Here is a 144,179-nt window from a genome sequence, read left to right as displayed (position 1 = left end):
AAAAAAGGTAAAATGTACGTTACTATCCTATTTTTTACCGTTTCGGGGGGCTAGGGGGGCCGGGCCGGTAAAATCGGCCCGTGGATCCGCGCCTGTGCTCATCTGGCCGTAATTAAATACCTAAAACCCCAGAGCTTACGTTTTGTATATTGCACTGGCAAGCAGGCGCGCCGGAAGCAGTTTATGATTGGGGGGGGGGGGGGCTTAGCCTTTCCATTCTCTCACAATATTTCCACGACATGCGATAAATATAGGGGCATGCGACATTTTTAGGAAATGTAATTCCTGTTTGCTTTCCTTTTCTTTGAATGGAATATGATTTTTATGTGATTCAATTCAGGTTTTAGTATATTTCATTTTCTTTTTGGTTGAAAAATACAAGTCTTTTTTTACTCATTTACTGCCAATTTTTTTTTTCGGGGGGGGGGTAATTGCGTCTCTCCCCCCCCCCCCCCCCCCCCCCACCCCCACACACTTTTGCGTGTTTTCAAGGATTTTGGCTTATACCTTCCCATTGTTACCATGGCAACATCAATTAGAGTAAAGATGCCTATATCTTGGGGTTAAAGAGGTGTTAAATTTCATTTTGATGGCTATACCCAGGTTTCTAGGCACAGGGAACACAGCTAAAGTATTATTTTGGATATTAACATAGGACATCACGGCAAATTTGCATAAATTTGCGGGAAAATAAGAGCAAAATGACCATAAAAGTAGTCTGCCACTGCATATTACCAAGCCGTCTTCTTAGGATTGAGAAAGATAGAACATTGTGATGAGTAAATCATATGCCATGAAACTTAATTGGATAGTATGCTATGTTAGAACCAGCACATATTCATTTGTGTGTTATTGTATCAAAACGGTCCTGAGAATATTACGAACAAAATGAGTCAAAGGTACTATATGAATGCCAGAAAACTTGTGTCTGTTTATAAAAAACGCCCTCTTTGGGCAGAAATTTTACATGCTGTTTGCACAAAGTCTCAGAAACTATCTTGTCACATCCTCCATTTCCTATTTTTATTTAACTCTCTCTGAAAGGAAGGTGTGATTAAATTTAAGTATAGTCCAATTTGACTCATCCCAAAATGTATTTACATTCCTAAAGCCAGAAAAAACAGTATAAATTATGTTTTTGAGACTTTTACATTGACTGTTTAAAATGATGTAACTGATATAATCTAGCAAGTACATCTTCGAGTTACCCACACTGTCCTTTCCATGTGGAGTTTAAGCCTACCAAAAGTTGCCACCACGACTTTGCTAATGGCAGCTTATTTGTCAATTGGATACTGGTGATTTGTGGTAAAAAGCTCACACACAATCACAGGTCACCGATTCTTCTTTTTTCTGCAACAACACCTCTCTTTGTTTCATCCTGGGGGTGTTTCACAAAGTCCCTTAGTTGAACTTATCTCTAAGTTTTAAAAAAAAATTGTAAAAGATATTTTAAAAGGCATAAATTGTTGATTCAAATCATTCATATTTTTTTACTATCATGGGAGATTTCATGTTCTCGATGTGGAATCTATGAAAAGTTTAAAATACTTGAATTTTCGCTTTTGAATATATTTTATTTTAAGACTACAAATGGCTCTCCATAATTTTTAAGTCCAACTTAGAGATAAGTTCAACTTATGATCTTTGTGAAACACCCCCCTGGATTAACAAGGAGGAGGAAAACAACATCTACTACATGTATTTTCATCCTCCTGGATTAACAAGGAGGAGGAAAACAACATCTACTACATGTATTTTCATCCTCACTTCGAAAATCTTTCTCAAAGTTACACCTGCAGTCAATACGTTCATTTTGGGAACGTCGTCATCTTCACTCTTTGATATTTGTTTCTTACATTTCTCTTGGAACAAATATTCATCTCTGCATTCTCACGTCAAGTCTTTGGGCTATTGATAATATCTCCTTTAAATTTATCATGAGATTTTTTGGTATTTTACATGATAAATAGTAAAATGCTAGCATAACTAAGTTTCCGGTCACAATTTTGTTAATAAATTTTGTTTGGGACAAGGTCCACTCGCCCCCCCCCCCCCCCCCCCCCTGGATCCGCGCCTGGAAGAGCATGTGCAGCTGTTGTGTTCCTCACCATACTCACAGATATTTACTCTAAAATTCATCGGAAACCATGAATTAAAGATAAAGACCAGTTATTTTATTTTTCATAGGTTTTTATTCATTTCTCTCATAAAGAAAAATTGTACATTATTTATAACATTGTATACAAAATAACAAAATAATTTTAACATAGGTCTTAATAAATTTGCCAATGAACTTTTACATTTACATACAAAAGTTACACATTTACAGATGAAAAATATTCACATAAACAAAATTATATTTTCACCAAAAAACAAAAACAACAACAAATCGCAAATAAAGTTTGTACAATTTTCTCGACCAGTTTGATTATAAATCTCAAATTATTTCTTTTCCACAATATTCTGTTAACCTATATTCCTCTTAAATTTCCTTTAGAGACAATGCGATTGCATTGTGAAAGAAACGTTGTGGAATCGATCAGAAAAGGTTGATCATTTAGCATATGCAACGTCTGCAAGGTTTTGGAATCATCAAAATGATAAGAAATCTGTACACAGAAAGATGTATATGGGACTACCCCCACGCAAAAAGGACATTGCATGCATGGAAAGAATTGTATTTTAAATGGTTTCATGTTGTTCTCCTTGCATAAAAAGATATATGTACGAGATCATTCGGCATTTAAAGGTAAAGACCTGTTTTGGAAACGCCCCCCTCTCAAAAAATGAAATGGAAGCTCTTATTACCAATCATGTGACAGAATATGTTTTGACTAATAGTAATACGTGATGATACAAATTTTGCCGAGAAACCGCCAACTAATTGATATATTTGGTAAATTATTATATCTATTTGGACCTGATAGATATCGCGCACGTGTCGCGCACGTGTCGCGTAGGCCCATATACATCTTTCTGTGTACCGTGTAACTTTACCAAGACTGGGTCAAATTTCTTATCATTTTGATGATTCCAGAACCTTGCAGTACACACCAATACTTATATGATAGATGAATAGAGGATCAACCTTTTCTGATCGATTCCACAACGTTTCTTTCACAATGCAATCGCATGACAGAGCAATTATTGAACCACATTCAATTGGTTCAATTTTTGAACCACATTTTGATTTTGATTAAATTTATGATTTTCCACAGTAGAGAGAAGGGAAACCCCCCAAAAGCAAAATAAACAGAACATAGATTATTGGAAAATAGAAATGAAGAGAAAAAACTTCCAGAGATTGATTTTGTATGGTCATACCGCGAAGTGCAATAAAACTGATGTACAATTTGACCCTCAGAAGGAAACTTTTGCATTCTCAAAAAAAAGTAACTAGGACCTTTAAAGTAGCCCAGCGAAGAATTACAACCTCAATATCGCGTAACAAAGCTTTCAAGATATAATAGTTTGAGATAAGTTTAATGTCTCATAACCTTTGACCTTGACCCTGCAAAACAGAGCCCTTCTCTTTAAAACGGAGATCATCTTTGTAAAACAACATTTTTGCTTGATTCAGAAAAACTTTTTTTAAAGTGTCACTTAATTTTCTTTAGGTCTAGTTTCATAGACTCGTTTTCTAATTAGAGTTAGACCTACTAACTAATAAAACACGTAAATTGTGATAAATAATGGAACATTATTTACAAAACAACATCCATACAATTCAATATGGTTATTCAGTAACCAGATAACTATAACCATTTAATTCAAAGGAATTATGCTGTTCTTAATAAATTAATGTTAATACCCCTCTCCCATACAACACACAAAATTTCGTATTTGCGGGACTGAATATAAAAATATTGAAATTACTGTCAGTAGGCTTTTAATTTCACAATTACTATTACTTTTTTTCTTCTTTACCAAACATCTTAGTTCATAGAGTCAACAACAGGCAAAGTTGGTTGCTATGAAGTTTGATTTGATGGCTCCTGAACTTTTAACCAATCAGATGCGAGTATTTGGGGGAATCCCCATTACCTCATAATGCTTAGTCTACACATTCAGACAGTTTGTCAGGTAATTGCTATTAGATTTTCCCCCAACGAAATGATGTATATTTTTACTAAGCTGAACATTCGGAAATGTTATCATAATTGTATACACATATAAATATCCAACAAACAAAATGGCAATACAAAGGTTTTTGCCACCTCTGTTGGTACCTATATCAGGCCTGGCCTGGGCCCTAGTCCAGATTCAGTCCGTTCTTTGTTTTTATTCTTCTATCACACGCATTGATCGCACACACAGCGCGGTCTCTCCACTGATCGCGCAATCCCCAAATTTCCGTCCACACGAGGTCCAGACATTGATCTCTACGGAAATAGAGATCAGTAGGTCCAGATTGAGAGGAATGGCTAGGTCTACTTTTAACGTTGAGGGTGTTTTTTATCACCTGATTGGATCACAGAACTCTTAAATATTTAAGAGTTCTGTGGATTGGGTGCGCTACACGAAAACGGTACAGAGGAAGGACTAGCCTGGCCCATGGACTAAGCTACTGTTATAAGCTACTGAAACCAAGGCATCTGATTGGCTGAGAGCCAGGAGCTGGGAGCGGTCGTTGCTTATATATGCAACGTGCTTTATGTTTTCTAACAATTTGTCTCCGGTCCTTCACGGAAAGAATACTAGTTTAGTGCCCAAATCTGTATGTTATTTGCTCGCGTGAATCTGTTCAACTTCAAAGATGGATGCCATACGGAATGAAATCTTGTCGTACAAACCAGGCAAGGCTGTACCTTGTGATGATGAACGAGTGGTGTTTCCTCCTAAGCTTGTCATTGGTATGGTCAATGACTACATAGGCGAGAGAGAGGTGCCCGTCTTCATCAATGCCATGATAGACGCCCTTTATGTAAAGGAAGGGGCGGACGAGCCTGCTGAGAAACGGCCGGGATTATGGATCACCGATTCTATATCTATCATCGTAACAATTCCACGTCGCACTTGTACTGGTTTGTATATTGAAAAACAAATGCAATGTTGTTTTGTTTGTGTTTTTGGTAATTCAAAATCAAATGAAACTGAAAGGATCGCGATAGGGGCCTATAGGCCTATAGGAATGTAATATAGCCAGGCCTATAAATGATATAGGCCTCTAGATCTAGTAGGGTGTCTGAACGATTTTTTCAATTTTCAATTTGGGATCGTTTTTCACCATTTTTGTTAGATATTGGAATAAAAAATGTAATCAGAATAATACCTTTCAAATTTCAAGACTCACCGATGTTTCTATCAAAAGATACAGCCCCTCAAAAACTGTGCAATATTCATATAGCATTTTGGTCAGGATGGACAAAAAAAGTGGTTCACGCAGAGTTATAATTTCTGCTCAAAAGCTGCACAGCTAATGCGCAGCACGATATGCAAAGCGTGGAGTAAGGGTATTTTCAAACTGTTGTGCCAAGTGATCCCTTGGGACTAGAGAAAAAAATAAGTGCATGGATATATTCTTAACACTTGGCCCAACTTATCCCTCGGGGGGGGGGGGGGAGGGGTGCAGTTCGTGAAATTGGTAAATCTCTGAGTTACTATGGAAACGATGTTTAAATCGCTGTTTTGAGCAAGATATATATTAAAGCGGTGAATATTAAAGCGGGGGGATGCTAAAGAGGAGGATTACTAATATTTTGTTAATATATTTTTTTTAACTCTCACTTTCACCTATCCCAATAACCCTAAGTTTTGTGTTCCTGCTTTATATGTAGATGATAATGCATGATTACAATAAATAGAGAGAGAGAGAGAGAGAACCAACATCATTATGCAATGGTTCAGGGTTTGTGTAATGTACGTTCGAAACCATTTCTTAGCGTCTCATCCCTAAAAAAATAGCAAAACTATTTTTGAGGAAAAGCATTATACTGAACTGAATAAAGAGTAATAACTTTATATTGGCTCATACTAATACTGGTACGGGCTAAATACAATGTGGTATCGGCACAGTAAGATCGGGTATTTGTATAGAGGTATTCCAAAATGACATTCTGATAATCAACATTTTGTTCTGTTATCATTATGTATATACCCATAATACAACTGATCTTTGTGATTTCTTAACGTGACATAGCTTCTTCTCCCCCTGCAAACAAAAAAAGAAAACAAGGTTATTTAATAAAAGGATCATGGGACAAAATGATCATTGTGATTCAAATTGATGCAAGGATTTTTTTGAATATTAAGCAATGCTTTTCACCAGAATCTTCTTTGTAAAAACGACTTTTAAAAATCTCAGCCATCCAATTCTGCCACTGTCTTGTAAGATCACTTTCACATTCGGAGAAGTGTATTCTTTAATGAGTATTTTAAATTGAATGGAATGTCTCAACTCAGTAAGCATGGCTGACATTTGTAAAAGTTGCTTTTACAAAGAAGATTCTGGTGAATAGCAGTGCTTATTCAAACAAATATTCGCATCAATTTGAATCACAATCTTTATTTGTCGCTTAATCCCTTTTAATGACCTTGTTTTCTTTCTCGTTTGCAAGGGGAGAAGAAGATTATTATGTCATAGTGTGGTACGGTATGTCACTGAAACAGCTCCCGTAGGAATTTTTGTGCCAACATTGATTATCAAAGTGGGGGGGGGGGGGGGGGGGGCTAAAGTATTTACGATCAGGTAGAGGGTAGCGAGCGTAAATTGGTGGGGGGGGGTGGGTTCAGGGGGTGGAGCCCCGGAAGCTCAGGGGTTTTAGGCATTCAATTACGGTCAGAGAAGCACAAATATTTTGATGCCGCATTTATGTCACTGGCGGGTCAGGGGAGGGGGGGGGGGGGTTGTTAAAGTTAAATTAACGTTATTATCCTTTTTATTTTACCGGTTTGGGAGGCTAGGGGGGGGGGTGGGCCGTTAGAATCGGCCCGTGGATCTGCGCCTGTACAAAAAAGCACCAAAACAGAATCGCTCAGTAAAGAAAGAATGTAAAGGTTGCTCCGAATAATTAACGTTAATTCTATTCAACTCGACTGACGCCTCGTTAAATAGAATGTTAATCTTTCAACTCATGAAAATATTCACACTATTGAAGGTTATTGATTCTCATCATTTCAAACTCAACTGAATTCACTCAAAATCGGTAATTGAGTGACAAGTGATGACACCTAGAAAGCATTAAAATACAAATTTGTCAACTTACCGATGTTTAAAAGATTAATTATATCCTCGCCGACGAAGTCGGAGGGGATATAGTAACGCTGCCGTCCTTCCTACCTTTCGTGCGTCCGTCCGTTACAAATTTGGTTTCCGATCGATAACTTCAGTAATGCTTTTGAGGGATTTTAATGAAATTTGATAGGAAGGTACATGATATCGAAGTACAGCCTAATTCGAGTTTGGAGTACGTAGGTCAAAGGTCGATGGTCATATCTCATTAAATATGCGAAAAAATACACATCTGGTTTCCGATCGATAACTTAAGTAATGTTTGACGGATTTTCATGAAATTTGATACAAAGGTATATGGTATCAAAACACAGCCTAAGTTCAATTTCCGAGTATGTAGGTCTAAGGTCATAGCTCATTAAATATGCAAATCTGGTTTTCGATCCATAACTTTAGTATTGTTTGACGGATTTTAATGAAATCACCTTTTATTATGTTATTCTTTGTTTCTTCCTTCTATCAGTATCACCTTCTCTTATTTTATTCTTTGTATCATTCTGTCACTTCCTCTTTCTATCTTTCGTTATGTTAATCTTTGATACTTCCTTCTATCACCTTCTCTTATGCTATTCTTTGTTTTATCATTCTATCACTTTCTGTCTCTCCTTATGTTATTCTTTGTTTCTTCCTTCTATCACCTTCTCTTTTGTTATCCTCTGTTTAATCATTCTATCACTTTCTCTTTCTGTCTTTCCTTTTTGTTATTCTTTGTTTCTTCCTTCTATCACCTTCTCGTATGTTATTCTTTGTTTTTATCATTCTATCACTTCCTCTTTCTATCTTTCCTTATGTTATTCTTTGTTTTTTTCCTTTTACCACCTTTTGTAATGTTATTCTTTGTTTCTTCCTTCTATCACCTTCTCTTATAGTGGGGGCTGTTAATATTATTTGTCTGCGGTACGTTTGTATAGCAGACAAATGTTGTTTGTATCGTTAATGAATGCATACTTATGTTGGGTCCGGGCTGTGCCCCGATGGAATGTAATTTGCATAGACAGCTCGTACAGGTGTGCGAGCTAATTCTGCCACGGAGACCAGGGCGTGGCATGAATTAGTGTGTAATTCTCGCTACCCCAAATAGCGATTCTGCCGAGATCCGGGGAAAATCCTGAAAACGCGCATCGCATTATGGGATAGCTTTTCGACATTACAGCTTCCTGTGCAGGCGCTATATTACTAGGCGCGATATCGCAAACGTAAAACGCCGTCGCCACACAACGTGTATCCACCGAATATGTCGTCTGCTCGGTCTTGTTTTTTTTTCGCAAATATTTCAACGTTTATTTGAACATTTCATTCGTTGTTTTTTGCGTCTTTTGACATCAGTGACGATGGTTTTCTTTTGTGAGGCTGCACAGTGCTGGGCTCATGATTCCAAGCGTAAGAACCCTGAAAAATGGGGTGGATGAAGGCCGTGACTTGGGTGAAATTTCCCACCGAAGCTGGAACACGAGCGACATGGCTGCGCTTGATTCGCCGCAAGGACAAAGTGAATTTGACCAAAAAATCGCGGCTTTGTTCGAGACATTTCGATAAGGAGCAGATTGATCCAGATGGTTATGCCAAAGGCTATCCCAAATACTTTTTCTGGAATAATTTTGGTCTCATTGGAGAACACAGGCGCTAGCGCCAGCGGGATGGTACTCTATACCGGAAGTTGTAGTGACGACCCGAGAGAGTGAAAATTACCTCGTCTCGCGAATTTCGAGATTTTCGTACCTATTTAGGGTAGCGAGAATTGAATCATTCTAGCTTGAGCTTTCAACGAGACAACTTTTATTTACAATAAAAGTGCGTTGTGTCATGTACTGTTCCATGACTGTGTTTGAATAAGGTTTTCCAGAGTTTTTATGCTCGTTGAGTTTTATCTCTGGTTTTTTATCCTGGACCATGATAGGTCCGGTTTCCAGTGAAGGAAACGGTTTCCAGTGAAGGAAACGAGAAGAAATGTTTGTTAAACATTCATACTGAATAAACGGCCGGCTCTCAGTAGTCGTTGTCAGGCTATTCCACAATAATTGAAGTGTATTATTGTGTTATTTGTGTGTATTGGAAAGCAAGAGGGATGACAGACGAAATAATATGTGAGATTATAGGACAGACGGCTAAATAGGTGTTGTTTGGTGCAGATTCTTCTAAAAGCACAACATTTGGCCCAGAGGTAGATTATACCATACTTTCTCTGTGAAATGCATAATAAATCGTTTTCGAGGGTTGGCAATGAAAATAGATAAACAGTAGAAACAGACCATGAATTAAGAAATAAACAGCTTGGTCGATTTGTTTTGAGGCATTATCTTCAAAAACCCGGACAGCTTTAATAAGCTGTATTATCCTAAAAAAATAACGTCTATAATCACTCTGAGATGGAATAAAATACGAATACGAATTGCATTTTGCAACGTCTAGACATATTAAAAGGTCGAATCTCAACTTTATTTTTCTTATTCTTCTTTTACATTTCGAAGCGTTGCATGGGATCTTAATCCTGTTTCTCTACATACATCAATGCAGTGGCGGATCCAGGGGTGGGCCGAAACGGCCGCGGCCCCCCCCCCCTATTGGTGGCGCAAAACAAAATTGAGAAAGAAAAAAGAGCCGGAAGAAAAGAAGAAAAGAAAAAAGGGAAAAGATGGAGAAGATAAAAGAAAAGAGAAAAGAAACGAGAGAGAGTTTAAAAAAAAAGAGGAAAGAAAAAGAAGAGAGGAGCCGGGGAGAAAGAAAGACAACGAAATGGCACTAAAATTTAGTGACAGTAACGACGAATAAGGAAAAGACGAGGGGAGGGGGGGAGGGGGTGCGTGAAGGCGGCTGCATTGAGGGGGGGGGGGTGACTGGCCGTATTCTTATTTTTAGGTTATGCGAGTCGGAATTATGCTTATTTAAAAAAAATCTTAGCATGCTTGTTTATGTTAAGCCGTAGTGCATGTACAGGTTAGTGTAGAAACACTTCTGAAAAGGCCGCGCCCGGCCCCTCCAAAGAACGGCAGAATAGTCATCTATTAATTCTGGGGTCATTCTCGATGGCTTGGGAGCCGTTATTGAAGTGGGGGCCGGCCCTACTCAAATGGTAGTGACGGCAACGATGGATAAGGGAATAGTAGGAAAGGATGCACATGCAGGCGTGTACGCATACAACATGGCAGAGCTTGAGGGGCCTGGCAGAGCCTTTTCAAGAGAGAATTGTCTTCAGGAGAGAAAAAGAGGTTATTTCTAAAATGAAATGAAAGGGCTCTTGTCAAATAGCCCGTTCATTTTGTTTTTTCTCTCGAAATAAACTCTCTTTCTCTCTTATAGACAATTTTATGAGATGGGATCTTCAATCTGAGGCCTTTTGGTGCTCTTTGAAAATAGCACACTGAATGGGGGCAGTGCAATTCAAATTTCAAGGGATGGATTAGAGTTTTTATCGCTCTTGAAAGTCAAATAGCCCTTTCATTTCATTTTAGAAATAAAGTCTGATACATTCCTTGACATTTAAATTGTGCTGCCCCTATTGTGTCCTCTTTTTAAAGAGCACAACAGAGCCCTCAGATTAGGCAGCAAGTAGCAAAACAAACCTTAACACTGCACACAACATTCAATGGGATGATGCCCACATCATTGAGTTTGAAACGCACTTCTGGTCAAGAATGGTAGAAGAAGCATCTGCATAAAAAGGATGAATCCTTCACTGAATAGGGATTCTTGCTATACACTTTTACCTTTGTGTAAATAATAAAAGGTCCACGGGAGCAGTTGTTAGAAGCTTAAACTACATAAAACTCTCTCCAATTTTGCAGGGGGAGAGCCTTTGCCGGGAGTCTTTAATGATAAAAGAGATGAATCCTTCACTGAATAGGGATTCTTGCTATAATTATGTTACCTTTCTTCGCTCCAGTGATCTCGAGGCAGCAGACAGCAAGAAATTGTGTGAAAAATTTGCTGTTGCCGGGAGTCTTGCATGGGGCAGAGCCCTAGGAAGTTCTTGAACTTTAAAAAATATTAAGAAATTCAAAATAATCGTCATGAGCGATAGAAATTGTAATTTTCTCCTTGAGAGTCACATACCCCCTTTCATTTCATTTTAGAAATAACCTCTCTTTCTCTCTAAAAGACAATTTCATATAACTTCTGTTTTTCGTATTGTTGTACTTTCGTCCGCAGTCTTCTTAGCACATGTCGAGCCAACTCAGTCGGAAATGTAATCTGTAGGTCTAAGTGTAAAGTTAAGTTTCATGTTCTTCCTTTTTCTTTCTTTCTTTTCTCTCTCTCTCTCCCTCTCTCTGTCTCTCTCCTTTTCCTCTATCTTCTTTTTTTAATAACATTATTCTCTCTTTTCTTCTAATTTTTCTGTGTGTGACATGCGTTACCTACGTCTATCAATGTCTAAATATGGTAGATTTACATTTTGATGGTTCCCTTTGTAGGTGCACCTTATTCCAGAAAGTGCCCTATTTTGATGGTGCCCCCCCCTTATGTATTGATCTCGATAAAAACTAACTTTCTCATTAATTCTATTTCCCATATTTCTAATACTTGCACTAATCTCCAATTTTAAAACAATCGTCTACTTTCTCTTAAGACAACATTATAATTATAAAGGATTCATTAATGCAAGGCTATCTCGCGAGTCATCTCTCAATTATGAACTTCTTGCTTTCCTCATCTCCTAGTCTCCCTTGCTTTAATATTCCTCGTTACACTCTTCCAAATGTTACTCAAAATCCATTATATAAATCACACTCAGGATACAGCCAATTGACGAGAATTGTTTCAATCTTTATTTTACATGTATCATTAATATAATGGTTTTACAATGGCTATGGTGATGAGTTGTTTAGGTAATATGTTGATGTGTTTGTTTTAATGTATTACCATGGTGCACCTTCTTGGTTAAAAAAAAATATGTGTATGTATTAACGTAAGTTTGTGCCTTTACATACCACAGTAGATTTTAATGTAATATATTTGATGCAGAATAATATTAATATTTGAAGATAAGAAACACAAACAGTTTCCATAACCGTTCAAGTGTTTCAAGAAAAAGTTAAGCAAACTTTCTCCTGGATGTAAATTCACACTGGTGTATAGCACTTGCGATCTCTCCGATCCAGGCTAGACTCTTCGCGAGCGGTTTCATTGGAATTAATCGAAAAAATCCCCCCCCCCCCCTCCCCGCTAGCATGTAAATAAAAGATACGCCGGCCGGTGTGACGGCAGATCTTGTTACCTTGGCGGATCGTGTTCTCGGAACAAAATCTGCCTAGCAGATATCGTGATCAGCAGCGGATATCGTACCCGCTACAACCAAATCTGCCGTTAGTGAACACGGCGGATAATGTGCATTGGCGGATTTTGTTCCTATATAGCTACAGGCAGTGGCGAACCTGGCATACCGCGTCAGGGGGGGGGGGGGGGGGGGTTTCGGGGGGAGGGTTTTTTTTTTTTTTGGGGGGGGGGGAGGGTGTTTTTTTTTGGGGGGGGGAGGGTTTTTCCCCCCTCCCACGGTATTTTGATGTTTGCGATCGCGCGATTTCATGCATACCCGTACCTTACTTATGTTTTGTTGATTTGAAAAGTCTTCATAATTCGAAAAAGATTGTTTTATTGGGAGGGGGGGGGGGGTTAGGGTTAGGGGTGTGACACCCAAATTTGCTGCCAACTTTTAAGGGTGCGACGTCATCCAAATTTGCCGATTAACAAATGCATAGCATCTACCACCCTCCTTCCCTATCCTAAATGTTAATTATTCCATGGTTTAATTAGGCTCTTATCAAATTAAAAAACCTTTTGAAGTAATCATTACCCCCTATAATATTGAAACATGCAACTAATTTGTTTCTACATCGTGATCGACCTGAAAACAAATACAAAAAAGTAATTAGCCCCCTTTTTGTATCTGAATCCACATATCAGTGATAAAAAATAATCATGCGAGCGCGAGGCATTACGAACTGATTTTTCCCTCAACAGTGACAGGAACTGGGCTTATGAAGCCCTTCAAAATATCTGTCGGCAAATGCGTCACTCTTTTCCTCTTTCCTTCCCTACTTCTTTCATTTTCTCTCTCTCTCTCTCTCCTTTTTTCTTTCTCTTTTTCTTTCCTTTCTTTCCTTTTTTTCTTCTTTTCTTTCTTTTTCTTTTTCTTTCCTTTCGTTTCCCATTTCTCTTTTCTTCTTTTCTTTCTTTTTCTTTTTCCTTCCTTTCTTTTCCCTTTTCTCTTTTCTTCTTTTCTTTCTCTTTCTTTTTCGTCGGGGGGGGGGGGGGCAATCCGGCCCCTTCCCCCCCCCCCCCCCCATAGGTACGCTAGTGGCTACAGGACATGGTCTGATAATTCTATCGTGAATAACATGGCGGATTGCTAGACTTAAATTGTCTGATTTGTTCGTATTGGACATCGAATCTGTAGGCTATTCCGAAAAGCATCCCCCCTTTATTGCATTGACGCCCACAGGCGACAAAGCCTTGTTGTTTCTCTTTCTTCTTGTCCATTCTTCTTGTCCATCGTTCTAATTTTATGTTAAAACCAGCATAATTGACATTTTGGCATTTTTGTTTTATTTATGCCCGAGTGGGTCTAATGGCCTCTAGAGGCCTATACATAAGACCTCCTCCCCAACTGCTGTTTTATAACAGAAATAAATCATAATTTAATTACGTATTTATTTCATTTCATTAAACATTTTTCCTGTGATCCAGTCTCTGTGCTTTTTTCATTTTCTTTCTTTTCATTTATAACTAAAATGAAGGCAGATATGGGAAGGGTCATGATTGGTCAGAGCAAATTGACGTGTTTGTTTGGAATCTTTCAAACTTTTGTATTACTGCATTTGTTAGCCAAGAAACCTTTTAGAATAAAACAACCTGACTCCCATAGTAGCGTTTTAAACATTGGTAAGCCCCCCCCCCCCCCCCCAAAAAAAAAAACAAACAGATTCCTTTGATTTTATATGATAAATTGCAAGAAATAGAAATTATCAACGGCTTCGATCATTTCTTTAAAAATAGATTTATAAGCTAATAAAACAATATAGACCTAATAAACTTAAATTTGTTTTACCCCTATTTTCAAACTATTCTCGAATCCTTACAGAGTATAATTCAGGTTATTTTGCCACCTTTAGAAGTTGTCCGCATCCAATAGACGAAAAGGATTATATTGTATTTCTTTATCAATTTAAAATTTGCCATTACTGTGCATCCCTTACAGATTTATAACATTTTTTTTTATTCGGTTGTACTGATTACGAAACTTGAATTGTGGGGCCGGGGGGGGGGGGGTGATCGAGGCTCTTTGCATCATCCCATATCCTCCCTTCATTTTTTTTTAATTTTTTTTTTTTTTGGGGGGGGGTGAACTTTAAGGTCACTTTACATGATAGAAAAAACAGATTTTGAATATCATAAACTATTTTCTTAATTGTAATGGGTTTCATCAGTATAGTTATTGTTCAATACTGTAAAGACAGTGTAGGACACGGGCGAGCTGATGTGGATAGCGAATTTTTGGAATCATTGGAATTTTTATTTCAAAATAATTATAGCGCAAATTCCCTCACAGTCATCGTCCTTTCATTAAAACTAACGGTGTAGCGTTTTGGGAAAATAAACCTTGAATTTCTGGTACACCTGCCCTCGCTTTCTATCAGCACAAATAGTGAAGATATAGCAATTCTGATACAGAAAGAGAAAAAGATTTGCGAGCGAGCGAGCAAGCCAAAATAATGAAGTTTTTTTCACAGAAATGTTTTTTCTTCTTTTTCATCCAGCATAATTCTATTGTCAAGGAGGGGTGTACAAATTGGCGATTATGGAGGAGGATTATTGTTTACTTTCCTTCATAAGACACAAAGTGTAAATACATGTTGGTCGCCTTTCTATCACAATGGATTACCATCTTTATCAGAAAGGAACTTGGATTATGATAATAATCGAGAACATACTTTGTGAGCAAGCGAGTGATCTGGAATTTTTTTTAAAACTCCGTCATAGAACGCTTGTTTTTATATCCAGAGATATTTTTTTATTCATATATAGATTGACTTTTTGAAATAGTGATAAAAAATATCATCATTGTCTGGAATATACTGTTACAATGAAGATCCTGGTGATAAATACAATGAAAATAAATAGTGCTTGAATGAAATAAGTATAACTAGAGATGATATTCCTTTCCCTTAACTAAGATATTACCTTTAAATAAACTGATTTGAAGTACGGTGTTAAACCTAGTGTTGGTGCTTAATTTCCCGTACAACACCTCTTAACTAAAACTTGAAGTCACACATTCTTTCACTACACAAGTCCACAACAAACGGGTGCAAACACACTTAAACACATGCCTGTTGTGGAAGGTTATTAATACTACTCGATCAATGGTCGAAGGGGTCCTCCAAGCAATTTTACACAACAATGGAGAAATAGGTTGCTTTAAGATAGGCACTTTGTTTGGCCCTCACTCCATCCATAAAAAGCAAAGAAAACACTAACAGAATCGCACTCAGCATCCACGGTGGTATACAGTATAGTACTACGGTACACATGCAATTGCAATCGCACGCATATGGCGGGCGAAACATGCCATATACATGACAACTATACAACTATACATCCATTCGATGGATGTAGGGTTTTAACCAATCAGAACGCAGGAAACTGTACAACTATACAACCATACAACTATACGACTATACGGCTATGCATCCATCGAACGCATGTATAGTTTACAGCGTGCGGGCCGAAGTGCCATAATCAACAACCATACAACTATACGACTATACGTCTATAAAGCTCGGGTTTCAACTACTACTCGTGCAGTGGTTTCTCTCTCCCCCTCTCTCCTCACAAAACAAACTGCTGCTCGTGCAGTGGTTTCTCTTTCCCCTCTCTCCTCTCAAAACAACTACTGCTCGTGCAGTGGTTTCTCCCCCCCCCCCCCCCTCTCCTCACAAAACAACTACTGCTCGTGCAGTGGTTTCTCCCCCCCCCCCCCCCCCCTCTCCTCACAAAACAACTACTGCTCGTGCAGTGGTTTCTCGATCTCTCCTCACAAAACAACTACTGCTCGTGCAGTGGTTTCTCTCTCAAAACAACTACTGCTCGTGCAGTGGTTTCTCTCTCAAAACAATTACTGCTCGTGCAGTGGTTTCTCTCTCAAAACAATTACTGCTCGTGCAGTGGTTTCTCTTTTCCCCTTTCTCCTCACAAAACAACTACTGCTCGTGCAGAAGTTGTTTTGTGAGGAGAAAGGGGAAAAGAGAAACCACTGCACGAGCAGTAGTTGTTTTGTGAGGAGAGATCGAGAAACCACTGCACGAGCAGTAGTTGTTTTGAGAGAGAAACCACTGCACGAGCAGTAGTTGTTTGTGAGGAGAGATCGAGAAACCACTGCACGAGCAGTAGTTGTTTTGAGAGAGAAACCACTGCACGAGCAGTAGTTGTTTTGTGAGGAGAGATCGAGAAACCACTGCACGAGCAGTAGTTGTTTTGAGAGAGAAACCACTGCACGAGCAGTAGTTGTTTTTGAGAGAGAAACCACTGCACGAGCAGTAGTTGTTTTGAGAGAGAAACCACTGCACGAGCAGTAGTTGTTTTGAGAGAGAAACCACTGCACGAGCAGTAGTTGTTTTGAGAGAGAAACCACTGCACGAGCAATAATTGTTTTGAGAGAGAAACCACTGCACGAGCAGTAGTTGTTTTGAGAGAGAAACCACTGCACGAGCAGTAGTTGTTTTGAGAGAGAAACCACTGCACGAGCAGTAGTTGTTTTGAGAGAGAAACCACTGCACGAGCAATAATTGTTTTGAGAGAGAAACCACTGCACGAGCAGTAGTTGTTTTGAGAGAGAAAGATCGAGAAACCACTGCACGAGCAGTAGTTGTTTTGAGAGAGAAACCACTGCACGAGCAGTAGTTGTTTTGAGAGAGAAACCACTGCACGAGCAATAATTGTTTTGAGAACTAGAAACCACTGCACGAGCAGTAGTTGTTTTGAGAGAGAAACCACTGCACGAGCAGTAGTTGTTTTGAGAGAGAAACCACTGCACGAGCAGTAGTTGTTTTGTGAGGAGAGATCGAGAAACCACTGCACGAGCAGTAGTAACTTGTTTTGAGAGAGAAACCACTGCACGAGCAGTAATTGTTTTGAGAGAGAAACCACTGCACGAGCAGTAGTTGAAACCCTAGCTTTATAGACGTATAGTCGTATAGTTGTCTGGTTGTATGGTTGTATGGTTGTTGATTATGGCACTTCGGCCCGCACGCTGTAAACTATACATGCGTTCGATGGATGCATAGCCGTATAGTCGTATAGTTGTATGGTTGTATAGTTGTACAGTTTCCTGCGTTCTGATTGGTTAAAACCTTTACATCCATCGAATGGATGTATGGTTGTATAGTTGTCATCAATATGGCATGTTCCGCCCGCCATATTCGGCCCGCACGCTGTAAACTATACATGCGTTCGATGGATGCATAGCCGTATAGTCGTATAGTTGTATGGTTGTATAGTTGTACAGTTTCCTGCGTTCTGATTGGTTAAAACCTTTACATCCATCGAATGGATGTATGGTTGTATAGTTGTCATCAATATGGCATGTTCCGCCCGCCATACTCACGCAGCCTAGCCAGCATGCATGCATGCAGCAAGCGGAGACCGTACCACTCATAAAAACGATACCTTCAGAATGGAACGATAGCTGCAAAACGGAACACTATCTGCCAGCCACTCTGCGTGGTGGGTTACAATATCTGCCGGCAGATTTTGTGACGGGAACAATATCTGCCGGCGGATTTTGTTCCGCGAACACGATCCGCCAGTCACACTAAACGCCGTCACACCGGCCATACGTAAATGACAGTGACGGTAGGATATTGGCACACAAAATGCTGGACTTAGATCATGCTGCAATTATAATTATAAACCTTTAGTTCAGTCAGGAATCACATGACGTGTACAAGAGTGTTTGACGGGTCCGGGTCCTCCCCCCCCCCCCCCTGCCCACTGGCAATAATAATAATAACTAGACTTGAATTCGTCACTGACGAATTAGGTGATACGTAATTATGCTCATGTGTAACATAATGAAGAACGCATTTTCACGATTTCATCTTTCGTTATAAAATACTTCTCCCATTTATGGTCTATCCATGAGTCAAGTTTCAACTGTGTAGGGCAGAGTGAGACAGAGCAATAGAATAAGAGGGAGGCAAGGCAAGAGAGAGAGAGAGAGAGAGAGAGAGGCAGAGGGTGAAAGAGTAGAGAGAGAGAGAGATGGGGAGAGGATTAAAGAGTAGAGAGAGAGATATAGATAGATGCAGAGACGGACCAAAAAAAGGGAGAGGGGCAGAACATGAAACCAAGTAACACATCAATCCATTGCATATTAAGAAACTGAAACATCTTTAAATTGTTTCCCACCTCATTCCATATTCTGGACCCTTCAGAACATTCAAAAAAGATAAGACGTTAGGTTTCTACCTCTTTTCTACAAAAAGGAACATACATTTGACTGTGTTAATCCAAAAAGATACAGGTTATCATTACAAATTATGATGTTATGTAAAAGTTTATACTGAAATTTCCTGGTGACCATGATTAAGAGTGGTATAGCGCCTCCTTCAGGTATTTGATAGAGATTTGTAGAATCAGGATTTCAGAAAAAGTTGCCTAACACGGAAACTAAGAAAATTCTGACCTGTCGTCTTTAATTGAATTTTTCACTATGATGATGTCATAAAAATGATAAATGATGTACGTCATTCTTGTAGATAATTTTATTAGCTACACCGTTTCAAAATTTGGAAGAACATAGAGCACAAATAAGCTAAATTGTGCTCAAAGATCAATGTCATGTAGACTCATGATGTGAACGAAATTCACCGTACATAGGCATAACACGCAAATTGAGAAAATTCTGACATGTGGCCTTTAATTGAATTTTTTTACTCTGATGACATCAATGAAATAAAAAGCAGTGTGTATTTATCTTGTAGGCAATTGCCTCAGCTACAAGATACCGCAATTTGGAAGAAAATCAGTCAATATTATGAGAAATACACTAAATTGTCCATAAATATAATGACGTCATAATATGCAATTTTGTATTTTGACTTCCAAGGCCATTATGATGACGTCATGAGTTAATTGAGGGTCAAATGAGACATGAAATCATATCTCCAACTCATAATCTATCCAAGTATGAAAATATATTGGAGTTCCCATCCATTCTGAAGAGTTACAATGCATTTTGTATAGGCATGTTTTTGCCCATGTATTGTGGATAAAGATAACGCAGATCCGCGCGTGCTGTCAACTTTGACGGACGCTCATTGCGTTTTTAAAAGGTGAACAAGTTATCAAAATGCTTGGAAAAATGTACCAAATGTGATGACAGAAAAAAATCGGCGATTCTATGTTACAAAATGCTAGTACGCGCGAAAACGCGCGCGCATGCGCGTGTACGTGATCTTTTTATCAAATGCTCCATATGGCCTGAAACGTATGCAAAAAAAAATTTGAGATGATTTGGAGCATTTCAATTTTTTTCGCGCACGTACACGCGCGGACGAACGCGCACGTGCGTATTTGCGCACGTTTATTGACCTGAAATTGACCGGACGGATATTGATCTTAATCATGATAATTATGAAAGAGAAATACTTTTCAGTTATGAAGATATGGTCATAAGTTGATTTTCACAAAGTGGCGCCTGGATGACGTCACAATTATTTTGACTCTCTGAAAAGTCACGCAGTTCTAAGTTAGACTAAGATCTATCATCATGGCAAGTTTCATGATAATGGCTTTATTCAGTCTTGAGATATCCTGCGAACAAATTCGAGGAAGAATAAATAAATAAATAAATAAAAATCTTGACGAAATCAATAGGTGATACGTAGACTTCGTACGTATCACCTAATAATAAATATATATATATTTTCTAAATGGCTTATTCACCGGCTGGTTGAGTCACCGCTAAATATTTTCTCACGAATTAGCCCCCCCCCCCCCCCCCCCCCCTCTTGCCGCCGGCTGGATCAACCACTGTGTAAGTCCCCTCCTATGGGAAATTTGATGATCTTAACATGCAAGGGGGACTCGCACCGCAAAGAAATATATAGACAGTTTTATAGTGTTTCCCTTAATAGGCCTACTAGCTCAATTGGCTTGACTAAATAAATCAGTAATATCATTCAAAACAAAATTTAATGAAAGTTATATTTCGTCTTCAATAATCGTTAAAGGCAATATGAAATTAATAAATATAATATTCATTTATTCAGCCTAATCAATGCTTGACTAAATAAATTTAAATTATAGTTTGCTTTAATTTAAGTAGTGAATGACTTTAATAGACCTACTAGATAAATTGGCTTGACTAAATAAAGTAATAATCCATTAAACGCGCGCTGATACAATTTTGGAAATGTTTTTTTTAGAGTAAAAAGTGTCCGTGGATCCGAGTCCCTGGGGACTTGAATCACGATAATACCGATAATACTTTACCGATGAACAGATTCCAAGTAAAGTTTACTATAAAGAATCAATTCCGACATTCAAAAATGAAATACTTTTTCTCTTATATTCTCTGCAGCTACATCCAAAGCAGAAAACCTTGCTGAGAAGGTTGCATGTATGGTGAAGATCGTGGAGTGAGTAATATTCCCTCTTTTTTCCATATTTACATGTTCTAATTTTTTTTTTCTTTCTCACAAATCTGAAAAAATTAATTCACAAAAATAGAAGAAATTGGTTTTAGCGCTTTGATCAAAAATCCATAAACACTCTTGAAGGTTGGGTGTAATTTTTTTTTTTGCCACCGTGGTTCCTTGTTTGGGTCACACAAGGTTGGCAGCTCTGGTTAATGCATTAAAACCCTATAGATCTAAGAACAGTTCGTATGTTTTCATAATGATTTAAAGGTAAAGACCAGTATTGGAAATACCCCAATTTCAAAAAATGAAATGGAAGCTTTTATTACCAATCATGTGAAAGAATATGTTTTGACTAATACATGATGATAAAAATTATGCCAGCAGGAAACCGCGTACTAATTGATATATTTGGTAAATTAGTTTATCTACATGGTCTGTGAGAGATAAACGCATGTGTCACGCACGTGTGCGTATAGTCCCATATACATCTTTCTGTGTACAGTGCTTGTAACTTTACGAAGACTGGGCCATATTTCTTATCATTTTGATGATTCCAGAACCTTGCAGTACACACCAATACTTATATGCTAGATGATCAACCTTTTCTGATTGATTCCACAACGTTTCTTTCACAATGCAATCGCATGACCATAACTGGTCTTTACCTTTAAAATTAACCGGTGTGTGAGTGAATGTTGATTGGGTTTGTCTAATTTTTGCTGTCTTATTTGGATAATAACTGATTATGAAGGTGACACATTTGTTTTGAACTAAAGAAGGGCAGACTATGTAAAAGAATGTGACTTTCCTTAAATTTAAATTTGTGTGGATGTGATAACAATCATTATAGATGGCATATGTGCTGGTGAATACATTTTTCAGATGGTATAGACATTAAAAGATAATTTCAATTTGTTTTGGCAAAATGTTTTTTAAAAAAACATGAAAAAGCATGTGCACCCCTTCAGTTTTTTAGCAAGACTTAACAAATACATAAACGTGTGTCTGATTAAGTAAAATGGCAATTAATTTTTATTTGTAATTTAACGACAGTTATGCAAGATAATACAAAAAAAGAAATGGATATTATTTTTTATTTCAATAAATAAACAACTGATATGCAAGACTAGCTAAACACCTATATTCGACGTTCTTAAAATATTTAAGTTAATTATTTCATTGTGTTACTTTTAATTTACTGATTTAATTCTTATAAACGCCTGATCTGCTAGACTGCGTAAAAAGTAGTTTCAATTTTGATTATATAAAACGACATTTCTATTCCTTAAACTTTTAAAACAACTGATATGAAAGACAAGTGGACGCACTCTTTCGAGAAAAGCCCTGATTTATTCCCCAAAGTACTGATTTTGGGCCTTATGATTACTGATTTTCTGGGCTGGAGGTTGACAGCTCTGCCCAAACCCCAACCTAAACAAGGAAAACTAACTAACAATATTTCCCTAGAGCAACTTTTTTAATATTTTTGATAAAAGAAACACACTTTGCCGTCCTTTATGCATTCCTTAACCCACATGATAAAGTAGAAGGGTAGGGTAAAGGTGGAAAGTAGAAAAGGAGCACTCAATAACATCCACAGGCCTAATAGGACTTAAAAGGTTTTAAATCACCCTTTTTTTGAGCAAATTTAAACGCACAGGCCAAGGATAGAATATTCAGAATCTCCATGTAGACATACATGTAAGATTGATCATGTTATTAAGGGGACTTTCTCTACAGTATTTAGGATCGTATTACTTTAAAGTAAGTTTGTTACTAGGCGAGTGAGCGTAGCAACCGAGCACCAAAAAAAAACCTCACATGCTTCTACGGCAATGTAATCAATTTTAATCAAGTGTACATTTACACACACAGAAAAATCACAGCCTACCGGTACTTCAAAATTATGATGTGATTGAGCATCTACCAGCATCAGTAGTTAGAGCCAGAAAATGTTCATGTTGATATGCAGAAAGTTTGCATGTTAGAACACTAAGAACGATGATTAATATATACTGGTAATAACGTTTTATTTACCCAGGGTAGCCACTTCATTTATAAAACTGCTCTCCCAGCGGGCCCTGCATAACATAACATGTTACTATTACCCTTCTCCAATCTAATATGCTGAGCGCCTAGCTAGAAGGCAGAAGGTTCTATTGTTATAAGTCTTTGGTATGACTCGGCCGGGGATCGAACCCACGACCTCCCGTTCATGAGGCGGACGCTCTAACCATTGAGCCACCATGCCCGGTAAAATTATTATAATTGTTGTAGTGCAAACAAAATACATGTACGTCCAATTTTTTGTTTTTTGTTGTTTTTGAGGTGGCCTTTGGCAGGGGCGGGTTGAGAATTGAATTGTATTGTTACCATTAACCCTTCAATCATCACCACATGAATAATAATGATTCTGAATCTGTGTGTTTTCTCATTTCTATCTTCAGCACTTTGGATATTCAAGTTACCGTAGAAGAGAGCAAGAAGATAATGGAGATTACAGGTGAGTTTGCCCTTAATCCTTAAAGGTAGGTAGGACAATAAACTGAAGAAGGATTTTCGTTTTTAACAATTTTGAATAAACAAACAATTGTACTGTTAAAACACACCATATACATGTAAATTACAATGGCTGCGGTGATGTACACCACCGAATTCAGGATTAAAAGAAAGAATAGATTAAGAGAGTGATACATGAATAAATGAATAACATTACGAGCCAGGTTTCTTTCATGCATAAAACTTTTGTATATCAGCTGGTAAATTTTGTTTACCTTGGTACCTATATGTGATTTGTGTTATTTGCTATCGTGGACTATTAAACACGCTTATTTTATCATGATTGCCCCAACTCATTTTTGCCCTACCAAAGATATTAAAGGTTATTTTCATTGTCTTCGTTGTAAATGTATTACTAGTACTATCTCCCGACTCTTCACGTTTACTCATTATTCCGGTCTCTTCTGCAGTCTCCCTTCTTTATCAACTCACCCCCCCCCCCCTCCCCCTCTCTCTCTCTCTCTCTCTCTATCTCTATCTCCATCTCTCCTTCCCTTCTTCTCTTATGCGATTATTACAATTCTATTTTAATACAACTTGAATGTGGCAGTATATTTTATGCCACACAATTAAAGTCAATGAGAATATTGGAAAACACAAACAGAAATGAATGAGGCATTACAGGTTCTCTCCACTTTGATGTGTCAAATTACAAACCCCACCCCTCTAAACAAAATAAATATTAGGTGACGTATGTGTGGTATATTAGTCATCCACTTATCATGACTTTGGACGTTATTTTGATAAAACCCATTGAATATGTTTCGATTGGATAGGTCGCTTCCCTGTCTGTGCCATACTTAAAAATGATGACCCCATGTTTATGGATAAAGCCATAGAGACCTTAAAGGGGAGCGGGATGACTGATCACTACGTAGTACCTTGGCCTAGTAAAACTCGCACAGATGTGGATAAGCTTGAGTGGCTTCGCCTTCTACATAAATGCCTCCCAGAAGCTGACAGAATGTTAGCAGCTAAAGATCTAAAGAAGACATCCACGGATCCAAGATGTGAGTCGCTTCTTGAGAAGACCAAGAAAGATTTGGAAGAAGCAAATCTGGAAAAGAGGTCACTGCAACAAAAAATTAAGGAGCTTGAACAGGAATTTCAAGAATTCTTAGCAAGTCCTGAGGGGAACGATAAAGGCTCTGGAGAACTGGAAGCAGAGAACCCAGCGTCGACTAGAAAGTGAGATACGATCTGCAGAGCAGGAGCAGTAAGCAGGTACATCTCAACAGATGTAGAGTTCCATTCCCGGGATGGCTCCGGTAAAACAAGTTCAGGGTGGTAAGACTTTTTTTGTCCAACATCATTTTTCTTTTCAACTCTTTTTTTATTTTACATTGTACAATATAACTCCCATCCCATCATTGGCTACTTTTCAGATATACTTTATAATATGAAGCTTTTCAAGTCCAATATGTTCTATTGCTCCCAACCCCAAGTTTGGAAATACATGTACTTAATATCTGTTTCATGACTAAATTGTTGTTTCATGATTTTTGCCCTACGTCTATGTCTTACGCACATTTTAATACAATTTTGTTCAAAATCACATGAACCTGTAAGGTGTTATATAACAATTAGTATGTGCATGTCATCAACAAGTGCTTAAATTGCATCTTCATGTACAAGCAGAAATGTGAATACAGGTTGTATTTCTTCATAAGTGGGAAATATGTTTATGTTTCTCAAAGTAACTTGATGTATTCTAGAACAAAAGAATACATTAGAAATAAAACAGTAAAACAAGATATACAAACAATAAAAAACATAAGGATATATAGTGATGTAATTTGCGTATTCATAATTTATGCAAATTAACCTTTGCATTTTCAAATATACAAATAATGAATCTCCATGAATGTGAAATGAAGGAAACATTTATTCAGTACATTTTTGAAGACTGTTCACAATTCTAGGGACAAATATGTGGAGTTTTCTGTAAAATGCATAAAACTAGCATTTTGCATAATTAATTAGGCTTTAACAACAACAATTTTCATAATAGGACAAAACTAATTATACCATCTCGTCCCCTACGTGAATATCTACAAAAAAGCAAATTTTTTAGTTCATCGGACATTCAATGGCCGATATCATTGCCCCCCCCCCCCCAGTCAGGGAGGTGCTCAAAATAGCCCAGTACAGTAAGGGTTAAGAAGAATATGATTCCCGTAATAAAGACCACCACTTTAACACGCTATTTGCTGTTATATTTTCTGGACAATACAGTTCATGTGCATGATTTGTTTAGAGTGTGATCTATAGTATTTTATAAAGCAAGTCCGTTTCCCACTTTCAAACTATTGATAGAAAAATTGAGGTGATGTAATGCAGATAAAATAGATTATATCCCGCATACTAAGAATCTTGCCATCTGATTGGTCTAAACGAGGTCACATGATTAATGATAGATAAGTACTATCTCCCTGCGATAGGACTTTTGTACAGTAATCTTTTGCTGCTGCCCCACTTGCCCATTGAATAAGCATACAGCGCATAGCAAAGTAGGTTACGCGAAATGTCAATGACAATGTCAAATGAGCACGCATCGACTGTATTACATGTATGCGTGTTGTGCTTTGTAGCTGAAGCTAAACTGTCTGCAGAATCAGTTCTTTTAATTATGTAAAATTCACTTTAAATAGACCTTATTGCCGATGTGGGATATAAAACAAATATTAACCTCATTTACTCGGGCAATGGATACAAACTATCATCGCCTCGGTGATAGTTTGTACCATTACCCTCATAGTCGATTAATATTTGATTAATATGTACTCTTTTCATACAGGAGACATGACTTCCAAGAGCCAGGAGGACTTTGCAGATTGAAGTAAGATTCAACATCCTGACCAATCACCGGAGCCGGGTAGTGAGCCGTTTTTTGTTTGTTTTTTGGGTCCTCGAAAATTTAAAAATTTGCACCCCCCCCCCCCCAAAGGTAAAAATCACGTTTTTTACATGATTTTTTTCTCAAGGGGGGGGGGGGTCCGGGCCCCCTGGGCCCTGGATCCGCCACTAAGGCCAATTGATGTTACACATTAAAGATATGGAAGACTAGACTAAGACACTTCAAGTCGTTTTGGTGCAATGCCATTCATTTTGTACCAAGCTCGTCTGGTCTCCGTCCTTATTGTCTTTCTTCAAAAATTTGTTTAACCTGATGCGACGCAAAGACCAGGTGGAATGGCACAAACCCTATATTTGAAAGCATATGACAAAAAAAGCCATTAATGATATTTAAATCCCAAAGAATTGGAAGTATGACAATAATATAGCTGAAGAGTTCGGACCAAACTACCATGCAACTTGCGTGTGAGTGTGGGTGACTATATATGTGCCTGTGTGTAATTCCGTTTACGTATGTGGGTCGAGCATTTGACCTAGTCAATTTCTTCTCATTTTGGTGATCCCATAAACCAACAGTGTACAGCATTATTGCTCATGTGAAATACAATCAGGTCCCTATTTTTCCAGATATTTGCAATTTCAACTATCTATGATATTTGAAATGTATATAAAAACAACAACAACAACAAAGTTAAAAAGTTAACGTTACGGTTTAACGGATTCCTCTAAGAACATATCCCATAAAACCTTGTATACTGTGGTGAAGGCATTCCAGGTACCCTTCCATTATGACATTGCATTGCTGTATATTATTTGTTACATGTATTCCTAAGATACATTTGGTGTTAAAGTTAATAATGCTTTGTGTAATGTTGATTGTGGTTATTTCTTATGTTATCTTATTATATTTTGTGGATTGAATCCTAAGTCTTTGTGTGGGGGGGGGGGGGGGGTTAACCAAGATCTTATTTATGTTTCAACTGAATTTTTATTCAGTTCCCAAGATATTTAGAATAAAATAGTTATGTAAAATGGGAAAATATGAAAAATTAAAAGAAAAGAACTGGATGTACACATGGTAGACGTAGGTCTATGTCAATACGGCAAAACATTTATACACAACAAGTTATCTCATGCAGTTGCGGATCCAGGGAGGGGGGAAAAAACCAGGTAAAAACATGTTAATTTTACCTTTATTTGGTGACGGGCCCCCTCCCCTGGGCCTCAAGGGGAGGGGTTGCAAATTTTCAAAATTTGTAAGGGCAAAAAATAAACGAGTGCCCCCCCCCCCTTGCTTAATCACCGGCTGGCTGTTTCGCCACTAAATATTTTTGTCACAAATTGGGCCCCCTCTTTGGCCCCCTCCCCTGCCGCCGGCTGGATCCGCCCCTGGTCTCATGAGCAGTAAAACAAATCGATTGCCCGTACAAAGATGTGGTCATACACCACACTGAGAATGCAAATAGAGACTACCGGTATGCAATGAACTTTCTTAATGCCTTAGTTTGTTAATAATACATACTGAATAGACGCTTGTTACAATATCGTTAATGCTTTGTATATTATGCTCAACAAATTAAAGGATGTAAACATTACTCGAATGTACAGTATGAATGCGTGCCTTTATGCAAAATACCATATGGGCTAAGTTGGCATACCAAATCAAGCAACTCTTTGTTTATGTATTCTTGATTTTCATATGTGTGTTTTGCTGTATAGCACTTGATAAATCTAGTTGATCCTTAATGTTATATTTCACATTGTAAGTCAAATGCAAATGTTATCATGTATATTATAATGGTGGGGGAGTTTATTGACATGATACTCTGAAAATGATCCAATAAGTGAAGCTGACGTAACTTTTGATTTCATATCTCAAACATAATGGGTTATTCCTACTATTCTTTGTCCTCCTCAATAAGCGAGTTCGTAAATACCCGGTAGCTCTTGACCGCTTGACCCCAAAATATCCACAGATCTTAGACACGATAGATACTTCCCACCTGTGCATTTTAGAATAATCACTGCCAAAGGGATGGAGGTGCTTCATGAATACCTTTTGTTTGCCTCTTGAGAAGAATACTTCCACCTGTGTAACAGATAAATGTACTGTTGGTGCATAAATGAATACTGATTACATAACTTTCATGAGCACGATCCGTGTATTCGTCTCAATGGTTTTACAATTTGGGTCCGAATGACCTTGATCTGCCCATGCGCAAATCCTAATTATGAACTCGCTTATATTTCTCTACTAGATCGCTCATCAGCTTAATACAATTTTACATGCAAAAGAATTATAGAATTGTCACCAAGAAAATGCTTAATAAATAATTTGAATATACGTCTTGCATTGATATCTCTCTCATGTGTAAAGCGTTTTTTTTTAATAAAGTTAACCAAGGTGCGGGGAGGATATACTGGTAACTATTATACAGTCATAATTTAACTCATTGTCACCAACGGGTACAGGCATGCATTTAACACCAAAGGGATAGGGCTTAGATTTCCCCCTGGCCTTGAATAGCTAGAACATTAGCTAGTGGCACAGATTATGCATGTTTGAAGGGGAGGGGACGGATCTACACATTAATGTAAATAAATGTAAGAGAGAAGAGCATTTGCAATTAAGAGAGATTTTCTTTTTTTAGTATGTGAATGTATTAGTGAGGGTAACAGGAGAGAGTATGGAAGAGAGAGCTAAAGAAGGGATATAGAGGGGGAGAGAGAGAGAGGGAGCAGGGGCTGACTGGTGTTTGGGCATGCACACATATCAGGATATTATCGGTAAAATTGCTCTTTCCTTTTTCTTTAACGGTAAACTACAAAGTCCTAATTTAAAGTTGACATAATTATGAATTACTTGATCACATACAATGTGTCTTTACTGAGAGCATGAACAAAGCGCCATTCTAATTTGTTCTTTAATATAGGAATGCAGAAAGCATAACAAAAACAAGTTAAACAGCAATTGCTCATGAGGTATGATCAGCGTTAATATCCTGCCCTAAACAGGGGCAGCTAGAGGGGGTAAAAAAACTTTTTAATTTTACCTTTATTTGGAGACGGGCCCCCTCCCCTGGTACTCAAGGGGGGGGGGGTGCAATTTTCAAATTTTCGAGGGCAAGACAAGAACAAATGAGTATGGCGCTTTGTTCATGCTCTCAGTAAAGACGCTTTGTATGTGATTGTGAACAAGTAATTTATAATTATGTCAACTTCAAATCAGGGCTTTGTATTTTACCGTTAAAGAAAAAGAAGAGAGCAATTTTACCGATTATATCCTGAAATGTGGGGGGTGTCGCACCCCCTCCACATATCAGGATATTTTCGGTAACATTGCGCTGTCGTCGGAAAAAATGAGAAAAGGGGGAGGGAAAGAAAAAGGAAAGGAAAAAGAAGAGAAGAAAGAAAGAGAAAGAAGAGGCAAGAAAAAGGGGAAAAGAAATGGAGAGATGAAAGAGGAGAGAGAGGGGGTAGGAGCATGATAGAGGGGGTGGGAGTATGAGAGGGGGAGGGAGGGGGTTGTTGGATGGAGTCATCTCATCGAGGGAGCAAGAAAGATGCCAATATATACTGTACATTAGCTGCGCTACCGGTATATAAATGGACCTACCATCATTATCATTATAAAGCATGAAACATATTGAGGTGGAATGTAAGAATTCATCGCCTTTTCTTTAAATTACTTAACTGGTATTATGATTTTATCCTATAATCAGGTTTTTAATTAAATTTTAACTACTTTAATTTCTGTTCATTCGCAGGCCCTCACCAAGGATATTAAGTGGAGGGAACATAGTTCAGTTTTTGTTTAATGTGCTGAAAAGTGAACATGGCTGTTGATCGGTAAAAAAATTCCATGTTATCATGTATATTATAATGGTGGGGAATTTATTGACATGATACTCTGAAAATGATCCAATAAGTGAAGCTGACGTAACTTTTGATTTCATCTCAAACATAATAAGTTATTACTACTATTCTTCGTCCTCCTCAATTTATCACTGATATATATTTCTCCCGCCCCCCCCCCCCCCCACTCCGAGAACGGACGGACCCCATGCGCGTTGCCAAAATGTCCTTTTCGTAACAAAAGAAAAAGGTCGACCCGTATTGACTTTACACACCAGACTTTTGCTGAAAGGGGGGGGGGGTGCTGAAAAAGGCTCGTATACAAAAGAAAAAGGTCGAGCCGTATTGACTTTACACACCGGACTTTTGCTGAAAAGGGGGGGGGGGGGGGTCGGTTGGAACACGCATATGCCTACCCTAAATAACACTGAGTGGGGGGGGGGGCGGGATATTTCTCTAATAGATCGCTCATCAGCTTAATACAATTTTACATGCAAAAGAATCACAGAATTGTCACAAAAAAAAGGCTTAATAAATAATGTTAATATACGTCTGTCATTGATATCTCTCTCATGTGTAAAAGTGTTTTTTAAAGTTAATCAAGGTGCGGGGAGGGTATACCAATGCTATTGCTATTCCAATTGATTTATTTCGTTGTTTTTACTTATGTACCTGTAGTGAAATATGCCTTATCTTGTTCATCTTAAATCCTGCTTTCCTTCTACCCTTCACCCTTTGTCTGTCTTCAAACTCATACTTGCATTCGTTCTCCCTCTACTTCTTTTGTTCTTTCACTCTATTCGAGTTCTTATCTTGCACTTTACAAAAGTTGTATGTTGTTTTGTTTTTATGCAAATATTTCGTGTTTACGATAGTTCAGGGATGCATTGTTTTGCATTTATTAGATAACAGAAGAAAAAGAAGAGGGTTATGTTTTATTTTAAGATGTATAAGCATATATTTTTCCATGTTTTCAATACTTCTGCATGTCTTGTCCTATACCTTCCGCACCTTGTCTTTCCTAAACTTTCCCGTTTCTCTCTACTCCTCTTTTGTTCTTTATCTACTATTGCACATAATTATATCATTTTTTTGTTATATCTAAGTGTATATACATGTACTTTAAGGAGTTTGAAAGTAATTTTGTACTTTTTCGAAAGATTATTCAGAGATGTTCTTATTTTGTTTTGTTAAAGAGTGGCCCGAGGACAGCCCACACTTAGGGAGGGGCTGTGTAGCATAACTAGCTCAGTAATTTAGTAGGACATAGAGGGCGTTATAGTTAATTGTGAAATATATATGTGTACATCGTGAGATGTCAGTCAGTCAGCGCTTAGCTGCCGTTGGGGCAGTTCTATATAGTTGTGATCTGTGAGTCAGCGTTGACCTGTCGTTGCGACAGGTCTGTTACCAGGAACGAGTAAAGTTACTTGAATTGCAGATATACTGTGCAAGTGTTGTTTCTTTAGTCCTGTCAGACATTCAGTGATTGCGGGAGTGAGTAAAATGAGAGCTGTCCACGTTAATTCTTACACAATATACTTTTGTGAGAGCCCACAGAGAGATATTGATTGTCGAGAGCGTGGACCGGGTTTTGAGAGACTGCAAGGCAGAACGCTACCCCGGCAGAGCCCGGTTACGCCACAGTATGCATGTTTGAAGGGGAAGGGGAGGGGAGGGATCTACACATTAATGTAAATCAATGTAAGAGAGAAGAGCAATTGCAATTAAGAGAGTTTTTTTTTTTAGTATGTGAATGTATTAATGAGGGTAACAGGAGAGAGAGATATGGAAGAGAGAGAGATAAAGAAGGTATATAGAGGAATAGAGAGAGAGAGAGAGAGAGAGAGAGTATGGAATAGAGCTAAAGAATGGATATAGAGGGAGAGAGAGAGAGTATGGAAGAGAGCTAAAGAATGGATATAGAGGGAGAGAGAGAGAGAGAGAGAGAGTATGGAAGAGAGCTAAAGAATGGATATAGAGGGAGAGAGAGAGAGAGAGAGAGAGAGAGAGAGAGTATGGAAGAGAGCTAAAGAATGGATATAGAGGGAGAGAGAGAGAGAGAGAGAGAGTATGGAAGAGAGCTAAAGAATGGATATAGAGGGGGGGAGAGAGAGAGAGAGAGATATGGAAGAGAGAGCTAAAGAATGGATATAGAGGGGGGAGAGAGAGAGAGAGAGTATGGAAGAGAGCTAAAGAATGGAGAGAGAGGGAGAGGGAGAGAGAGAGAGAGTATGGAAGAGAGCTAAAGAATGGATATAGAGGGAGAGAGAGAGAGTATGGAAGAGAGCTAAAGAATGGATATAGAGGGAGAGAGAGAGAGTATGGAAGAGAGCTAAAGAATGGATATAGAGGGAGGGGGAGAGATAGTATGGAAGAGAGCTAAAGAATGGATAGAGAGGGAGAGAGAGAGAGAGAGAGAGAGTATGGAAGAGAGCTAAAGAATGGATAGAGAGGGAGAGAGAGAGAGAGAGAGAGAGAGTATGGAAGAGAGCTAAAGAATGGATATAGAGGGAGAGAGAGAGAGAGAGTATGGAAGAGAGCTAAAGAATGGATATAGAGGGAGAGAGAGAGAGAGTATGGAAGAGAGCTAAAGAATGGATAGAGAGGGAGAGAGAGAGAGAGTATGGAAGAGAGCTAAAGAATGGATATAGAGGGAGAGAGAGAGAGAGAGTATGGAAGAGAGCTAAAGAATGGATATAGAGGGAGAGAGAGAGAGAGAGAGTATGGAAGAGAGCTAAAGAATGGATATAGAGGGGGAGAGAGAGAGAGAGAGAGAGTATGGAAGAGAGCTAAAGAATGGATATAGAGGGAGAGAGAGAGAGAGAGAGAGAGAGTATGGAACAGAGCTAAAGAATGGATATAGAGGGAGAGAGAGAGAGAGAGAGAGTATGGAAGAGAGCTAAAGAATGGATATAGAGGGAGAGAGAGAGAGAGAGAGTATGGAAGAGAGCTAAAGAATGGATATAGAGGGAGAGAGGGAGAGAGAGTATGGAAGAGAGCTAAAGAATGGATATAGAGGGAGAGAGAGAGAGAGAGAGAGAGTATTGGAAGAGAGCTAAAGAATGGATATAGAGGGAGAGAGAGAGAGTATGGAAGAGAGCTAAAGAATGGATATAGAGGGAGAGAGAGAGAGAGAGAGTATGGAAGAGAGCTAAAGAATGGATATAGAGGGAGAGAGAGAGAGAGAGAGAGAGAGTATGGAAGAGAGCTAAAGAATGGATATAGAGGGAGAGAGAGAGAGAGAGAGAGTATGGAAGAGAGCTAAAGAATGGATATAGAGGGAGAGAGAGAGAGAGAGAGAGAGTATGGAAGAGAGCTAAAGAATGGATATAGAGGGAGAGAGAGAGAGAGAGAGAGTATGGAAGAGAGCTAAAGAATGGATATAGAGGGAGAGAGAGAGAGAGTATGGAAGAGAGCTAAAGAATGGATAGAGAGGGAGAGAGAGAGAGTATGGAAGAGAGCTAAAGAATGGATATAGAGGGAGAGAGAGAGAGAGAGATATGGAAGAGAGAGCTAAAGAATGGATATAGAGGGAGAGAGAGAGAGAGAGAGAGTATGGAAGAGAGCTAAAGAATGGATAGAGAGGGAGAGAGAGAGAGAGAGAGAGAGTATGGAAGAGAGCTAAAGAATGGTTAGAGAGGGAGAGAGAGAGAGAGAGTATGGAAGAGAGAGCTAAAGAATGGATATAGAGGGGGGGAGAGAGAGAGAGTATGGAAGAGAGCTAAAGAATGGATAGAGAGGGAGAGAGAGAGAGAGAGAGAGTATGGAAGAGAGCTAAAGAATGGATAGAGAGGGAGAGAGAGAGAGAAAGTATGGAAGAGAGCTAAAGAATGGATAGAGAGGGAGAGAGAGAGAGAGAGTATGGAAGAGAGAGCTAAAGAATGGATAGAGAGGGAGAGAGAGAGAGAGAGAGAGAGAGTATGGAAGAGAGCTAAAGAATGGATAGAGAGGGAGAGAGAGAGAGAGAGTATGGAAGAGAGCTAAAGAATGGATAGAGAGGGAGAGAGAGAGAGAGAGTATGGAAGAGAGCTAAAGAATGGATATAGAGGGAGAGAGAGAGAGAGAGAGAGTATGGAAGAGAGCTAAAGAATGGATAGAGAGGGAGAGAGAGAGAGAGAGAGTATGGAAGAGAGCTAAAGAATGGATAGAGAGGGAGAGAGAGAGAGAGAGAGAGTATGGAAGAGAGCTAAAGAATGGATATAGAGGGAGAGAGAGAGAGAGAGAGTATGGAAGAGAGCTAAAGAATGGATATAGAGGGAGAGAGAGAGAGAGAGAGAGTATGGAAGAGAGAGCTAAAGAATGGATAGAGAGGGAGAGAGAGAGAGAGAGAGAGAGATATGGAAGAGAGAGCTAAAGAATGGATATAGAGGGAGAGAGAGAGAGAGAGAGAGAGTATGGAAGAGAGCTAAAGAATGGATAGAGAGGGAGAGAGAGAGAGAGAGTATGGAAGAGAGCTAAAGAATGGATATAGAGGGAGAGAGAGAGAGAGAGAGTATGGAAGAGAGCTAAAGAATGGATATAGAGGGAGAGAGAGAGAGAGAGTATGGAAGAGAGCTAAAGAATGGATAGAGAGGGAGAGAGAGAGAGTATGGAAGAGAGCTAAAGAATGGATATAGAGGGAGAGAGAGAGAGAGAGAGAGTATGGAAGAGAGCTAAAGAAGGGATATAGAGGGAGAGAGAGAGAGAGAGTATGGAAGAGAGCTAAAGAATGGATATAGAGGGAGAGAGAGAGAGAGAGAGAGAGAGTATGGAAGAGAGCTAAAGAATGGATATAGAGGGAGAGAGAGAGAGAGAGAGTATGGAAGAGAGCTAAAGAATGGATATAGAGGGAGAGAGAGAGAGAGAGAGAGAGAGTATGGAAGAGAGCTAAAGAATGGATATAGAGGGAGAGAGAGAGAGAGAGAGTATGGAAGAGAGCTAAAGAAGGGATATAGAGGGAGAGAGAGAGAGAGAGAGAGTATGGAAGAGAGCTAAAGAATGGATATAGAGGGGGGAGAGAGGGAGAGAGAGATATGGAAGAGAGAGCTAAAGAATGGATATAGAGGGGGGAGAGAGAGAGAGAGAGAGTATGGAAGAGAGCTAAAGAATGGATATATATATATAGAGAGAGAGAGAGAGTATGGAAGAGAGAGCTAAAGAATGGATAGAGAGGGAGAGAGAGAGAGAGAGTATGGAAGAGAGCTAAAGAAGGGATATAGAGGGGGAGAGAGAGAGAGAGTATGGAAGAGAGCTAAAGAATGGATATAGAGGGGGGGAGAGAGAGAGAGAGAGATATGGAAGAGAGAGCTAAAGAATGGATATAGAGGGGGGAGAGAGAGAGAGAGAGTATGGAAGAGAGCTAAAGAATGGATAGAGAGGGAGAGGGAGAGAGAGAGAGAGTATGGAAGAGAGCTAAAGAATGGATATAGAGGGAGAGAGAGAGAGTATGGAAGAGAGCTAAAGAATGGATATAGAGGGAGAGAGAGAGAGTATGGAAGAGAGCTAAAGAATGGATATAGAGGGAGAGAGAGAGAGATAGTATGGAAGAGAGCTAAAGAATGGATAGAGAGGGAGAGAGAGAGAGAGAGAGAGAGTATGGAAGAGAGCTAAAGAATGGATAGAGAGGGAGAGAGAGAGAGAGAGAGAGTATGGAAGAGAGCTAAAGAATGGATATAGAGGGAGAGAGAGAGAGAGAGTATGGAAGAGAGCTAAAGAATGGATATAGAGGGAGAGAGAGAGAGAGTATGGAAGAGAGCTAAAGAATGGATAGAGAGGGAGAGAGAGAGAGAGAGAGTATGGAAGAGAGCTAAAGAATGGATATAGAGGGAGAGAGAGAGAGAGAGTATGGAAGAGAGCTAAAGAATGGATATAGAGGGAGAGGGAGAGAGAGAGAGAGAGAGTATGGAAGAGAGCTAAAGAAGGGATATAGAGGGAGAGAGAGAGAGAGAGAGTATGGAAGAGAGCTAAAGAATGGATATAGAGGGAGAGGGAGAGAGAGAGAGAGAGAGTATGGAAGAGAGCTAAAGAAGGGATATAGAGGGAGAGAGAGAGAGAGAGAGAGTATGGAAGAGAGCTAAAGAAGGGATATAGAGGGAGAGAGAGAGAGAGAGAGAGTATGGAAGAGAGCTAAAGAAGGGATATAGAGGGAGAGAGAGAGAGAGAGTATGGAAGAGAGCTAAAGAATGGATATAGAGGGAGAGAGAGAGAGAGAGAGTATGGAAGAGAGCTAAAGAATGGATATAGAGGGAGAGAGAGAGAGAGAGAGAGAGAGTATGGAAGAGAGCTAAAGAATGGATATAGAGGGAGAGAGAGAGAGAGAGAGAGTATGGAAGAGAGCTAAAGAAGGGATATAGAGGGAGAGAGAGAGAGAGAGAGAGTATGGAAGAGAGCTAAAGAATGGATATAGAGGGAGAGAGAGAGTATGGAAGAGAGCTAAAGAATGGATAGAGAGGGAGAGGGAGAGAGAGAGAGAGTATGGAAGAGAGCTAAAGAATGGATAGAGAGGGAGAGAGAGAGAGAGAGAGAGAGTATGGAAGAGAGCTAAAGAATGGATATAGAGGGAGAGAGAGAGAGAGAGAGAGAGTATGGAAGAGAGCTAAAGAATGGATATAGAGGGAGAGAGAGAGAGAGAGTATGGAAGAGAGCTAAAGAATGGATATAGAGGGAGAGAGAGAGAGAGTATGGAAGAGAGCTAAAGAATGGATATAGAGGGAGAGAGAGAGAGAGAGAGAGAGTATGGAAGAGAGCTAAAGAAGGGATATAGAGGGAGAGAGAGAGAGAGAGAGAGAGAGTATGGAAGAGAGCTAAAGAATGGATATAGAGGGAGAGAGAGAGAGAGTATGGAAGAGAGCTAAAGAAGGGATATAGAGGGAGAGAGAGAGAGAGAGTATGGAAGAGAGCTAAAGAATGGATATAGAGGGAGAGAGAGAGAGAGAGAGAGAGTATGGAAGAGAGCTAAAGAATGGATATAGAGGGAGAGAGAGAGAGAGAGAGAGAGAGAGTATGGAAGAGAGCTAAAGAATGGATATAGAGAGAGAGAGAGAGAGAGAGAGAGTATGGAAGAGAGCTAAAGAATGGATATAGAGGGAGAGAGAGAGAGAGTATGGAAGAGAGCTAAAGAAGGGATATAGAGGGAGAGAGAGAGAGAGTATGGAAGAGAGCTAAAGAAGGGATATAGAGGGAGAGAGAGAGAGAGTATGGAAGAGAGCTAAAGAATGGATATAGAGGGAGAGAGAGAGAGAGAGAGAGAGAGTATGGAAGAGAGCTAAAGAATGGATATAGAGGGAGAGAGAGAGAGAGAGAGAGTATGGAAGAGAGCTAAAGAAGGGATATAGAGGGAGAGAGAGAGAGAGAGAGAGAGAGTATGGAAGAGAGCTAAAGAATGGATATAGAGGGAGAGAGAGAGAGAGTATGGAAGAGAGCTAAAGAAGGGATATAGAGGGAGAGAGAGAGAGAGTATGGAAGAGAGCTAAAGAATGGATATAGAGGGAGAGAGAGAGAGAGAGAGAGAGAGTATGGAAGAGAGCTAAAGAAGGGATATAGAGGGAGAGAGAGAGAGAGAGAGAGAGAGTATGGAAGAGAGCTAAAGAAGGGATATAGAGGGAGAGAGAGGGAGAGAGAGAGTATGGAAGAGAGCTAAAGAATGGATATAGAGGGAGAGAGAGAGAGAGAGAGAGAGAGTATGGAAGAGAGCTAAAGAATGGATATAGAGGGAGAGAGAGAGAGAGAGAGAGAGAGTATGGAAGAGAGCTAAAGAATGGATATAGAGGGAGAGAGAGAGAGAGTATGGAAGAGAGCTAAAGAATGGATATAGAGGGAGAGAGAGAGAGAGTATGGAAGAGAGCTAAAGAAGGGATATAGAGGGAGAGAGAGAGAGAGTATGGAAGAGAGCTAAAGAAGGGATATAGAGGGAGAGAGAGAGAGAGAGTATGGAAGAGAGCTAAAGAATGGATATAGAGGGAGAGAGAGAGAGAGTATGGAAGAGAGCTAAAGAAGGGATATAGAGGGAGAGAGAGAGAGAGAGTATGGAAGAGAGCTAAAGAATGGATATAGAGGGAGAGAGAGAGAGAGAGAGAGAGAGTATGGAAGAGAGCTAAAGAATGGATATAGAGGGAGAGAGAGGGAGAGAGAGAGAGAGAGTATGGAAGAGAGCTAAAGAATGGATATAGAGGGAGAGAGAGAGAGAGTATGGAAGAGAGCTAAAGAAGGGATATAGAGGGAGAGAGAGAGAGAGAGTATGGAAGAGAGCTAAAGAAGGGATATAGAGGGAGAGAGAGAGAGAGTATGGAAGAGAGCTAAAGAATGGATATAGAGGGAGAGAGAGAGAGAGTATGGAAGAGAGCTAAAGAAGGGATATAGAGGGAGAGAGAGAGAGAGTATGGAAGAGAGCTAAAGAATGGATATAGAGGGAGAGAGAGAGAGAGAGAGTATGGAAGAGAGCTAAAGAATGGATATAGAGGGAGAGAGAGGGAGAGAGAGAGAGAGTATGGAAGAGAGCTAAAGAAGGGATATAGAGGGAGAGAGGGAGAAGGGGCTGACTGGAGTTTGGGCATGCACACATATCGTGATATTATCGGTAAAATTGCTCTTTCCTTTTTCTTTAACGGTAAACTACAAAGTCCTAATTTAAAGTTGACATAATTATGAATTACTTGGTCACATACAATGTGTCTTTACTGAGAGCAATGAACAAAGCGCCATTCTAATTTGTTCTTTAATATAGGAATGCAGAAAGCATGACAAAAACAAGTTAAACAGCAATTGCTCATGAGTTATGATCAGCGTTAATATCCTGCCCTAAGCAGGGGCAGCGAGAGGGGGTAAAAAAAAAAAACGCGTTAATTTTACCTTTATTTGGAGACAGCCCCCCCCCCCCCTCCCCTGGTGCTCAAGGGGGGGGGGGGGTGCAATTTTCAAATTTCCGAGGGCAAAACAAGAACAAATGAGAATGGCGCTTTGTTCATGCTCTCAGTAAAGACACATTGTATGTGAACAAGTAATTTATAATTATGTCAACTTAAAATCAGGGCTTTGTAGTTTACCGTTAAAGAAAAAAAAGAGAGCAATTTTACCGACTATATCCTGAAATGTGGGAGGTGTCGCACCCCCTCCACATATTAGGATATTATCGGTAACATTGCGCTGTCGTCGGGAAAAATGAGAAAAGGGGGAGGGAAAAAAGAGAGGGAAAGAAAAAGGAAAGGAAAAAAAAAAGAAAAGGAAGGAAATAGAAGAGAAGAGAGAAAGAGAAAGGAGAGGCAAGAAAAAGGGTAAAAAGAAATGGAGAGATGAAAGAGGAGAGAGAGGGGGTTGGAGAATGACAGAGGGGGTGGGAGTATGAGAGGGGGAGGGAGGGGGTTGTTGGGTGGAGTCATCTCGTCGAGGGAGCAAGAAAGATACCAATATATACTGTTCATTAGGCGTAGTAGAGTATATTCATATAGTAGCTGCGCTACCGGTATATAAATGGACCTATCATCATTATCATTATAAAGCATGAAACATATTGAGGTGGAATGTAAGACTTTTTTCTTTTCTTTAAATTACTTAACTGGTATTATGATTTTATCCTATAATCAGGTTTTTAATTAAATTTTAACTACTTTAATTTCTGTTCATTCGCAGGCCCTCACCAAGGATATTAAGTGGAGGGAACATAGTTCAGTTTTTGTTTAATGTGCTGAAAAGTGAACATGGCTGTTGATCGGTAAAAAAATTCCAAAGAATTGTAATTTAGAGTAAAAATAGGATACCTGTAATGTATCGCATCACAGGTTGTAGTCAGTGCCATACACGGCACTGGTTGTAGTTAGTGTCCCTTTCTATATAGGGACACTAGTTGTAGTTAGAGTACCTATATATAGGTACTCTAGTTGTAGTAGCACTATGCCGCCCTCTTGTGCCAAATACATTATAGTTTGGTGTAAGTTCTGCTTGCCTGGGTGTATGTGTGTATGTGTTTCTCTCTCCCCCACCCACCCCCCTCTCTCTCTCTCTCTCTCTCTCTCTCTCTCTCCCATCGCCCTCATCATTATCATCATGAAAAGTAAAATACCCGTACATGTGTTTTGCCTTTCGCAATCAGTTTGAAGTAGCACTATGCCGCCCTCTTGTGCCAAATACATTATAGTTTGGTGCAAGTTCTGCTTGCCTGTGTGTACAACACTGTATGTGTGTTCGTCTCTCTCTCTCTCTCTCTTTCTCCCATCGCCCTCATCATCATCACCATTGTCTTTATCATCATCATTATCATCACCATCATCACCACCACCACCATCATCATCACCACTGTCATCATCATCATCACTACCACCATCATCATCACCACCATCATCACCACCACCATCATCATCACCACCACTGTCATCATCATCACTACCACCATCATCATCACCACCATCATCATCATCATCACAACCACTGTCATCATCATCATCACCACCACTGTCATCATCATCATCATCACCACCATCTTATCATCAACACAACCATCACCATCATCACCATGATCACCACCACCACCATCATCATCACCATCATCATGATCGTCATCATCACCATTATCATCACCATTATCATCATCATCCTATCATCATCACCATCACCACGATCATCACCAATGTCATCATCACCATCTTCATCACCACTGTCATCATCACCATCACCATGATCATGATCATGATCGTCATCACCACTGTCATCATCAACACGATCATCACCATTATCATCATCTTATCATCATCATGATCATCATAAACACGATCATTATCATCGTCATCATCACCACCACCACCATCACAACCATCACCATTACCTGTAACATTACCACATAAACAAATCAATAAAGTATTTCCTTCACACAATTTTTTTTTTTGATGGCAGAAATGGTTTAATTCATTGAGCACATTGATAATAGATGGCTATTTACAGGAAAACAGATGTGTCTCGGAGAGCTCCAAAAAATTCTCATTAAAACATGTTGCCATTTCCTATATTACTTATCCAAGATTACATTGCTATTATCTTCATTTTAAAAAAGAGAAGGAAAAAAAAATAAAAAGAACATATCTACATTGGAGTTCATAAAACGGGTTCAAGATACAGTGTAAAGATTGCATTGTATAATTCATTTGTGACACAAAACTGTGGGTGCCCAATGCGGTGCGCGGCCCCAATTGTGCTCAATGTGCAGACTGTGCAGTGGGAACAGAGCGGGCTCACACAGCTACGTACACACAATCAAATTGCGTACACTAAAAACAGGCCAGTGGGTACGATGTGCATGCACTGTATGCTCGGGTAATTTCAAAGTGTTACAGAATGACACATCCAGAGAATTTTCAATTTTGAATAAGGAATATTTTAGACATTTTAATAAAAATCTACAAATTAATAACATGGTATATAAAGTATTTTCACTGGATTTGAGTCCCCTATCAACCATTCACCAAATATTGAATTTGTAAAAAGCTTTGTTACAGAATGGCCAAAAAATATCTCCAATTGTCATTTGTTAACAAATCAATTCAATGAATGTTTGATAAGAAACCCAAATTTTAAGAAAGCAGCTCATATTAGTTAAAACAGCATATCATTAATCTGAATATTGGTATTATCTCTATAATATTCTTTATTTAAAATTGAAAATTCTTTGGAAACGTTACACCGTAACGCTTCGAATTGTCCTTTAGGGATACACATACAAATAGTTGGCAGATAGAGAGCGTTAACACGAGAGAGAACTTCTTGCTTCATTAAAACCTCTCACGTGGATAATGCCCAGTCTGGTAAAAAGTCACAATTCCAATGGCAATGGGAGTACAGCCTAATATATTACTACTTGAGAGAAATGGTCACCAGTCTACATACAGAGACTATAAATACACTACTGCAGACGGTCACTACATCATAGGTTATTGCGCAGCTTTTAGGATGATGAAAAAAAGAACTCCTCCTTATTCTTATCACAATCAATTTATCCATTCACAAAATGCTGAAGTTACGTTTCAAATGACGTTTTTTATCATCCAATAGCAGAACGATACGAATGAGCTTCATGGCTTAGGATGATGAAGGAAAAAAAAAATCCTCTTTATTCTTATTACAATCAATTTATCCATTCACAAAATGCTGAAGTTACATTTCAAATGACGTTTTTTTAATCATCCAATTGCTGAACGATACTAATGAGCTTCACGGCTTGTACAGTTATGGCACGGTAAACTGCCGCAAAAGTAGTTGTCGCAATTTTTTTTTTTTTAAAGTGTAAATCAATTGCAACTGCGCACAACAAAGGACTCGTGCTTATTTACTGAGCTCTGTGTTATAAGCGTGTCACATTTCCCATTTTACATCATCATGAAAGAAAGTTTTTTTTTTTAATGCTACGTTTTTTCTGCATTATGTCTAAACAAGCGTTAATTGTTAACTGAATGAGTTTTAAACCCTTGTCTCCATTCACATTGGTAGCTGTATTGTTAAAATCACCTTAATGAACAATTGAATTGTGAACCAAGTAAACATTTTGAAGAGGCAACTATTAACCTTAAATATTCTTATATTTATGATCAGACACTGTTCAACAATTACGGTTTAAATTTTCAGAAATAAAGCAAGACTGAATATGCCCATGTTTATCTCTCCAGCCAAAAACGTCATTTGAAACGGAAATCAGCTCGCACCTGAACAATTACCTACAGTACCTATTCATATTCAATGGTTTCTCGACTGGTGTTCTTACATAAAGATACTGAAAAGAGAAAAACGTGTATAAATAATCCAGTGTTTTTACATCGCTACAGCTACGAGGTGTGTGTACATGTATGTGTGTTTGTTAAATACATGCGTTGTGAACAATGGGCAGTGGTAAACGCTACTAAAAGGTACAGAAACGGAAAGAAAAACAAAACTTGAAATAATATTTTACCACGAAAAATGGGGTCTTGACGCTTTACCAGAAAGGTTCTGACATAATGATGTATAACGTGCTTCAAGGTCTATTTTTTATTAGACTCTGTAAATGGGGAATCCCCCTTTTTTCTGTGTACTTTATTATTAAAATGTTTTGTTCATAACATGTAATTTACCTATCAAATTTGTAAACCATTCACAGCTAAAATAACAATATTAACAATAAGCTTTTTGGGTTTTTTTTTTTCTTGCTAGCATTAAACAAAGTGATGCTGATTAAATTAAATTGACCAAACGTGTTAAGAGCATTTTGTGTCTTTAAAGCCAAGATTAAGTTCACTCTGTATATGGGAACTTCCTTCTGGCGCAAAAGAGACGATTTAACAGCAAACTAGGCATATTTTGCTTGGCATTTTATAATGCAGACGACACAAAATGAGATTTGTATGAAACAAAAATTGTTTCCTTACAATGAAAAATCCATTTTTTCTGTGATGAGCACGGACATCACAAACAAATTGTTCATTTGTAACTCCCCTCTGTCACTGTCAAATATAAAATGGTGATAAATATAGAGGTGAGCAGTTCCACAACCAGTTAGTTTTTTTTTAATGTAAGTTATGCCGTTTGAGCTCTGTAATATGAACATGTATTTTGATAGACCTTGAAGCACGGGTAAATTGCATTAGAAATTACAAAGATAAAAGATAAAAAGTGAAAACAAATTAAAAATTCATGATGCAAATCAGTAGTTAACAAACATTTAAAAAAGAATCCATGCATAAAAATTCTACATTCATGAAACCAAAATTATAGAATCATAATTTCAACAAAAGCAAAAAGAATTGGTATTCAAACATTTCAAGACAACTGGGGGAAAAAAACCTAAAATTCTTACAAGAACATTTGACAGAGTAACCCATATAATATCCAATAGCGTGAAGAAATCTGACAATAAAAAAAACAAAAAGACAGAAATAATAAATATATCTGTTCAAAATCTTGGAAACCATCTGCCAGTCATAATATTCATAATAACATTTTCAACTTTTTTTTTGTTTGTATGTCGTACCCGACCTCATAATTTACTATATACATGATTCAAAAATAAGTGCAACGAGTATGCTGCTCTGTACAATTTCCATTCATCTTGGTAAATCTTTCTTTTGAGTCTTTACAATTCTTTTCTCTTTATACTGTACATATGAGTTCAATGCAAAGGTAGAAAGCAGGAGAGAGAGAGGGAAGGGGGTAGAGATGGAGAGAGAGATGGAGAGAGAGAGAGAGAGAAGGGGGAGAGATGAAGAGAGAGGGGGAGAGAGAGAGAGAGAAGGGGGAGAGAGAGAGAGAGAGAGAGAGAATGGGGGGAGGGAAGATAGAGAGAGAGAGAAAAATGGAGATAGATGGAGAGAGAAGGGGGAGAGAGATGGCATTGAGAGAAAGAGAGAGAGAGAGAAGGGATGGTGCAGAGGAAGGAGAACATATTAAAAGAGAAAAGAGAGAAAGATAGAAGAAGAGAGATAAATAAGAGATGGAAGATGATGGAATTAAGAGAGAATATGAGAGAGATGGAGGAGAGATAAGGGAGAAAAACGCAAGAGTTTGCAAGTGAGGGGAAAAGAGGGATGGAGAGGGGAAAAGAGGGGAAAAGAGGAAAAAATGAAGAGTCTGAGATTAAAATAACAAATGGGCTAAAGAACGAGAGATGAAAGAGTGATAAAGAAAGAGATATAAAAGAAGCAATAAATAGTAATAAGTGGGAAGGAGAGAATAGGTAAACTGGTGCAAGATGAGAAGAAGGCAAAAGAAAAAAGCAGTAGGGATGAAAATATAAATAATGACAGAGAAGGGGGTGGGCTGGGAGAAAAATGCACATCTCAAATTCGAGGTAAATCGCATAAAATTTATCTAAACCATACAAACCTAGATATCTACATCTACTTCAAGAGAAAGAGAGGGAGAGAGAGAGAGAGACGGGGAAAGGGAGATAAACCTGAATAGACTAAGGAAATCACCGACACATTAGGTTTCAAAACGATGTGCGGCTAGTAAAAACATTTATTCAGCTGTATGGTAGTGATCGAGTGTATTAAACAGGGAGGGGTGTGGAAAAGATTCTGTCCCTGCACGTTGTGTGTCAATTATCACATGTTCCAGTTGAAATATACATACAGAATATCAACTCTCCAAAAATACAGTCTTTTCCTTCTCAAAACTCTGTACAAACTTCTTCTGTGAAAAGCATTCCGTTAAAAATGGCTTTCTTACTTTCATCATTACCATTTAAAAAATTTGATAAGGAAAAGAGAATTCTCATCTCACGTTTGTAACTTGCTACATCCTTAACACTATCACCTTGTAAAAATAACATTGGAATTGTCGACAACTTCACTGATAAAACATGACTACCAGATAAAAAGGAGTAGAATTGTGATTAACATTTAAGTCGTGGACAATGTTTCTGTGCAATACAGGAGAATCAATATATGGGGTTATATGGAGGTAGATTCATTTTTGTTTCAGAAGTCCAGTAATTTTCACACCTTAAAAATGGATCTAGGGATTAAAAAACTGGCAAGAATTTTCTTCCAACCTCCCCTACTGGAACAATTAAAAACCCATACTTAACATTTCAGAACTTTTAACGATGTGTTTAATGATTTTTGTTTAAAAACAGTGGCTCACAGTCTGTAATCGGGAAGGGCTGGAAGGGAAAATGATGTTTCTTAACCAAATTAAAAACCTTAATCATGACAGTACGCATCTCTTATAAAGAGCTTTGTGTAAAAACAAAGTTGCTGTTAAAAACCCCAAACAAACCAAGATATTGTTTTTACAGAGTAAAAGGGGGTGATACAATCAGTGAATGAGCTCATGGGCGTTTGCCCTTTGATTAAAAAGAGATTTGACAGTGCAATGAACTTGCCCCACCATTTTTTAAATGCCCTCGGCACGTGGATCTCGTAGCTTTTGATTTGCTATCACTTTTAAAGCTTTAAGTGGAAAGGAGTTGTCAAATCATTTAAACTTTGGACTTTTGTTATTCTCATATCTTATGCAGCCTTATATTATATCTGTCCACATATTGAAAGTAGCCAATCATTATATAACAGAAAGTTCCCCATTTTATGTTCCTTAAACACCATTTTAGTATGATAAACCCCTGAATACTTCCAACATGCTCCATAGACTGACGTCCTAACCAATAGGAGATCCATACAAAAAATTACAATTATTACATGGATAATTGGGAATATTCATTAAAATCCATTCAATACTGATTTTCAAGAAAAATAGTAGGAGAAAAGAGAGGGTGAGATATAGCTCGATTTTTGTACAAAAAACATTTAAATTCAGCTGCAAAGCAATGCTTCTTACGACAAGACTTGTTCTGTCTTAACTTTATCCAACTTCGTTCTGTACCTTTTTTTCCCCTATGAGGTGGTCAGGACTAAACTTGATGTCGTTTTCATATTTACTAGAAGAAATTACATCAAACTTGGTCAAAAATATTCTTGCTCACTTTTCTCCAAGCATATGGCCAATATTTCTGAGGAAGTTTTTGATAAATTGAAATCTGTAGGTGAAATGAAAGGCCGTGATATTTCTTTGTTTTGTTGAATACACACCATTTTGATGAAATCGCTATGAAGACAATTCAATGTTTTCAGATACCGACTTTTGCTAACGTGTCATAGTACAGCAAGTCTTCAAATTTTGTTTGAAATTGAGGTAATAAGTCTTTGTAGCATTACAGGAAATGGTTTGTTTTGATTTTACAACTCTTACAAAAATATTGAATTCGAGATGACTCTTTTCCACATGTGCTTCTGATTGAGGTAAATATAAGTAGTTTTGAGGGTGATGCAATGTACATTTTCTTATATGGGTTGCTTTTACTTATCATCTGACGTAAACCTTTCAAAATATGGTCAAACGTTGTCCAACCTTGTTTCAGTTGAGGTAATAGTTTGATGGTGCAATATAATTTCAGATACAGGATATGGTGTGTCTTTATACAAGTATTGTAAGAAATGTGCAAGACAGAGTTGGAACTCTTTCTGGATGAATCTGGCAAGGTTTCCACTAAAGACCTTGAGGATAGGCTCGAAGACCACATGCCCTGTCAACAAAAAATGACCAACTTTTTAGGATCAGGGTCTTTTCCTTCAAGATATTGACCATCAATACAACTCACACAGTATCATATTTTCGATAAATGTACATCTAGAGAGCTGGTTTTCTGTAACTCGTTGACTTCTGGTTTTTACCAAATTCAATCACTTCCATATGCTAAAAAAAGGGACCACCAGATGGTATTTTGCCTTTGATGCGGCAACTCTTTCGGCGAGCAGCCTGGTAGGGTCCTTTGGCGTTTTACGATGCTCTGTTGGGACTAAGGAGTGAAGGGGGTAATATGTTCCACAGTCTAATGATCTGTTTCTAGGAGAGACATACTGGTGTGAAGGGTTGAGTGGTCTTTGAAGAGAGAAGAGCGGAAGAAGACATCTCCCAAGAAGGGCATCTGTCACTGATGAAGGTACGTTGTAGCCATAGTTTGTAGAATCACGACGACCATGCGAAACTCTCGTTGATGATGCCTGCCATCCCTATGTATTGAAATCCTGTTGCTACCTACGATCAAATCTTTCAAATCTTCCTAAAGCCAAACAAACGATGCGATGCGATCCTACTGAATTCCTTTGCTAAATCTTTCCCACTCTACAGAGGTTTCCTTTTGCTACATTCTACACACGCGGTGCGATGATTCCGTTTGACGACGATTCCGAAGCGATTGCGAGCTTGACGAGATATATCCACCACCACCACAAGCCCGAGGGCGACATTCATTTGCGAAACCCGCACGAGGTACTAAAGGGCGTTCTACCGAGGGTCGGCCGACTAACTAGCGGAGGGACCTAGCAGCTAGGTGAATAGAGAATAAGTTTGACAGCTGAGGTCAATGTGATGCCACTGGGCTCTGTTGAACACACACACCAACCATCGGTGAATCGTCCGCTTGTCTCGTCGTTTGAGAGTTCACAAGCCCCGTACTCACGGCTGACTGCACCGGTAACGCAAACGCGTACGGGACGCTGGTCGCCCCGCTCACGTTACTCGTCAACGCGATACCCCCCGTCCCCGTCGTCGTCCCATGTAAATGGGGATTGTTTACAAGCGTTTGTTGCGTGGTCGACGACGGGTGGTGGTGCGTCGGTATTGCATAAGCGCCCATGGGCATATTTAACGAACCACTACTTAACGAGCTGCTTTGGGTGTTCTCCAGCGAACTGTGCGAGGAATACACGTAACCGGGCGTCGTCACGATACCGGCTTGATGCACGTGAGGCATCCCCATCGTTACTGGTATAGTTGGGATACCCATTGTCACTATGGGAGCTTGTAACACTGTTTGAGATAAATTCACGTTACTGGCTGGAGCCGCCGGCGATGGGAGGCTGTGTCCGTGCGATGAGTGATGGTGGTGGTGCTTGCGACTGTGGGAGTGGGGATGCGGGTACGTATGCGAACTCGAGTGTCCATGAGCACTGCTTGACGATGACGCAAACGCGACGTCCCCGCTCGACATCCCCGACGTCAGACTGGAGTGCGACGACATCGACTCGTAGTCCATTGCCCCCGCCGAGCTGCCGGGGTGTTGGTGTCCCAGGGCGTGGTTTGAAGTGCTGTTCTGATGGGTGGGGTCAGACTGCGCCCGTCCACCGGTTCCAGAACCGTTGTTAGAGCCCCCTGTAGCTCCTCCTGTAATACAAACAAAACACAATGCATCAGTCTTCAATTCCCCATATCATCATGATTTCGTAGAAATAAATGTTGAAATAACAATTCTGGTCATAAAACAGAGTCACAATGGTGTCATCTCTAAAAATGAACATCCTTTGGCGTTAAACACACAACTAAAATCCTAATCTAAACTTTTTTTGTTCGCCAAAAAGTTTATGATGGATTTAATCTGATGCCTCAACTGCTAGAAGAGAAATCCAGACAAAATATATCTATCTATCTATCTATCTGATCTATCTATCCATCTATCCAAACTTAGGAAGTTTATCTTTTCTTTCGTACCTGAGCTGGAACCCGATGAGTGTTCTGCAGGTGGACTACCGGCCTGGTCCATGGCTGGACTAGCCGAGGTGCTATTGGACGTATTGGTGCTGCCATCGGCTGTTCTCTTGAAGAAGGAGTGCTGGAGGGCATAGTAGGGCTTTATCCTAGAGGCGGGATCATACTCCAACATCCTAAGAAAAGAAGGAACAAGGATTAGGATAAAATATTTATGAAATAGTTATTTCATTTCTAGGAACGGTTATTAAGTCATTCATCTACTAATAATTGTCCACAATTTTCATCATAACTCATATGACACATATACGTAGAGAAAAGAATGTTCTTTACGGGATGAATCTTGGTAAGGTGCATAGCTTATCCAGACACAGTTGTGACAGTCACATATATACATACGCTTGTGTACACATAGCTTTAAGAGAAAATATGTCGGGCATGTGCTTAACTGGATCTCCCTTGACAAAAACAACAGATTCCTGCCTAGCTGCAAACTAACGGGCCACTTTCAAAGGGAAATAGGCTTTTGTATTGATATCTTAACATCTGTTCGATTTTCCCCTCATTAGTTCAAATAGGAAGTGAAATATTAAGGATATTTCTATGTGAACAAAATCACTACTCAAGCTTTCCAATGATATTGGCGGCTTCGAACGTCGGAAATCAAAGTTAACAGCACACATGTGGATTCTATTGTGCAACCTTAGAAAACGGCAGCTGCTTGGAATAATTTGTTGCCAGTTGGGTCTCCATCTCTAAAAGCTCCTTGGTAAAGCCGTCCACACCTACCTTAGTATGAGATCCTTGAATTTGAGATAATCTGAGACGGTATGACCCGGTTCACCTGCTCTCCTACCGCCCGGCCCGCCAAGCTCCACGCCTAAGATATCCTGAAGCTTTCGGGTTCCTGGACTTTTGTACTGGGTAAAGAAAAATAATAATAATAATAATAATAACTAGATTAATTCATATAGCGCAGCTTCTAAACAAATATACTCTTCTGCACTGTGATGACAACAAAACTGTTCTAACAGTGCTACTTTACAGACACGTAATACAAAAAATATTAAAAACCCCAGTGACATAAAAACCGACTCACAATCAATTGTATCTTACAATGAAATGTATCTTTCTGTAAGATAATATTGCTTTTAATGTTATTGTTATTGTTGTTATTATTATTATTATTATTGTTGTTGGTGGAGATATATGCGACCGATTGCAGGAGTTAGATTTGGAGAGATGCAATCAATTTTTGAAGTCTTTGTGTCATAAGGCCTAGATGAAATGCATGAAATGTATTGTGTGCAGGCAACCCTCCTTTAGATTCAGCACAAGCAGGGAAAGATAGAGAGAGAGAGAGTGAGAGAGAGAGGGGGAGATAATGAGAGAGAGAGACAGACAGAGAATGAGAATGAGAATAGGAGAGGGAGGGAAGGGGGAACATTCTGCACACTGTGTCTATTTCTGTTGCATTACCATGTGACCTTCGACACTTGAATTCTAAAAAGGAAACCACAAATTTAAAAATCCTTAACTTGGCAGCATAATGAAGAGTTCATTACTGCTTTTCCATACAAATTGGCAATTAGCTTTTCAACACTTCCTGTTCACGTGTAATCTGATCACATACATGACCAACCATTAAACAACAAAAAACGAAACAGTAAAAGCAGACGATAACACTGGAGTTGCCAATTTGATTAAAGAAACTTGATTAATTGCGGACTTACCTTCTTTCCATCCCGACTCCTTTTGAGTACCCAGGTTTTCTCCGTCTTGATGAAGTATTTGTGAGCCTTCGGAGCCTGCTCTATGATGTGGTTGGGTGGCATGCCTAAAACTTCAATGATCTTGTTCATCTGATCCAACTAAAACAACAAACAAACAAAACATGGTTTATATGTGTAAACTAACCTTTAAAATCTTTTTACTTGCACTGATGGTGAAACTGAGGCACACTGTATAGTTCAGTATGTGTTACGTGCACAACGGATTCTATTGTTCGATTGTCCTTTCGGAAGCCTCTTGTTTTTGCAAGTTATAGCATGAGAAACAATTGAATGAAAACTGAACTTATAAGGACTGTTGAGGACTAAAGATTTATTAATTGTAGCTGCCGAACATTTTAAGACTTTTGACTGATATGCTGTATAACAACTGTTTTCCTTCAAGTGCATACAACTTTGAGGAATTTCGAGCTGAGACCAGACTGGGGAAGATTTCATGTCATGAAATTACAGAGTGACAATGTTTTGTTAAGATTGTCAATCAATCAATGAATCATCCAATCAATCAATCAATCTACCTATCTATTTCTCTTACCTCATTAGAGCCACTGAAGAGGGGTTCGCCCGTGTGCATCTCTACAAGTATACATCCCAAACTCCACATATCGATAGCCATGTCGTATGATATACCTAGTAACACTTCAGGCGACCTGTAAAACCTGCTCTGGATGTATTGGTATATCTGTGCAAAAGAGGAGAGGAAACAAAAATTAATTCATTCATTCAATGTATTCATTTGTCCAATATAAGTTTAAGACGGATAGTTTTTTCACTAACATGAAAAACAAAGGCTCAGACACAGCTTACTAAGAACATAAATATGATACAAAATATGGATACATTTTGGTGATGACAAAATGATAATTGTACATAATATTCTTTTTTTGTTTGGTTATGGCCTGTTTTGTTAAACAAATGCTATTTGCCATCCAGTATCTCAAAAGCAAAGAAGGATGGAAATCTTGAAACTGGCAAGTAACTGACTAAACGAATGGAGAAAAATTTACTTCCTATAAAAATGGAAAAATCTCAACATCTTGATACCAAGAGTTTAGATCGATCCGAATATATCGCAAGTTTGCAGTCTTCTATCTCTTATGTACATAGTTGCGATTGATCACAAATAAGATATGATTAATCACAAGTCAATGATCTTGACATAACAAAGCAATAAGTGTTGCCAATTTGCATCTCTTTCTCTGAAAAGATGTATGAAAACCTACCCTCTGTCCGAGCTGACAGGAGCTACCAAAATAAATGATCTTAACATGTTTATCTTTCTGTTGGAAATGAAATAAATATGAATTGAAATTGAAAAAAAAAAAAAATTTGCATTGCTAATTTGAATCTCTTTCTCTACAAGGATGATAAAAAACCTACCCTCTGTCCGAGCTGACAGGAGCTACCAAAATCAATGATCTTGATAGCGCTTCTCTTGGGATTGCACAGTAAGATGTTCTCTGGCTTCAGATCGCAGTGGATGATGTTGAGTTCTGGCGTCGCCAGGAACAAGAGGGCGGTGCACATCTGCTGGGCGAACTTGCGCGTCAGATTGAGGGACACGCCCCGGAAGTTGGTGTTGCGGAGGAGGTCGTAGAGGTTGTAGGAGAGCAGCTCGAAGACCAGACAGAGATGGTTGCGGAACATGAAGTGCCGCTTCAGTTTAACTGCAAAGGAAATTGAACGAATGGACATGTCTCTTACACAAAGGACGTTTTGAAATGAACAAAGGGTTCAGTTAATTGTAACTGTACATAATACTCGCTGTCAGCATGTTTATTCATGAGCTCTACGTACCTACATCATGCATATTCATGAGCTCTACGTACCCATATAATACTTGCTGTCAGTATCAAGCATATTCATGAGCTCTACGTACCCATATCATACTTGTTGTCGGCATCGTGTTTATTCATGAGCTCTACGTACCTATATAATACTTGCTGTCGGCATCGTGTTTATTCATAAGCTCTACGCATATTCATGAGCTTTACGTACCTATATAATACCTGCTGTCGGCATCATGATTATTCATGAGCTCTACGTACCTATATAATACTTGCTGTCGGCATCATGTTTATTCATGAGCTCTAGGAGTCGGACCTCAATCTGGGCTTGGTTGAGGAACGGTTTCTTGTTCTTGATGATCTTTATTGCAACATATTCTTGCTCCTGGTGGTCGTATGCTTTCGCCACCTGAGAGGAAGAGAAGAGACGAGACGAGAAAATTGATAAGTTATTCAACAAATATTTTCTATTTTCCTCCTGATGTACCATAACTTGGTAAAACTGTATATGATCATGATGATGATCCACAGCACTTGTATGGTGCCATTTATCTGTTTCAAACATTCAAAGGCACCTGCTCCTCCATAGTCATGGACTACACATTTGGAAAAAGGTTTAGAGGCCTGACTTGAAGCTTTCTAGCTTGTCAGTGTTGCGAAGGAACAGGAGAGGGAGGGATTATCTATTTCTGCATACACAGTATGAACCTTTTTCAAACATTTGAATTCTCCCTGAAAAAGTTATCATTTTAGTAAATTTAATTTAAAAACTACCAATCATTCCCATATTCACAGGTGTAATACTTTTTCAAACATTTTGATTCTACATAACTACAGCTAATATTGAGCTCTGGTATGGGAATCGTACTTCCAGAGAAAATTGCTGTGATTTATTCTGGATGGTTTATCCTGCTGTAGATTGGTTGTTTGAACCAGTGAAATAAAAACAAAAACTTACTGGGCATCATCTTCGATTAAAACAAAAACAACTCCCATTTACACATACAAGTAGTGAATTGTGTGGCACATGTCATTTATTTGTTATCTTGAACATTTAGGGCAAGTTTTGTTGGATTTTGTGAGGATTTACTTTCTTTATTTACCTCAACTTTATCTTTACTGTACAAGTGTCATAATAGATACAGGTAAAAATATGACTATGATAATAAGATCCATATTTGTTCTGAGGTATCAACATTTCTTGATAAATATATCCACATCCATATCTAAAAAGCAGGTAGTGATGGAAGGGAGACAGAATTGGAGGAAAATTTGTCTCTGAAGGAAATGAAAACATAAGATATAAATTTCATTTTTCAAATCTCTATTTGTGAAGCACGCTGCACAGACATGATGTATTTTTAGAGAGTTAACGCGACAAGTTTGGATCAGACAATCCCTACAAAGCAAACAGCATTAAACTGTCTCCTTTACCGCACCGACAAGACTCTTTCTAACAACAGCCTGACATCATGAATACCTTAAGAGTCTTTAGAGTCGCCGCAGACATCATAAAAACCTAATATAGCCTGGGATATAACATCCTACATCATGTAAGACCTAGATATCGCGTCATACGTCATTGAGCCTCTATGTTTAGATCTCGATTCGTCCGGCGTTTCCCGTCCACCTATTTCATTATGGAACTCAACTAGATTTAATGACTTCTGTGACCTAGGTGCATAATGACCTCACTCGAAAGATAATTGTCTGATCTAAAAGCATTTGGACATTTGGAAAAATATCTTTGGAAAGAGTCTCTTGGATGATAGACGTACCTCTAAATAAATCATATACCGAAAACAAACAGAAAAAGAAAATAACCAGTAACTTCATGTTCAAGTTAGTTACGTTAAAACAAAACACAATTTAACCTATTGAATGAGATTTTGATTTCGGTATAACAATGGGATGATAGTAACTTCTGATCATCGATATTTTGGAAGATCTATATGTGGGTCAATGTGGACATTCATGACTATCAAATCAATAGCTAACCTAAAGAGGAAAATAAGCAGATGGGTACAAACTCATTATCATACCAAAATTTAGTCCACCATCTGGTGATATTGCAAATTGAATGATTTGATGAGTTTGAGCTCTACTAGCATTTATGTTAAAAAGGTCATTACTTTTTTGTTATTAATTTGAATCATTCAGGAGTGCTTTTCAGTCAAGTAATTATCTGTTTTAAGGCAAGGAATCTGGATTGCTTCTCTGATGGTTGCATTTTCTCCAGAAGTTGAGTAAGTTGGCAAAATTCTTCTCCTCTCTAGACTACAAAGACGAGCATAACATGAATAATAGTAAAGATCTGAGAGAATTTGAGAGTTCTTTGGAAATCTAGTTTTCAAAAAGTGTTCAAATATGGTATCAAGGGATAAACCCACCACTTGGAACAGTCAATAGAAATAGAAATGACAAAGAAACAGCCAAAGACAACTACACCAGAAAATAGAAGTTGATAAGTAAACAGCACATCCCAGAATCCTGACCTTACGCAAGCACCAAAAAGCAAATAACCTTGCCCCAAAAAAAGAATAGGCAAGTTTTTAGATATTTTTAAAGGTATTGAGAGATTGCTGATTGCGAAGAAATCTGGGTAGGTTATTCCAGTTTGGGAGCAACAGTTGTGAATGCTCGGTCACCACGTGTGGGTAGCATCTTGGGAGACGGATGGTTCAGAGAGGAGTTAGGGAGGAGCGAGACCATGGGTGCATCTGAAGGTGAGAAGAAATATTTTAAAATGAACCCAGGACCTGTATTCATGTACATGTAGGCTATACAGTCAAACCTGTCTATAGCGTCCACCCAAGAGAAACACAGAAAAGCGGTCTCTGTAGGCAGGTGGTCTTTGTAGACAGGTTCCTTTAGTACATGTTTCACAGGAAAAAAAACATGTGGTCTTTATAGACAGGTGGTCTTTCTAGACAGGTGGTCTTTGCAGACAGGTTCCTTTAGTACATGTTTCAATGAGATACCATTTTCAAGGGAAACAAAACATGTGGTCTTTATAGACATGTGGTCTTTATAGACAGGTGGTCTTTGTAGACAGGTGTTGACTGTACCTTTCCATGAGCCCCGCTTCCGACCACCTTGATGATCTGGTACCTCCACAGGACACCCTCCTCGTAGAGGTTACGACAATTTTTGGAGCTACTTATCAAATCCTCTCCCCATAGTTCAGAGGACAGGTCATAGTCAAAATCCCCTCTCATGGTCAGGTCCGTGACTTTGTTTGTCTTTCGAAAGGACTCTCTTCAACATAGAGGGCGCTTTAATAGTGTATGCAGGATTCAGACCATCAGACGGATGTGCATATATGCACTTGTGTTGATTTGGGAGGTATACAATGATTTCCTCTAATATCCGCTTTGTAAGATCAGTCAGGTCAGAATGAAGGATTCAATGTCATCGGGAGACTTCAGGAGTTCCTTCACCAACAGAGGGCGCTACATTCATTGAACATTATCCGCCAATTAGGCAAGTATGCATACATGCACGCTTTTGACTCGGTGGGTTTACACATGGTTTTCAAAGATTTGTATGTTCCACAGTCCAGGGGTAGGTACATGTACATGCAGCTCAATCTTTCCAAAGTAAAATAATCATACAGATCCAACTATCTGAGGGCTTGAGGTATACATTTCCAATATAATTCCAAGGCAGGCAAGATATTGAGGTAGTTTATTCTATCAAGCTTGCGTATACACCACAACTTGAAAAGAATGTGGCCTTTCAGTGGCTTTCCCTGCTCTTTATAGCATTCCATAGACACGAGCTCGGAGACTGGAATTCAAGTTGGAACTTGTCTGGACCTGTTGCGACCTCTCACACCCACGGAAGGGCATCGCACAACTGGAGGTGGTAGAGTATGCACCCCCTCGACAAATAAATCTATAGGTGGGGCTGCAGTAGCACTTTCTTGTAAAACATAGCCACAAGAATAAACCAGGCTACCCCTGTGCTTTGGAACCGCACCAAGAATGGACTTAGGGATTGATGGAGCACTTTCAAAAGGAATTATTCACTTTCTCGTCCTGTTTGACTGGTATTCATTGAGAGATTAAGCCTTCTAATCCTGGTACCTGATACCCTAGGCTATTTGTGATGTAGGTGAGTACACTGTGGGGGTTAAAGGATTAACAGGAGAAGGAATTGTCCTTACAATGACAAGCTGTTCAGGTAGCATGCTTTTCCCAAGAAGCTTATGGCAATAGACTGGTCTACTCCCGTATTCAATTTATATGCATACTGTTTAAAGAAAGTTTGTTCTTGTCAACCCTAAAGCTTGCCCGACATAGCAACAAGTAATATATATATATATATGCAGACTGGGTTCCAAGTATTGCAATTTAAAGTTTTCTTTCAGAACTCATTGATTTGATATCTTATACATTGCAAATAGCACAGTAATGATAGAAAGATAACGCAATGATATGAAGTTTTTTTTACTGAAAGAAAGTGAAAGTACCGGTATAAGGAAAATCTGATAATAAATGAGATTGCTTTCACAAATTGGCAATATATGACTTGTAATAAGGATGGACTGCCTCTTAAATCGAACATTCGAAAGTGAGAAAAATGTCCAGAAATTCATTTGGCCTTGAGCATAAGGAGTTCTCATGTTTTTCAATTATCTTTTTTCTCAAAAGAATATCTCCCTTTCTTGTTAGGAAAAAAGCATTCTCATTCTATTACCAAAAAGAAGGAAACCAAAATGTAGGTCTGCATGACAAGTTCAGCTTTAGTTGATAACTTGATATATTATTTTTCTTTCGCAGTCTGTAATCAAGAAACCAATATAATAAATCCTCTCGTAATTATTCATACACAAGATACTTTGTGTTTACAATATTACTTCATCTTCCTCAATCTACGGATTAGCTTAAGTAGTTCGAAAGTGGATAAGCAGGGGCTGCATAATCCTCAAATCCTAACGCTTTCATGGAACCGTCCCGTAGCCCACACCTGCCGCGGGTACACGTAGCTGTTATGGTATTAGGAAGATGATGCTTGGTTTGTAGTTCTTGAAAGTCTTTTCTTCTACTTACTACATGGTTGGAGCTTAACAGACTGTCACATAAAAGGCTTATGATAATGATTCTGACATTTCAGATGGTAATCGTGATGCTCGTTGGGTAGTAGGATCCACGCTCCGATGAAATGTACTCTTATCATTGATTCTCAAAAACTAACCAAGCGCTCCATACTATCTTTGTTTGGAACTGAGTCTGGATCATACTTTTTTGAAAGTCTGTACGCAAGAGCTCTAAACTGATATATTTTGGGGTCCTAATCTAAATTTTGAGCACTGATGTGCAACTGTTAGTGTCTAGTCCTAACTTGGACCTAAACCAAACACCATACCTACCCTAAACCTTAATCTAAAACTCTATTGTAGCATAAGCCCTAGCCCTGCCACTTTGAAAAAATACAGCCTGGATCATGTTACTAAAGCAAATATCAGGTCAACTAGGCCTAGACAGAAATAAAATTAGTCCATTTTTTTTTTTACTTGAATCTTTAGATCTAGAGACCTGACAAGGAATTCAAAACAGTTGGCCATTTTTATAATGTAACCAACGTTATGCTAATAGCTCTACCTAACAACTAATATGCAATTTGCATTCTGACTTTTACAATACAATTATTTGTAACAGGTGAATTAAATAACTTGCATAAATTTTGTTAAATTACGAAAATGGCCTATTATAGCTTTTTATTTCATCACATCGTATATCTTGGGAAGACGCTTTTTGGGGCTGCAAAGATTGATATAGGGTCTGAGCTGAAAGACTGTATACAAGGCCAGTTAACTTCTGAACCATTTGTCTAACAGTAGCCCAGTCCCTCAGATACCGGTACTATTTGAAGTGTGGCTCTCAGTCCTATTATCATACAAGCCCTTCAAGAGCTAAGAGCCAAAGAACCATTTTGGTAGACTGAAGAACAATGCTACCAGAGCATGAAGGATCATCACTAATCCTTAGGATAAAGGGATAAGCTTAATCCTCTTATAGTGATCACCATACCAGTGGCTTGACACAATAGGCATGACCTCATCAGCTCAAGTTTGCCAAATAACTCCCTATTTTCAGACTTGGGATATTATACCGAAGCTCGAAATTGTGTCTTCACTAGACTGATACGCTCATCACAAACTAGCTCGGACGGGCGCAAATACCGGGAGATTTGTCTGGATATTTTCCCAACCAAATATCCTGCTAATTGCAACTGCCGGCTGATGCAGACGCCAATTCACTGGCTAATTTGAGATCGGGCTACCGTACTTAAAATAGTGGGATATTTGGCAAACTCGAGCTGATGAAAACGGGCCTAAAGCTCCTTGAAACCTTTCTGTGGATTGGTCTTGTCTTTGTCTCATAACTCTAAAGAAACGAGGAATTGAAAGTTTGATGCAGAGGTTAGTCATGACCAGAGCAGCTGGTGGTTTAAGCTTCGACCAACCTTACAATCGAACAGGCAATCTTTCATACACCCATGTGCAATGATGTTTTAATTGTATTATTGCAAAACTATGTCCTGAAGTATGTTTAACTTATGTGTATTTTGCTTTCTTTCTTGAATTACTTTAAATGTGTATGTATGCCCACAATTATACAATTTTCTCACCACTGCGCAAGGAGTGTCAATTTTGACAGAGAAATCCTTACCTGTCCAAATGAGCCTTTGCCGATGAGAGAGTCGATCTCGTAGCGGTCGTTCCACTTCTCACCGTTCTTGATGATGTAGTCGTAGTTGTCGTCGTCGTAACCGTCGTTGTAGAGGCGTTTTTCCTTCTTGTGACTCGTGTCGTCCCCTTGCGCTGGTAACGCTCTCCTCTTTTTCTTGGCATAGTATACCTGTGAAGCAATGGGGAAACATTTCAATGGTTTTTGGTGTTTGAATGGTAGTAATACCTCAATCACAAAAACAATAATACAGTCAAACCTGCTATAGTGACCACCTGTCTACAAAGACCACATTTTTTGTTTCCCTCGAAAATGGTTTCTCATTGAAACATGTACTAAAGGAACCTGTCTACAAAGACACTCTGCATATAAAGACCACTTTTCTTGTCTCCCTTGGGTGGTCTTTATAGACAGGATAACTGTATCAGATTTTCCCCCTTTTCTTTCATAAACTATACTATCATATATCACTTCAATTTTAATGAATAATTATTTACAGTTTGATAAAGGCACTTTTGAAAAAGAATTGGGATATTGTGTCATAGCACCAATGTAAACAATTTTTTTTTTTTCCTCATTCATCTACTTGGTAGGATGATGCGGAAGTTTCACAAATAAAAGCATAGCAATTAAGACAAACTATTTCAAGGCAGTTTCCTCAATTACAAGGAGTATAAAAATACAAGTAAACTGTAATTTATCGAACTTCGAGAAGAGGAAGAACACAAATAGATTTAGCGAAAACCAATTAAACATCCCAACGACAAACAAGTCCAAGATACAGGTTTATGCACTTTTGTATAAAAAAGGGAACAGTTTCTATCTGGTAAAGCTTTGTAAAGGAAAGTACTTGTTTTCATTTATCTATAACAAATAATCTGCTTTTATATAGCGCTTTATACATCAGCGATGTCTCTAAGCACTCTACAGAATTATTACCCCGGTCATCGGATTCATGCTTGCCCGCACACAATGTATGCACATTCTCCACTCCCTGGGGAGCATTCTAGTCAGGCGTCATTTTACAGACACTCACAATGCTGAGCAAACTACATAACTTTTTGCATCCTACCGGGTACCCATTTAACACCCGGGTGGAGAGTGGCAAATGTAGAATAATGTCTTGCCAGATATATTTTCATTTTTTCTTCACTTATCTATTTGGCTAATACGTAGTACTTAAACACTTAAAAAAGTTATGGAAATGTCCCTTTTCTAATGATGAATCATTAATTAATTAGATTGCTGACCTCGTTGATGTGTTTGTAGGTCTTGATAAGGTCGATGCTCAGCTTCCTAAGGGGGGCGTGGGTCGCATCCCTGAAGGTGTGAGGGATACGACTCTGCATCGCTGCCATCTCCTCTGCTTGCTGCTGCAAGATAGGCTCACGATGCGCCACGTTGGGGCCGGTAGGGGTCTCCTAAAAACGGGCAAAGAGCAAACACAAAAATTAGTATGTGGGACAACATTAAAATATCTACTACAGGAAAGGTTAATAGAGGTCTACCAGTATTGGTAACATAAAAGTAAGTATGTGGGAAAAGAGAAAATATTTGTCTATGACGAGGCTTCTCAATCATCCAGCCGCGTGGTCGGCCAAAACATATTGATTAAAAAGAGAATGAAATTTTAAAAAATATTATGGCTTGCCCTACCTAGCAACACTTAATAGATGCAGTTTGCATTCTGACTATTGAAATACTAGTATTCTTATCAGGTGAATGAAACAATTTGTATCGAGGCACTTTACAAATACTTTTGTATTAAAAGGGGTGTAGCATGGCAAATACTGGTTAACGCTATCTACAAAACAGACCGAATACTGCGGTTGCGTCATCAGTAGTTGTATTATGTACCTGATTTGCCCAGAGTCGGGCCACTGGAAAGACACGTAGTCTCATCATGCTACACCCCCTTTAAACTTCGTTACATTGCGAAAATGGTGGTTGAATGACCTATGCAGGGGAGATAGTGGGCACTAAAAAAAAAATGTTTGTTTTCCCCTCAACCACGCCCCCCTTGAGTAAAAAAAAAAAAGAAGAGGATTCACAGGGAAAAAAATGGCATCTAACAACATTCCCCCCTTTTGAGTAAGAAAATTTGGGGGAAAATAGGGCAAAATTGGGAAGAATATAGAAAATAAGGGGGAATCAGGAAAATCAGGATAAAATAGGGAAGAAGAAAAAAATCAGGTAAAAAAAAAATATTAACAAAAAAAATTAAATTGGGAAAAAAATCAGGATTTTTTTTTTTTTTTTTAATCGGGTTTTTATCGAGTCTGCCTATGACCTGTACATACCTGTGAGCCTGAGGCTGGATGAGTAGCTGCTGGCTGTCCGTTGAGTTGGGTACTGGAGCAGTGCACCGACATGTCGCCGTTCAGCTGCTCCGTCAAGCAATACACATCATCACAACCATTCAGACTTCTGCGTTCTACAAGAAGAAACAAAAAAAAGGACACATAAGTCACATAGTAATTACAATAATTGGAACTTTTTGTAAAGCGCATATTAATGCATAGGCATTATTGCACGTTTCCATGCCCTTTACAGAACATAATACAAAAGGAGTGGTGATTTTGCACTGGGTTCATAATTGTGAGATCTTAGAAAGTGTTTAATAGATATAGTAATTATAATAATTGAACATTTTTGTATAGCACGTATGGACACATATGCAGGCATAATTGCATGTTTCTATGAAGCACTTTACAGAACAGAATACAGAAGAAGTGGAAATGGTGCACTGGGTTCATAATTATGAGATCAATACAAGTGCTATTAGATATGTTTCCAAAAGACTTCTGAACTTTCTCTTCATAAAGATGAAGAGATATTGACATTTCGTAAAGAGCGTGTAGTGAAAAGACGATTGCTGATAGAGGAATATATGCTTGCTCTTTGCAAAACATCATTTCATATCTGCTACAGCAAAAATTAGAAATCTCCAAAGCTAAATTTATGAAAATGGTACATATTTTACATGCTTTCATACAAATGATGATGATGGCTTTTTGTATAACTGCAGTGTCAGCCTCTGTTTGGGCGCTCAAGGCGCTTGCACTACAATGCCTCACAAAATCAGTGTCTTCATCTAGTGTTTCAAAATTTTGATTATTTTCCATTAGTCTTTGTTGACAAATGTTTTCAGGACAAAATTGACAGAAATATATGGTTCGTAACACTTGCTTGAAGGCAGTGAAATAGGATTCGTTCCTCCAAAATAGAAATGGTCGGCAGATATGCCGTATTGAAACCCGAAACAACCTCACTTTGATTTTTGACAATTCAAACATCCCTAGGGTAATATTCAAACAGCGCTTGGGTAAAAGGTATATTGAGGGAATTCCATCACTGAGTCACTACTCAATATGCTCCGATCTTTCAGGTGTTGCGTGTACGGCCGATAATGCCGGACGTGATCGATGGTCATTCCCGGCCACGGCCACACAGGCCAGCTGACCCCTCTTGGACGTGCCCTACTTTTGACCGGGCTTCAATCAATGCATATTTACTTTCCGCCAGGGTAGAATGGTTTGAGAGGTGCACGGAGTAAGTAAGAAAACTCTGAATGGGTAAGAGCTCGAGGGGTGAGGTTTACAGAATGACTGGCAGATCGCTTAGTCTAGCAACAACAAAAAAGAAGACTCTTAGGCCAAAATTCACAAAGGAGGTTCACATTTACCCCATGGTTTAAACCCTCATTTACATAACCCATGGTTTAAAATTAGCGCAAAAGAAGCGCAACACAGTCAACAGGTCCAATATTAGACGTGCGCAAGGCAACGCACGCTTAATTTGCACTAATTCTAAACTATGGGTTATGTAAATGAAGGTTTAAACCATGGGTTAAATGTAAACCTCCTTTGTGAATTCGGGCCTTACAGTTTGTTAACATATTCCACAATAAAACGTGGTATTAATCATTTATTTTTCTGTACTAAATGAATGGCAAAACGTAGTTGAGCACAACAATGGTCCCACACAATCATATCAGTGTTATCTTATAGAAGTGCGAAGTGCATTACACTTGAACATAAAGCTTAGCAATTGATGGTACGATTGATTTTTAAGACTGATTGCACACAGTGATCAATGAAATCAATCGCAAAAGTCAATCGTGCAATTAATTGCTAAGCTTTGCCCTACAGGGCCCTGGCCATGCAGGTGCATTGTCAAAAGATACTATGCGGAAATACTTGGAAAATTTTGATCACATGTTAAAGTATTGGTGTACATTGTATATTGTTAGGTTTTGGTATCGTCACCTCATAAGAAATTCACTTGAACTTGTGGAAAGTCACATGCGCTGCAGACAGATATGGCAATATACATGTATGGGACTACACAAGTGGAATGATCGTTTGGTCCAAACGTTTCAGTTGTTTTTAGGGATATGTTGTATATATGGTGAATTTTGAAGAACAATCCTTTTCAGGAATTTCTATAATGATATTCTTCAAAACTGACCCAAAAAGAATGAATAAAATCAAAAATTATTTTTCATTACTATTCGACCTATATGTATTCTTTAACATTACACAGGGCTCCTCTCATTTGTTGTTGTTTTTGTTTTTATCAGGAGGTGGGGGGGGGGGGGGGTCCAGAGTGCTTTAGGGTCTGTATACATGAGTCGTAAGTTCAAATTTTGCAATTTTAGAAGTCCGGACTTGGAGACTTTTGGTCGCCCATATGTCCCTGTGCCGGGGTGTGTCCAAGCCCTATACCCATGACTTATCAATTCTTAGTCCCACGTATTTGTATTTATGTAAGTAAAATTAAGTACATTGCATAGCAAAAACTTCCCACCCACATATTTGTACATTTCAGGTGTTGTTGGCATTCCAATGCATCTCACAACCGGAAAACATCCATCACACCGTGACAAACAACGGTAGATTCAAAGGTGAAAAATGCAACGTTTTATTTGTAAACAACAGCAGTGAAATGCATTGCTGAACACCAGACTTATCACCTATCTCTATTGCCTTGCATTTCAAAAGAAGACATTCATGTACTTTTTAATATAAAATACAGATGAAATGAGTGGTGATTTCATCAACATGAATAATTCTACTATGATGGATGAACTTGAATTATTTTATGTTATTTGAATTATGTTATGTTATTTTACCGTTACTTCTTAAATCTATTTATATGTAACACCAGTGGATGTGGAGAACCTCATGACAGGATGGAAATTCTTTTAGGTAATCCTCAGGCGTCCACTGGTGGCTTTTTCACTGTCTTGTAACTCTTAATGTTATATGCTCTGTGTTGTCATTTCTATTTTGTTTATACATGTACCTGGAAATCAAATAAATTTCAAATTTCAAAATTACTACTAACTACTCTAGCCCTAATGTTAAAGCCCCACTGTCCTACTTGCTCCCTCTATATTGTAGAAAACTTCCCGAACGGTGCCTGTTGGTCCCCCATGATCCTCTTTTTCTTATAGCCACCTGTCAGTGACCTCGCTGTGTGGTCTAATCCCTTCTGGCCCAGTAGTATTGACGGACTTTAAATTCCTCAAGAAAAAAACATTCTTACGATTAGAGCTATGATTTCAAAAACTTGAATGTTCATAGTTTCACAATCAAAAAGGTTGTCTAAATCAGATGAACCTCTTCAAACATAAAAGAGCTAAAATTTGTTAGGGGAACAATGGAGAAATATTTGCTGAATTTGCATAGTTTCACCTCAATGGTCATCTGTATTTGGAGCACATTAGAGCGGATGCTAGTTGACGTCATACAATGTGGAGCGCACTGCGATTATGCACTAATGTAAACATTAGCTGTCTGTACGCATTACAATGCTTTAGATCTCTCTCTCTCTCTCTCTCTCTCTCCCTATCTCCACCTCTCTCTCCCTTTCTCCACCTCTCTCTCTCTCTCTCTCTCTCTCTCTCTCTCATTATCTTCTTATTATTAGCATGCCTCTATGCTTTCTGTTGTATTCAATAAATAGAGTATGTGAATTTAAAAAGAATGCACTGTCATAGTTCATTAATTGGCACCCACCCCTCTCTCTCTCTCTCTCTCTTTCATTTTATGTCTGTCTGTTTATATACCTGCCTGTTTATATACCTGCAGACGCTTCATTTAAATGAATTTTTCAACCACCAGCCTTCTTCCTTTTGTTCTGTCTCTCATTTCTTTATCTTTTTTGACATCGAGAAAGATTAAATGTGCAATAATGAAGAGAAAAAGCATCAAAAACATGCATTCCCAGACGGAGATTATGTCTGGAGCACATTGTAAACACACAGTAGTACCTCAGCGTACTAAACAACATGACGATGACGATTACGGCAACATACAGCCTGGTTTTACACACACATACACACAAGCAGACGTGTGATGTGTGCTGTATTCAACACACCGGCCGGCACCCCATTTATGCGTCTTCAAAACATTGGGTGGCAGTTTGCGGGGGCGGCCGTCGCAAATTGTCCTCTCTGCATTCATGGGGGATAGAGTTGCTCTCTTCTTCGTCCACGAAAACACGACGCTAGACATCGATGTATATATTATAAGGGGAGAGGGAATCCAAGTATTGAAGGGGAGATGTAATAATGAAAAGGGAGTTGTTCAACCTGTGTGGGCGAAAGGTAGATATACTATGTTCTTTTAGAAATAATTAAATAAAAGGAGGATTGTAAATGAGCGATCAGAATCGATTTCAGAGAGAAAAGTGATGGTTGTATCTAGAGATCATTGGTAATGAAGGCATTGCTGAATTTGTGTATCGAGGGAATGTGTGGGTTGGTCCAAGAAAATGATAAGAGAAACGGGGCCATATGTCCGGATTGATTAAAAGATGATACAGATGTAAAATACCTACAGAGATTTGAATAGAAAGGTAAAGGGACATCAAATGAGCCTGAAGAGATGAGATTATTTCAGGGAAAGGAGATGAGATTATTTCAGGAAAAGGAGATTGAATTACTGAATAAATGAGATAAATCCAGATAGATGAGGATAGAAAAAAAAATAAAATAGGAGAGACAGAAAGACAGAGAGAGACAGAAGTAAGGGCAGTAAGGGGAGTAAGGGGGAGTAGAGAAGGAGAGTGTGGTGAGGGGAAAATATGTGAGAGAGAGAGAGAGAGAGAGCTAAAGAGAGGAAGGGTGAGAGAGAGAGAGAGAGAGAGAGAGAGAGTGAGAGCAGATAAATTCATTTGAGCAGACATATTTAATGAATTCAACATGGAGACATAGAGAGATGGTGTTAGAGAGAAGATGCATGCTTGAGTAATGAAGATCATTAGATGCTGTTTAAAGCAATGTCTGCAACGCGAGCAAGCGAGGGAGCCAACCAAACGCAGAGCTCCCCTCCCCATGGTTGAATACAAGAGAAGACTATCGCCCACGCACATCCAGGCAAGCGAGGGGGAAGAGAGAGAGAGAGAGAGAGAGAGATGGAGATGATGATGAAGAAGATTCTAGGTTCAGAAGTTCATCCATGTTGTTTCTCTCACATCACTCCCTCTCTCTCTCTCCTCCGATCGTAACGAGTGGGAGGCGTACTTTCCCTCGCTCGTCCCTGCTTTACATGCTAAAATGACAAGTCTTCACATCCTCTCTGCATCCTAGATTTGTGGCTTTTCTTCCCTTCTTCTCTTAATCTTATCAGAAGCACTTTCTCCCACATTTCTTGTTAAATCTTTAAATCCTCTCTGCAAAATGACATTTTCTTAATTATCTGATAGAATTTAAATTTGAATCTGTAATTTGTTATTCTCTCTACATTCAAATTCTTTAAAATTTCATGAATTACAAATTCAATTTTGATTTTTTTTTTCTTCTTCCCTTCTTCAAATTCTCTCGACCAGTCAATCTGTAACTGGATTTGTCTTCCCTCTTTATACATGCGCTTTATACTTATCTTCTTCCGAATCTTCCCCTAAAATTCTTTCCCTACAATAAAATTCTTTCAATTCTCATCGGATTGAAGTTGGTGAAGTACAGTTAATCCTGAATTATATACCAATGCAATCGAAACAGAAACAGAAACAGATAGCACTTTTTATTCAGATTTGTCTTCACTTGAACTTACATTCCAGAAATGAAATATTTTTCCTCTTCTTACAAGCACTTTACACTTTACTTTCACCCCCTTAAATTCTTTTTCTACAATAAAATTATACATCTTGAAGTATTTTAAATCATTTTAGTATGACTACTTCCTTTTTCCTCTTGAACTTACACTCTGATATCGAAATTCTCTTCCCTATTCTTTAAAGCATCTTCCTTTCACCTTTTCCCATTTAATTTTTCCTCTAAAATTTCATTCAAAGCATCTCAAAGGATAACATATTCAATTAAAGACTTGTCAATCTCTCTTTTAATCAGTGATAATTTGTCTAGTTTTCCTGGCTCTTCTTAAGAGTCTCTTCCTTACTGCTGCACCTCCCCCCCCCCCCCCCCCCCCCCCCTCTTGAGGTTCCGTCCACATTATTGATTTACATTCCTTGTGTATGTGTGCTATTATTAATGATCATTCATCACATTTCCCTTCCTATTCATTATTCATTGACTCTTCTTTTTTTTTGGTCGCAGATATCGGTCGGGTTACTGGCATTTTTTTCAAGGGTGACGAGTTGAAACCATTCTTGATTGCGAATGAAGCATGATAAAATACTTCCTGCCATTTTTACGGTTATCTTTATTTTATCACCAAGTTTCATCCTGCCTCTCTTTATCACCAAGTCTCCTTATCTTTATTTTTCTCTTTTTTTTTTGTCTCTAATGATGTGTTCTTAATTCTCTTTCTCGGCCTCATTTTCTGTTTTGCCCCACCCCCTTAAAAAAGAAGAAGATCCTTCTTCCTCCATTTGTTTTATCTCTGCCAATCTCTTTCATAAATCACAACTATGTTCGTACAAATTTGAGACATTTAAGAAGTAGAGATAGAGAAACATGTACATGCAGAGGAGAGAGAGAGAGAGAGAGAGGGGGGTGGAGGGGGACAGATAGAATACGGTACTGTAAATTGAAGAAAGTTGTGACTTCAAATAAATGATGAATATCTTATTTTTACTTCAATAAAATGTTCTTGATCTTTCATTCATTAAGGCCTGCCGGTTTATGTAAATGAAACTTCTGAAAAAAAGACATGAGTTCTCGTTTTCCTTTTGTGCAAATATTGAAATTAGTTTCATGTGACAACAAAATGAAACAGAAAACAGATCACTTTCATCATCAACTAAACTGCTACCAAATATTATCAATAAATCAATACTAATTGGCAAGCAATTATCACTTTCATCTTCAACTAAACTGCTACCAAATATGATCAACAAACTGTGACAAGCAAGTGTGTATTCATATAAACTAGTGAGATAACGTTGTAAAGAGCTATCACTTTCACAGAATTGAGCAGTTGATAAAAAGAAAGAAAAAGAAAGTACCACAAAAAGAAAGAGAGAGATGACACGCCCATCATAAAAAATAATCCATCTGTTTAATAATGTGATCTATTGGAGACAGAAGGACATTAACTATATGCAAGTGCTATCAAATAAATTTATTACTTAAAGTGTACAAATCACCTGAAAAGAAAATTTGAATATAGTTAGAATATATAAAATAAACCTTTAAAAAAAGTACTTAAAGATAAAGGTGAGTTCTTGTTATGCGATTGCATTGTGAAAGAAAAGGTGTGGAATGGATCAGAAACAGTTGATCATGTAGCATGTAAGTATTGATGTGCACTGCAAGGTTCTAGAGTCATCAAAATCATAATGAATTTGGCCGAGTCTTGGTAAAGTAACAAGCACTGTACACAGAAAGCTATATATGGGACAACACACATGGTGTCGGGGCTAGTACTACCTTCATTTCCTTGTCTTTCTATGCTCATTACTCAGCCAGTATACATTTTCTTCCAAAATTGATTGGCACGTGTCATTTATTTGTAATCTTGAACATTCAGTGTTAGTTTTGTTTGATTCTGTGGGAATTATTTTATTTATTTTTTTTACCAGAACTGGAGTTTATCTTTAACCTGGCATTCTATAGGTAAACGATTAAGGAGTATGAAGAAAATTAAGGATAAGAATAGAAGGGCAAAAGTGTGTATCTGAATTTGGTTCAATGCACCCCCTAATTTATGTGAGTGTGTACACGTACATTAACTAGTGCACTCAACAAAAAGTTTTACTGTTCCATGAGAATGTATTGAAATTGCAACTGCTATGTTTAGAATTAATATTTGAAGCTCATATTTTGAAAACATCCTAGCCATATGAAACCCCTTAATACCACAAGAGCAAAAACTGTTTTGTTGTTGTACAATTTAATTTAATCTAATAATAATAATAGTTCCAATAATTAATAATATCTAAATATATCAATGTTTTTCCTAGAATTCTTTAGAGTTTCCTGGAACTAGATCGCTCATTGCTTCCGTCTATTTTGCCACAGCAGGCAACGCAAACTTTCATATTAGTTCTTGAATTGACCGACATATTTATCTCGACTGAAATATTACTAGAGTAATTGCATTCGTTTTCATTAACATCATCCTAGTTCATGATGTCACAGATGAAACAGTTCCATCTTGTTATTCCCTTTTCCCACTGCCCCCCCCCCCTCTACGATACTAGTAATCTAAAAAATACCTTGTTTACAAATTACAGCACCATTTTCGCCTTTCCTTGTTTTTAACAAAGATTCATCTTTTTTCACTTGATTTCTTATCTTTATTTCTTTCCTTATTTTCTATTTTTACTGTAAAATATCTTGTATGTGTTTATTTCGAACTCAAATAGAAATGAAGCGATTATATAGATCTTAAGAACAAAGATCCACCGATTTAACACGTTTGTTACTATTATTATCACTAGTGCTTTTGATAATCTCATCAAAAATAGCTTTTTCTAAAATATTCACCCTTTCCCCCAACCATAACAAAAATGTTGAGCTAGAATAGAACAACAACAAAGATACAACACAGATGCATTATTTTTTGTTTGTTAATACTTGAAATTCTCTTTTGTTTTCGGCCTGACAACCTCTACAATATCTTGTTGACTGTACCGTACACTGCACTTTTTTTGTCCAACCATGACCGAGAAATTGAACTAGAATTAACACACTGACACCCTTATAACAAAGAACCAGTCGATATTTTTTGATAATAATACAGTATTATCGCGCATCAAGCCCACCCGAACACACATATGACAAGGTGTAACACTGCCTTGAACAAATCAATAAGGTGTTCGGACGGACAAATAGATGGGTTTGTTCCCAATATGTCCAGCTGTTGTGTGTTGATATGGTCAATATTACATGGTTGACCGTTGAGTGACCTCTCAGCTGTTATGGACATGACCTAGAATTGCTTTACATATGCAATGGAGTGATAAGACGTGTATTGTTTTCAATTCTACTCTCCAATATTTGTTTTAAGATAGTTGTTTGAAAGACAATTTCTGACATCAATTTTAATGAATGCACATGTTATTAAGTGTAATATATTTAATTAAATAAAGAATCTCACACTGGAAGTCCTGTGTGTCTTTTTTTTTCTTCTTCCCCTCACTATTTTGATGGAAATACACAAAGTTTTAATGATATTAGATATTTATAATGAGATGCGATATAACAAAACAAATGCAGTGTGCTTGCCAGCCCCAAAAGACCGAAAATTCAAAGAGCAATTGCATCATATTATGTAATACTGTCTGGGATTCACTCATTGGTTTACTGTGCATTTTTAAGAGAGGGGGGGGGGGGGGATGAGCTGCCTAGTCTTGAAATTGAAGCATTTTTGTAATTTAATAAATACACAAAACTGGTCCCCGCATATTTACATTTTTTGCTTAGCTATTGGAAGTACCTAATGTTAAGAAAATTTTTATTAAAATTGGTTTGATATATGAAATAAAGCCTTCTATTTTTCACCAAAATGAGTCTTTACATGAGCAATGTTGAAACAGAGCCTGAAACTCTAGACTAGAGTTCAAACAGAGGACAAGGGAAAAACTGCATAGTACATGTACACATGCAAACATATGAGAAATAAATCATGAGTGCTTGCATGTGTGTGTGTGTGTGTGTGTTTACCTGAAGGGTTTCCATTCATAGGCAATGGTGCAGTGCAGGTTTTCAATGGCGACACACAGACACACAAGCCATCACAACACACAAAATACTGTATATGTGGGAACGTAGGTAGATGCCCACTACATCATCTGCACATGAAGGTAATAATATCGTGGAGTTTCCCCCTATGTCAAATTGCAGTAGATACATGTATGAAAGGATAATACATTAGGATAATGACTTGGGGGCCCGGATTTCCAGGAAACCCAAGCGATTAGTGATAAACTTGACCCGTTTTCTTCGTTTCCAGGGGTTTCACAAGACCAGGGGTTCATAAACAATGATCACAGTTTGTGGGAGGGTGAACTACTGCACTCATCTCAAAATCATTATCTTAGAGTAGATAGAATTAGTATAAAGCTTTTAAAATATAATATAATAATATTAATAGATAAGTTATCAAATTGCAATATAAAGAAATAATCATAAAAATCTGTCTTTTCAGTTTTGGTTGAATGCTGCAACTAAATGTGGTGGTGGTGGTGGTGGTGGTGGTGGTGGTGGTGATGGTGGTGGTGGTGGTGGTGGTGATTATGGTGGTGGTGGTAGTAGTAGTGGTGGTGATGATGATGGTATTATGGTGGTGGTGGTGATGATGGTAGCAATAATTATCCCTTGAAACCAAATCCAAACCTCATCCAATGTCTTTCTGACAACAAATCGTCTTCTACCAGATGTAGCAATAAGCCCTAAATTTTTTTAAAGTCTTAAAAGCCAAAGAAATTTCTTGAAACCTGAACTAAAAGCAAAGCGAAGCGAATCTGAAATTATCATGCTCATCTCAAAGAAAGGTTGCTCTATTTATACAAATGAAAAAGGGGGGGGGGAGGGGTTGAAATAAATAACAAACAGCTTGAATCGATAGGAAACAATTCAAGGAACGACTACTTAACAGAGATAGTCGGTTATGAAACCAAAGCCCTCCCTCAGGCATCCAAAATAAAACAGACACCCAAAATAAAACAGACATTAGCAGGAAGAGCTGAGGGGTACAAAAAAAAATCCATTGAAATACAAAACTAACACCGGAAATAGACTTGGATTCAAATGAGATCCTTCCGATTCTATCTTCTCTTTTCTTCATTTCGCCATCTGAATGGTTAGAGAGCATTCCCTCGTGAATCCGCGAGCAGTAGGCTATGAAATAATTGCAACCTTGGCAGAGCGGACTAAAAATAGGCCCCATTAAAAGTCAATTCCTAGCTTGGTTCGCTTTATCAACACTTGAAAGAGGGCTTGCTCAGCAAACAAGAACGATTTTTTTTTTTTCTGATTTGAGTGGAAAATAATTTTTTTAATAAGAAGAACAAAAAAAAGAACCGATGCCACATTTTTTTATTTATCCTTGGAAATATAAGTGAGAATTATTTGAAGACATAAATGTGTAATTGAAGAAATAAAAAATTGTGTTGGCCATATCTCTGGTGACTAACTTCTACAATTCAAGTCATAACACCTACATAATAATAGTAATAATACTCAGTTTTCATATAGCGCTTATATCAATCACTAAGTGCTTCCAAACTTCGAGATCATTACCCCGGCTTCAGCTGTGCTGTCATTACAACACTCTAGCAAACTCATGTAGGTCTAAGCAAGAAACATAGTCTCCATTAATGAGCGATTATTAACGAGCGATTATAAGTGAGCATCAAATTATCAGATCTATCCTAAAGTTTATTGGAGATGATTGCTGAAGAATTAGAAATGACAATGTAAAATAATTTATTTCATGGCTATCTTTTTCCCTTGAATTCAACATTCTCAAAACACCACCGCAGCAATATCGCCTGTTTGGACTTTGGAGCAAGAGAAGCGTCAACTCATTGTAAAAAAAATTTGAAGTGAATGCCCTTCCGGCTTTAGACAAGACCTTAAAGAAAGTAAACATCTATTTTGACACTTATCTTGCAGTTAATCAGTGATAATTGACGGGAGAACCATCATGACAGTATGAAAATAGATGTCTTGTGCAAAATGTCTCACTTTTTTATAAATATTATACATTGACAAAACATCACGACCTAGCTATATAAAAAGAAAACCTTGTGTCCATCTAACAAGAAGGAGGTTTGCATTGATTGACTGGACGCGATCGCGGGTCGTTGTTTTGCCACCGATGTCTGCGACCCTGTATAATTGGCGGAAAGACCGGATCGGTGCGGTGGAGCGTTCATGCCCAAAATAACATCAGAGAGACCCGAAGGCGATCTTGACCATTACATACTTCCGGCCGGTTATGTCATGTCCAGTGCAACGACATGACAATCTAGACTCCGGATTAATTTCCGTTGACCGTAAAGATAGAGAGGAAAGATCCAAAGTTAGGTGAACTAACTTCTTGAGTATTTTTTCTTTTCTTCAACCAAACCTGCTATTAGTGTCCACCTGTATAGAAAGATCACCTGTCTATAAAGACCACATATTTGTTGTTTTCCATTAAATACTATTTCTTTCATACTTGAATAATATTTCTCACTAAAATCTTTCCTGGAGGGACCAGTACCTAAGGACCCCTTGCTCGTAGAACCTTCATTTTATGTCTCCCTTGAGCGATCTTTCAATGCAGGTTTCGCTGCACAATGATACAATCACCCAAATGTTCATAGAGTACATTTTGAATGTGTCAACCTTGTTTTAAAAGTGACCACCTGTATAGACAGGCCACCTGTCTTCACCCCTCTCCCTTTCCCTGCCTTGTGACCGAGCCCCAATATTTAAATTGACACAATCATACAACTTACTAGAAACGTTATTACATGCTGACTACTATTCAGCATGTTCATATCTACTAAAGATCATGTACACAAAAGGGTTTTCTTCTCAGTGTGTGAACGTTTTATACAAGTGTTAACAGCTGTCGTACAGCACCTGCTCCTCAGACAATTGCTACGTACCTATTTCCTACACTAACCAAATTTCTAATTCAAATTTCAATCCTAAACTCAACACCTAACCCTAACCCTAAACCCCAACTGCATCTAGGCATATACCTTTGGTGAAATAAAGCCCAAACAATCGTTGCAGGAATAAATGTTGGGTCACGCGTAATCTAAAGCTTCTTGTTGCTATTACACAACAAGTGATTAACTTTAGACATGCTACTTCCGTTTATAAATCTCCTAGAACAGTGGGTCAAAGACTCTATAGGAATGCACACCTACATGTTGTGTTTGTATAGCTAGAGATTGAGACACTTTCAATTAACCTCGCTCTAAAAACACACTTTCTCCTTCCGTCTCCACGCTTAACCCCGGGTTTTAAATCTTTAATTTCATAACGACGGTCGCAATAGCTTTCGATAACGTCCACTTTGTCTCGCGCTCGCATACCTGCGCCTCTATCTCCCTCCTGCGTTAATTAGCGAAACGGGGGAGGCTATTTCGGTACATCCGGCCAGATTTGCTGTGGCAGCAAATTTTGCGCTCGACTCGGCCCACAGCTGATAGGACAGCTGACAGCACAAGTGTCGTCCAGTCCTCATCACCCAAAGCAATCATATTCTCCTTATACTTTTTGAATATTTCTTATTAAACTGCTGTGCAGCGTCACCTTTTTAGTGGCATTTAAAAATATCTTTGGATCTGAAAATCTAAGGATGAAACACTATAATAGCTTCTCTTAACTGCTGTTCAGTGTCAACTTTTGAGTGGCATTTGAAAATATCTTTGGATCTGAAATCCTAGGAATTAAACACTATACATACAAGAGCAAAAATCACAGGAAATTTTGAGTTCATTTCTAATTCTGTACATTGTGCCCTCCATGAAGAAGAACAATTTAATTGTACATAGTACGTTCATACATGTTACCATCACATTCTTTAAATTGACAACATGTTGTGCAATGTATAATCATTATTTGTGTACAAATTGGTGATTTCTATTTGGTTGAATTGAATGACTTTCATTCACATTGGTTCATTTCATGTGCATTAATTTTGTGAATGATGTAGGAGTGGAAAAAAAGAATAATTGATGCCAATTTGAAGAGGAAGTAGTGATTTATTTGGGCTTTAAAAATACTGTGAGCTGGTATGGCCTAAAGAGCATCCGGTATTTGCTCAGGTTTATTGACTTGCCTCCTAATCTAATCCTCGTATCAGATACAAAATATAAGAATTTATCTAAACTGTTGAGTGTATATATATTAAGCTCCTTAGATATCAATTGGATTTCTCAATGGATTTCTCCAGGCAAAATCATTTAAAAGAATTAAATCTAGTGTACATGCAATAGATTTACTTATTTAGAGAATATACATGTATGTTCATTATTTATTAATGTGCAATTGTAGCATGTGTATCACTGGCTACATTTTTCACTCAATTTTCACTGTTAATCTATTGAAGGGTTGAGAATGATAGAGGAAAGGGGATTAAAGAAGAGGAGGAAAAAGAGGAAGAGGAGGAAAATGAGGAGGAGGAGGAGGAGGAGGAGGAGGAGGAGGAGGAGGAGGAGGAAGAAGAGGAGGAGGAAGAGGAGCAGGACTCTCATAAACTCCTCCCTTGCTTCTTTTCTTCCCCATCTCTGCTTTTATCTTTCTATCGCCCTTCCAATTAATACATTTCATTATCTGATCTCTACTTCTCTCTCTCTCTCCATCTCCTTCTCTTCTGCTTTTCTACATGTAAATTGGCATCCTCTTGATTAATTCCTTCCGTTGACATTTCCAACATCCTCTTTTCCCTCCCCTCTCCCTCTCTCTCTCTTTATCTCTCTCCATCTCTCTCTCTCTCTCTCACACTCTCTCTCAAATTGAATCGTCTGGAGCGATGCATGCAGGCCTGTATGCAATTTGTGAATGGGCTGTAAATGGTTTCCGGACTCAAATTGATTCACCTCCGTAGAGCCGGTGGGTTCTATTTTTGGGGCGGCCACTGGTGAATTATGAATGCGATTAAACCCGTCTCCCAAACCAACTAATGGAAGGAAGCATGGAGGGAGGGAGAGGGAGGGAGGGAGAGGGAGGGAGGGAGGGAGAGGGAGGGAGGGAGGGAGAGGGAGAGGGAGAGAGGGAGAGAGAAAGAGAGGGAGAGGGAGAGGGAGAGAGAGAGATGGAGAGTGAGAGAGATGGAGAGTGAGTGTGTGTGTGTGTGTGTGAGAGAGAGAGAGAGAGAAAGAGAGTGAGAGAGGGAGAGAGAGGAAAATATTGAGAGATAGAGAGAGAGAGAGAGAGAGTGTGTGTGTTTGTGTAGAGGAAGATGCCTTGTACAAAAAAGACTAACAGAGAAAATGTCAGTGAAAGAGTCAGAAAGAAACCTTTTTTCCCTCCAAAAAACTAAACAAAAAACCTGTTTGTAATTCTTTGATTTCTAATAAGCCTTTTGCTATTTAAAGATACACGTAGTGACAGGTCTGTAAAAATGAATAGATATCAAGGAGTTTTCTAAGTATACTTGATCACAACAAAAGACCAATGATAATCCTTAAAGATCAAGACAGAGAGAGAAAGAGAGAGAGACAGACAGACAGAGAGAGGAGAATAGACATGAAAAAAAATGAAGTTAAAACAGAAAAAGAAAATTCAATCCGATTCAACAATTGCACAGGTATTCCCCCTTTCAAGTTTTTAGCATGCTTGCTTGTTTCCACGACGATGGCATTTATGACGGCGCCAAACCCTTGCCGTATATTTAAGTGAATAGCTTCCCTACTGTCAGATATCATTAGGTACTTCCAAACACACAACCACAATATAACAATTACGGTTGTCAAATGATTATCCATTTTCTGTAAAGGCTTTTAGTTTTATCTGTTTTTCTAAAGGGATATTATCCCCTATAAATTAAAGGTCATTTTTGTAATGTTATCAAATTAAAGGGCAATACATATGAGATATCAGAAAGTCAGAGAAATTCTTGACTCGGCCAATTTGAAAAGCACATACCTATCGTTATGATAACTTTAAAAAATTAATAATTTTCTCATATTTTGTTTGATTTAATTTTGATATTCTTCTTCTCTGATATTTTTGCAGTCCTCTTCAATAGTTTGCTATCAAGGTTGGATTTCCATTTAATAATGTCTTTGTGAAGTGCCTAGTTACAATTATTTCATGCACCTGTTACCAAAACTTGTATTTGAATGTCTTTTGTATGATGTATGTGTTGCTAGGTAGGGCAAGCCATGTTTGTCCTACCTAGCAACAATCAATGTACCTCCATTTCGCATTCAGACTGTTAAAATACAATAAAATATAACAGGTGAATGTAATTAAATAGATTGTGGCCATAAATTAAACTTGTATAAGTTTGAATATGTTTTGGAAAAGGCTTATTGGCGACATCTATGAACAATAACTTCAATAAGAATCTAACCAATCTTGACCAATCTTGATTTCTGGCATATTTTATCACTTAATATTATAATGTATGTATTGAAGATGTAAATGTAGGAAGATAGCAGGTCATAACTTAAAAAAGCATATTGCTCTAAGACTACATACAGTGTACACTATACTTTGGCTTGCAACTTTCTGTCTAGCATTAGACAATTATTTCTCTTAGGCCATTATAAAAATTGTCTGTTTGGAGCCAAAAGGGTGCAAGCTCTGCCTCCCAGCTGACGTATCGTTGTTAAGTAACCCCTAGCAATGACCACCAGATAACCCCCATCTCCAGGCACCCTCCCCGCCCCCTGCCACGCCCCCCTGCCATGCGGCCATCACATCAAGGCGCTGTCCATAAGAGGCCAAGTGCTGGGGTCCAATCAGAGGGAGCTGGTTATCCTTTCTTCTCCACTACGATGGCATTCAGAGTATGCCAAAGTTGTTTGAGATGGCATCCCGGTCTTCCTTCTACCAGCTAGTCTGAGAAACAAGACCCTGAGTGCTGGACTTCAGCTTTTAGAATGGCGCTGGTGAGCATTTTCTGTTTGCAGTGATTTAACAACATTTGGTGCTCCTACATTTGCTTTAGTATGAACTGCTCACATCTTTATTTCATCAAAAGTGTAGGGATGGGGTTGAAATTAGGGTAAGGGAAAAAAATTATATAGAGGAGCAGAGAGCGATTCAGGTCTGGTTTAAAGCTCTGAAAGAGTTCTACAGTAGTAAAAAGATTTAAAAAATAAGACTTTATAGCAAAAAGATTTAAATATCTTTGCAAGAAAATCACACTTACAAAACACCAAATGCTAATAAAGGCATTGTTTAACAATGTCTCCAGTTTTACAAATCAGAGAGATTGCGCTTCAAAATTATCATGAAATGCCTCAAAAAGTAAAAATCTTTGAGTGATGGGTTTTACCATATTCATTTTCCACGATAGACTGTAGTGTTATATAAATCATCGGAATTTTTTTTTTTGAAATTTTAATTTCCTATCATAATTGTCTTGATAATCAGACAGGCAAACGGCTTGTAGAGTCATGGGATTCCTGACGGACCTAAATGTTTCTAATTATGATTGTAGCATGAGCTAAATCCAGGATTTTGTTTCATAATCTGAGACAAAGTTACCCAATCCCTTTAAACGATGCCTTTAAAGAGGTCCTAGTTTTTTTGGGGGAGGGGGGGGGGGGACACTGGCTAGGATTAAAGTAAGGTGTAGTGTTGGGTTCAGAGGTGAATTAAGGAATTTCGTTTGGGTAGGAAATGTACCTGTACCTCGTAAGAAACGAGGTCAATGGGATAACTGATGACATGTTATCAGTGTAATGTAACCGAATGTTAATCAAATTACATACCTTCTGTGTTGTTAGGTTGGACAAGCCATGATGTTTGCCTTACCTAGCAACAATCAATGTATGCGATTCCCAATACCGACTATTGACACATGATTATTTGTAACAGGTGAATGGAATAATTTGTGAGGAGGCTCTGGATTTGTGAGGAGGCTCTGGATTTGTGAGGAGTCTCGAGATTTGTAACGAGGCGAGAAATAATTTGTAAACACGACAAACCACACAATGTGGTCAATTGTCGAGGATGAGTTAACAAAGATGTATGCGCTAAATTTGATTTAATTACAAAAATGACCTATTACTACCTTCTATAAACTGATTTTCAGTGACAAAAATAGATTTAAATGATCTGAAATAGAATAGACTTCCAATAAGTTTCTGAAAGTTGTACTTAAATCAACTGAATTTTGATGAAATAAATGAAAATGTTAAAAACAGAATAAATTTGGATTGTACTACCAGTACAACTAAACAGAATAAAATCTTCAGCTGCTGTGCAAAATTAATGAAAATGATCAAAAATACAAAATAATTGAAATTTATCAGAAGTAACAAAATACAGGAAGTACTTTGTATCAAAGCTGCTGTACATCTATTCATTAGCAAAATAAATTGATTAAAAGTTTTGGAGAATCACCTTGGGGGTGGTTGTTTTTGTGCAAGATTGCGTGTGCTTCCATCTCGATTAGGAGCTTCCATATTTCATTCTACGGACCATCAATTTTCATCTGATTTCCCATCAGTCTTTGCGCCACCATCGATTAGGCTCAGACCACTCGTCAGTGAGGGCGATATTAAGCAGTAATACCTCAAAGATTAGACCACGAATAAGGAGCTTACCGTATTTAAAGCGTCCTACCGGGAACGTCTTCATCCAAGAAATATATGGCAACGAGAACATCGCGAAAAGTGTGTTTTGTCTCTGAGTTTTGCTTGATTTTGCGTCATTCACTTCTCACCTCTAAATCCTCCTCTCCCTTTTCCCTTATTTTCGTTTCACTCCTTCCTCACTCTTTTTTTAATCTTTCTCTTTTATGTCTCTCGCTCCCCTTCTCTCACCTCTTTATTCTAGCTTTTCACACGTTCCCCTTTTCTCCCTATTCTTTCTCTTTATTTTTATCCTTTCTTTTACCTTTTCATCTTTCATCTCTTAATCTATCTCCTTCATCTTTCTCTCCCCCTTCTATCTCTCATTCGTCAATTTCTTCCTTTATCTTTTCCTCTTTCATCTCTCTTCCCTTCATCTTTCCATCCCCACTGCAGTGTTCCTGTCAAGCATCTCATCCCTTCCTCTTTTTTTTTCTATGTGTCTCTGTGTGTGTCTCTCTGCATCTCTGTCTCTCCGTCTTCTCTCTCTCCCTCTATCTCCCTTTTTCCGTCCCCATTCTACCCATTCTCTTTTCAATCCTCTTCCCTCTCTCTCTCTCTCTCTTTCTTTCTAGCATAATCCCAGGGAGGGAGGGAGGGTAAATCTCTTTGACTGCTAGCTCTCTCGCTGACGTCACGAGCCACCGTCAGTTTGAACCGCGGTCCAGGTATGACGTCAAACGCTTTATGATGTATCTGCCTGGTCGCCGTGGCGATGGCGTCATCGGGAGTTGAAAGCTTGTCAGGAATGTTTAGGACGTATTATGTCTTGTCTTGTCTCTATGTATCGTCTGGCTAGCATTTCTTGACAGCACCCAGCTCACAACGTCATAATACTCAGTGTACTATCTACATAATACCAAATCCATTTGGCCCATTACATTTAAATGATGGGAGACCAGCGAGTTCACCATATATGGCAGTCTGCTATAGAGATAATAATTCTCACCAATGCTAATTCAGCAGGCAACTTTGAATACTGACAAACAGTATTCTTTTTTGTCTATGGAAGCTCTCTTGGGGAATTAATATAGTTTTTAACTATTTATATCAAAAAAGGGATAAACATATCCAAGTGTGCAGAAATAGGTGTTTTTCTGTTTCCCCTCAAATTTTGTTGGTTATGTTTTTCAGAACTAAACAAAACTACAGTGTACCATGTTGCTCCCTTTTATTGGTAAACTGCTAAACCCAAGACAATAACGTATGATTGTCAGGTACCCATCTACACCTGGGTGGAGAGTGACAAATGTGGATTAATGTCTTGCTAAAGGACCTTGGTGCCAGGCTGAGGTTTGAACCCTCAACCCTTGGATTAAGAGTGAAGTGAATGAACCACTATACCACAGTAGCACCATGAACATGTTCATTGCAAAGAGGTAGTCTATCTATTCTTTTATGGTGTTCATTTAGTTTTGTTTGTTTGTTTGGGGCTGGTCAATTAGCTAGAGTAAGTACTATTCTTCACTTGTAAAAATGAAAATTGAAAGAAAAACTACAATGCAGAATATGAGTTACCAAGACCACAGATAAACAAGCCCAGTTCTCAAGCTCCCTAAAATCTTACTTCACAACCCATAGGTATTGTGTATCAGAGAAAAAATCATGGCAGTTACGTTGTCATCTAATCAACGATATAAGGCTAAATATTCAACCTACGTTAGCGAGGTTCTTTCCACTTCTTTTTTTGGCATAGCCGATTCTAAAATTATCCATATTCATCCAAAAATCGATACCATAGGTAATCTCTGTATTAGCCTACTCTGTATATGCCTCACATACTCTTCACGTAATCACAACGGCTAAAAACAACTTTTGAGAGATACTTTGACGCAACCTCACGACTGAAAAGTGCGTCACAAAAGCATCGGTTTTGGATTACGTTGCCATGACGTTTTGGAATGCGAGGGAAATATGAAAAACATCTTCCAGAGGGTTTAGTGGATCTTAGTATATCCATTCTATTCATGTGAATAGAATAGATTACCGGTAGAATATCAAAAGTATAGATTTGAAAACAATACACATCAATACCACTGGATATATTTGCAATATTTTTGTTCAGGGTTCTAGTTATTTTTTTCAGAGATCAAATGGGAATCTAAGTTGCATACATGATCCCTGTGTTTATATATTTTTTGTAATGGGAAGTGTGGAAATCAAATCTGGAGACCATATTGGATCCTATCTAAACTACAGCAGTTTTAAAATTAGATAAATTATTCCACCATAAATAAAGAACACTTTTTTATTTATCCACGCTTTGATAATGTCATCTACATTCCTGAACAAAGAAAGAAAAGACTCTTCTTTAGAGCTACATCCCCCTTTCCCCCACCTATTCTAGTAAACTCCACAGGACATACAACACAAGAAGTTACCAAAGGGTTGTACTCAGACATATCGTCTGTTTGGAACAGGAAGGGCGTTTACTCTGTGTTTACTAAAGCACATGAGTTAAAGATAAACTTGAGTTCTGGTAATGCGATTGCATTGTGAAAGAAAAGGTGTGGAATGGATCAGAAACAGTTGATCATGTAGCATATACTGTAAGTATTGGTGTGCACTGCAAGGTTCTGGAGTCATCAAAATCATCATAAATTTGGCCGAGTCTTGGTAAAGTAACAAGCACTGTACACAGAAAGCTATATACGGGACAACACACACGGTGTCGGGGCTCGTACTACCTTGATTTCCTTGTCTTTCTATGCTCATTACTCAGCCAGTATACATTTTCTTCCAAAATTGTTTGGCACGTGTCATTTATTTGTAATCTTGAACATTCAGTGTAAGTTTTGTTTGATTCTGTGAGAATTAATTTTCTTTTTTTACCAGAACTGGAGTTTATCTTTAATGCCCTTCTGGATCCAAACAGAACAAAAATGCACCTGTGACAATTGCACTAAGTTTTATTTCATCTAAGACATACATGTAGGGTTAGGAGTGCTATTGGGTTTTAGGAAGAGGTTTAGGGTTGGGGTTAGGGTTAGGAATCGTGTTTGGTGCAGGGTTGAAGAGTTGGTTAGTTCAGGACATTGAACTCAGAGCAGTACGTGCACCCACTCATCCAACCATATTTGTTAGTCTCGAGCATTGTTAGTACGATCTATAAAGTAGATATGATTGGGCTTATGTATATCCCCAATCTTACGCAGCAACTTGGGCCGGCTTCCACGGGCTTTGTTTTTCATGAATACGTTAAGCTTAATGCAGTCACTTGAATTTCACTGCTCAGCATTTGATATGATAATGCTGATAACTACCCCCCCCCCCCCTCCCCCCCCCCCACCCTCTCTCTGATATACTGAGGAAGTTCACAGAGGAGGCACGGTTAATGGTATTCTGTTAATAAGCAAAGAAGATTTGTCTTCTTCAACGAATGCTGGAGTACACCCACAAGTAATGTAGACTGGCAGACTTCGACAAGATATTTTTTCAGCTTCGTATTTGAAGGGGGAAGATTACAGGTTTATCTCCTCATTAAGTCACGGTTTTAGAGACTAGGGTTGTATCAGAGTGGGGGACACAATTTGGAAAGCCTCCTTAAATACAAACATGAATATATATGCATGGGAATGTATTGTGTACATGTGGTAGTCTTAAACACTAAAATACATTATCTTTGCAAACATACAAGAGCATGGTAAAAGATTAAACACAGTTAAAATCGTTATAAAAACAACAGCACTCCTACGCAGATAATTCACCAGACGGCATTCGCACACACAAAAAAATACGATTTGAGGAAGCTTTTTCAAAGAAAAACATTATTAACACATATTGGCAAGGCCAATTTCCTCCAGACAATCTTCTTCTAATCAGAAGAAAATCGAGGGGGAAAAAGTGCAACGCACAGACCTGGAAAAATTCATCATTCAAAGACAATAGTTGAAGAGAAGAAAGAGGAGGGGAAGGAAAGAAGGGGAAGTAAGAAAGAAGAAGTGGAAGAAAAGGAGGAGGAGGAGGAGGAGAGGGGGAGGAGGAGGAGGAGGAGGAGGAGGAGGAGGAGGAGGAGGGGGGAGGAGGAGGAGGAGAGAAGAAGAAGAAGAAGAAGAAGAAGAAGAAGAAGAAGAAGATGAAGAAGAAGAAGAAGAAGAAGAAGGAGGAGGAGGAGAAGGAGGAGGAGAAGGAGGAGAAGGAGGAGGAGAAGGAGGAGAATAAGGAGGAGGAGGAGAAGAAGGAGAAGAAAAAGAAGACGGCAAAGAAGAAGAGGAAGAAGAAGAAGACGGCAAAGAAGAAGAAGAAAAAGAAGAAGACGGCAAAGAAGAAGAGGAAGAAGAAGAAGACGGCAAAGAAGAAGAGGAAGAAGAAGAAGACGGCAAAGAAGAAGAGGAAATAGGGCTATATACCATAACGCTAGTATCTCCCCACCAACAGGTGTCCGGTACAAAAGATAGAAAGAATCTTGTCGCACTTACCTCGATTAACGAGAACGATACCTTGCCCAGGGTTAGGCCACTTTACTTGTGCAAAACCTGGACAGAAGGAAGAAAAAAGTGAATATTTGATAAGAAACATACTTTCCAAAGCCAAAGACAAACCATTTTTTCCCAGGTAAATAAAAGCTTTGAGCCCTTGGCTTAGCTTAGAATGGAAAGACCTGGGAAACTTCATTAAATTGATCGATTATTTAGTAAATGAATTCATTGACACACAAATATAATACACCATACATCACTGTCTAAGGCCATTAAAAAAGATATACATGCTTAGTGTCCCCGCCCGCTTCCTTTTGGGGGGGGGGGCGCCTCCTATTTTTTTATTTTTGTTGTAGACATTTTTGAATTTTTGAATTAAAAAACAAAACAAAAAAACATGAAAAACACTGCTAAAATGGATCTATTTCTGATTATAATAAAAATTAAAAAAAATATGTCAGCGGCCATCTTGAAAAAATAGTCCGACTGTCAGGGGAAATGTACCGAGCGGGTATTTTAAAGAAGAAAAAAAAGGAAAAAAAGGGCCTCCTCCTTCCTATTTTTCAAAAAAGCAGGACACAACATGTTTTTTATTTTTTATTTGGTCTAATATCGTCTAGTGAAACTGAGGTAGAAGGGCAACATTACTTAATTTTTTTAAATCTTTTTTTATATACAGAAAGTTATGCCCCACTACCTCTCAACAGATGATCTCATGTAACGATTCGCTCAATTTTTTTTTTGTTAACAAAAATATATGTTATTGATGATAAAAAAACATTTCATGTAGTGTGCTGATGGGAAATGGGTATGAAAGTGTAAAACTGTTTGTTTTCAAAACTTGTATTAAGCCATAGGGAAATATGGACATTTGATCTCTATGGTGAATAAAGACCATTGCTTAAAAAGAAAATGGTTCCTTGTTAAAGGAATTAAAAAGGAAAACATTGAATAAGTAAAGAAAGCTTTCAAAAGAGGAGATAAAGGATGAAAAAGTTATCAGATCTCCAGTCTGAGGGCCACCATGGTTTTTCCTTTTTTCTACTATTTCATTTGAAGTTATCGTATAAACTGAACATTCTCTGCCTTAGTATGTATGTTTATTTGCTTTTGCTGTGTATTTTCATAAAAATGAAATGAATAGACGAACAAACGAGTATAGATGTAGAATAGTTGTGTGCATGTAATATCAATACCTGTACATGTACATGTCGATACTATGTTCATAACAAAATAATTCAACGGAATAGTCATTATGTCATATTGTTTCAGCTCATCCTCCAGAAGTCAAACACAAGGGAAAACAAAGCCATGTGTCATATCATGTACAAATCACACGTTTATCTCCGTCCTAGCCGTCCCTCCAAATCTTTCCATTTGGCCTTGTCTCCCAGCGTTCATTTCCGCTTGGCACTTGATTCCCAGATTTGATACGGCTCGTTGGGCGCGTTATTAGAGACTTCCGCATCTCGTCGGATGCGAATATCGTCCCGATGCGCAACCGAGCAGTTCTAATGAAGCAATATACATGGCCGTCTGCCGACTGTGCATGTGCAGCTAGCTATCGTCTGCGTTGTCCTTTTCATTACCAGTCAGAGTTGTAAGTAATAAACGAAGTCGGAGCGTGGGATAATGGCGATACCAGACACACGGAGATCATTTATTTTGGAGGACTCTGGTATTTGTAGAAAATGGTAAAGTACAGGGTTGCATTGCAAAGAGAAGGGGAGCTCTAGTTCAGGAACAAATTAGGCAAGACCAATTTAAGTATCTTGGTTTACTTTAAATACTGTCTATGAGCAGTTCAAGAATAAGTCGGTCATGGGAGTATTATTTTTGTTTTAAAGTTTGACAGCTCCAAATTCACCTTTTATAGTTAATCAAGATTAAGCTCACTAAACTGTGATATTTGTATGTCTCTCTTTATTTCTCTCTGTCTCACTCTTTCTCAGTGCCTGCCTATCTCTGTCCCTCACCCCCTCCCTTTTCTAATGGTATATTTATTCAAAATCTTTCTTGAAGCTGCGAGGCTGAATTGTAAAAAATCCTTTGAAATATAACAAAATGCATGTAACACATAACAATACTGAACCCCTTTCTCCTTCTCTCTTGTTTGTCTGCCTGTCTCTGTCTCTCTGTCTCTCTCTCTGTCTCTCTGTCTCTCTCTCTCCATTTGTGTATGTCTCAAGGTCAGTCTGTATATCTGTCTCTCTCTCTCTCCCTATATGTATGTCAGCCTGTCTCTCACTCCCCCCCCCCCCCCCTCTCTCTCTCTCTCTCTCTCTCTGTCAGTCTGTATATCTGTCTCTCTTTCTCTCTTTCCCTCCCTATGCATGTCAGTCTGTCTCTCTGCCTGTCTTTCTCTCTCTCTCTCTCTCTCTCTCTCTCTCTCTCTCTCTCTCTCTCTCTCTCTTTCTCTCATTACCTACCTACCTACCTACATGTATCTATGTTACTTCTACACATCTAGACCTGATGTGAACACACCGCAAAATGCAAGTCAATAGGACTCAAAACCAAACAACAAATCTTCCAGATTTCCTCATATTCAGAGCAAACCTGTCCATGAATCTCCCTTTTGATCATAAATTTCACCTGCCAGGTAAGAAATCAAAACTTTGCAGATTAGAAACCATCAACTATCCAATCATATGGACTTTAATTGAGCACCAGTTCTTCAAATGTATATCTCCATTAGATGTGTACATGTTATAATATCAAATCCTTCATGTACATGTAGGTTTCTTTGCTCCTTCCTTCCCTCTTCAATTGCATCTTACTACTTTCTAGCATGTTCAATGCCACTGTTCATAATGGACCTAAAATTTAAAAAAAATGATGAGTGGTCGATAAACTGATAACAGAAGGAAACTTATGTCAATTGTAATATCGAGTGTTGTTTTTGTGTGTACTGTTTGAGGATTAAAGAGAGAATAATCTTAAATGTTTTACGGGATACTTTCCCCAGAATATCCCTTTTGCTGCTCGCCTCTGTATCCTTTCATGAGATTCCCGTATTCATTGAGTAATGGAAGGTCTGGAACGATAGACTACCCAATCGAGGGGTCGCCCCTCGCCTACCCTCATTCCAGTCACGTTGTCCCAGGTCTTGGTGGGGGGGGGGGGGCAGCTTCAACTGGAGTTCTACTTTCTTGGGAGCTGTCTTTCAATCCATCTCCTCTCTATTTACTCCCTTATCGTGTACTTGATACATTTTCACAGTTTCTATATATTCCTTACTTGTCTAACTTAAAGGGAAAGTCCACCCCCAAAATAAGTTTGTTTCGATAGAGGCAGAATAATAAGAAAATCAGGTGAGTGAAAGTTTGAGCAAATTCTGAATGAAAATAAGAAAGTTATGAATTATTGAAGTTGTGATCAATCAAATACAAATTGGCAACTCTGTGACTTATTATACGAGCTCTCCTTCATTTGCTTTGTGCATAATATTCCATAAAATCATGTTTTCTTCGTTATTGATGACAGAATATATATTTGTTCCTTGCAGGGGAAGTATAGAAACATATTTGCAATTATTATATTTAGGGTGCATGTATGGTTGAAATTTTTCTTGAGGGAAAATGAAAATTTTAGATTTTTTTAGTACTGAGCAAATGGAAGTTGAGCTCGCATGATACGTCATAGAGTTGCCAATTTGTGTTTGATTGATCACAACTTCAAAAATCCTAACTTCCTTATTTTTAATCGGAATTTGCTCAAACTTTCACTGACTTAATTGTTTCTCTCATTTTTCTACTCCTATTAAAACTAACTTAATTTCAGGGTGGACTTTCCCTTTAACATCTTCTCTCTCTCTCTCTCTCTCTCTCACCTTTATCCTCCCTCTCCTCAAAAATCTCTACTTCCATCTCTCAATTTTTCTCTCCCATCCCGTTTTGTCCCGTCTCCAATTTTTGTATCTATTCCATCTAAAATGAATCAATTTCTCTCCCCCACTCCCTCTCTCTCTATTTGTATCTACCCCATGTCGTCCTCTTGCCCAGTTTCTGATTCTTAATGCATCCTCTCCATTTTCTATCTCAATCCATTTCTCTCTCTCTCTCTCTCTCTCTCTCTCTCTCTCTCTCTCTGCCCTATCGCTCATTTTCTAGATCTACTCATCTCATGTTCTCTTCTCTTCTCTCCCTCTCTCTCTCTCTCTCTCCCTCTCTCTCATCTCTACCTGTTATCATCTGCTCATCTCCTGTGCCCACCTGCCGTGTCTAGGTGTGCTACACAATCAATTTCAAAGTCACAGAACGAACAAGGACATGGGTTCACACAGAGGACAAGGTATAAATTCTATCACTAACTATCCCTTCACTTAAGACATCGGTGATCACTAACATCGCCGACTGGTTAATCTTTATTAGCAATATCTAATTCAATCCATCTTTTACTGTTATTTTCTTTTAATACATTTTCGCAACACAAAGCCCCTCCCCATCTTTCTTCCCCCCTCTCTCTCTCCTCTGTCTCCCTATCTTGCTCTTTCTGTGTCTCTGTCTTTCTCTCTCCTCTGTCTCTTTCTGCCTCTGTCTCTTTCTGCCTCTTTCTTTCTCCTCTGTTTCTCCCCCCCCCCCCTCTCTCTCTCTCTCTCTCTCTTTCTCCCTCACTCCTTTCTCCCTATCTCTCCAACCCTTCTTCTATTCTCCACATTAACCCTTTTGAAAGTTCTGTGTTATTCCAGCGTGGATAATACACTTGAGGGGGAGGAGGGGGTAAAATACTTTTGTCTTCTCCCCCCTCCCCTCTTCCCATTGTTACCATCACTGCTTCTTCCATCCCCTTCTCCCTTCTCCACATCCGACAAAATCATCAGCCCTTCCCTAGCATGGAAACCATGAAATGGGGCCATATTTAGGTGAAATTGTGTTATTACAGCGTGGATAATATACTTGAGGGAGGGGGAGGAGGGGGTAAAATATTTTTGACTTCTCCCCCTCCCCTCTTCCCCATTGGGCAACTCTTCCCCCAGTTACCATATCTGCTTCCTCCATTCCTCCCTTGCATCGATAACATGAAATGGGGCCATATCTAGGAGGTGAAATTGTGCATTATTACAGCGTGGATAATATACTTGAGGGGGAGGAAGGGGTAGAATACTTTTGTCTTCTCCCCCCCCCCCTCCCCTAGTTACCATCACTGCTTCTTCAATCCCCTTCTTCCTTCTCCACATCTGACGAGAGCATTAGCCCTTCCCTAAGCCCTCATTCTCTCTAGCATGAATTACATGAAACGAGGCCATCTCAAGGAGGTGCAATCTTGAGACTTGGATTCCAAGAGCATCCAACAGACGGAGAAGCCGTTCTTATCATAATGAAATGCCCATGCCCACTGGATGAACCTAGCTGGCTGGCGTCTGTTATGCCTCCTGGTTGAACCTAGCTGACTATATTATGCAACTATCAGCTGATAGCTAGACAAGTTTGTAGTGAACGGCTCGCATGCGCCCCACTTGCAACACCAGGTATTCTGCTTGGTCTTTGAGCGCAGACCCCGATGCGGGAATGGCTTCCATAGCACGAGCCCAAGAGGGGGAAATAGAGATACAGAGGGAGAGAGGGAGAGAGAGAGAGGGAGAGAGAGAGGGAGAGAGAGAGAGAGAGAGAGAGAGATAGATAGAGAGAAAGAGAGAAAGAGAGAGAGAGATAGTAGACACAACAGACAGGTGCTCATCCCCTTTCCTCTCCCTCCGTCCTCTTCCCCCTCCCCCTCCCCCACCGATACAAAAGAAAGCAAATTTCACTCCGTACCACAAGAAAGTGGGTCACTATACACAGGTTACAGCAGAGAATCAGATAGGGTCTGAAAATGCAGCCTACATGCAGAAACTGCCTTTGAAATCAGGAGAAGGCCAATGTAAGTTGAGCAGAACTCAAGATACATGATGGATGGGCGATGCTAGCTACGAGGTGCGTAATGTTCGGGCCCAAACTTAGGGCGAGACTTCATTGACGAGGTGCATGCTTCAAACAGGTTTTTTATCAAGGGATAACTCACTGTTCATTTTCAATAGGCCCTACTTCTAATCATGAATATACCATCAACACATCGGTATAAATAGTCAAATTTGTTGATTTTGATAAAAGAATTTCATGTAACCATCCATATGAGGTCTCCATACTAATGTTGTTGGTGTATATTTCACAGGCCAGGATTGAAAATGTTATACACTGTATGTTTTCTGGGAAAATAAGAGGATGGAAGTTTAAAACATTAGTTTGACAGCCAAAAGAATCGAAAAGATAGGAACAGTTCCTCCAAAGTAGGAATGGTTGGCAACGATGGGAACTACATGAATGTAAACATATTCTGACCAATGATAAAGCTTGACATTCCGTTCAAATCATGTCTAAATGACACGTGTGAACACGGCCAACTTGCCTACTTGAGTGAAGCTCACATTACATAGACAATGACAGATATTCTACAAGTTCTCAGTTGATCCCATGGAACTTAAATACACTGTAAATATACAGAAAAGAATCGGATTTGACCTAGATGTTCCATTCATATGAGAATGCAGAAGTACTTGCATCAAGGGTCATCTAAGCAAATAAACTTCTGGAGGACAGATCTGGGTTTCCATCACAAGGATTGTCCTAGCCAGAAATAGGTTAAAGGTGACGAAAGCGCACCCCAGTTCTAGCAAATGACCTCTTGGTGAAAGGGGAAGTGATCCCCACCTAAAGTGGCAGGTGTGAACACATCAGGATTAAAGTTAATCTCTTTGTATGCCACACAAACAATCTCTCTGTGCCATACTGTATCTATGATGGGATAAATACCCAAGGATTTTAAATTTATTTTAACTGGCTCCAAAGCAAGATTAATCTGGACCAGTATTAAAAGGGATATAATGGAGCTACAGTAATCAAGATTGTAAGAGGGTAATTTTGCAATGCCATTGTATTGAGGGAAGCAATCTTTCCCTATTGTTGCTGATTGTTGTGCAAAAATGTGCAAGTGGCAAACAAGTGACAGTGCAGGGAGGTGAGGAGAGCAACCAAAGAGTTAATCCTGATCAAACACCTTGGCCCGAATTCACAAAGGAGGTTTAAACCCTCATTTAATACATTTCCCCATTGTTTAAAATTAGCGCAAATTAAGTGTACCTTGCCTTGCGAGCGTCTAATAGATGACCTCTGACTGTGGCGCGCTTATTTTGCACTAATTTTAGACCATGGGTTGTGTATTATGAAGAATTAACCCATGGGTTAAATTTAAACCTCCTCAGTGAATTCGGGCCTTTGAGTCTGAATGACTGCAACATAGATGAGGGTTTGATAGGGATAGCAAACGGGAAGAGGTGCGTCCGTCCTGTGGCAAGTATGAACGCGGCGGTATCAAGTGAAGTCCAAACTGGACTACTACAGATGGAATGTCATCTTCAATCACGGTCGCGGTGCTGAGGGATGAGGGAAGTTGTCCGAGAAGCTACGTGCCGTTCTCCCAGCTGGTCTCGTGATGAGAGGAGAGGCAGCCTGCAGAGGGGGGCCAATACTGACCCCTTGCTGACCCCAAGCGCGTGGCAGGGGTCGAGGGGCTGCCTGGTATTCTGCGGGCAAAGGTCAGCGTTGGTTGGTATCCCACTTGGCTTCGATGACGATGATACCATTAGGGTGATGATTGCTGTCTTTTGTATTCAAACATTGAAGTGCGTCTTCAAAACCAACTATTGGTTCTGACTCCTGGACAACACCCATGGCGCTCACGACCCAGGCAACGTGGGGCACAACTAGGGCATTGCTCCCAGGCAAGCATGGGGCAACTAGGGCAACGCTCCCTGGCAAGCATTCTGATAAGACACTAGCCCGATGTGGCCAGGCAATTAATCCCAAATTTTCTGTATCATGGTTCTAAGCTTAATGTTAGAAGAAGAAGACTGCCAAGAAAATCAAGAAGACAATTCTCCAGCAATTAAAATGTCCTTTTTAATGTCTATCTACAAAATTCTGTTTGGATTAGTTCATTAAATGATCTCCTCACGTTTGAACAAAGGTGGCAAACAAATTGTCTCGTGCTGTTTCGGGGGACGATATCGGTGATCATGTTCAAGAGCTCTATGAGAAAACAATCGATGTCCTGCAGGTCGGAATCTGTAACATGCAAATTGGCAGTGTAAGAGAGCTCGTGCCTTAATGCATGACACATTAATTAAGATTAATCAAACCCCAGAGCTAATCTAGGTTAAATATATCTTGCGAGCTAAAAGAAGACGAGATGGCCTCCATCAAACAAACGACAGGGATGATGAACGGGTCAGCGAAAGGACGCGGAAAGGTTACCGGGCAGGCGACAAGAGGCTTGCATCTTCCGCTGCCCCCGGTAGCATTCGCTACGCATCCCACAGTGAAATTAACCATACCGATGGAATGCCACACGACACCTTGGTAAATGTCAGAGGATCGGAACAATAGCGGAGGATAGAATGGCAGCCTCTTTCACCCCTCCGCCTAGTTTCCTTTTTAATTACAGGCCTCCCTCTATCCTGTAGAGAAGAAGCCATCAGCCAATGGCTACAGGACTGACTGGGGCAGTGCTATCTGCAGATGCTTCGTGTACACGGGGTCGTGAACTTAAATCCGGTCGCCACATATTCAATCAAGTAACATTATGTATAACTGGGCGAGCAATAATATATTTATGTACAAGAACTTTGGGCGATTTTTGCCCTCCCCAAATTCTATGTAACCTTTGAAGTGATGACATAATGGCTATAAATTTGAGATAATACCCATCAACCTTCTTTGGACAGAGAGAGAGAGAGAGAGAGAGAGAGAGAGGAAACTATACTGACTGTTGGAAAATTATTGTTTGAATTAAGGAATACCTATACAATGGACAACAGAAATGGTTACAATGACAAAACATTATGATGGAAATGAACTTGAATAAACTTAATCAACTTCATATTAGAGAGAGATAAGGGGGAAAGAAGAGATGATAAAGAGACAGAGAGGGGGAGAGAAAATAGAGGAGAGAGAGAGAGAGAAAAAAAACAGAGGAAAACAATGGATTCACTAACATTCGGAAACCAGGAATCATTTGTAACTAGACCCATATTTTAGTGCAAGGACTTGTGCATGGTGAATGAATTGTGAAATAGGTCAATGTCTCGGATGTTCAGGGTCGCCCAACGGACGAGAGAGCGTGAGAAACGGCACATGAAAAAACACAATACCGTTTGGAGTTTGGACCTTCGTTCCAAAGAATCAGTTTGACGCTTCCATTATGAGGCGCCGTTTGTAAACCTATTATTTAGACAAATTATATGTTATATAACCATTATTTAACAAATAATAACCATTATTTACATATAATGCAAGTAAATGTACATTTTTATTTGTATATAATTCTTAACGCATTTTCATTATTTATAAATAATTACAATTCAGACTTCATTATTTATAAACAATTACAATTCACATTCCATTATTTATATATAATGAGAAGTGTATTTCCATTATATAATATATAATGAAAAACACATTTCCATTATTTATATATAATGAAAAGTGTATTTCCATTATATAATATATAATGAAAAGCACATTTCCATTATTTATATATAATGAAAAGTGTATTTCCATTATATAATATATAATGACAAACACATTTCCATTATATAATATATAATGAAAAGCACATTCCACTTATATAATATATAATGAAAAGCACATTTCCATTATATAATATATAATGAAAAGCGTATTTCCATTATATAATATATAATGAAAAGCACATTCCATTATATAATATATAATGAAAAGCACATTTCAATTATATAATATATAATGAGAGGCGTATTTCCATTATATAATATACAATGAAAAGCACATTTCCATTATATAATATATAATGAACAGCGCATTTCCATTATATAATATATAATGAAAAGCGCATTTCCATTATATATTAAATAACGATTGTGTATGCAAATATCAATGGTTGGTAACGCCCATAATATGAATATTCATGAGCTTGACTGATATTATTATCCTCTATTCCAGGCACCTTTCCATTTTGTGTTCTTTGTGCATTCTTAATATCAGAAATCCTACGTGCGGTAAATAAGTCTCTATATCACTATTCTCCTTCTTATTTGTATGCAAATTTGGTTATAATGATTGATAACTGTAATCATCCTCATTATTTTAATAAGAAATTTTTCTATCTGTGATGGAAGTTTTTATGTACGATTGCCTGATCTGATGACAAGACTTTCGCTGCATGCATATTTAATGTATGACGTCACCCACACAGAGTGAGAGCTCGAAGTTTTCTTTGAAAGTTTGATGGTGAGTACAGCTGTAATTACGTTCAAATCTCGTAAATTGAATCATATTTATAAACATATCTGCTGTAGGTATGAATCTGCTGATTTGTCTGTACATTGTGAAGTGGTTTAAAATGGATATATCTGATGAATTTAGGAGTAATCTACACTCGAACTTTTGATTCGTTATTTATCGTCGTGAGAAATATTTCAGCTCGATTGCCATCGTCACTCCTTGATCCTTGGCCCAAACTTTCGGGCGAGACCCTCTCTGAAAATCAGATACGAGTATAGGGTCTACAGGCAGATCACTTCACTAGCTAGCGCTAGCTGCATCAATGATCCAAGCTTTTTGTTACGTTTAGGTCCAACTGTTGAAAAACTGCTTTCATAGTTGGGTCAGAAGAAAGTTAATAGCTAACACTAAAAAGCATGGTCACAGTTGACATGAGTTGTGAACAAGCGCCAAAATTTGGACCAGATACCGAGATAGTAGACGAGTACGAGAGTAGAAAATTTGAGGCCTATAGGCCTACAGACCAGTAAATAATTGGACTGTGAACAGGCGCGGATCCAGGATTTCTTAGGGGGGGGGGGCCCAAATTTGAAATTATGCAAGCCAAATATTGGTACGTAATAGTGACACCGGCAGTGGCGAAATGAGCAAAAACCGGGAGGGGGGGGGGGGGGGGTAGACAAAAAAATCTGCACCACCCCACTCTTACATGCAGGTTCCGCTAAACGTTTCTCTAAGTAGGTGGGGGGGGGGGGGAGGTATTTACGATCAAGTAGAGCGTTGTGAAATTGGCGTGGTGTCTAAGGGCGAAGAACCTGCGGGGGTCAAGGGGTGGAACCCCCAGAAGCTCAGGGGTATAGGCATTTAATTGCGGTCAGATGAGCATATCAGCATACCTTATTTGTGACACTGGCAGGACACTAATTGGCGTCACTATTCTTTCTTTCTTTATGAATTTGCCATTGTCCCACAAACGCATTAAAAAGTATAATTTATTAAATATTAAGGAAAAATCTCGGAAAATTATGTCATTTCAGCAACATTTGTAAATCACCGGTATCGAATTAGAAATAAACCATGTTTGAATTATATTTGGGGGGCATCTGTCACCCCCCCCCCCCAGGTCCCCTTCCCCATCAGTACGCCAGTGCCCCTCCCCCCGATCTACACATAACTGATCTCCCCTACCTTTCTTCTTTCTCTTTTTTTTCTTTCCCTTTCTCTCCTATTTTCCTTTCCTTTCCCTTCCTACTCTCTGTTTTAGGTTTGCTAGGGGAGGCAAGGGCCTTTTGGCCCCCCCCCCTCCCCGATCCACACATTGTTGGCGGGATTAATCGCAACTGTTCTCCCCTTCTTATCACCCTTTTCTTTTCTTCTTCTCTTTTTTGTTCCCTTTTAGCTCTCCTCTATCCCTTTCCCTTCCTTCTCCTTTTTTTTTGGGGGGGGGAGGGAGGAGGAGGCAAGGGCCTTTGCCCCCCCCCCTGAACTACAACTTGTTGGCGGGAAAATTGCAACTGATTTCCCCCTTCTTTTCTTCTTCCTCTTTTTCCTTCTCTTTATCCCCTCTTTACTTTTTTTCTTTTCCTTTCCTTCCTTCTCTTTTATTTTTTGATGGGGGGAGGGGGAGAGGTTACAGCTGGGAGGCAAGGCTCTTTCGGCCCCCGATCTCCTTCTTTTCCCCCTTTTCTTTTCCTCTTCCTCTTCTTTCTTTCCCTTTCTCTCCTTTTTCCCTTCTTTTCCTTCTCTCTCTTTCTTTTTATTTTTTGTGGGTGGGGGGGGGGGGGGGGGGGGGCGGCCCCCCTGGATCTGTGCCTGCCTGTGAATGTGATACTCGTAGTCGTACAGAGTCTCATAGCTGTCTAACAAATTAAAACACGATCCCCCCAAATTAGACTACACTGTATACAGGGGTACGTATAGTGGTGCCTGTGTGTTTCTTAAACTCTTTGTTGGCTTAGCCTAATTTGCCTCTGCTCTAGGCTCTATCTTTGAATTTTTGTTTGCTGTAAACACGATTAAGTTTTCTCTGTCATATATAGATCTAGGTCCATATCTATTTTGCGTTTTTTCAATTTGATAGAATGAACAGTTACGAGACATGCATCTAGATCATCTAGAGACTGTAGATCAACTAGATCTGGATCAAGGAATTGAATATAAATTTCAATGTTAGATAATGAAGGAGGGCTTTTTTGGTAAAGAGAAAGTCCAAAAGAGAACAGTTAATTCTGCAAATGCTCATCAATGATTTAATGATCATGCTCATTTCTTTTTATTCTAAGAATTAAATCCCCCCCCCCCCTCTCTTTTACAGGAAAATGTACAGAGACTTGTCGCAGTTAATGCAGTACCAAATGCTTGCTTTCTTGGAGTATGTGCTTGAAACAAGAATGTCCTGGAGAAAACAGACCACCACAAGAGAAGGTAAACATATTTACTTTTGATCTAACTTGATCTGTTTAGTTTTTTCAAGTAAAACAAAATTTTGAATAGGTGAGGTCAAGGTCAAACTGAAGGGGATGCAAAGGGCTGGTTTGAGAAGTATTCATGGGATGGCTATGTATGAATCCACATGTCTACTAACACGTTGCTGAAGTGTTTCTCTTTTTAGAATTAACATTTTAAGCTCATGTGCAGGGGAAAGGGGGGGGGGGGGGGGTCCAATACATGAAAAGGAACAACAAGCAACAAAAAAAAATAACAATCGACCTTCAAATTTTGCTGTAAAAGTAAACGTTAAAGACAACTAAAATATTAAATAGTGCTATTTATTTCAAATTTGGTTATATATTTATTGAATTGTTTATAATTCTGTTCCAGGGATTGAGAAGGAGGGCTTCCTGTTGAGAGATCATGGGGTGCCTTGAGGTTCCAGTCTTGATGTTCTGCCCCTTACCTGAAAGCGATGGCCTCTTGTGCCTGACATATTAGGAGCAAAGCACAATGGACTGGTAATTAATAATGAATATTACAATGGTTTTTTTTTAATGTGGTAAAGAAACAGATAAAGTCATAGCAAGTGAGCCTGTCATGGCATTTGGAGTGACCAAACATTTGCTCCTGCAACGACTGCTCAAGGCTTTATTTGTCAAATGTGTAGGGTTAGGCCGAGGGTTGCAATTGGGATTGAGGTTAGGTGTAGGGTAAGGTCTAGTGTTGGATCCCGGGATGAAGTTAAGTATTTGGATAATAGCGTAGGAAATTGATGTTGAGCAAATGTCTTGAGGAACAAGTGTCGTACAATCAGATTTTCCAGGTGCTGGTGGAGCTGTATGTATTGATACTCATCATTGGCAGTTTAAAAAATCTTCCTTTGTATTATTAAACTAAAAATACGCTGACCCCCAGTTTGTGAAACGTGTATCTGATTTTTACGACCTGCTCTATTGTTTAGTGGTTATGTTGTAACACAAAATTAATAATAGTAGAGCATGAATTATTACCTGCAATTCTCAACCAATACACCCTTGCCACCTGCAATCCATCTCACTTTCATAATATATTCTTTAAACAACATTAACTGAAGTTCAAAATTTTGATTAGTGATTAAGAAAGGCTACAAAGAATTGTATTCTTTTTTCACACTCGTATAATAGAGGGGGAGGGGGGGGGGCAGCCTAGCAGTACAAGATCAAATTATCTTATATGATTATATCCTGCAAGTGTGATAAAGAAAAATATGTTTGTGTACTAAAAGTGAAACAAAAACAAATCACTGGAAAATTTTGGTTGTTAATAACTCAAAAGTTACACTCAAATCAAAACGAGGTTTTCAAAGCTTAAAGTTTAAGGATGTAAATTCTATGCCATTTCTATGAATGCTAATTGCTATTCTTAAAGCCCCACTGTCCTACTTGCTCTCTCTATATAGAAAACTTCCCAATCGGTGTCTGTTGGTCCCCCATGATCCTCTCTTTCTTATGTTAGTTGAGAGCTGAGTTGATGAGATAGCCACCTGTCAGTGACCTGGCTGGGTGGTCTAATCCCTTCTGGCCCAGTAGTATTGACGGTCTTTAAAACAATGGTCGGAATGTTTGATTAGATCTTTTACTCAGACATGTAGTATATTAGTAATAAAATACATGTTTAGCAATATGGTATTTCATTTCAGACTATAATGAGAAGTAATATTTTAATCTGGGATCTCTCGTTGGCATGGAAAATAAGGAATGTACTCCAGTGAGCAAACAGTGAATTTATATAAAACTAATAGCCCTTTGAAGATTACTAGAAGAAGAAAAACAACAAGAAAGAAGAAAAAGAAATATACTTGTGATGTCAGCTTTAGATCTTAAAGTGCTTGTAACAATATTGGATTTTTTTTTCTTCTTTCAATTAACATTTTATTCATGAACAGCTGGCTTATTGGAATTGGTTACAAAGATACAAGTGGACTTGTCTGTAGTAGTTGCTGAAGAGGAGCAGTCAGCACAAGGAGCGTGTGCCTCCAAAACAACGTGGGAACTTCTCCCAAGTTCATCTCAAATCACAAGGCTCTTCAGGAATCAAGATGTAACAATGGAGGTTGAGAAGGAGTTTGCGACCCTCCTGATTTGAACTACTCGCTATATACATTCTCAAACAATGGATTGTAGCACTTCTGCACAAAACTCAACAAGTCATGATTGAGGAAAACGCAACAAATACTCAGTTGAGCATTGATTTATGTGACTGGTATTAGGGTAGGTTTCAGCTTGGTAATTTTATATAAACTATGTCCCAAAAGAACCTCATTGGTCCTTATGGTTCCACGCCACAAGCTGCTCCCTCCCCTGTTTCGGTATACCGAACCCAGACTATCAAGGGATCAAATGAATTAAAATCCACACTTGATTACAAATGAATTGATCTTTTGAATATTGTCATCATTTCAGGGTGGTTTTGGTTACGGGTTAGTGTGAGCTTTCTGTGCGTAAAATTGAGGGTACTTCATGCGGAGATCAGTGAATGGATATTTCATGTACAATGCAAGAGAGGTGTCTATCTTCATTGGAATTCAGGATGTGAATTCCAATGAAGATGGCTTGTTTATAAGGAGAGAAGCAAGATAGATTGATGTAAACTTAATGACATCAGGGAATGTTTGCCTGTATTGTTTGAATGACACGGATATTGAATACATGTAGTTAAGTGGAAAGAATGGCATAATATATTCGATTTGTACACCATCCTATTGATTTTTTTTAAAATAGCATTATATGATAACATTTGTGCGCAGGTCTATGGAAAACCAGTAAGTGGCATATACAATAAGATCATTTACCGCAGCTCAAGGAATACCGTAGATATCACTTACCGCAGTTGCTGCTATTTGTGCCCACATGCATATTAATATCAAACAGTTGAAGCTAAAACTAATATAATCTGATTAACAGGGTTTTTTTTCTCCAATTATCATAACAAGAGAGAAAAACATACTTTTATAATAACTTCCATTATTTCTTTATTTGATCCACGAGACTGAGTAGTCCAGCCCTTGTGAATCTGTATGTTCTCCAGATTTCATTGTCAGGGCCTATCGGGGGGGGGGGGGGGGTTGTCCCTAGGACGATGCAGAGCATCGCCCACGAGCCACATAGCGGCGAGGCGATTAACGCATTTATAAGATGGATTTTTTTTTTTTTTTCTCTCTCTCGCTGTCTCACTGCATTATAAATTTTTCATTTTCACGGCATCAACATCTCTCACCATTAAACAGTTCTCTCATTTCCTTTCCTTTTTCTTTTGCTCTCTCTCTCTCTCTCTCTGAACTCTCACGTTCTGTTTCCAGATTTTTTCCACATATGATTCTATTTCTCCAACCATATATGCACACTAAAAAGAAAAGATATGAAGGGAATACTGTATATAAGATTTATTCATTTATTCATTTTATTACAACAAACTAATATGTTTACAGATTATAACATTGATGGTCAAATATTAAGCACAAATGACCTCATCTGCTACTTCCATTTGTAGATTACTTTTTTCTTTAAAAATTCAACAAAGCATACTTAGGCTAAATCTGAGCACTATTTTTTTCTCCAGGGAATTTTTTTGTATCATGACCTGCACCCTTATTATAAAACACATTATAAAAACATGCTGATTTCTTTAAAAAAAAAAAAAAAATACCTGACTCAATGATTGCAATTTTTTCCAGAGAAACAATAATAATGTACAATAGTATATAACATCCTTTAGTGTGATGGTTACTCCGTGGTCCACACACGCACCAAGGTATATCAGACCTTTTATTAACAGTTGCTTGTTTTATACAATATATAAATCATACTCATAGGCCCATTCCCAAATGTTATAATTAATATCAATAAACAGAAATTGATAAAAGATGACCCCTCCCCAAAACTCTTATATTCCAAAAGTTTGATCTTGGCTGACAGGTGGAAACTTGAGTACTTGACTACACTTATTTGCCCTATAGACACATACTTAAAATGGATGCCTTGGCAAAGCCTCAGTTTTATAAATGATTGCTCGACTTAGACTGCCGATGAACATATTTCTTGTGTATTTATCTACACCATTAACTTTTCTCCACATCGTGCTGTCAGATTGAGATGCTTTGGTGTGATATACTTAATGTTTTACATCATGTTTTAATGAACTCCTACCTTGCTTAGTTATGCAGACATTGGGCCCTTTTTTCTAAAACTTGCGATATCAGTGGAAAGGATGTGCATAAAAGAAGAGGCGGGATATCCATACTACTACCATGTACTACTACAACATGGGTAAAATTGCATCATTGTATTATACCTTGGTTCCTGGTTACCTCTCCTTGGTAGTTTGAAAACTATGTTTCAGTACCGGTAATCATTGTAATAGTGTTTCTGTTTCATGGTGTCACTGGTCTGGTTGTGTGTATGAAGGCCAAATTTCTATTTTCCTGCTTCGCCTGTCCACAATCACTAAACAATTTGAGCTGAAATACAGGGCCTAATATACAAGGTGATAAAAAAAATTAAACATACTGCTTGCAAGGTGAAGTTACACGTACTGCTTGAAGAGATTTGTGAATGATATTTATCTATTGGGAGTTTGACCAAATCCAGGTTAAAAATTTCAGCTTCGGAGGGGGGCACATTACCCCTCAACCCCCCCCCCCCCCCCCCCCCTGTGCGCGCTTTTGACTGATGTGTCCCCCCAGGAGTGGCGGAGCGTCTTCCAAAGTGGGGGGGGGGGCACCAACAAAATAGGCACTTTCTGGAAAAAAAGGGAATCTCAAAGCGAAAATATCCATTTTTTTAGACAATGGTATACCCCTACATTGTGACTACATTATCAGGGACGATTTCAACATTTGTTTCTCTTTATACACCATACAAGATATTGCTTAAGTATCAGTTTGGTGTGATGGTATGAAAATTGATTTGCGAGCGAGGAAAATTTTAAGTTTTGTGAGGTCGCAGTACAAAAAATTGCATCTTATTAAGAGGGAAAAACCCAATCCTGATGGGGTTATAAGCACATTCTCACAATGGAAGACTGAAAAGACCTTTAATAAGTAATGTAATTATATCATCTATAAATGCGAGCGAGCTTTGGGGGAAGTTACTCTTAGTCGCTTGAAATTAGGGGCGCGTTTAATGATGAGAGGAAAAGGGGACACTAAAGGGATAAGAGGAAAAGGAGCATGTGTCATGTAAAAAGGGTAATTATCAGAGGTGAAAATGGGGCACTTCTTAGACCTACAGAAAGAGGCACTCACCAGGAATGAAAAAAGGCTCTTGTGAGAATGGGAATTCTCACGTGATTGGGAATACTTGATAACCTTATAGTCTAAGTTTCATTGACTAAAAACTTAAACTTTGAAAATTATATCAAAAATTCAAAAACTTAACCTTAGGTTAAGTTTTTGATGTTGACGCCGTTGACGCCGCCGTCACCAGAAAAGCAGCGCCTATGTCTCACTTTTTGCTCGTAGGCGAGACAAAAAGGGAGGTGCAGATCAGATTTTAATAGGGGCATTTATTGGAGGTGAAAGGGGGCTATTATGAGAATGGGGAAGTGGCTCTTATTAAAAAGAAAAAGAGGCACATGTTAAAGTAAACAAGGCACTTATCAGAGATGAAAAGGGGTAATTATGAGAAGGGTAAGGGGTACTTATGATCAGAAAAAAGAGCATTTATTAGGAAGGAAAAGGGGCGTGTCAAATAAAAGTGGCAGTTATTAGAGACAAAATGGGACACTCATCAGAGATGAAAAGAGCACTAATCAGGAGATGGAGGGGGCACTTACTAGAGATTAAAAAGGGCAGTTATGAGAATGGAAAATGAACACTTATTGCATAGAATAATGGGAACTTGTCGAAGGATAAGGGGCACTTATCAGAGGTGAAATGGGAAGGGGCAAATTTACAAATTAATAGGGGAACTTGTCAAAGTAATATGGCACTTTACCTATGTGAAAAGGCCATAAAAGGGGCATACTGGGAGTACTTGAAAAAGTGGGGGGGGGGGCACTGACCCCTCCCCCCTGGCTAACAACATATCTCCGCCACTGGTTATGAAGTTTATAATACCAAGGTTTTGATACCCGGTCGCAGCTCCAGCAGTTCATTGAAGAGGCTAAGTAGAACTTCATAGTCCATACTGTACATGTATGTCTGTTGAATGAAAAGAGAAGAGAATGAAAGTAAAACATTGATACCTACATCATACATGTATCTCTGTTGTAACATAAAATGTCTTGCATGTACATTGTAGGCCTAGGCCTCAAATTTTTTCATGTGGAATCATACATACATTGTAGCCATCCCATTAATACATACTTCTCAAACCAGCCCTTCGCATCCCCTCCAGCTTGGCCTTGACCTCACTCATTTCAAATATTGTTTTACTTGAAAAAAAATAAACAATCAAGTTAGATCAAAAGTAAATATGTTTACCTTCTCTTGTGGTGGTCTGTTTTCTCCAGGACATTCTTGTTTCAAGCACATACTCCAAGAAAGCAAGCATTTGGTACTGCATGCATTAACTGCGACACGTGTCTCTGTACATTTTCCTGTAAAAGAGAGAGGGGGGGGGGGGATTTAATTCTTAGAATAAAAGGAAATGAGCATGATCATTTAAACATTGATGAGCATTTGCAGAATTAACTGTTCTATTTTAATTTGGATTTTCTCTTTACCAAAAAAAGCCCTCCTTCATTATCTAACATTGAAATTTATATTAAATTTCTTGATCCAGATCTAGTTGATCTACAGTCTCTAGATGATCTAGATGCATGTCTCGTAACTGTTCATTCTATCAAATTGAAAAAACGCAAAAAAGGTATGAACCTAGATCTATATATGACAGAGAAAACTTAATCGTGTTTACAGCAAACAAAAATTCAAAGATAGAGCCTAGAGCAGAGGCAAATTAGGCTAAGACAACAAAGAGTTTAAGAAACACACAGGCACCACTATACGTATCCCTGTATACAATGTAGTCTAGACTGAATATTTTTGGGGGGGATCGTGTTTTAAATTGTTAGATAGCTACAAGACTCTGTACTACTACGAGTATCACATTCACAGACAGGCGCGGCCGAGTGGACCTGGCCCCCCCCCCCCCCCCCCCCCCCCCCCAACGCAAAAAAAAAAAAAAAAAGAGAGAGAGAGAGAGAGAGAGAAGGAAAAGAAGGAAAAAGGAGAGAAAGGGACAGAAAGAAGAGGAAGAAGAAAAGAAAATGGGGAAAAGGAGATCGGGGGGCCGAAAGGGCCTTGCCTCCCAGCTGTAACCTCTCCCCCTCCCCCATCAAAAAATAAAAGAGAAGGAAGGAAAGGAAAGAAAAAAAGTAAAGAGGGGATAAAGAGAAGGAAAAAAAGAGAAGAAGAAAAGAAGGGGGAAATCAGTTGCAATTTTCCCGCCAACAAGTTGTAGTTCGGGGGGGGGGGGGCAAAGGCCCTTGCCTCCTTCTCCCTCCCCCCCCCAAAAAAAAAGGAGAAGGAAGGGAAAGGGATAGAGGAGAGCTAATTAAAAGGGAACAAAAAAGAGGAAGAAGAAAAGAAAAGGGTGATAAGAAGGGGAGAACAGTTGCGATTAATCCCGCCAACAATGTGTGGATCGGGGAGGGGGGGGGCCAAAAGGCCCTTGCCTCCCCCTAGCAAACCTAAAACAGAGAGTAGGAAGGGAAAGGAAAGGGAAATAGGAGAGAAAGGGAAAGAAAAAAAGAGAAAGAAGAAAGGTAGGGGAGATCAGTTACGTGTAGATCGGGGGGGGGGGGGGGAGGGGCACTGGCGTACTGATGGGGAAGGGGACTTGGGGGGGGGGGCTGACAGATGCCCCCAAATATAATTCAAACGTGGTTTATTTCTAATTTGATACCGGTGATTACCGGTGATTTACAAATGTTGCTGAAATGACATAATTTTCCGAGATTTTTCCTCAATGTTTAATAAATTATACTTCTTAATGCGTTTGTGGGACAATGGCAAATTCATAAAGAAAGAAAGAATAGTGACGCCAATTAGTGTCCTGCCAGTGTCACAAATAAGGTATGCTAATATGCTCATCTGACCGCAATTAAATGCCTATACCCCTGAGCTTCTGGGGGTTCCACCCCTTGACCCCCGCACATTCTTTGCCCTTAGACACCACGCCGATTTCACAACGCTCTACTTGATCGTAAATACCTCCCCCCCCCCCCCCCCCCCCCTCACCTACTTAGAGAAACGTTTAGCGGAACCTGCATGTAAGAGTAGGGTGGTGCAGATTTTTTTCAAATTTGGGCCCCCCCTAAGAAATCCTGGATCCACGCCTGTTCACAGGTTGTCCAATTATTTACTGGTCTGTAGGCCTAGGGCTAGCCTAGAATCTAGGCCTCAAATTTTCTACTCTCGTGCGTACTCGTCTATCTCGGTATCTGGTCCAAATTTTGGCGCTTGTGCACAACTCATGTCAACTGTGACCATGCTTTTTAGTGTTAGCTATTAACTTTCTTCTGACCCAACTATGAAAGCAGTTTTTCAACAGTTAGACCTAAACGTAACAAAAAGCTTGGATCATTGATGCAGCTAGCGCTAGTGAAGTGATCTGCCTGTAGACCCTATACTCGTATCTAATTTTCAGAGAGGGTCTCGCCCGAAAGTTTGGGCCAAGGATCAAGGAGTGACGATGGCAATCGAGCTGAAATATTTCTCACGACGATAAATAACGAATCAAAAGTTCGAGTGTAGATTACTCCTAAATTCATCAGGTATAACCATTTTAAACCACTTCACAATGTACAGACAAATCAGCAGATTCATACCTACAACAGATATGTTTATAAATATGATTCAATTTACGAGATTTGAACGTAATTACAGCTGTACTCACCATCAAACTTTCAAAGAAAACTTCGAGCTCTCACTCTGTGTGGGTGACGTCATACATTAAATATGCATGCAGCGAAAGTCTTGTCATCAGATCAGGCAATCGTACATAAAAACTTCCATCACAGATAGAAAAATTTCTTATTAAAATAATGAGGATGATTACAGTTATCAATCATTATAACCAAATCTGCATACAAATAAGAAGGAGAATGGTGATACAGAGACTTATTTATCGCACGTAGGATTTCTGATAAGAATGCACAAAGAACACAAAATGGAAAGGTGCCTGGAATAGAGGATAATAATATCAGTCAAGCTCATGAATATTCATATTATGAGCGTTACCAACCATTGATATTTGCATACACAATCGTTATTTAATATATAATGGAAATGCGCTTTTCATTTTATATTATATAATGGAAATGCGCTTTTCATTATATATTATATAATAGAAATACGCCTCTCATTATATATTATATAATTGAAATGTGCTTTTCATTATATATTATATTATGGAATGTGCTTTTCATTATATATTATATAATGGAAATACGCTTTTCATTATATATTATATAATGGAAATGTGCGTTTCATTATATATTATATAATGGAAATACGCTTTTCATTATATATTATATAATGGAAATGTGCGTTTCATTATATATTATATAATGGAAATACGCTTTTCATTATATATTATATAATGGAAATGGCTTTTCATTATATATTATATAATGGAAATGTGCGTTTCATTATATATTATATAATCGAAATACGCTTTTCATTTTATATTATATAATGGAAATGGCTTTTCATTATATATTATATAATGGAAATGTGCTTTTCATTATATATTATATAATTGAAATACGCTTTTTATTATATATAAATAATGAAAGTGTGAATTGTAATTATTTATAAATAATGGCAATTATATATTAATAATGAAACGTTCTTTGTCATTATTTATAAATAATAAAAATGTGTTAAGAATTATATACAAATAAAAATGTACATTTTCTTGCATTATATGTAAATAATGGTTATTATTTGTTAAATAATGATTATATAACATATAATTTATCTATATAATTGTTTTACAAACGGCGCCTCATATTCCATCGCATGTCTTTCAAGTTCAATGAAGGGTTAGATACACACATCATGTAAAATAAACCATCTGTACATTGACCTTTAGATGTCAAAGTCATTTTCAATTCACCTTTTAGTAACTTTTTATTGTCCCCTTATGATGTAGAATGCTATCGATTACAAATTGAATACGTGCAAAAGGTGCAAAAATCCCCAGTAAATGTGAGCCTTTTCTGTTGCAGCAAATTCTGATGTTCGTTAATAAGAACGATTTAATAACAAATAATCATTGAAAAATCTCTGAATTGGCAATGCCGAGTTAAGTTTAGAATCACTTTTTTAGTGTTCAAAATGGTCAATTCTTTATTGTAATTCTCATCCACACTGATGCATTCAATATACATTTGGGGTTTAGATTTAGCTACAGCATTTCATCCAAGTTTGAAGATGGAAATTCAGTTGGTGTACGATGATCAAGCATGTCGTAGAAGATCGGCTAGGCGGGAAATACGTAAACATTGCAACTCAGCCTCTCTGACTGTATAACTGTAAACAACACTTTCCACCAGTCACTGACATTTACATTGTGTAAGTTACGCCTCAGGTAACAGCCTATTGTTTCCAGGATCAATACATTGATCGCTTACACCATTGTTATTCAAAGTATGTGACTTGGTAGCTGCAAGTGTGAATTTCACACTAGCCAGGGGCATTCAAGGATATCTGTGCAAGGATATATTACAGGTTATTACAGGTTATGTAGGTCAAAAAAGGGGGGCTCTTGCCAAGTTATGAACCCCCTTATTGATTTTGTTTACCCCTGTCATTTCTGGACTCTTGCACAAGAATGTATACACTGGTGCAGTTAACAATGGCAATTCAATCGAAGGCTACCGATGTGTACATCTACAATATAAAGGTGCAGGCTTTTCTGTTCTTTGCAAGACAATGCTAGTCACCAATATTGGCGTCACTTGTATACACAGTAACACTTTGCATGTACAATATTGCAAGGTAAATTAAGAGGGGAAAAGTTCACAAATCACTCTTATCACTTAATTCATGATTGCCTCTTGTATTTTCATTGAGAGCATTCAACCCTTTAGTACAGGTGCGTAGTTGATTGAAGTGTAACAGAGCCGTTTTTTAAGAGTACCTGCATCCGTCTCTTCAAATTGATTTTAACTTTACCACAGGTTTAACGACCACTGAGTGCTGGGTTTATAAAAAGGATAGTGCACTTTCATCAATACACACAAACTACATGTATACATTGCTAATGGATCTAATTGCTAACTATTCCTCCTCCTACTCCTCCTTCTCAACATACTTCTTTCTTCTCCATTTTCTCAATGGTAGGAGGAATAAGGATATGCCATCTTCCCCCCCCCCCCCAACAAAAGAAAAAGAAACAAACAATTTTTAAAAATATAAAAACATGAGATCAGCTTCAGGGCCTTTTTAATTCTTTCTTTCTTTTTCGTTCCCCTAAAAAAAAAATCAGTAACATTTAATTTGTGACAGAACAAGATTTACTCTTTTTCTTTCTAAAATGAAATCACTCTTTGCTCAGGACTGTGTACTGCTTTGCTTTCTTAGAACCAAGTTTCTTGCCAGGATTTCAATATTTGCTGTCAATCAATCAAACATGGTGCCCCTACCCCCCCCCCCCCCCCCCATAAAAGGGGGTGTCTTTTGGACCCCTTCTTGCTAAAAGGCCTGCCTTGAAGTCATGTACTCGGGAAGTCTTAGGCGTTCATCATTTTGGAGCAAAAAACATGAAAAATTAATGAATTTCTGAAGCGAATCCATGAAATTCAATGAGTCATGCTAGTGATACTGACGCCTGTAGACTAATAGTAATACAGAGTAGGATAGATAACATAGTGTAGGTCGATGATAAGGTTTTTTGGATAGTGGTTTGATGCAATGTTTTGGTCGCAGGAACATGTAGTGGAAGGAAAATTGAAAGAAGGACTTCTCTAATTTTTGGTGCAATATATAGCAAGTAGTATTTTCAGTGTTTTAATGAAGTTACATGTAAATATTATTCCTTTACAAAAACATATCAAAGTGAACTTGCCACAATCTGTCGCTGGGTTTGCTAACGAACATTCCAAAATAGGATCCAGCACTATACATGTACATATATTGGTTCAGATTTTATGAATATAAAATGATAAAGAATCTTCGCAAATCGTTCCTTCAACAACAAAAAATCAATACAAATACAATATTGTCTATGCAAATATGGTTGTGATATTCTACACTTTCTTTTCCAAAATATTTGATAATGTATATAAACAAAAACCTCTGAAGTACATTAACTAAAGCTTACATCACATTTTTTTTATCACCATGGTTTCAGTTATCACTTTAGATGATTACTGAATATTATTCATAGATTGATAGTATCATATCTCACTCAGCCAATCAGTCTTGAGCCTCCTAATCTAGACATAACCTAATTAGCATGCACCTCACAACAGCATTGACCAATCAGAGCGGGTTGGATACAACCCCCAGCCAATCAGCAGGCAGGGATTGACCATGGGGGCGGGCCTTGGGGGATTGTCATTCAGAAAAAAGGGGAGAGTGTGTAGCAGTGCATAGTGGGCATATAACAGGAAGGTCAGTTGCATATGGAGCAATGTATGAGCTGTCAAGCGTTGAGAGTAGTCTCAACTACATCAGACCCCAATTGGTTGTTTACTATCAACATACACTCCTGTTTAATATCAAGGGTAGTATTTACACCTGGGACCTGTTTCACAAAGCCTTTTTTCAATGGCAAATGACAAAAATCAGTGATAAATCTGGTGATAACCTATCAGAATCAAGGATTTCACTGGCTTATAACAAAAACTGTCATTTGTCACTGATGACAAGTTTTGTGCAAGGGGGCCCTGTGCATTCTATGTATGCAGTGGAAAATTAATCTCAATATAAAAGTGAGCTTTATTAATATAATCCTATTTTATTTTATTTTAAATCAAACTAAACAGGCCATACTATATGTTTACTTGATAGAGCCCATAACATTGTTTTTTTCTTCAAACTGAGCATCTGAATAGTGACAGTGTTTTTTTTAATTTATTTTTATGATGCATTCTAAAATTGTGAAAATAGTCACTTGATCAGTCTTTATATTATAACATAAGAGCCCCAGAAGCAAATTCAATAATTAATGTTTCACACAATTCTGAATATTTCTTTTCTATTTCAAGATAAAATATATATTTGAAGGATATAATCATACTTATGCACATGGTCAACCTGGCAAGTATCACATAACAATTTTAGGATATTTCTTTACGCTTGTTTTTAATCGGATGACATGAAACACCGGAAGAGGGTCTGCGGCATAGACTGCACACACTTTCTATCAAATAAGGAGAGAGAGCTCAGGTTGTATGGCTAGGTATGAGAGTCTATTAATAGCATCTGAGTGTAAACCAATACACAGCAAGTTATGGACTGATGGGGAGAGAGAGGGAGAGATAAATAGAGAAATGGAGAGAGAGAGAGAGAGAGAGAGAGAGGTAGATAGAGAGATGGAGAGGGAGAGAGAGAGAGAGAGAGCGAGTGAGAGATGGAGAAAGATAAAGATAGAGATAGAGAGATAGAAAGAGAGATAGAAAGAGAGATATAAAGAGAGAAGAGATAGAGAGACAGAGGAAGAGAGAGACAGAGGTGTAAGGAGAGAGAGAGAGAGATGGAGAGAGATATTAAGATAGAGATAAAGAGAGATAGGGATAGAAAGAGAGAGCAATAGAGGAAGAGATAGAGAAGAAGAGAGAGAAAGAAAGAGAGAAAAGTGAATGACAGAAAGAAATGGAATTAAGAGAGGGGGAAACTTGTTTACATGTGATCAGTTAGTTCTGTGGCGTGTGCCATGCATACATACAGTTTGATGCAAGGCAATATTCCTATGCATCAAACTGTATGCATCGAACAGCTGATCGCATGTAAACAAGTCCACACACACATGCTAAAGGAATGAGAAGATAGACAGACAGACACACACACACACAGACGGACAGAGAGTGTGTGAGAGAGAGAGGACTTGTTTACATACAATCAGCTGTTTGAGGAAAACCATTTGATGCCTAGAGTGTAGTTTGTGTAGCAAGGCAATATTACTGTATGTGCTACACAAGATAACGAAATGTGTGTGTGTGTGTGAGAGAGAGAAAAGGAATATAAACAAGAAAGAGAGAGAGAGGATTTGTTACACAAGGCATTATTGTGCAACACACATACTAACTAAAGAAATGTGAGAGAGAGAGAGAGAGAGAGAAAGGGAATAAGAGAAAGAGAGAGAAAGATTAGTTTCCTCGCAATCAGCTGGGTTTTGGTAGAAGCAGCTGATCAAATTCGAACTCCTTGTTTTGATGCATAGCAAGGCACTATGCTCTACGTGCACTGTTGTATCATAAACAGATACATGTAGAAATCAATAGTATATAAAACATTTGGAAGCTTATTTTTTTTAAGCTATACGTTTCAAGATTAATGAAATACAGAGTTGCCTGTAAGTACACCTTAAACATAAAGTTGTCTAAAATTTACTTGTCAAATGGGATTACAATAATAAAGAACCTTTCCCAATACGCCATTTTCATAATTTAATTGAGTGTAATGCATAAATCTTTAAATGCTTCATTACATATTATTTCATTCACCTGTTACAAATAATTGTATTTCAATAGTCAGAATTCGAATTGCATACAGTAGTTGTTGCTAGGTGGGGCAAACATTGAACATGGTCTTTGTACCTGAATGTATGACAAGTTCTTTTGAAATGAAGACTTGCTGAAACAGAAACCGGACTCCACCTTTTCTAGTTCAAACGTCTGAACTTGTTCAATATGACATCATGTCCACCCACATGTAAACCTACCGACAATTAATCATGTCATAGTTAAGTAGCCTCATCACATGTATGAAATATTAATTTCTATGATTCACTTTTCACCAGTGTTCATAATGCATTCCTAATGGACATATGTTGCTCTGAATCTGATCGATGCATTAAAATGACTTTGAAGGCGGCCTGGGCTTTGCGAAGAGGAGTAGGCGGATAATAGAAATAAGAGCCCAAAAATATGTGGAAAAGATGACGGGAGGGGGCGGCCAGACAAAATCTTCTTCCACTATGTAGATGAAAAGGATATCTACTTCATGTAGATGACAACGATATCTACATCATGAAGATGACAAGGATATCTACATCATGTAGATGACAAGGATATCTACATCATTTAGATGACAAGGATATCTACATCATGAAGATGACAAAGATATCTACATCATGTAGATGACAAAGATATCTACATCTTGTATTCTGTTATTTCTACTTTCTCTCCTTCAAAATCATCCTGCTGAACGTCAGTAGTTCCGATGCTTTTGCCAATTTGACGAGCATCCATTCATGTGAAGAAGCATGGACGTGAATGAACCAAGGCCGTGTTCTGGTCAATACGAGATTTAAAGGTTCAAATCAGCGCCAGTCCGACCGGAAGAACGAGAGCACGCGAACGTGGGCGAGAGGTTTGGGAACGGGGCGGGGGTGAGCGAAAGTAGTGATTTTTGTGTGGGCTGGACACCAGTGGGAAGAGATGTAGAAGATTAATCAGATTAAGAACCGTAAAAGAACTCTGACATTCAAGAATGAAGTAACAAATTTGTTCAGGTCCAACGAACATATCATGATCATAGGGGGATTTGAGTTGGTGTACTTGTGATACACATTTCCCTTCTGTTCCTTCATTAACATGTCCTACCCCCCCCCCCCTCCCCCTCTATCCTTGGTTTCATCTCATTTTCATCACCTGAATGAGAAATTGAGAATATGTATTAAAACAGATATGAGTTTGTGATTTCTATTTGTATAACAAGCTCTGTGTGTGGTTATCACCAATATTTGGATGTGTGGTGTAAAGTGGGAGAGTATTGGGCTTTTAATAAGCCAAATGTGGCTGTGCTTAACCTTTCTTCTGATCTGTAGATTCAGTTCAAGTTCACTGTAAATATCACTTGGTGAGATTAGGGCTTTAATTAAGCCAAGTCTGTTTTCTTTCACCTCTGATTGGCACTGATTGAGTTGATTGCAAACACCCACTGGAAGATTCAAGTTCAAAGGAAATCATAACACAGGACAGGACACTGTACACAAGTGCAGTAGTAATTTGTGTGTTATAAGATGGCCATGATTTTCAAAAGTGTACAATCTTGCTAAAAACGGGGAATGGGCACGTTATATCAACTTGAAGTTCAAAGAATATCATAACAAGGACAGGGCACTGTACACAAGAGCAGTAGTAATTTATGTGTCATAAAATAGACATGGTTTTCAGAGTGTCCAATCTTGCTAAATAAAAAAGGGAATGGACATGTTATAACAACAACAAATGAATAACACATTGAACATCCCATAAAAAGACAAAAACTACAATTATGGTGACTCAATGAAATAGTTTGATACCTTATCATAGGCAGTTGGGTGAAACGAAGCAATGTGGTTTTATGCCTCACTGCTACACTAAAAGCATTTATACCTAATTAAAAACTTGTAACCTGATGATATCTTTCACCACAGTTATATTGATTAGTCAGTCGGCAAAACAATTAAAGATAAACAATGATAAACTATTTGCAAACACTGCTCCTTCACACTCGGTTTCATATACTCTTGAATTCAGAAGAGCAGCTTTTACTTCAAATAAATACATACATTTGTACAAGTAAACTGGATGCCAGATAAAATTGCAAACATGGATAGCCAATTGAAAGTGAGAATTACATGTGTTTGCAACTTTGCATGGTTATATATTGGAATGTACAAGGAAGGGAAACCCCTATGTCTCAAGGAAACAATATGATTGTTCTAAAAACTAATATTTGAATTTGTACAAGTAAACTGGATGCCAGATATAATGGCAAACATTATCTAGGTTATAACAATACAATAGCCAATTGAAAGTGAGAATTACATGTGTTTGCATTCTTATATATTGGAATGTACAAGAAGGGGAAACCCCCAAGTCTCAAGGAAACAATGTGATTGTTCTAAAAACAAATAATTGAATTGCTTCCCTAGCACACCAGGCTATTATATTCATGAAGAAGCATTTATATATATATATATATATATATATTTTTTTTTTTTGGGGGGGGGGGGGGGGGGAGAATTTACATCAGTACAACAAGACCCCGTCTTATAAACAGTTGCAATTAATCGTAACGTATTTGCAATTGATATCAATTGATCAATATCAATCAATCAACACTTTTGAAATCACTAAGGCAGCCATTTTCACAGCGAATCACTTTTGTAAAAAATGTTGTATCAATAGTGAATCACTTATTTTAGCAATTTATCTAAAATTACTGACGAAATTCCCTGATATTTCACGCACCCATAAATTTCTGTTTTCACGGTAACTCACAAATACCCTTCTGGCTCTCAGCAGTTGTAATCTACAAGAGTTTGAGTTCAGAGACGGTCATCGAATTCACCGTCAAATTACAACCAATTTACCAACTCTGGCCATTAACAGCAAAGATACACCTGAATACACGCCAATGGGCTCTCTTCAGCAGGAGGGGTATAAAAAGGATTTGAATGAAATTCTATTATCGGGCAGCCAAAGGAATACTTCATGTGTCAAATTACATTCACCGTAATCACCTCCATTTTTTTCTTTTAAAAAGGGAGTGCGACTTGTAGTGAAACCATATACATACACAGTACATAAAATGTTTTAATGTTGAAGCAAAATGTATTCAGTGCCCCTCCCCCTCTAGATGAAAGCTGAGAGTGATCCACCCCCCCCCCCCCCCCAAAAAAAAAAAGTGCACTGGAAAATCAATTTTTGTCTTCAGGTTGTATCATAATGCATGTAATCAGAGAGTAATTAGCCCTTCATAAAATGTCTTTACTTTTGACCCCTCCTCACCCCCCCCCCCCCCCCCCTCTAGTCAAGCAATTATTGCAAGAGATTTTTAAATTATTTTGTATTGGGGCCAAGGGCAAGTGGGATACCATTCTCATCCTCTACTAATAAGTAGATGTAAATAACAATAACATGTGGAGATTCTAAACACGTTGTGTAATCCTTGGCCTAGAACCATCAAGCCCGAATCCTCCTCTTCTTCTTGCGAGACGCCGTCACCTCGCATTATTCACGATCAAAGACAAACCGACAACGGACCCCGCACAGGTGATCAAGCCGGTTAACAGATTAACACACGACGCACCCCTCCTCCTCTGCCTGGGGTAGCGGTAATCTGCCACCACCCCCGTTGAAGCGCCCTTCTCCTCGACCATTCCCCAAGTGTAATTGGATTTGAATGGCCTAAAGGCTCGATTAAAAAACAAAGGATTAACGGGGGCACGTAGACAAGCGGGGGCGGCTAATTGAGAGTAAGGAATCGTTGGGGTGTTGCCTATTTTTTCTTATGTTTTCTGAATCTAAATGAAGCATATATGGAATATGTCTGGCATAAAATGGATTGAAGATATAGTCTGGTGCAAGAGAGAAGGGAGTTAATGATAAGATTGAGTACCGGTCGTGCCATTTTGTTTAGGAAGCAATTTAGGGAAAAGTGGTTTTATGTGTTCATCACTTAGCATGAAACATGCAAAGTGTACGAGTCTACATGTACTTGTGGGTCAAAATTAGATTCATTTGTACAATGTAATAGTTACAAGCTGCATTATAGGAGCTCATTCGTTGAGAATATTTGTCTACACCTTCAACTTTTTTGAATATCATTATTCTTGATATCATAACGAAACTGTTTATGTTCTACACACATTTTGTAGATATTTATACATATTACATTTTTTAAAGTTTAAATTTCGGGAGAAGAAATGAAGAGTAATCTACCGGTCCAAAGCTGACCAGGGGGGGGGGGGGGGTGTTTCACAAAGATCCTAAGTCGAACTTAACTCCAAGTTGGACTTTAAATTATGGAGAGCCATTTGTGGCCTTAAATAAATATATTCAAAAGCAAAAATTCAAGGGTTTTAGACTTTTCATAAATTCAACATCAAGAACATGAAATCTCCAAAGATAATAGACAGGATGAATCATTGGAATCAACATTTCATGCCTTTTAAAATAACTTTTGCAAAATATTTTCAAAGATGCTGACGGCTTTCCATAATTGTTAAGTCCAACTTAGAGATAAGTTCAACTTTGGATCTTTGTGAAACACCCCCAGATCACTAACAACCGACATCTTCCTGCCAGAGATTTTATTTTTATTCAGATATTTCATGCTTTTATTTTATTTTTTCAAAAAGGTCTTTTCAGGGTTGAGAGAGCCTTCACCTTCAACATTTTTTTCCTGAACAAATAATGCTGCAAATATCATGAGACATATGAACTTCTAATACCGACCTACATGCCGATAGCTTTCTTCTTTTCATAAACTCCACGTAAATATGAGTCTGTCTAAATATTGAATGGCATTTTTTTTTCCTTCTCCGATGTGAGGCATTGTCCTCGGTGTTAGCTCGGCATGGTAGACCAAGTTTGCGCAATGTCTTTCTTTGAAAAACAGTGAATGGAACGGGCCAACTATTTGTCTTCATAGTGCTGACTCATCTGTGGAGTATGCATGCATCAATCGTGAATATGCATGCATCACTCGTGAATATGCAGGCATCACTCGTGAATATGCATGCATCAGTCATGAATATGCATTAATGCCATATCAATAGTATCACCATGAATAATTCTTTCCATCAAACTTTCCCTCTGACTTAAAATCATGATGCGTTGTCTTCAATCGTTCACATCAAGACCCACACAGTGATTTGTAATTTCACTTTCAATCGTGAATATGCATACATCAATCGTGAATATGCATTAACGCCATATATAGTATCACCATGAATAATTCTTTCCATCAAACTTTCCCTCTGACTTAAAATCATGATGCATTGTCTTCAATCATTCACATCAAGACCCACACAGTGATTTGTAATTTCACTTTCCAATCGCTCAAATCGGCTAATCACCCCGTAAGCTTTGAAGTCCCATCAACACTACATGATATAGGTCAATCACAGCTAATTAATTAGCCGGACTAGGGACCTGCGTAAACTGTCTCGTCTCCGGGTCGTTAGGAGGGAAACACTTCTCAAATGTCCTGTCATCCTATAGACTAGCCGTAGCTGACCGCCTGGTTGGGGGGGGGGGGGGGGTCGGGGCAATATTTTAACCCAGTAGCCTACAAGCATTAATGTGTAACTACAGTGAAACCTGTCTATAAAGACCACACAAGGGAGACAAGAAAAGTGGTCTTTATAGGCAGGTGGTCTTTATGTTCAATAGTACATGTTTCAATGAGAAACCATTATCAAGGGGCACCAAAAATGTGGTCTTTCTATACAGGTGGTCACTAAAGCAGGTTTGAATGTACCAAATACATTTTTCAGATTGGAACTAATGTAATGGTGCAAATTTGTGAGGAAGTGGAGTGAGTATTAGAAGAGGAAAACAATGGAGGAAGGAGAGTTTCAAGACAAAAGATCAAAGAGGCAGGGAAAAATATTGAAAATAGGAAAAGGAGAAAGATTTTTTAAATTTTTTTTAACATGTACATATCAAAAGACAACCCAAATTGAGAGAGATGCAGTTTCATGACATGTGAAAACAGATGCACAGAGGAATACGCCGCACGTTCAAGACCAGTAGTCATTGAGATGATTCCTGCAACGATACGCTAGAGTAGCACCAACAGGATACCCCCAGTAGAGTCACATCCTTGACGGTATTAAGATACAACTAGAGAGGGCCTCCGTGGGTCTGTTTTCATCAGCTCGAGTTTGCCAAATAACCCGCTATTTTAACTATCCCAATCGCAACTTGGCCAGTTGATTTGCGTCTTCATCAACCCGCAGTTGCAATTAGCGGGATATTTGGTTGAGAGAATTTCCAAAGAAATCTTGGTGTTGTTTCCAAAATATCCCGATGGCGCCCGTTCAAGCTAGTTTTCGATGAGCGTATCGGTCTGGTGAAGTCGCCATTTCGAGCTCGGGATAATGTCCTGAGTCTGAAAATAGCAGGTTATTGGGCAACTTCGGACTGATGAAGACAGGCCTCCCTGTGATAACAATTCATGATTAGGAAGTCGCAATATCCAGTCTAAACGACATGATCTACTTTCATGCACTGGTGCCCTAACTAATGAAAACCCAGAAACAAAGAAGAACTACCAGTAATGCTTTCGGGTACCACATGCTCTACACTTAATCAACCTATGAATAAAAAACTGGAGAATGTAGGACTGAATGGGTTGAGATGGATGGGCTTGTGGTTCTTATATCCTATGGAAAAAAAGGGGGAATGATCATGTACCAGTGACAACAATTATATACAAAAATATTGGCAGAAATTTGTTAAGCCTTGACAACTGTAACTTTAAAAATCATAAGTCACTATGAAAAATTTCAACTTTTACAATTGCAACTACTGCAAGTTCTAAATCGAGCCCCTGGCCTGAACCAAGCGTCTGTTCAGAGGCAAAAAGGCATTAACTGTGTGTAATAGCATACAGGAGTTACTGCCTTTCTGGCTATCTCAAGATAAATCTACAGATGACCTGTGACACTGCGGTGAACCATTCCTAAATCATTATTGAAGAAAAGCTTTTGTTTTCAAAGACAATGTTCATTCGATTATTCTTGAGCGAAAACAGAACAATAGAAAGGCTTCGTGGACGTTTACATGCATGCAATCTCTCCAATCTGATCTGCAGTATCACAGCCTCACAAGATCAATTTTCAACTTCAAAATTTGATTATTTTCTCAAAGACAATTGATGGGAGGATTATGGTCTTTAGCTCATAAATTTGACAGATTTTCTACCTAAATTGTCAAATTTAGAAATTTGATTCTCGCTTTTGGAACATGTGTGAAATTTGAGGGGTCAACTGAAGAATTTGGTACATCAAATCAATGATATGTACCTTAATGGCCTCTCCACTGACATCTAGCGGTCAGTTAGATGACCTTAGATGACCTGGGATGACCCGAGGTCAAGTTCAGGAGGATATGGTTTTCCCATGTGTGTTCTGTTGGGTGGTCGTTGATTTCTTCTCAGGGTCTTCATCGTATGAAAGTTCAATTTCTGCTCTATTTTCAAAACATTTGAAGTCTTCTCTGGCTTGTCAAAGGTTCACAGGACATAGCAACAGATGTAGGACTGACCAATAAAGCCAATGAACACTGAATTCTTTATTCACATGTACATGGACTATCAAAAGCAATCTGAACTCATGGAAGAGAACAGCATCAGTTATAGACGATTCCTGGAATAAAGAGCAAATCATGCAGCATACGCAGACTTCTCAATTTTGAACGTACAGAAAAATGAACATCCAGTACCAGTTAATTAATTTGCTAGTTTCTGTTACATGATCAATCTGTAAGAGATATCACTAGATGTTATCTATTTCTCTGAAAAAGACTCAGATATGTTGTGTTGCATCATATACAGTAGCACTTGTAGAATAGTGAGTTTACAGAGCCTAAATCAGGCAAAAGCCTCTGAAATTGTATCCATGATTTTTTCCTCACTCCCCAATACCATGCTATGCTAGAAACTGCAGAATTAAAGCATGTGTGTGATCAGAGCCATCTCTGTAGGTGTCTGCTCATTCGCCCCCCTGCTACGACCTCTCGCCTGTCGGCCAGCCTTCTGATCCCACAAGCCTTTACGGAACGGTGGGAAAATAAAAAGTGACATTTGGAGACATAAATCTATTCCCTAACTAGACGAGAAGTGGAGAGGTGATCTAGATTTTTTTTTCTTTTTCACTCATCGTTTTTCATTTTTTTTCCCATCGTGGGCCGGGTGTGCTGGGAATACCACCATGTGAATCCAAACAAATTGATGGAATTTGAGAAATGCAAGCACCTTCTCATCTATTGTTTCTCATAATTTGGTATACACAGTAGGTGAAATACACACACACAAACACACACATGTTGGAATCAGTGTTTTAATTACTGTTTTGATAGCAATGCAGTGGGTCGGTCATGTTTTTTAGAAATACACAGATAGTTAAAGGTAAAGACCAGTTATGGTGATGCAATTGCATTGTGAAAGCAACGTTGTGAAATCGATCAGAAAAGGATGATCATCTAGCATCTAGCATCTGCAAGGTTCTGGAATCATCAAAATGATAAGAAATTTGGCTCATTCTTCGTAAAGTTATAAGCACTATACACAGAAAGATGTATATGGGACTACCCTATATCTCTCACAGACCATGAAAGAAACAAATTTACCAAATATATGAATTAGTAGGTGGTTTCCCGGCAAATTTGTTATCATTATGTATTAGTCAAAACATATTCTTTCATATGATTGGTAATGAGAGCTTCCATTTCATTTTTTGAAATTAGGGCGTTTCCAATACTGGTCTTTACCTTTAACACTCTGAATTTGTAAGTTGTATTAACCGAACTTGTTGACAAAACAGGTCAATGTTTCAAGTTGTAAATACTGTTTGAATGACAAGCAAGTCTAATATTGAAGCAATGAGTAGACCAAAAATGTTACGAAACAAGGAATAGCAAGAATGATACAGAAAGCTAGGAATAGAAAAAGAAAATGTTTGTAAGGAGACAGAGAGACAGAATGATAGAGAGATAGGGAGAGTTAGAGAAAGAGGGAATGAGGGAGAGGAATTGAGAGAGGGAGAGGAATTGAGAGGGGGAGAGGGAGGAAGGGGAGAATGATAGTGAGAGAGAGAGAGAGATAGAAAGAGAGTGAGAGAGGTGGAGGCAGAAAGAAAGAAACACATTGCAGGAGAGAGAAAGAGAGAAAAAAGGGGGAGGGACCTGAAACTACGAGACAGAAACAATACCAAGTCTTCATTACAAAACAACAACATTCAAACAAAAGAACATTAAACCAAAAGAACATCAAACCAAGACCAATAACGAGCACCATTCATCGACTGTACCAAAACTCTGCCAAAAATACACAAGTATCCCTTGAAGTTTCTGAAAATCAAGCAATATTCTTACCTCATACTTGTTCAAGATATTGAATATGACACAGTTAATGTGTCTTGTTCTGCCCAGCTTTTAAGACAAAAGATACTCCATGGATTGCAAGAGAAATATGAAAATTTGAAATGTGATTCCATCTTTGTCTCGGAACCTTTTCCCCCTCCCCACAAAAGGACTTTCATTTCTTTGTTCCAATGGTTGGTGATTTCGAGGAATGGCATGCTAAAAATGGCATCTCTCCATTCCTACTTTCGTTTTCAAAACCACATCGGCAGGCATCTGGGAGGCTGATGCAACAAAGGGACAATGACATCGGTGGGGTAAGCAAAGACAAAAAATACTGCGCCCTTGAGCGCAAGAAGGTCATTGACTCATATATTTCTATGACGTACAATGTACATTACATGTACATGAAGGTAACGTCCTTCTGGCCTTTACCTGAAAAAGTCAGTCAAACTATTTTCTTAGTCTATAAAACAGGCCTGCACTATGTTCAAAATTTCTAAAATACAGGTGCAATTCAGTATGAATTTCATACTGTACTAATCAAGGTAAGATCATACCATTACCCCCTACCCCATATTCCAATTTGGCTAGCAAAAATTACTCTGAACGAATTCCTCATTTTCCTCATTTAAAGCACTTATTTTTATATCCAAAAGAAAAATATTACAGAGAATGCTTGCAAACAGTAAGCAGGCTACCTTTATATTCACAATCATATTTTTTTCCAAAAATAACTATGTACACTTAAGCCATCGCTGTTCCCTCCCTCACAGTTTTTTCTATTTACATCCCCCTTTTTTTAATTGTGTCATCCATAAATGTTGGGTGTTGGCTTCCCAGAAATACTCACGTTTCCATGACAACCCATCTGTTCCATAGCGTACCGGTAGAAATGATGGTCTATATACAGCACAATATATGTAGTCGGCTCCTTCAAGCTATTTTCAGTCATCAAGGAAATTTATATTGATGAATAATTTTACAGAATTTCCTCTATTTCGTTCATGGGGAGTGCACATGATGGCAAATATTTGCTAAACATACATGTATCCGGCATATTTTTCTGAGGAGTGTAAAAATAGTTAATGATTTTTTTTCTTTTTTAAAGCCCCACTGTACTACTTGTAGCTACTTGCTCCCTCTATATACAAAACCATGCCTAATCGGGGAACATTGGTCCCCATGATCCTCTTTTTCTTATGTTAATTGAGAGCTGAGTTGATGAGATAGCCACCTGTCAGTGACCACCTTGGGTGGTCTAATCCCTCCTAGCCAAACTAGTACAGATGGCCTTTAATAATCAGAATAGAATGATTTGGCAGTCTTTGCCCACCTACAGAGTACTTCAGAGTTCTGTACACACTGGATGTTTGGATGGGATCATGTCTAAAAATATAAGACAATGTAAATAGCGTTATTATGAATGTGAAGGGTGGGCAGTGGGCACGTATGATGATTTTTCAGATTCATATTTGTTTAATTCCTAGAAAAGGCATAACATTTCCAGAAAAGCAAAATTGAGCTGGTAGGCTGCATGTAACATATTCAGTCAGCTCAGGTAACAGAGAGTCTACCCCACTAAATGCTGTACTTCAAACTCTACCATACAGATATAAACTAGAGATAAATAATTTTTTTCTTTCTATATCATTCCCATTATCCTCTTCTTACCCTTATTACCTTGATGCATCCCTCTATTTAACCCCCTCCCCCCTCAATTTTTTTAATTTTATAATAATAATTGTTTTAAAAAAGACTCAGAATATTTAAAAATTGGAGAGAACTGTTAAGTTCTTTCTCTCCATCCTCTTTTCCCCCAGGGTTATGTTTCCTTCAGTTTTCCTCTTGCACCCTTCTGTTACCAAACCCCGATCACGCATGATGTGTACCAGACTCCCAACACCAAACTCCAAAAGTCATAGAGGTGAAGAGTTACACCCCTTTAGAGGAGCCTTATCCCTTGGACCCTCACCTCTCTGTTTTTACTGTGTCTGGCAATGTCCTATTTCCTTGTTACACCTGCATACATCATACTTTACTTTCCTCTAGCACCCCTCTACTAACCCCTCCCAACTCCTGTCTAATGAACACCATACCTCCAACAACACACCCCGAAATTCAGAGGGGTGTAGAGTTACACCCCTCTTCAGGAGACCGATCCCTCAGCTCTTTGTTTTCTTTCCGTCTGGCAAAGTCTTACTTCCTTGTTACACCTGCATACCTTTCCACACAGGTGAGCATCTATTTTTAGCTCTGAAGCACTTCAGTAACTGGGGTCAATGTATTATTTCTACCAGGGCACTGCTGGGTAATTGGGTATCACGGAAGTGCCCATTTGTGCTGGTTTACTCTAAAACTAAAAACTTCTCTGGTCATGAAATGTTTGCAAATTTCTTTCCAATGAAATGACTGTCCTTCCCAATCCCTGAATGTTTCTGACATGTATTTGAAAAGGTACACTGAACAATACATTTCATTGCTGATCAAAATATAAAAAGATGCCTGAAAGATAGATTGGTGTGACCCATCTTCCAATAGGCCTCTGGCAATAGACCGGAGCCCTAACATACACAAATGTATGGATGATTCTTTCCTGGGGATCAACCTAGTGAAGAGTTATCCATCAACCTGTTATTCATGAATGGACTCCAAATAGAGTCCAATGAATGGACTCGCAATACTTGAAACCCAGTCTTCATACATTACTTGTTGCGATGTCAGGCAATCCTCAGACAAGCTTTCAGGTTGACAAGAACACCCTTTGCTTCAAAAGCATGCAAAGAATCTGAGTAAACCAGTATATTGGCAAAGCACTACCACACAGAAAACGGTTGAAATCTGTGCGACAGTGCGTGTGCACTCGCAATGATCTCATACTACCCAATAGGGGAGCAAACAAATGTTAAGTGTTAAATTCTTTCTTTTTCAAATCCTCAAATAATAACCTCATTTTTCAATTACTAGGCTAATTCCTTCAAAACAGATTTGCAGTCTTGAATGAGATCAATAAAACATGGTGGAATGTCTTTGTTCGCCCCACTTCAAACTTCTCAAAAGATAGACTTGGGACCCTTCCTCACAAAGAAAAACCGAGTTTTAAACTCAAGGACCTAGAGATTTTCTGGAGAGATGTCAAGGGTCAAATACATACTTCATCGTTGATGTCGGCTGGAATGTTATTATCAGTGAGGGTTCAATGAGTCATGTTGCATGCAGGTATGCGCTTTTCACACATTCATGTCAATGTAGATTTCATGGTAGATTTCACACTTTTATGTCACTGTAGATTTCATGGTAGATTTCACACTTTTATGTCATTGTAGATTTCATAGTGGGTTTCCTTTTGTGATGTACAGGCCTTAAATTTCAGTATTTTTAGGGCAAGGACACTTTTCTGTAGGGCACATTCCTATATTACAGCACAAATAGGAAGAATTGGAAAGGGCACAAAAAATCTCCAAGGCCAATGAGAGGGGCATTGAGGCCAACCAAAGGGGCATCCACGGCCATGGCCTTGGTGGCCTTGGATTAATTTAAGCCTTGGATGTATATTTCACAGCAACTCAAATGGACAGAATCTGGAGAAGTTTTTTTGAGGAGAATGAAATAGCGTTTTCCTAGTACAAATGGCAATGTAAAATGCTCCTTATTTTCTCTTTTACTATTAGCCCTTTTTTTTATCCAACCTGCTTAGCACCTGTACCACCCATCCTACAAAGTTTGATTCTTTCTCTTTTTCCGAAGACTACCAGTCAGGAATAATAGTTCTACTGCAAAGGCACAAAATAAATCTGACCTCTGGCAAACGAAGAGAATCGAATGAATCCGACTTCATTCAAGCGTGGGTCGACGTTTGTCTGAGCCCTTTATCTGTGTGCATGTCCCAGAATCTGATGCGATTACTGCAGCTCTGCTATAAACTTGTATCACCTTGTTCTATTATGATTATGCCCCTATCAAAACCCTACCTCTGTTTCATTTCAAATGATGCCACACAAGGCCTGTCCTCATCAGCTCGACATGTTTTGAGGTCAATCTGGTAATGCGTGCTTGGCAATGTTGAATTGGAAAAAGTAGAAATGGCAGTTATTCGTCATTTGGTCCTCATTGATTTTTTTCAAGGAATTTCGAGGAAATCGTTCAATTTCAGAATTCAGAAGAGAAAATAACTTCTCATGAATGAGAGAGCCTCAAATACATTGGCACGTTGGCAAATACTGAAAACAAATAATGAAAATTAGTCTCATGATGGATTTGTGTCTGGGATATACTGACGGAAGCCTACGGACAAAATTCTTCTTTAATTTAGTGACTAACATTTCTTTTTTCGCTGAGCATGGGCTCTAAGAAGAAGAAAAAATCTAGACTGTAAAGTGGTTACGCACTTGCACAGGTACTAATCACAAAATCTTTTATGTCCAGTACAGTTGGTAGTTTAATAGCACGAGGCATTTCTTATCAGGACAATATATCAATGACCATTAGTCGGTTATTCTTTTGATTCTCGCGATACGATTCAGCCAGGGAAAATCATCACAATCAGTCGGAAACACGCTTCTGCGCTCCATTTGTTGGCACAATTCACTCCGTCCTTTTCGAATAACAATACTTTCCTTTCTCTTTAGACAAACTAACGTTATTATCAAGAGTATCAGCTCAATTAGCCTACTTTTCCAGCAATTGTCAGTGCCTTCATCACAGCTGATAATGATCGATACACGCATTGTGTTTTGTTGGCCGTGTTTACCATTGGCACTCTGTATGACCTGTAAAATCAGACAATCTAAAGATTATTATTTTGTTCAAGAAAACTCTTTGGGGGTTTAATAGAGCAAAGGTAAGGTTCCTGTAAAGAGAAGTCCCTCCCCCCTTTGTTTTACAGGCCAACAATGATTACACTCAAAGGGGTGGGGGTACGTCACCAAACACTATATTGGGGAGGGGGGAGTACTTTAGTTTTCCAGAGCATTATCTCTTTCCACTCATTAATACTCCCCCCCCCCCCTTTTCTTGTAAACCTCTGGTACAATTATGATATATTAATGAAAGACCTTGAAAATAGTCATTTCAAAGGATTTTTCTTCTCCTTCCTCTTTGACTGAAAATGTTCTGCTGAACTGAATGAAATCAGGAAGAAGAAAAGACCTCTTTCAAAGTTACCTTCACATTTTTTATGTTACTATTCTTCACATTATAGACATACAGTTAACAATAAAATTACTCATACCCCTTGTAAATTCATGTATTTTGTGTATTTCGTAACTCAAGGATGAAAAGCGGGCCGGATGAATTAGGGCCCTCGTTGGATACTTTTAAAAGTTTTTAATATGTCAAATTCTCAAGTCGAAGAGACATAAATCGGGAGAAATCAATTTTACACATACTTACAAAAATGATAAAACTTCAAAAAGCTAGACAAAACAACCAACTTTATACATCCGATAGTTTGAGGTATAGTCACAACACAACGTTTTGGCAGACAATATTCGTAAAAAGAACTGAATTTAACTGCCTCACTGGTGGCTATCAGTACTGGTTCAAGTCTGTTGGGATATTAGATGTGATTTATCTGTTTACTTCTAGGAGAGTAGCACGTTCAGACTGTAGGAAACTTATGCAAAACTTAGTATAAAGAAACATCGTACAAGCCATCATAGTGTAGTGTAAGGAGTGTTCAGAACAGAGAACGTCAAATATTCTTAAAAACTAGTTTCTTCATTTGAAACGTCATATGAAGGGTTCAACTGACATGACAGCTGGCAGATCATCGGTGCGCACTCACGAGAAGCTCCACCAAGTGATACAATATTTCTTAATCGAGATTTCATTTGCAAAAGATGCTCTAACATGCATTTTCGCTATACATCGTTTCGTTGAATTTTTCTTTATAACAATGTTCTGAGTATGCTATATGATGAATTCTAGTAGGCTGAACGCAAGAATGTTATGTCTAGGTTTCATGTAAATAAAATTTGATCTTCTCAGGACATGCTTCCACATACATTTCCCAGACCAAAATCACTGAATATTCGTAAACACATATTTTCCTGGGAATTGAGAAGCAGCAAATGTTGGTAATTATCCACAGTGATTAAGCGTAACTCAGGATACAGTTTTCTTTAATATAATATGATGAAATGCTCTAGTTCTTTTGTTCTGGTTGGTTATTTGTAATTAGCTGTAGAAATTAGAGCATAACAACCTCAAACGATTCAATGATTTTGACGAGTTCTGCAATTTTTCTTCATGATTTTCAAGCTGCTTTAATTGCCACAAATAAGGATTGTTGAGTTATATTTAAATGGAACTCATTTCCTAAGAATCTATTTTAGTAATGTTTTTGCATTATTTTTTAAACCTTGAATGTAGTAACTAGCTAATAAAAAATGAGCAAGAAAACAAATGATCACTGACAATTTTGAACTTCAGTTGCAGTACAATTATGCTTGTTTACAAATAAGAAAGTTTTAAAGCAACACATATAAATTGGCAATTTTCCTGATCATTTTTAAATGTACATCCATACAGGCTCATGCAATATACAATTTATTTGTGTATTAACATGAGAATTAAGAAATTAAAACAAAACCTAACCATGTCATTTTGAGGAGGGGAAAGTGATTCTTTAGGACCTTGTGAGAAATTACATGTATGGAGCTGTTCCTATTTACAGGTTTCAAACAAATGTTGAAAAATGGAAAAACATAAAAAATGAGCAGGAAAAATGTGATCTAAACAATATATTATGCTTTCATGAATTGCTTATGTAATTCCATATACATTGTATCATGGCAAGAACATTTCATGAATCTGAAATAATTGTGAAAGTCTCATTCCTGTATAATATCTGTGTTTTTTATAGAATATAACTTTTAAATACTGTACGCCCTAAAGTACCCAGAAGTTAATGTTCAAATAAGGTATAAAATTTGAAACATACCGACTGGCAATTTGTCATTGTTGTTGTTGTTGTTTGGTTTCTTTGGGATGGGGCTGGTGAGCTGGACGGTGGAGTCGCCGCACTGCACCATGTTTTCGGTTTCCGACGGTTCCAAAACGAGCCAGCAATATCTGCCGGAGATCATAGCTCAGAACTCTGGATTAACTTGATGTGTCGCGACGGAAGGCAATAAAACAAGTACGGAAAAGTATCTCTTCTTGGTGCGTGTTTTGGAGTTTAAGCACGAAAGAAAAGAAACGGAAGACGCTTTATATCTGTTCCTCAAGGCTTGATATCACTCAGTTTTTAATTGTAAAGGCAATTCTCTGGCGCAAGTCCATAGTTCGTTTACACTGTTTGACTACGCAAGACTCCATAATAACGTTCTTGCCATCTCACACAGTACATCACGATGGACATGTAGTTACTATAACGTTTTATAAACGTTCAAAGTTGTCTATGGAATGAAAGTTTGTTGGACATTGCAGTCAAACTCCATATTGGCTTAAATTTTTTGCTGTCACCCCTCTACCGAAGGCCCTTGAAAACAAATAACATTCTTTGTCATTCAAACGACCATTGCATTGATCAGGTCTAACAACCAATGAATAAATGAAATTGAATCTATACAGAGTTAGCTGTATGATCAATGCTACGAGGCATCAAAGAAATATCAAAATCAAACCCGAATAACAGCTCCGTTGTCGATAAAATCCAGACACTGGACAATTCTTTGAAATTTTAATTACAGCTTAATATCATTGAGCCGGTTTAATTCAAAATATGCAACTCGTTCACATAAGTGTGCAATGTTGAGCATGTAAACACAGCTTCTAATTAAGATTCCAATGTATTGGCTTGATGAGAGTGCTTTCACATTCAGTCGTTACAATAATCCTGTCTAAAAATCCAACAGTGCAGTAACATGTTCTCTGCGCAATCAATGGAAATTGAACCTCATAATCATCCAATAGGCCGCATCCATTCATAGGTAATAAACGGAGAACGATGCCGTGCGATAGCGAGGCCGGGCGGCGGCGAAGAGGTCGTGATAAGCTACGATTAAATGTGATCAGCGGTTAGGCATGGGGACGTTATGTTCGTGTATATCAGCCGAGCCTCGGAGAAGCGTTGGATTTAATTTGACCGTGATTAATCCAGATTGGCATGTTCTGATTATCCATATCACGTTTACCAGGGTCAGTCGTCAGCGGGGAAAGCGATCCGGGCACGGCGCGAGAAAAGTACAAGCCCGGACGGCATTGGCGATCCGTGCTGATCACTGAATAACCGGTGAGAATACCCCTAAACGCACAGCATTATTAGAGAGAGAGAGAGAGTTGATACATTGCATCTAGTGCAGGATGCAGTTCAACAGCCGTGATTTGAATTAAATATCCATGAAAATCTGATCCTCGATTCAATCCGCAGGGTGAGAGTGATTATTTCCTAATGACGACTATAGAATCCAATTACCAGCTTGCATCCATTGTATATGCCACAATAACCTGCAAATGCAGGCCACGACAAACACTTGATCGGTCGGTCGGTCCCTGCCAGCCGGCGTTGAGTGTGCTACAGCCGAGCAGATACACAGATCTCCCCCTATACATCCAATGCTCTTTACATTCTGTGATGAAAAGCTGGAGGGGAAAAGAGAGCGGGGGAGAGATAGATAGAGAGTGGGCGTGCAGGCAGGCCGATGTTTATGTCCAGTCCGATATAATAGCTCAAGCTCCGTGAGAGCTTGAAAGCAAGCACACTAGCTAACTAGGAGCACTCCGATTGTCTGTCTGTCTGTCTATCGTTGGGGTTAGCTCCCGCCACCACCGCCCGTATGCTGTATGGTTCTCAATGCCCTTTCCCAGTGCTCGACTGAAGGTCATATTAAGCTTGGCTACAAATTGGATTAGCGATGAGGCTGTCGTTGTTAACACTTTAGTCTAACTCTGCTCGCTCTCTCTCTCTTTCTCTATCTCATCAGATGAACCCAAATCGGCCAGTAGGGCAACAGAGTGCAGACCTTACTCTCTCTCAATATTAGATAAACCAAATCGGCCGGTAGGGCTACAGAGAGTGGGGATCATTCACTGCAGCAGCATCAGACCGTAACAATGTTTCAGTTTGAATTCTCTTCTGGCGAGGGTTAAAAAGTCCCACTGCAGTCTGGCTGTCAGAAACCAGGGTAGTTCCGACTGACAGCTCTAAATGGTTAATCCCCTCCCTGGGGGGTGGGCCCAGCCAGAGTTAATCCAATAAACCAAATTAGCTAATCCCCTTACTAGTCAACACTAACAGACACAACAAGGACCTGATACACATCGGGATCTGTCTCTTCCTTTCATCCCACCGGGCCAGAAAGATCACATGACCTGGCGATGTCAACGTCAGAAAAGCTACCCAACTAGGTTAATAACATCCGATCACGATATTTCCTCTCTTGGGAGTTTAAAAAACTTGCGACTGGTATCCGTAACTTGCTAGCTCAAATCCTTCACGCAAACTGCACAGTGCACACTCAACGTCACCAAGTATTGACCCAAAAGAAAGAAGGGATTTTTCCTTGTTTGTTTTATAATAAAAACATCACATGTGTTGCTTGTCCCACAATAATTACGACCTACTCCCCAAACAATAACACAGAAATAGCATCACGGCCCACTCGTTTGCGTTTGAGTGCCGGTAAATGCGTCAAGACACGTCTAAATATAACCCCACTTATCTCTAGCATTAATGACATCAATCACTCCAGTAAACATTGAATGTCTGACTGGTGAGGGAAATAAAGATACACAATTTCCAATGACTTTGTTGCGATTGAAATGTAAAAGAAATTATTCCAAGAAGAAAAACGGAACTGTTGCTTTTGATTGTTTATTAAACATGCGAGACAGGAAGCCCACATTAACAGCATTCTGAATATTTCTATTCAAGTTCTGAGCAGTCATCAAATAATAATATCGAGATTACAGTCACTTCGAAGGAAAGATTCAACTTCCTCTAATAAACTTGTTTAGTGTACGTGTACCTTGCGTTTTTGCGATGTAATTACAAGCGACAGCAGCACTGTACAGGTGAAAAACCACGCTAACACAAATGAAAGTAAAACTATCAATTATTCTGTGCACGTGATTAACGAATCAAGATCATTTGCAAATCAGACAAAAACTTCAAACATGTATTTTCATACACACAGGACAAGTCGGCCCTATAAATAGTAATCTTAATATCATGTATTTTGAACCTTTCATGGACTTTGGTTCTACTCACTCGCTCGCTCGCTCTCTCTCTCTCTCTCTCTCTCTCTCCTTCTCTTTTTCTCTCTCACATTAATAGCAGACAATCATTTCACATGTACATGTCTCTGCCTGTCATGAGTGCAACACACATAGTGAAAATGTACATTTGTAATGTACATACATGTACATGAGGAAATATACACACACACAGGAGTTGGCTCATGTTCTTTGCATAGGGGGGCCCAACGGTTGTAAACACCAGTCATAATACAGAGCTAGACAGTCCGATCGGGCAGTCACACACACTGCTCGCACTCCCTCTGGGCAGATCAATACCAAGTACATTAGATTGGGGGTTAGGGTCGAGTGGAAGGGGGTGCCCTTAGGGGATCGAGGGTGGTGGAATAGCACTGGGCATGGGGAAATTCAACCCCAGGAGGGGCGAGTTCAAACTCCCTTACAAATACCATACTAATCCCCCTTCCCCCTTTCAATCACTTGGAAGTTCGTTGCACTCGATGGTAGAAAGTCTCTCTACATATTCCATGATGAAGGCAATCATGTAGAGATTTCAGAATTGACATAAAATAAGCACAAAATGTACATGCTTTAGATGTAACTTTGATAAAACCGCTAGAAAAACACATTTTGAGCAACATCCATTTTATCAATTTATTCAAATTACACCAATGTCTAGTCTTTCAGCTGACTTGACGCAGAAAGTTGAGATTAAATAGGCTAACACTCCCTTTCCCCCTACATTTATTTGAAAATATCTTTCCCATTAGAAACCAAAAACCCCGAAAGCATCTCTGATGATGATATTTAAGAAGCGAGAGACAAGGCATCATAATATGACTATATGAGGAGAGAGCCCTACATCCTTCTTGGGTATCTCCATTCTCCAGACAGGGGTGGTCATCTCGACCCAGTCTGAGGGAGAGAACTAATAGTTTGTTCCCCCGTGATCGTCGCCCACCCGTCCATCGTGATGGCGTATTTTGAGGGTCTGTGTTTACATTCTCAAAACGTACGTACTTCCTTTATTTACACGTCTCGGTCGTCTCCTATATGCGCAGCTATTTCTCGTGACCGAGAGTAAGCAACGTGACATTGAAATGATCCAATGCCAACACATGCTAGCGTCATTGATCTACATGTATGATGTATCATAAGGGTTGATTACAAGCAACCAGATCTGCAAAGGTTCTCACAAAATGCATACCTGCCAAAGCAAAAATTAGGAATCCCTCGTGGCAAAAGTAGGAATACAGTCATTTTGTAAACTTTTTCCGGAGAAGTTTTCAGAAAAGAGAGGAATCTAGGATTCATAGCATTTAATAGCTAAAGGGCTCCAAAAAAAAGGAAGAATTATTCTGCCAAAATAGAATTTGAAATTATTGGGACTTGTCAGCTATGAAAATGTCACAAACTTTAACTCATGATTTTATTTATCCCCCCCCCCCCTTTGCTACGCCATGTGTGATCCAGAGTTCAATCTAAGCTGCGAGTAAAAAAAGGGAGAGGAGAGAGAGAGAGAGAGGGGGGGGGGGGAGTCTACAAGTGTTATCATGAGTCAGTCATTAGCTACAATACAGGTACAATGCATTTATTACAATGTCAGATCAGAAAAATGCATCCTTTTCAAAAATGGATACAAAGAAATGAAGGATTCCTTTGCAACAAGTACACTATTAAACACATACTCAAAGAACGACTTCCAAATTACATTTTGCCACCGGCATCGAGCGCACACAGCTCATAACCATAACACACCGTGGGAATTTTTTGTATCAATCGATGAAACTATGGATACAGAAATTTACAATGAAAAGGAAATATTTTGGGTGGGTTTTCCCTGTTTTTCCAATAAAATGTGTTGTCGTGGCAAAGCCATATGTTGGTTGGATGAAGGAGAAAGAATAGGAACACCTGGACAAGTTCTCAGAGCAGATATTGGAAGCTCATCGAGCAAGGGAGTTGGTGGGAACGAGTACATGTATCTAAACTATCTAGCATCAACATTGAGGGCGATAAGCAAGGATGGAAAGAGTTTAATTAGAACAATAACAAGGCCAAGGTATCGTTGATCGATCCAGGCATCCATTGAAGTAACAATAATAATTTGTTTTTTTACGAGTTCTATAAAAGTATTGTCATTTATTTTAACCTCATGCAGACAAATGTTCATATCATCTTCAAAAGATTAAGGTCTTTATGTCTGAAAAAAAAAAAATATGAATGTACATGTTGAACATTTTCACACATGGTTTCATGTGATTTTGAATCAATGATTTAATTTTCCTATTTAATATCTATTTTTTATCATTAGAATTCACCAAAATTTTCTATTTTTTTTTTCTTTCTTTCTCTTCTTGTTGTTGCTGTTTTGACCCCCCATGTTTTTTTTTAATGAATTTCACGCATTACCATATATGGGGTACACGTATATCCTGATTTGAAACAAATTTGGGAAATCCCCTAGTTTGAGTTTCCTTAATTGAAAACTGAAGTTATATCGGGCTTGTAGCGGGAAGGAAACGACACGTCAACACTGATTTCTCACAAAATAAAGAATGATAAAAGAATCAGGCCGGACATTAATCATACTGTACTGGCTGTCAATTGCTTGATTTACCCGAAGCTGACAAATAATTGCATTTCAATTCTCCCTTATCCATTTACGTCAATTTACATGAAATCTAGAATATCAAAAATGGTCTTTCGTAATTTTTTTATTAAATTTGTGCATGAAGACGTATCGCATATGGCCAAATCTGTTTTATTATCTTAAGAAAATACAATTTGGGGGAAAACCCCTATACTTAAATGCCTACCAGCTTGATTCATTATTATTTCATAAAAATGGAGGAAATTAAACATTGAGAACAGATCTAAGCAGAGAATTGCACAAGATTTCATCACACAAACAAATAATAGTGAGATTTTATACTTACCATGCAGGCAAAATAAGGCATGTTTAATTTTTATTTGTTATTGTTGTTGTTGAAGTGGTCTATGGCACAGGGAAACTGGTAATGTAAAACCTTGTTATTAGCTACACTGTATACGTGTACAGCAAACATTGTGGGTTACATGTATATTGTTTTTTATTGATTAGTAAAAAAAAAAAAAAATTAAAAAAAAACATACCTGTTTATCGGTCTCTAGAATCTTTCTGTCGTTATCATCTGGGTATTTCGCTCATTGATGCAGCTTGGAAATAACAAATAACCAGTTTATCTGCAAGAAAGAAAAAAAGAGAGAGACAATTAGACAAAAATACAGGCATGTGGTATACAATGTAAATACAAATTTGTGAAAGTTTATTTCATTTTTATCACACAGTTGAGTAAAAAAATTGCAAATGTGTACAAAGTGTATGGTTCATGACCTGCTTTCCTAAGTTTCCTTAGATACAACTTTTGAAAGGTTAACCAAGCAAATTCTTCAATTTTTCAGATCCCCCCCCCCCCCCCTCTAAACAAACACAAACACCACCATCTACAATACAAACATATTTAAAAAAATGTTGGGCAGATCCTCTAAAAGGCCGTACAAGAAAGTTTAAGGTTTTGCAAAGTTGTTTATCATTTAGGACTGCCATACAAATATTTCAGAGAACCAAACAAATTTGATTTATTCATCCCCCCTGTCCAAAATATGCCAACTTTTTGCAAGTTTTATTACCCCCTTTTGGACACAAGAATGCCCATGCAGAGTGCATTTCGGGTCAAATTTTGTCCCTACCAAAATTCCACTTCTGAAGAAAGATAACAATCTTGGCCTTCTAATAGTGCAGACTAAACAAATACATGATCACTGTTTTAGATAAAGGGACATCTCTCTCCCTCTCCCTCTCTCTCTCAATAAGAAAAAAAAAGACCAGTCTGATTTGACCTTTGAACTTCAGCTGTACAGCAACTGAAAGGCCAAAGCATTCCACAGCTGTTTGGCTGTAGGTCATCTGAAGGGCAAATGCATGTATAGCTGCTGCAGTGCAAAAGAGTGTGTATGAATTCAATGTGCCTACATTGCACGTAATCTGCACACACACACACAGCTCACAGATGGCAAAAAACACACAGCCACACACACTGAAGGATCACATGGTAAAATATGTATAAGAATGCATTGGTGTACAGATACAGTACAGACACATGTACTGTGCATGGACTATGGACAGGCTATTCCCTCTACTTGCTATCACCCCTCTGGAGAACATTCTAGTAACTAAAACTTCGAAACTGTGTGTCGCAGTATACAAATGTTTTTAATTCTGTTATAACCAAGTAGTTACATAATGTTAACAGCTGATATATTGTTTGACTACAAAGCAACTTGTCACTTGTTCAATTTATAAGATGTTGTATTAAATATTTATAAACTAATGACAATAAAGAAACAGATTACAAAACTACATGAACAGGTACTTCAGCCAGAATTTAAATCATGACATGGATCCCTACTTTTCAAAGGGATTAAATCATGGCAAACAAATGTATTGCTGTATACAAATGCCTATACACCTCAGTGCGAAAATTGTACATGTAGTTTGTGGCATTTTTTAAAGACACTCTCCAAATTCTTTGTAATCATGTACGTGTATGCAAATTATATGTACATTTAGATATAAATTAGCTGACTAAGATAAGGAGGAAAGGGAATTTCCTACTGGGCAATCTTTTAATCATACAAAATCAAACATATAAAGATAACATGGCCAACTGTCTGGCCTAAAAGACCTTCTTATTTTGAAAATCATTTTCATCCAGAGAATTTGCACTTAAAAATATGTCTACATAGTACATGTGCATGTAGGCCTATTTGTAAATTGTATCTTGTTAAAATACAATGGGGTTTTGTCTTTCTCAAAAACTACAGTATCAAAGAAGACTACAGAGTCCAAATCTAAAATCTTTTGACTTGTAAATATAAGGCCCAGGTTGATAACATGCAAAGTTTGTTGACCCTGCATTGTTATTGTACGACCTACAGCATATTCTTACAAGGAAAAAGAGGTTTAATCCAGATTTAGACTCTAAAATGCAGGCTCTGCAATCCATGTCGCATTTGACATCACTGCGTAATTTAGCCTTTCCTGTGCATAGATCGTTACGTCATTAACTTCCAGAGGGGGTTTGCCTGCTTGCTGTAACCCACATCAACAAAGGAATCGACGAGGCCATGTGAATTGCGAAATGTGGCTCTTCTCCCTATCGGGCAAGCCAAGCACAGCTGACTAACAATCAGCTGACTTTGTTTATAATACGCTGGTATTTCTGGATGGCCTTTCAACATCATGCAATTATTGAGAGGGCCTTTCTGAAGGCTTGATATTCATTTCAATGCTGTGATCATGACATTAAATTTAGCTTAATGTAGTTTTTCAATCACCTGTATTCTATACATGACAGTTACAGGATGTAGTGATCATTTTTGTTTGGAAATATCATTATGTAACTTTCTTACAAGTTTAGGACAATTTTTTTTTTATAATTTCTTCCCTTCTCATCATATTTCATTACCTCTCCTTTCTTCAAACATATTATTCCCTACTCCATGATATCTGTGCATGTTTTCACTCTTCCCTTTGTGTTCAATACTTTCAACACTTCTCTCAATATTTCTCAATAACCAAAATTGGCATACAACAACTAAATTATTCATACCCTTTACCAAGTTTTGTATTTTTTTAAGTACCCTGGTATGTGAAAAATGGATTTGTCCTGAATTATATTTTTTGAGGATGTGATATTCAAGCTTAAAAGTAAGAAGTATTCAACAAAGGCCCAAATTCAACCAATCCACCTTTCATTCTTGAGTTACGAAGTATACGAAAAACATCAAATTTACAAGGGGTATGATTGAATAATCCAGTTTTTAATTTGTCACAATGCCCAAGCCTCAAATTGCCAACACATCGAGCGATGACGCAGCGGTATCTTGGTATTACGCAATAACATGATTCAGTCTTAGTAATTAAGGTCAAAAACTTCCAGGGGGGTGAAGTCAACTGAACAGGATTCACATCAACAGAAACCATGTGTTCAGGACGGCATCATGTCTTCCTGTTTATAAACATGTCAATTATATCATGACTTGCTTTAACTGTAGATGTACAGCGCTCAGTCATGTCACTCGATGCGATTAGGAAATGCTTTAGGATGTAAGGAATCAAAGAGGACATTGCACAATTGAAGATTTCCCAATCCGTTTAAGATCCTGCTGTACTTGTAACAGTGTACGGTTATATGCACATGGGGGTGTTTCACAAAGATCCAAATTTGAACTTATCTCTAAGTTAAAACAATTACGGAAAGCCATTGGCATCTTGGAAAATATTTTGTAAAAGTTATATTTTAAAAGGCATACAATGTTGATTCAAATCATTCAATTGTTTCTATTATCAAGGAGATTTCAAATTCTTGATGTGGAATTAATGAAAAGTCTAAAATACTTGAATTTTTGCTTTCCCTTTCGGCAAATGTATGTTTTATATTTTTCAGATTTTCTTAACTGCCTAGTGCCTACAAACGGAAACTTGTTTGAGGTTAAATACTAACAACATAAAATGTACAGGGAGTATGAATGATTCAGGTAAAGGGGGAAATTCCACCCTGATATTTAATTGGTTTTAATGGAAGCAGAAAATGAGAGAAACAGGTTAGTGAAAGTTTGGGCAGAAACCGATTGAAAACAAGCATCGGATATTGCTCAAGCTTTCACCAACTTGTTTCTCTCATTTTTCTGCTTTTATCAAAACCAACTTTCCCTTGTACATGTATATGGGCCTTATATTGATCATGATGGTTCACTTGTCCCATTATTATCATGATAGCCTTAATGTGTCTAGTAAAAGTAAACAGTAAACTGCTGAATTGTACGGCGCAAAGAAGAAAAGACTTACAACGTGTATACAAATTTACTTTGGGAAATGACTTCAGCCATGATTGGCCAATAACATAGTTCAATCATGTAGTATAAACTGCAATAGAGATTGCAGATAAATTGATGCTTAATCGAATCTGGTTGCCATGAGAGATTGAACAAGTGCTTTTGTAGCAAACATTTGTGTGCGATCAAGTTGAAAAAAGAAGCCCTGGGAAAAACTCGAACAAAAACACAGACCAGTAACCAGTTAAACTGTCCAAATGACGCTAACTTGGCAGATTTTATGGTGGATATAGAAAAAAAGATGTGAGTAGTGAAAAAAAAAAAAGTTATTATTACATCAGACTTGTACTATGAAGTTAATTTGCAAACATATCAAGGTATTCCATTCTTAACACAATAATATAATTAAAAATGTCTTATGCAAGTTGCAATGACATAATTCTTGTTTTTTTATTTCCATTTAGCGAGATTTCTCAAAAAATTCCCTTGCTCTATAAAAGTACGCAAGTTTACATTCATGCGCGATCATTCTTGTAAACGATTGGAGTCTACATGACTGCACTCATTGCGCAATGCACTTGCAGGGAACTTCCAGAGGGGGGCTGCCGGTGACTGGAACTTCGTCAACAAAGACTGGCAGTGTGTCTGGCTTGTGTGCAATGATGTGATGCAAGCCAGCTAAGCCAAGCCAAGGATAGCTAGACATGCAGACTTAAATATGCACAGTGCAGAGATGTATTAAACCCATGTTAAATATGCATGACTCCTTACAGTAAAAATGAATAAAGACAACAAACTAACCCATTGTTTTGTTTCAGCTAAGGGAAAGTGGAAGCTTTGTTCGCGGAAGGAGATAAATTTGACTTCTGCATTGTCTTTGCCTAACAAATTAGCATGAGTCTGTTACATTAGAGGCACAGAATACATACACTGTGGGAAGAACTTTAGTTCAACTCATGACTACATAGAGGCTACAATGATAACAACAATGCAAGCATCTTCAACATGCAATGTGCAAGAAGAGGAAATATGAAAGAAAAGGTTATTTGTGCCATTAAATACAGCTCACTGTTATGTACAGCCATTTCTACCTTCTCTTAAATTAGTCATCCAAAATTGAGAACATGTTCAGTTAACAACTAAATTATTCATACCCCATGTAAATTATGTGTGTTTTTTTGTCTGTGTTTTACCTAACTCAAGAATGAAATAGTTGAAATGGGGCCTTTGTTTAATACTTATAGTCTAGATGTATTAAGCTTTAATGTTGCATTCTCAAGAAAAATATATCAGGACAAATCATTTTTTCACATACTTTAGATAATTACAAAAGTTTGTATTAGGTATGGAGTACTGTATGCCCATGTAGTTGTATGATAGAGACCTCAAAGAATTCAAATAACTTTTATCAAAGCAGCAATTTGACCCTGTCGTACAAAGCCTTAGCTGTCGAAACATTTGCATCATAATGACATTAATCTTGTACATTTCAATAAGCTGCAGAAGACCAGATACAAATACATGAACACCAGAACTCAAGTCCCCAAAACCGCTCTATCCCTTGCATGTACATTTATGTTTAGGAATCGCCGTTATGCTAACCCTTAAAAGGGCCCAAATTGAGTTTCCCAAGCAAAAGTCAATGTGTTGTACCAAGGACATCGGATGTCCGCTCTCCTTGGAGCCACAAAGGAAAGGAAGAGAAAGGGAAAGCAAACGGGAAGCTGACATCAATTAAAACCATCTAAGGGAAGGAAAAGCTCGAGCAATGACACAATGAGAGACAGACAGACAGACAGACAGAGGGAAAGAGAAAGTGAGAGTGAGAGAGAAAACAAAGCTAGAGAAAGAGAGAAAGAGGCTCGAGAGAAAGAGGGAGGCTCAAGAGAGTGAGAGAGAAATTGAGAGAGAGAAATGGTCTAGAAAGAGAAAGAGGGTAGTAAGAGAGAGAGAGAGAGAGAAAGACAGACAGACACAGACAGAGAGAGTGACATGGATGAATGGACCACAATCATTCAAAACTATTACTGCCAAAGATAATGTCAAAAACTTGTTAAACTTCACCTAGAATTGCTCATTCACAAAATGGTCTGTCAAGTGTCAAACCATGTGATTTCGTGGACCTGCTTGTGTACATGTATGTTGAATTTTGATTAAATACTGACATTAATTCATGTACAGTAGGCCTAAATGTAATAGGAAGCTTCCAAAGTGAAAGTGAAGGGAGAGTGAGGGAGAGTGAGGGAGAGTGAGGGAGAGTGAGGAAGAGAGAGAGATAGAGAGAGGGAGAGATCAACATGTAGAAAGCGAGAGGATGTTTTCATAAGCAATGCAATGTAATGCACTTCCCAAACACTTCTTCCCCTCAACAGAGATGAATCTAAAATGAAAGTACCGAAACTAAAATCACATCTACATGTACATGTACATTTGCAGTATGTGTAATGTACATTGCAGGTCTACATACTTTGAGCAACCATGACTTGTACTACAAATTCAAGCACTATTCCTAGAAAAATAAATACCATTGCACAAAAGATGACCAAACAGAATTAGCCCCCACAACATGACTGGACCTAACAATCAATGTACAGGTATAGTCATCACAAAGAAATCTGAGGCAGGGCAAGTATCTAAATCTAATTTTCAAAGAAAGAACGCCCACAACTTGCATTGTACAGATACCAATGGGGTGCACATGTGTTTCTATTGACTTTCAAGTGGCTTTCAATGAGTCATTTGCACGGTTGGTCGGTAGCATTAAGATGACTGTGTTTAGTGTAAATAATTTATCTAACAGATCGGGCCACCAAAAACAAACAAAAAAGATTTTTGCAAGGTGCTGTATATTCTCCCAAAGTCCCTGAATAGCAGTAATGTTTGACACTATAACAGGCACCCACATAAAAAGAAATGTTAAAAAGAATTTCTACATAGGACGCAATTTACATGTAGAAACTAAAGTTCAGTCCGAAACTTAATTTAAAATAATGTTTGTGTTAGAGCCTGAATACAGTATCGATTCTCTTTCAAATATTACTTATTTATTAGTGATCAGTAATTTGCTTTATTCAATATCGATCAAATTCTGTATTTCCTTCTACTTAACTCGGTTCCCGTCATTAAATAATACTCACTTCCCCTCTTTTAAATAATTGATATGTCAAGCTTCAAGACAGCTTGATTTGAAGTTTACAAATTCCCTTCATTCATGAACTTCTTCTTCCAGTGCTATTAACATCCTTGAGAGTAGCCTCAAATGCTACCATACACTTGTACATAAACATGTCTTGTACACCAGTGCATTGTTTCAAGATAACTTCCAAAGTACAAGTTCACTGACATCCCATTGAAAGGCATGTTAAGTAAAAATGGGTTGTCGATGAACTTGTACGTATGACGGTTTCATGAAACACCACCCTGGCTTTTGAATGTACATCAGGGCATCGTTCTTTTTAAAGATACCATCCTAAGTACAAGTTCACTGACTTCCTTAAATGGGTTCTCGACAAACTTGTACGTACAACCGTTTCATGAAACTGGGCCCTGGCCTTTGAATGTACAAAGTACATAAACTTGTAAGTTTGACGGTCTCACGAAACCGGGCCCTGGCCTTCGAATGTACAAAGTACAGTCTACATAAACTTATACATACAATATATGACTGTTTCACGAAACCAAGCCCTGGCCTTTGAATGTACAAAGTACAGTCTACATAAACTTATACGTACAATGTATGACTGTTTCACAAAACCAAGCCCTGGCCTTTGAATGTACAAAGTACAGTCTACATAATCTTATACGTACTATGTATGACTGTTTCACAAAACCAAGCCCTGGCCTTTGAATGTACAAAGTACAGTCTACATAAACTTATACGTACAATGTATGACTGTTTCACAAAACCAAGCCCTGGCCTTTGAATGTACAAAGTACAGTCTACATAATCTTATACGTACAATGTATGACTGTTTCACGAAACCAAGCCCTGGCCTTTGAATGTACAAAGTACAGTCTACATAAACTTATACGTACAATGTATGACTGTTTCACAAAACCAAGCCCTGGCCTTTGAATGTACAAAGTACAGTCTACATAATCTTATACGTACAATGTATGACTGTTTCACGAAACCAAGCCCTGGCCTTTGAATGTACAAAGTACAGTCTACATAAACTTATACGTACTATGTATGACTGTTTCACAAAACCGGGCCCTGGCCTTTGAATGTACAAAGTACAGTCTACATAAACTTATACGTACAATGTATGACTGTTTCACGAAACCGGGCCCTGGACTTTGAAGGTACAAAGTCCATAACACTTCCTTGTTCCCGTTCAAATCAAAGGTAATTAAGGATGAAAGGGAAAGCTACTGAAAAAATCCCTCTGTCATAAAAAAATAAAAATGTTCAGCGTTACAAACCAGCTTGTAGTTTGTAAGTGGTCACGAGGAAAGAAGAAACATTGCACGGAAAGAGGAAGAGATAGATTTAAGTGTAGCTCGAGAAGAGAAGACCCCCCACAGAGCTCTTTTTAAAATAATAATACATGAACTATTAATGTACCTGTTGGAGACCACTGGCACTGTATGTAGCAAGATGCAACATGCAAGTCACTTTTCTGATTATAAATTTACATGTATATCAGAAGTACAAACTACAAAGTCCATGTACACAAGACAACTTTTTTTTTTAAAATCTGGGTCAAGATTCAAATACATTGTAGGCTTGTAGCATACCACTTACTATCAAATGTTAGCCCAGAATGCAACTTTGGTTAGTTAAACGTTTGGGATAATGTAAATCTTCTGATTTTGAGAATGTAACCATATCTTTTTTTAGCACTGTATCTGCGTTGATTCGACCAATGAAACTTCATATCTCTTATCAGACAGTTCATTGAAATGTCAACCTTAATTTTTGTCTAAATCCTTTTTTTCTGCTTAAAAGATTCTTTCAGGTTTTGTTTCCCCGACACCGACACATTCCAGCTCAAAGGACGAAGGTGTTTTAGTCCCTTTGAAAATGACAAAAGGATCGGAAGATCAGTAGCTCTAACTGGTTTTATAGTGGGAGACGGCATTCCAATCTATTCAAAGCGTTGCTAAAATCCTTGAAAAACCAGCTGAATGTCTGAAAAGTCACAGATCATAGATGTACCACATTATATTAGAGCTGGTACATTGTATTAGGGCTACTGGCACAGCTAGACACTTGAATGTGTAAAAATATGATCCGCAGTTTTTCCACGAAAATTGCAACAGCTCTTTAATTTTTTTTACCATAACCCTTAAAATTGCTGACCACTCCCATGTTATTTCTCGCTGCATTCTTGGAAAACAAGGTTTCTAATTTTGTTCACTCCTCTACATTTATCATTTCACCAAGACATTTATTCTGGTTACTGTATTTCTGACTTAAGTTGCTTGCCAATACTTATGGAATAATGTCAAGACAATGTCGCATCAGGGTTTTGTGTTTTTGTTTTTATTTTCAATCTCTCTATCCATCTCTCTCTCTCTCTCTCTCTCTCTATTAATAACATACATTATATTAGGCATCAACCTCATGATAGGGACCTGACAATCTAACCCTACATTCAGACTAACATAATTCATGGTATACAACTATACATACACCACATGTATATCATTTTTTTTAAACGCCGTACAAAGAAACGTCACATTAAAACATCATATAGCGAAACACATGTTTTGAGCATCATTTGAATGAAAACTATTTTAAAAAATATATAAAAACAAACAAAATACGCTTTAGTCTGAACGTCACATCATGTTACACAAATCGCATAATTTGCCAGGACTTTTCACTGATGATAAGCCAGCTGACACTTCAAGATCGTTTCTGTATACGTTTCTTTAT

The 144,179-nt window shown here is 38.4% G+C and overlaps 1 protein-coding gene and 4 long non-coding RNA genes across 6 annotated transcripts in view; 2 read left to right on the top strand and 3 right to left on the bottom strand.

Moving 5' to 3' along the window:
* The first annotated feature begins 24,577 nt into the window (after positions 1-24,577).
* LOC115920974 lies at positions 24,578-27,341 on the top strand. The gene is made up of 2 exons (XR_004062637.1): positions 24,578-24,717; positions 26,228-27,341. It is a non-coding gene; the product is annotated as an uncharacterized LOC115920974 (long non-coding RNA).
* A 17,731-nt stretch (positions 27,342-45,072) lies between these two features.
* LOC757175 (dual specificity tyrosine-phosphorylation-regulated kinase 1A) lies at positions 45,073-84,531 on the bottom strand. Of its 2 annotated transcripts, XM_030977806.1 has the most exons (11): positions 84,474-84,531; positions 61,689-61,822; positions 60,639-60,809; positions 59,371-59,559; positions 52,955-53,102; positions 52,287-52,573; positions 51,442-51,588; positions 50,850-50,987; positions 49,906-50,036; positions 49,120-49,292; positions 45,073-48,795 (listed from the first exon to the last, which is right to left on the bottom strand). In XM_030977806.1, exons 2-11 carry the CDS (start codon positions 61,758-61,760, stop codon positions 47,993-47,995), a joined length of 2,259 nt encoding a protein of 752 aa, XP_030833666.1. In that variant the 5' UTR covers positions 61,761-61,822; positions 84,474-84,531; the 3' UTR covers positions 45,073-47,992. The 2 variants fall into 2 exon arrangements, with proteins under 2 accessions (XP_030833666.1, XP_030833667.1); XM_030977807.1 differs by lacking the exons at positions 59,371-59,559; positions 60,639-60,809; positions 61,689-61,822; positions 84,474-84,531 and adding an exon at positions 55,762-56,826.
* Positions 84,532-94,645: 10,114 nt separating this feature from the next.
* On the top strand, positions 94,646-99,615 carry LOC115920973. Its single transcript, XR_004062636.1, has 4 exons — positions 94,646-94,777; positions 97,086-97,195; positions 97,592-97,722; positions 99,129-99,615. It is a non-coding gene; the product is annotated as an uncharacterized LOC115920973 (long non-coding RNA).
* A 3,504-nt stretch (positions 99,616-103,119) lies between these two features.
* On the bottom strand, positions 103,120-106,295 carry LOC115920972. Its single transcript, XR_004062635.1, has 3 exons — positions 106,081-106,295; positions 103,665-103,780; positions 103,120-103,382 (listed from the first exon to the last, which is right to left on the bottom strand). It is a non-coding gene; the product is annotated as an uncharacterized LOC115920972 (long non-coding RNA).
* Positions 106,296-134,542: 28,247 nt separating this feature from the next.
* The window catches only part of LOC115920971, a 15,300-nt gene continuing 5,663 nt past the window's right edge, over positions 134,543-144,179 (bottom strand). The window contains exon 2 of the long non-coding RNA XR_004062634.1: positions 134,543-134,641. This is a non-coding gene — a long non-coding RNA (uncharacterized LOC115920971). The remainder of the gene's footprint in view (positions 134,642-144,179) is intronic.

Source organism: Strongylocentrotus purpuratus, unplaced genomic scaffold (assembly GCF_000002235.5).
Source record: "Strongylocentrotus purpuratus isolate Spur 01 unplaced genomic scaffold, Spur_5.0 spur5_scaffold_1, whole genome shotgun sequence".
NCBI classification, from domain to species: domain Eukaryota; kingdom Metazoa; phylum Echinodermata; class Echinoidea; order Camarodonta; family Strongylocentrotidae; genus Strongylocentrotus; species Strongylocentrotus purpuratus.
Note: the sequence above shows the minus strand (reverse complement) of the source record. Positions and strands in the feature narration are given on the sequence as shown.

Coding starts and splice junctions, on each gene's coding strand:
- LOC757175 (XM_030977806.1), bottom strand. CDS start 61,760: ATGTCGGTGCACTGCTCCAGTACCCAACTCAACGGACAGCCAGCAGCT. Junction 60,810..61,688: donor ATCCAGCCTCAGGCTCACAG/GTATGTACAGGT, acceptor GCCCGTTTTTAG/GAGACCCCTACCGGCCCCAA. Junction 50,037..50,849: donor GGAGTCGGGATGGAAAGAAG/GTAAGTCCGCAA, acceptor TTCTTTACCCAG/TACAAAAGTCCAGGAACCCG.